Source organism: Myiozetetes cayanensis, unplaced genomic scaffold (assembly GCF_022539395.1).
Source record: "Myiozetetes cayanensis isolate MyiCay16 unplaced genomic scaffold, myiCay2020 scf1, whole genome shotgun sequence".
Lineage (NCBI taxonomy): Eukaryota > Metazoa > Chordata > Aves > Passeriformes > Tyrannidae > Myiozetetes > Myiozetetes cayanensis.
In genome coordinates, this window is record NW_026086604.1 from 22,209,376 (window position 1) to 22,353,554 (window position 144,179).

The 144,179-nt window shown below is 42.3% G+C and overlaps 3 protein-coding genes and 1 long non-coding RNA gene across 5 annotated transcripts; 2 read left to right on the forward strand and 2 right to left on the reverse strand.

Annotated features, from left to right (window-relative positions):
* Window positions 1-24,160: 24,160 nt before the first annotated feature.
* LOC126640772 (GSK-3-binding protein-like) lies at window positions 24,161-25,604 on the forward strand. The gene has a single exon (XM_050316896.1). The coding sequence runs from the start codon at window positions 24,162-24,164 to the stop codon at window positions 24,765-24,767; it is 606 nt and encodes a 201-aa protein (XP_050172853.1). The 5' UTR covers window position 24,161; the 3' UTR covers window positions 24,768-25,604.
* Window positions 25,605-46,148: 20,544 nt separating this feature from the next.
* On the reverse strand, window positions 46,149-76,876 carry ESRP1 (epithelial splicing regulatory protein 1). Of its 2 annotated transcripts, XM_050316830.1 has the most exons (14): window positions 76,745-76,876; window positions 76,420-76,548; window positions 75,426-75,539; window positions 72,902-73,016; window positions 65,715-65,813; window positions 65,558-65,612; window positions 63,591-63,701; window positions 63,371-63,503; window positions 63,245-63,287; window positions 61,505-61,806; window positions 59,792-60,010; window positions 57,607-57,805; window positions 55,614-55,782; window positions 46,149-46,310 (listed from the first exon to the last, which is right to left on the reverse strand). In XM_050316830.1, exons 1-14 carry the CDS (start codon window positions 76,874-76,876, stop codon window positions 46,220-46,222), a joined length of 1,911 nt encoding a protein of 636 aa, XP_050172787.1. In that variant the 3' UTR covers window positions 46,149-46,219. The 2 variants fall into 2 exon arrangements, with proteins under 2 accessions (XP_050172787.1, XP_050172796.1); XM_050316839.1 differs by lacking the exon at window positions 46,149-46,310 and having other exon boundaries at window positions 55,610-55,782.
* A 6,324-nt stretch (window positions 76,877-83,200) lies between these two features.
* Window positions 83,201-109,141, forward strand: VIRMA (vir like m6A methyltransferase associated). Its single transcript, XM_050316733.1, has 24 exons — window positions 83,201-83,280; window positions 85,812-85,927; window positions 86,175-86,261; window positions 86,628-86,676; window positions 87,162-87,330; window positions 88,210-88,332; window positions 89,537-89,833; window positions 90,507-91,659; window positions 92,662-93,153; window positions 93,818-93,972; window positions 95,593-95,675; window positions 96,129-96,222; window positions 96,345-96,889; window positions 97,443-97,678; window positions 98,392-98,638; window positions 100,162-100,379; window positions 101,589-101,721; window positions 102,303-102,455; window positions 103,293-103,453; window positions 103,708-103,804; window positions 104,877-105,043; window positions 105,206-105,537; window positions 106,345-106,488; window positions 106,950-109,141. The coding sequence occupies exons 1-24, from the start codon at window positions 83,218-83,220 to the stop codon at window positions 107,105-107,107; spliced, it is 5,472 nt and encodes a 1,823-aa protein (XP_050172690.1). The 5' UTR covers window positions 83,201-83,217; the 3' UTR covers window positions 107,108-109,141.
* Window positions 109,142-110,403: 1,262 nt separating this feature from the next.
* Window positions 110,404-141,630, reverse strand: LOC126640776 (uncharacterized). Its single transcript, XR_007629134.1, has 2 exons — window positions 138,136-141,630; window positions 110,404-124,371 (listed from the first exon to the last, which is right to left on the reverse strand). It is a non-coding gene; the product is annotated as an uncharacterized LOC126640776 (long non-coding RNA).
* Window positions 141,631-144,179: the final 2,549 nt, after the last annotated feature.

The following is a 144,179-nucleotide window of genomic DNA, read 5'->3' on the forward strand; positions in this document are numbered from 1 at the left end:
CACCTGCCTGGAGAGCTGGTGGACCTGGATGTGTCTGTGTGCATCTCTGGGCTTTGATGTTCATGGCTTCCCAAGACAATATTGAAACACAAGCACTGCTGATCAGGAATAATGGTGAGAGCTGACAAATTAGCATATGCCTTAAAATGCTCCCATTCTGTTCTCCAGGATAACATGCTCAGTATTCTGGTTTAGCCATGTTTACACATATCCTGATCCAGTTGTTTACATCATACTTGGTAATTACCTTCACAGGGCTATTTGGTTGTTTCTAGGGATGATGTAATCTTTGCTTGTACTGCTTGCCCATGTAGTTTGCTGTATTGAAGGACCTTGGAGTACTTCCTCCAGTAATTTTATTTCACTGGCTCTTTAGAAAAAGCCATGGCTATTTTCTCATCTAGCTGTGCCCAGAACTGTTGCAGGGAAGAATACAAGGACAACCAGCTTCCTGCCATTAACATTGTACAACTGGAGCTGAGACAGTTTAATTCAATCTATACTTGCTATAAAACAGGTTGGATCTTCAGCTGTACTTATGTACTACTTAGTCTGGAAAAATTAGGGGACAAAGGTTTAAACAAACCTTTAGGGCCCTCTTCAGCTATCTTATTTCCCAGAGGTTCTGGGGGCTTTCATTGTAGCTAGCCCATCTGTAATGTCTCATCAGTTTAACCAAAGATCTAAGGTTAGCCTGGGATGGATAAACTGGTGTGTTTTGAAACATGAATGCATCCCATCACACTCCTCCAGGGAATATGGGTGCAAGTGGGGTCATACAAGGGCCCTTGTGCATGATCTGGGTGGTGGAAGTGTTCTAGGCAGGGGTAGTACAGATTTGGCTCAAATCTGTTGCCTGCATAGGGGATAGGAGGAAAATGCAAGTATTTGACAGCGGTCTGTCTCTGCCAGAGGGGTTCATAGTTGGAGGCACTGTTCAGAAATAACTAGGTGAAGTAACTGGGTTACTGGAAAGGGTCTAGGGCAACATTTTTTCCCAGTTCTGTCCTTTGCTAGCTAGATGACCTTCATCAAATCAACTACCTACTCAATGCTATTGGTGCAGTGTCTATGCCTATGTCTACAATGTAAAACTATCTGCCTCCAAAACCCCTTTGAGATCCACCAGTGGGATGTGATAGATCTAAGTTCTCACTTTGCTCCTCCTGCCTGAATCTTGATTTCTTTCTTATCAGTGGATAAAAATCATGGGATGAGACAGAGAGTACTCCCTTCCTCTCCAGCTATCCCATAGCCATGTGGCTTGGGCATAATGCTGGGTCATGGGAGAGGAAGGGTTTGAATTCCCTGGATCTGTGGAAGCAGCTGTGCTGACTGACAAAGGCTGACAACCCTTGCTGCTGCAGTCGAGGAGTCCCCTCCTCAGGTGTTTACTCAGCGCTTGTGCTGGTTGTCACCATCCTGCAATGAGCTGGCAGAAACAAAACTGCCCGTGCCCCAGTTCCTCCAGGGCAAAAGTCCACTCCTCCCACAAGTGGTTGATGAAGGCAGGTGTGTGGGAAGCTGCTTAGTTTTTGCACAAAACGAGCTGAGCACCCACGGCAAGGGCCACCAGCTCTGCTGGGAGGGACAGACCTCAGCAGGGGGATGGGAACAGAGAGCTAGGAACCTGTGAAGCCACACCTTGAACTGGCGCTGGGAATGCAAATCAAAGCCGTGATATAAGTTAAATAGGTGCAGCATCTGTGTTCAGCTGGGCCCTCTAATCTTTGAATTGCCAAAGGCCTTGAGGTACCATTAGGTAAGGCAAAGCCTACCAAAGGGCGGGTTGCTGCAGCCTCTTCTTGTCCTCGGCAGGTGTGGAGAGACTTGTGTGGGGGTGGCAGGGATGTCTCTGGTTCCCTCTTAAGAGGGGTACTTTCAGAGAAACCATAGAGGCAGCTTTCTAACCCTTTTCTTCCATCAAAATTGCACAGAGGAACTTCATGGGAACCAGAAGCTCACCTGGGCTTTTTAAAAAACTTTTAGAAGGATTAACACAGATTTATGTTTGAGAAAGCAGGCTAATTCCAATCTAAAGTGCAGGACAATTCCTCCCAGTTCCCAGTAGTGTAACATCATAATCCATTATTAGATGTGCCAGTTACAGTTATTTCCTTCCCACATTTCCTTTCAGGTGTCAGACTAGAGTGCAATTGCTTTTCTTCCTAAGGTCACTATTTTTAAATCAGAAGAACTGAATGTTATTAATATAGTAGGTGTTGTACTGTGCAGCCCATTCTATAATGGGGTGTTTATAGCACCGATGCTCTTACCCAGTCCATTTGTAATCAGAAGTAATAGCACCACTTCACCACTTGCTCTGCTTGAAGATGCTGCAATAAATTCCAATGAGCCATAGCTTGGCTGCAGCTGGTGAGTGATGTAGAAGCTTTGTGCATTTTTACTTCTTTAATGTTTATAGCTCTTTTACATTATATGGATATTGCCAGTCCCAAGGATTCAGCTGTCATGAATCAAGCCTCAAAAACTAATGAGATTTTACAAAACGCGTACATTTGAAGTGTGTTTTATGGGCCTTCAAATGTTTCAGCCTTTATGCTGAAACACAGCACAAAGCCTGACATGCTGTCAAGCTTCCCTCGTTTTCCTGCCACAAACTTGTTTTAAGGAAGGAAAAAGAAAGTTGGGATTAATACATGATCATCAGATTCCAACAGCTGGCCCCTAATAACATCACCTGATATCACAAACTCAAGATAATATTGTAAGAGCAGTCAGCACAGTCAAACAGATCCTCATAGCTCTGCTAAAACTGTCACCTAGAGCTTACACACCCCTGGTTTTCTGTGGAAGTAAAAACTTTCAACTCCAGCTGCTTCCTGCTGTGAACTCACCGCATACAAGTAGGAAGGAAGGGTTCGTTTTGGAGTAGTGGCAACAGAAGCCACCAGCCAGCACAGTGTGGGCTGAGCAGGGTAGAGCACATGAATGTGCCACCCTTGTCTTGTTGGCAAGGAAAGTTCAGCAGCACAGACCCCCCAGCCAGCAGCTCAATGCCATTGCCTGCTCCACTGGTGCAAGCGTCTGCAAGGCTACAGCATGAAGTGGGCAAGGGAATCGATCCAGTTTAAAAATAACCATGCTTCTCCCTCCATCCCTCCCCTTCTCCTCCCAATTTTGAAGTATTACTTTACACCTGGGTTGGTTTCCTGCTCCTGCTCAACAGCTGGCACCGCAGCAGCAGTAGTGTGACAGCAGGCAGATGACACCTCTGAAGGGATAATGGGGATTCAGAGCATTCCAAGTGGGAGACATCACTCTCAGTACCCAAGAGCTTTCTTAGGACCGATTACAGACCAAAGGGTGCATGTGCATTGGAAATAGAGAGAAATTATTAAAACTCAGAGAAGGGATGATGTGTCATCTCCAGGAGAAGTAAGGAGAAAAGTAAAGTTTCAGAATGGTGTTTACTGGAATGATAGGCTTGGATTTCTTGCAGTGCTCAGGGAGATATGATATTGGAGGGCTTTTTGGTAAGTAAGGAAGACAGCACCTAAGAAACACCTGTTCCTGTCATCAGTTCCTCTTAGAACTCAAACATAACCCCAAATTTAGTTTGGGACTTCACTGAAATGAATGACAACTGCAAATGGATTTGACTCTGTATTTTGCCCATTTCTTAGTGCTGGGGTGCAGGACTGCTTCTGTTGAGACTGGTGGCCTTAGGAGCAACTACTCTAAGAACAGACTTTAAGAAAGGGTGCTGACGGGACAGCACTATGGGAGGGGGTGGCAACGTCCACTTCTGTCCTTGCTCTGGTAGTTTCCCTGCCTTAGTCCCTGTGGTCACTAGTTTCTTTCTGATGCCTCTGGAGCTCCTGAGCCCAACATTTACATGTGTTTAAAACTCTGGCTGTTTTTCACTCTTTTCCTAAACTACCAATGGCAGTTGTCCCTGTTTTACACTGCACTTCTAACTCTGTTTTCTATCATCTCCCCATGCAAGTGTCTTCAACTGATATGGTTTTCCATTCATATTGCACTCATCTTCTTTCTTTCTATTCCTCCTTTATCCCCATCTCCTTAGTTTTCTTATCCCCTTACTGACTAGCTTTCCCCTCCCTCTTATTTCTACTCTGATGAGCCTTTTCTGACTGAAAAACTGGATTTCTAAACAAAGCACAACCATACAGGAAAGCCAAGAGTAATAATTCTGCTACAAGTGTATTTTTCTGGGTGAGATCTATAAACATGTGCAAGAGCTCTCATCATTACCTTGGTATGTATTTGTAAGACAGAGTATTACTTTCCCCAGACTCCATCTCCTTTATCTTTTAAAAGTGTTTCGTAGTGACAGAGATTATATTACTCTATCAGTTTGCACAATTTCTAGAACATCTGATCACTCCTGAAAGATAAATGCCATATAATCATCAAAATAATATATAAAGCACTCATTGCCTGCAATCTCAGGATGTCTGGAGTTGTGCACTTCATAAGCATGTCTCTGTGATCGCCCACTTAGGTAGCTCTAAGGAACTTGGAGCATCCTCCAGAGGTGACGAGGTGCTCTTACCCTCACACTACACATGGGCAACAGTGATGTGCCACAGGACACATCACATGTCCCTACAGACATGAGAACCAACATCTGCTGAACGCTTGTGCTATGCTTTGATGTTTGGCCTCCTCCTTTCCACATGGTGATGGGAGGCAGGATGCAACTTCAGTGGAAGAAAAGCCTCCATGAGCCAAATGATTTTACAAGTCCCCTTGAAGGCAGCCACGGCACCTGGTGGACTATAAAAGGGAAAACGAGAAAGGAATAATATGAAGTCCACCTCTGTTTGCAGACATCCTTTATTTCTTTTTTAAATAGTGTTCTGAGCCAGTATTTTCCAGTGGGGAATCTGGAGGAAATTGCCATCTCCACATGGACTCACGTAAGAAAGGAAGCAGCTGGGCCCTGAAACTTATTGCTGTACATCAGCTTGGAAACTTTGTTTGAAACCCTGCACAAAACCTCATTTCTCTGGTTATTTTCATCCTCCTTCATTTTCTTCAGTTAAGTAATTAATGCTTCAAGGGAAAAAACAATAAAAGTCCTCTGGGATTTCATTTCACCTAGGACAGGGAGTGCTAGAGCACAACTGGAGATAAGATTGAGGTGCTGTTGAGCACAGGTTTATTCCTGTTCTTATTTTAGCTGAACCAGTTCACCCACCCTGACAAAGAGGTGATAAGGCAGTGTGTTTATAGCAAGTATCCTGTATGGCATAGCTGCACTATGGATTAGGTAACGTCACTGACTCACTGCAGAGTTATTGGGCCACTTCATTCCTTCCTTTGCCAGTGTACACACTGGTGGGCTTTGCACAAACTAATCAAGCCTCACAGCTTTTCTGTTAGATTAGGTGTAATTGTAGGCTTTTTTCAGATATAGGGACTGAGGATCAATTCTTCCTGCCAGAGACACCAAGTTGTTTCCTCTGTTTTTTTTTCTAGGGGTGCTGGAAACTCCTTCCAAAGAGCCAAACCCTCACAGGCTCATGCAGGAATTATCATTTGGTATCGCCACACCTAGGGAGTTCCTGGCCAAAACTTTGACACTTGCACTGGATACTGGGCACCTAGATCCAAAACAAGTCAAAAATAACTAAGGTTTTAGTAATCCTGCTGTAAATATGAGCTACAGACCTAAAGGCCCCCAGGTGTTGAACCTCCTTCAGTAGATTTGGAGAATTATTCTCCATTTTCTTTTAATGCAAGAGGGTTTTTAATGGATGTACTAACCTATCCAGATGGTCAGGCCCATGATAGCTTTTAGGGGATGCAGAATGGGACTTTCTCTGCACAACTGCTAAAGTAACACAAGCATGGAGTACTTGGCCAAGCACGGGGAAGAAGAGGACTGGATGCTGTCTTTCAGTGGACAAATCCCAGGCATCCAGTGCTTTTTTTCCCAGCCTGTGTTCTCAGCTGAGTCAGGTGCATAGGAGCCTCTATCAGACATGGATTTTATTTCCCCCTATGATTCAGATTGAAGGAACTTGCTTCCGTATTGTTTTACATCATCCTTAGTCACAACAGAGACCAAGGCTCTTGAAGAATATCCATAATCACATCAAGCTGGTGAATAAGCCAGGAGATAGGAAAAACAATCTATGGGTTGCTACCCAAATGGCCTCTTAATACCCACTCCAAATGCCCTCTGATGGGACCTTGATAGACAACATCAAAACTCAGGCGAGTTTTTTACTCTAAATGCAATTCCATTGAAATCATGGGGAAAAAGAGTGCTCACTGATTTCACTGTCACCGAGGTTTAGTGTTGCAATAGGGGGACTAATTGTTGTTCATTGAACCAATGGAAAGAACTGTAACAATCTGAGTCCATGATTTGGCTTCTGGTGTCAGTACTGCTTTGGACTGGCTAAAGCAGTTGCTGTTTACCCTGTCCCCATCAGCCGATCACTTGTGCCTTCCTACAGCCTCCTGAGCTGCACCAACCCCACTGTTTGTGTAACCATTCAGTAAACCAACTTAGGAAATAACCCAGCACAGTGATGTTCCCCAGCACAGCTCACCACCTGGCTGCACAAACAGCTGTGCCAGCCCAGCAGACAGGTGGCACAGGGTCCAGGATGAGGAGCGAGAAGCAGCTGCTCAACCCTGCTATCAATAAAATGTCCCCCTTGGAAGATGCTCCCAGGTTGGTCACGCAAAGGGACTGAGCTGCATCAACAGGCACTGTCAACAGGGTCTTTGCTTGACCCATTCCACTTGTGTTGGCTCTAGCATTTGGAGGCTTCACCGGGTTAACTGGGCTCACTAACCTGGCAGAAAACTAGACTGACTGGGAAAGAAAGAGGCTAGTTTTCTACCGGGCTGTTAGATGGCTTAGTTGTCTTGTCTGATCTCAAACTCAGTAATCAGATCCTTGATCCTTGTTACTTATACAAGCACACATGGTCGTATGCATAGCTCTGCCTATGCTTATTGGAAACAACCCATGTTTACAATGGAAATACCAGAGAGCACAAGTCAAAATTGTGATGACTAAATATATTCCTTCAGCATTGCTATACTGGTATTTTGTTTATTGAGCTCTTCTATTCCAGTTCAAGATTCAGCACACAGGCTCGCTCATTCCCTGGCCTTTTCCAGGACATCTGCCTTGTGAAGGATTTCTGCAGAGATGGCTTTGTACATCCTCCACTTGTTATTTCAAAGTTTTTATTGAGATGAACATACCCATCCCATGCAACGCAGCAGTTTTACTTTCATATCATTCAAAAGCAGAGTAGCCAGGGGTGGGTTTTTTTCCCTAATTTCTCCGTTTAAATGCCAAGTTTCAGCCAGAAAAAATATTTACAGCTGTGTTATATAAACTAATGAAAAACAATGTTTAAAATGAAAGTGCTGGCACAGCTTTATGGAGAACAGCAGTGGAAATAGCCACATGACAATAAACAGGCTACTTGATATGGTTTATTGTTTAACTCCTTGCTTACTTTTAGAAACTTAAGCTTATGTTCTCAAATGCCTGAGCCTTCTGAGACATGTACAGGTGTTGGGTCAGTCACCCAAACCTGAATCTGGGTCTCCCTGTGAATACAAAGTCTTGGAGTAGCTCAGTGAGTAAGGAGCCTTCTCAAGCAGGGACTACCTATGTTTCCACAGAACACACAGAACACACTGTAAAAAAAAAAAAGCCTCAATTTCTAAGGTAAACAAGAAGAAATTTTTTTTTTTAAAAAAGGGCAAGAAAACGTCTGGACATTAGTTGGTTTTCCTTCTTGCAATAATCCATTGGGAAAAACAAAAGAGAGTGAAAGATTTTATATTACTGCAGTGTTGCCTTTCTCATGCATAGCTGTGGTAGTTTCCTAGCCTGTGATTGTAATAGCATGATGAGATATTTATAACATGCTAGGAAAAATGTTTCCTTTTTAAAGCCCATCACAGTAGCATAATAACAAGCCTTGATATCTGTCTTTCCTATAGCCCCAAATCACTCGATGGAAATGATTTTTATGTGCTGGCTGTTGGTGTGCATATTAAAGCCATTTCTAGGGAAAAGCTGTAAAACATACACCCGTATGCTGCGCTCTGCACACATGACTGCACAGCCAGATTAGGCCACATGGCAGTAAAAGTGCCCCTGCCTGGTTGAACAAGAGCTTCTGCAGTTGTTACCACAAGTGAAGCCACTCTGGTATGGGAGCAAGGGTGGGAACAGCACGAGTGTGCAGATAAGCCTTTACAGTAAATCAGCTATAACATGGCTTGGCTCCAGGCCCACATAATAACTAACCAGTTTTATGTTAATTATTTGCTATCCTTCTACATATAGCAATAGTTACAAGTCAGTACTAAGCACAAATGACTGCAGTGTGTAGCTGGCTTTCATAAAATCTCTACTTCTTTGGCATATTGCATCACTTTCTAACTGAGAGTTGTGAATGATTCTGGTTATTCCTTTTGCTTGTGCTTCTTTCTTGCAGTCTCCTATGAAGTAACGTTTTAGAGTGTGTTTGTAGGGATAAACAGAGGCACTCCTACATTTGGATATTTGACTCCATAGTTCCTGTGTATGTTATATAGTAATTCACCCTTACACACCAACTGCAAAACAGTCATACTTTCCCAAGTGCCCCAGTAAATCTGCTCTAGTTAAAATATATTCCTGTATCTGGAATGTAATCACCAAGAGGATGGGCTGCAAAAACAAAGAGTCCCTCTCTATCCTCTTCCATCCATCCTGACCACAACTCTCCAGTCCCCAAATCACAATGCAACATTCCACTGGGGAAGCTAACCCACCTCTTTCTGGGAGTGATTGAGCTGATCCAGCTTTGAAAAGTCAGCACATTATTTCCCCCAGGGTTACTTTTTTAAGCTTACATGCCAAAGGGGCAGCCTGCAGCAGCACTGGAAAGGACAGAGACAAATGTCAAGGAAATGAATACCTATAGTTATTAGTGCCTTGATGATTCCCTTAGTGGAGTCATGGTCTGAGACCTGTCTCCATCACCAAAAGATTGCTGTAGGAACCTATGTGGTTATGTGGTGCACTCAGTCCTTACAAATTCCACCAAAGGACTCTGTCCCCTTCAAAATTTCAAACGCAGAATTCCTTTACGGAGACTTAAATGTGTAAATTTCCCTGAAGTGCTTGTGGAAGTGTTGCTTTAGGTCTTACCAGCTTGGTGCCCACTGGTAAGGATTTTGATTCTCCATCATGACTTGTCTACTCCTTCAGGGCTGGTGTACACTTGGAAGGGTTGCTAGCATAGTTCTCCACTACAGGTAGCACCTACGATTTGTGGAGTGATGGTTGACAACTTTGCTGCTACCACAACATACCTGGCTCCTTGTGAGCCTTGGTTCTCCATTAACAGCAGGCACTGCTGTAGAGCCTCCAGGAAAGCAGGAACAGAACAGGACTTTGGAGAAATTATTCTACAATCAAACTCTGATGCTGGAGAAATATAGGGGCAATGCTGAATGCTCTGAGCTCTCACAGGCTTCAATGGCAGAGTAGCTCTCAGGTTCTGAAAATGAAAATGATGCACAAATGGCAGTAGCTGACCACTGAGGCACCCCAAATACACTTGGAGAATTGCTATGTCCTGACCCCACCAGCCAAACTCATGAACCCTAAAACTATGTACCAGAGCCTTTCAGACGACTACATCACAAGAAGGAATAGGACAGAGAATTCAGCATGTGCTATGCTGTGGAAAGGGCTGTGCTGAGATCTAGAACTTGTATTACCTTACAGATGAAGGCTTTGTAAAAAAAAAAAAATTAGGAAGAGCATTTGGAAAGAGCCCAGTTCTTGCAGCCCTAATTTTTTCTGAATATTTTTGTTTATTTATTCTATTTACAGCCTCTAGTTTTTGAGTGAGTCCAATTATGTTTCACCTTAGAGCTTCCCAGCTCTCAAATGCTGGAGCCAGGCGCTGGCTGCTGCCCAGCTGGCCTCTGCCCTAGTTACGCTCTGTAACACAGCGAGGGCTGTAGTATCAGCCCTTTCCAGGGCTAAACCACGCCACGGACTTTTGATCATTAAAGGAAATGAACTTGAGATGACATTAAAAAAAGTAAATAAGCCTTGTGTACAAGGACATTAAGATTTCAAAGCAGCAGTCTCAAAGGTTGGAAGACGCCATGTGCAGAGCTGCTGATTCAGTGGTGTTCTTTGGCAGGAGCTTAAATGACAGCAAGATGTGTGAGGCAACGAAGAATAAAATCCTGAGTATTCAGCTTTCAAGGAAATTTGCAAAAAACAGTCTCAACAGCCAAGATTTACATGTGTCTTCCGAGAAAGGATTACTTTTCTATGAGAAAGTAATCATCCCCTGCACTGCTGAGCTAATGATGTATAAAATAACTCTGACAAGCCCAAGTCCCACAGAGACACTAGACAACAGAGGAGAAAAGAGGGAATCCAAACAAACTACTGGTGACCAGAAAACAACTAGAAGCAGATCACTAGCAATAAATCATAACATGACGTTGAAGCTGGGCTCATCTTACAAAGAGCAAAGAGTAGAGTGAGAATTGCTAAGGGCAGATGGCAGTGCCTTTCCTGGTGATATAAACACAGATGAACACATATCATTTCTGAGTACTGTATATAGCCCTGCCTATCTCAACAGCGTAAATAACTGGAAAGAACTTTAACACATTTATAGGGACTGAGTTTTGATTGTTCTGTGGTTTACAACTATTGGTTGCATCTAATTCCATTTAACATGGCTACAACTTCAAATATTCTACATTACAGAAACTATGAAGTTCAACTGGAAGTGTTTTACCTGCCAAGATCTGAATTTCCTGCAGTAGCTGGTGGCAAAACAAACCTACTGCAGTGTAACAGGAGGTTATGTCCTTAACACGGTTATATTTAATCTCTTCTGATGCTTATCTGAGTTGTAGCTGAGTACAAGGAAAAACAGATTCTACATTCAAATTGTTGTAAGTATGAATAGTAATGGCAACAGCCATAAGCCTAATGCTTAACTCTTACATCTGCCTGTCCGAGGAACTAAGGAGTTTTTTATATTTTACATGTAGTTCATCCTTTATTCAAATATTTTCCACAAAAGTTCTGTGGGAAAATCCATGAAAATCAGGAAATCTTCCTCTTTATAAGCAGTACTGGAAGAAATGTGAGCCTGACCATACTGAACATATCATGGCATGCACAAAATGAACAAGCTAAAAACTACAGGATGTATTCTTTCTCTTGTAGAATTTGCTTCCATTTCCTTTTGGGATATCTGTAGCAATAGGATCTAAAAAAATTTCAGACAGTAGGGTGACTCACCAAAAAAGGATGTCCAAAGCATTACACATGACTAGAGCTTTCATTTTTCTATACTATTTATGGGTACATTTGTTTGTAAACTTTTTAAAATGTTCTTTCCACTTCTTGAGATTTACTTACACCATTTCATACTTCTTCTGTAGAACAAAGCTGACATCTCCAGATGGCAAATATAAACATCGAAAGATGGACTGCCACTCAAAGACACGTGGGAAACATTTGCCAAAGCTAAATACAGTCTTAAAGAATTTCAATATTAGTGTAAGAGTTCTTCTGAATATGCCATTAATAGTGGTGCAATAGATCTAGCTGACACATTGGAGGCGGTGAGCTGCACTCAAATACTTTGCTACCCACAAAATGGCACTTATTTCAGGATTGTTCCATACTCAGGAAATCATACAGTAAATCAAAGTTATGAATTACACAAACTGTGCTGTAAAAAGCAGCACGCAATAAATGACATATAAGAAACATGCACATGTGCATGGTGAAGGAAGAGAATATGGCATTCAGCCTTTTTGCTGAATAAATATTTAAGGGTTTTACAGTTCTTCAGCATGTCTTTACATATAATCAGATAACTGCAACTACAAACTTGAGGACTGACATTTTTACATTGCAGTGTCTTCTTTGTTGCTGCAAACAGAAATAAATATACAATAAATCAGTTCAGAGGGACAATGCTTTCCACCATACTTGGCTTTGCCTTATTGTCAGAAAATATGTGCATGAAGTTCTTCATAAGTTTTTTTACCATCACTATCAGCCTGCTTTAGATATTGGCAGGGGTGGAAGGGGGTCTGCTAAAATCCATTATGCATTTTGTCATGACTATAGCAAGAGAAGGCATTCATTGTGAGCTGGGCAGTTCAAAGAGCTAGGAATGAAAGAGTTCACTCAAAATAGCAGGCAATTAGTTTGCCACACTCTCCAAGCAAAATACATTATAAGTAAAATATTCTACAATGTTTCCTCAGACAGAGAAGTCCAAAAGCCTCACTCAACCCTTCCACCAGCCTCAACAGAGATAGCTTTCTACAATGACTGGTCCTTGCCTCTGACACCAGTTCTGCAAGTCACATGGTTGCATAAGAATCACACTTCTTTTGGAGACTTGACCACTTGCAAACTCCCAGTGGAACACTGAGACTGCCTCTGAAGACCATATCTTCAGGCACTTTGGTCCAAGTCTAAATATAGGCACTCTTAAGGTGTTTTTTTTTTCCCAACATGATCTATGGTTTATTGCCAGCATAGAATACATTGGATTTCTTTTTATACCTAAATAATGGTAAAAGCAATGTGTAACATGAGCTAATGAGTCTATATTGAGCAGATTTGCATGGCTCCATTCTGCAAGGGAGATCTGTGACACCAGTAACTGTACTGCAGTTGTACTAGTGTCCTCTCTGCAATGCAGCTGCCACACAGAGCATTTTCTTTAATTAAAAAGCACAGAGGAATGGCAGGTTCTGATGAGTTCAAGGAACATGATCCACTGAGATCCTCCAACTGTAGTTTTATGAGAGACTGGCTCCAGCAACCATGATGGTTGAAGTTCCTGCCCTATGACCTCCAGCTACTCCCTCCTGGAGTTACACCACAGCTCATCACCCCTGCTGTTGCATCAGAAGTTATGCACCTTGAGCTACGGCCCAATTTATAGTCTAGACCTATGGAGGATGAATTCATGGATGCACCTGAGGAGGCTGTGAACTTCAGCACAAAGGCAGGAGCAGTCACCTGGAGCAGGCACTACTTCAAAGAACTGCACTGTCAAAGTCAGTGCATTGGAGAAACTTCACCTGCAGGTTTATGATTCAGTTAAGCTGAATTTATAGCTGAAAGAAGAAGTCCCACTCCCTTTCCTATGTGCCAGCCATGCTTTCTGCAAGCTTTTTCCTAGGGATGTACATCAAACCATAAACAATCCAGTGCAGAAAGCTAAACTGATATAAAACTCATTGCTTTTTTGCAGGCCTAGATTTCTGTTGTCTGAATCCTCTGATCTGACTGCCTGTGGCTCCAAAGAGCACCAGGAACAGCACAGGAGGGCAACTTGGCATTAGGTTGACTTAGTCAGGTTTGGTCGTTATCGAATGGCATCTCCATGATGAGGTGCCATCCAGGCTACCCACAAGTTACACAAGTCACCTTACAACACCCCCACGAAAGCTGGGATACCTCAGCACAGGAAACATTCATGAGGTTACTCCCTTCTGCTTGTCATTGTCAAGGGGTTTCTTATTGAGCAATGCAACTGACTTCCTCTTCTGGTATCTTAGGAGAGCTTTTCTTTTGGGATTTTGGGACTGCAACGTTATTTCAGAATTGTTTTATGAAGGGAGGAATTTAGATTCACATTCTCTTCAAGAAATTTCTTCAGTTTGATATCCTGACTCCTTCAGTTGTAGAGGCTTCAATGAGAACAGCACTGAGTGAATGATGGTAGCAGTGATAATGAGTGCATATGGGAATCCCAGGAAAACTTTAATCATCATCATTAACATTTTATTTTCTGCAGTGCAATCCCTACTCTGATGTACTACAGTTTGCTGTAGCAGACTGCAATGCCCAGTGCTGATAAGAATCTGCATAAATATGAAGAGTAGGCAAGCCATGAGGAAGAAAGTAATCACAAAGCTGGAACTGCCACGGGAGTTTTTCCTTCTGATTTTTTTTTTCTTGCTGTGTGGGTGTCTTTCAGGTCCGGCATGATTTTGAAGTAGAGGAAAGGTAGTCTCAAATATATAGACAGATAATATCTAGTTTCCCTGGCTCCTGGCTCATTTATAAATTTGTGTCTTCACAAACCTCTGGTTTTAGCACTGTTTTGCCCAATTTACTATCTTATTCAATTGAACTTTAAATGAAAGTAGTAAAACCCACCAGGCTGCAACAACAACGAATTTTGGTAAATGCAGTGAAGAGTTTTTCTCCTGCAGTTTGACATTCAGGAAGAAACACAAACTTAAAGTAGGGACGATTTGAAAATGCATCATACAGGTAAATTTGTGAAAACAGTAAAGGAGGGAATTTCTGAAATATATGAACTCATAATGCCAATGGTACATAAGCTAAGTGATGGCTTCCTAGCTGAAGATTGTGACCTAATGTTACCATATATTTTATAAGAAAATTATAATGAAAGTTAATAATATTAAGCTCTTAATGAAATGGTTCATTAAATGAAAAGAGATGTTTCTTCCTTGGACAAATTGCCTTAGAAACGTTGGCCTTTGGGGTCCTGTCTTCATTGCTAAAATAGAATTGTGCCAGCAGAACTACTTTATACAGTTTAAAATCAATTTTGCAATCAAGGATTCTGTTTATAACCTCTTTGGGTTCAATTTCACTGCTAAGTTAACCTGAGTTGTAACTTATTACAGCTATAACTGTATTCCTTTCTGCATAAGAAATATGAAGCCTAAGCCTGCGGTTGCTTTCGATTTGAGGCAGTGAGTTTAACAGGAAGATAGGGGCTGATACTGAAGTGTCTATCTTGTCAGATACCATTTTTGCACCATTTGAATGATGTTAGTCTTCCAATGCCTTCTCATTCCTCCTTCTTTATTGCCAGAGGGCTCCTGCTCATGCTTGCAAAAGAATGAATAGCACAGCCAGTTCGTGGTACTGCTAAACCATTAAGGCTGGAAGAAATTTTGGTCTCTGGTTTTACAGTGTGAAGTTTTCTATTGGTAAAACCCACTTTCCTGTCTCATCATCCTTCCTCAGCTCTGCCCTTCTCTGCCCCAACATTGCTCATTTTTGCTGATCCAGTGTTTTTTAGAGGCCTGAAAAAGATACATTTTAAAGAACAGCTCAGTGGCTCCTATCATGGCATAATACATCTCCTAACACAACAGTGAGGGCTCCAACCTAGGCATGGCAGTGGGCATGCTGGGTCAGAAAACTGAGAGCCATATTGTTACTGAACATTCAGCACTGTGAAGCTGTGAGTGCCTTAGGAGACACACGAGAAGGTATACAGACATGCTCCTGGGGGCAGAAGCTGCAAATGACCTTTCATAAACTAGCAAGAGACTTGAGGCAGCTACCGCAAGAGTACATTGATCACTTCTAAATCCCAACAAAATGCAGTCAGCACTCAGGGAATACTGGGGAGATCTAGTTGTAATTTTCCTGACAAAGAAACCTGCTTGAATCCTCATGTCTCACCTCTCAAAAATACAGTCTCCTCTTTCAACTAAAAGGATGCAATGCAGGAATCAAATGTCCAGTAGCAATGATAGTTGTGTTGTAGCAGCCAGTGTGGGAAAGAGGAAACACAGAGTGAGGCAGGAAAGTTATTGCTATTTGGCTTTTAAGTGTTGAAAAAGTTTCTTCATAATTGGTGGTAATTTTGGCTTGCTGCTCTTGGTTTAAGTGATGCTATACAAAAGGAAGAGGAGAGAATTATTCCAAAATGCTGAATATTTTCAAAGGGAGGACAGCACCTTTATTGATAGCAACAGTGGGAGTCCAATAAGAACAATTTGGATCATGGGAAGAGCAGTGGCTTCCCTAAGACTTTACCTGTAAAGCTTCATCCCACAGGTCTCCATACAACCCAGGCACAGCACTCCAATCTCAAATGGGAAGGCAATGCTCTCACTGAGACTGAGGAAAGAGCTTCTCCCCCACCACCACCCTTCCCACTGCCTGCTTTTCTCGCTTCAAGGGCAACTCAGCCTGCTCCTCTGCAGCTACAGAACTGCCACAAATACAAGTCTTGCTAAAAAGGAAACTTAAAATCTGGCTTAACTGCATGCGTCTCAGTCTGCTCAGAACTACAAGAAATAGTTCTTCAGGTACATAAACAACAAGCAGAAACAGAAGAAAAATACTGTCCCATTGATAATCAGGAGAGGTGAACGACAATACTGAAAAGGCAGGGGTTCTCAGTGCTTCCTTCACCTCTGTCTGCACCAGCACTGCTGGGCTCAACTGGCCTTGGGAACAAAAATCCAGGCTGATGCAAACACAAGGGCATAAAGCAGAGGTCAGGAAGTCATTATCCCACTCTGCTCAGCAGAAAAGTGCAGAAAATATGTAGACAGGCTGGAGAGGGTCCGGAGAAGAGCCACAAAGATGAGAAAGGACTGGGAAGCCTGTCAATGGAGGAAAGGCTGAGACAACTGGATTTGTTCAGCCTTGAGAAAGGAAGGTTTAGGGGAGACCTTATCAACATGTTCCACTATTTAAAGGGTGGAGATGGAGACTCCCTTTTTACAAGAAATCACATGGTAAAGACAAGGGGTAATGGTTACAAGTTACTCCTGGGGAGGTTCCAACTGCTTATACAAGGAAACTTTTTCACAATGAGAACAACCAGCCATTGGAATAATCTCCCCAGGGAAGTGGTGGCTTCCCCAGCATTGGACACTTCTGAGATTCAGCTGCAAGGGTGCTGGGCCATCTTGCCCAGACTGTGCTTTTGCTAAGAAAGGTTGGATGAGATGATCCTTGAGGTCAGTCCTTTCCAACATGTGTTCTATGATTCTATAATTTAAAATGACCAGTTTGTGTGGGTGCCCTTGGCAGTGAACTGTGGTGCTTCAGCAAGACCCTGGAGAGAGGAAAGTGGAATGAGGCAGGAACACTATGTCTCTCACTGTAAGCCAGAGACTTTATTTATACAAAAGTCTTGAGAGCTCTACATCAGAAGGAAGTAAGTGACATGACCTGTGATAATTACTTTAAATTATGTATAATAACACTGAAGGATATCATGAAATCTATTATGTTGAACATTATACGCTGAAAGGTTTGCAACATAAGGGACTGTTTTTCATTATCCACTAAGGGTGAATTTAGCTCTAAACGAAATATACAGGAAAACACACTTGCTAATGTGATGGGAATTATTACTGTGTAATAATTTATGGATCTTGTTTGTTGACTTTGCTATTGGGAAATTCACTGTCAAAATATATTGGCTTGATCTAATAAGGGAAAATCAGGCTGACCTAATAGATGTCTGGAAGATAAAATAAGCAGATGGAGTAACAAAAAAAACCCCAAAATGTTCAAAAGAAGCCACTTCTTTACACTCTGATCAGCAGACTGAGGAACCGAATTCTGGCCCTGTACTCTGCTCTTGTGAGACCCCCACCTGTAGTGCTGCATCCAGCTCTGGGGCCCCCAAAACAAGAGAGATGTAGACCTGTGGACAGAGTCCAGAGGAAGGTCACAGAGATGTCTGGAGTGCTGGAGCAGCTCTCCTATGAAGACAGGCTGAGAGACTTGCCTTGCAGTACCCAAAGGGAGCCTACAAGAAGGCTGGAGAGGGACTTCTGGCAAGAGTATGTAGTGGCGGGACAAGGGGGAATAGCTTCAAACTGAAAGAGGGTAGGTTTAGATTTGATACTAGGAAGAAATTCTTTACTGTGAGGGTGGTGAGGCACTGGCACAGGTTGCCCAGAGAAGTTGTGGATGCCTCATCCCTGGAAGTGTTCAAAGCCAGGTTGGACAGGACTTTGAGCAACTTGGTCTAGAGAAAAGTGTCCCTGCCTATGCCATGGGGTTTGGAACTGGATGATCTGTAAGGTCCTTTCCAACCCAAACCATTTTATGATTCTATGAAATGTGTTTGGATATTTAGAAATTAATGGGGGTAGGAGGAAAGAACTGTAAGAAGATCAAAAAGACTATTTTAGGTAAAAATGGAAGTGGCAGATGCAGTGGAATCAGGCTGTCATATCTGTAATTGTTTTTGAAGAGAAAAAGGAAAGGTGTTTCGAGAAGCTAGATCTATCTGTCTTGTTCTGAGGGGATAAAAAGACTTTGGAAAAATGGATATGAGTTTTGCTGGTTTTAAAATCTTTTACCAATCTCTCTCACAGAGAAAAATGGTAGATATCAGACATCATACTGAGTACCACAAGTGAACATCATAGTGCTGTGCAGGACTAGATTAAGCAGGAAAACTGAGGAATTCATGATGAGATGAGTAATAACACACACAAAAAAAGGCTCTGGTCAGGGAGCAGAAAGAAATGTGAAATGTGACCATATCTATAGCCACAGCAGCTACTCTGAGCTGTTTGTCACCTGAAGGTTTTTCATGCTTCTGTGAGGAGCAAATCCAGGGCCTAAATTGCGCAAACACCACAGTTCAGATTCAAATTAAGAAGGGGTTGTCAGATCTCAGTCGTTGCTCGCTTTTTGTTTTTCTTTTTAAGTAATAGTCGTCTTTTTCTAATGGCTTACTGTCAAAAATATGCTTGAAGGAGGAATTTCAATGAAGAAAGCTGGCAAGCTGGCAGTCCTGCCCAAGTTCCATTGATTCAATGGAACTGGCTCCAGTCCTTGCGGGACAAGTGCTCCCCTAATTTTAGACAAGTCTACTTCAAACACAATTAGACAGAAGGTGCTTTTTTTGCCTTTTTTTTTTTTTCCTAAATGCTGAGTGAGACACATTACTTATAATCATTATATACTAGTTTATTGATCGTGGCTTTTCAGTATTCACTGTAGATAGGCCTGCTTTAACAGAACTGTCAAGAGGCATGTCTGGTTAACAAACAATTACCAATTGCAGGTGTAGCAATAAGCACAGGGATTTTGTCAGAACATACAGAAATGTGCAGGGAATTTTTACAAAAGGTAAAAGGGATTTTCTCCTGAATCTGATATTTTTCAAGAGATGTTGCCAAAGTCTATTTAATGGCATTTAGGGGTGGTTCAATATTTTGTTTTCATCTCAGCTTATTGTATTTTAATACTTGAAAAGACCAGACAAATGGAAATTATTCACGGGACTTGCATATATGGAAAATCTGTAAGAGCCCACACGACGGATTACACTGGCCCATTGCTTATAATATAAGGTTACCACGAAAATGTATTCTGGTTATTAGGAAAGCTGGAAGTGAGTCAATTATTTGAATAAACAAACAAAGACCTGGTTGCCCCGTAGTTTAGTGCATCCCTGAGACGTCTGTAGGCTCCTTTCCCACGCCTGCTGTCTCATTCCTAAACTAGCAGAGGCTGTTGTGCAAGGCAGCCCGGCAACTCCTAATGAACAGGTAGCTCAATGTGCTCCTCAGAAGCAATCCCTGTACAGTGTCCACCTCTCCATATTTGGAGAGAAGGATCAGCTTATCAGGCCAAAGGAATGTTCCTGTGTTCCCTCCAAAGGAGCCATGTGTTCTGATTGCATGGAACACAGCAGTTTGGTGTGTCAGATTCTAGAAGAAGGTGAGAAGGGAGAAGGTGTGAGCCTTTAGCTTTCCCTGAAAGACTGGAGGACAACTTCAGCAAAAAGAAGTAACAGCCTCACAACTGACAATGTAGTTCCTAGCCTTGCCAGGAAACAGTATCCCTACATGCAAATTCTTAGGTAATTGACTGGGGTTAAACAGAAACAATTCAAAAAAGATACAAATCCTAAACATCCATTGGGACAAAGTATGCGTATTTGAATTCCTTAAGAATGAATGTCTATATTTTTAAAAACAATTAATGTTTCCCTTTTCCATTAAGGCCCGTGGCATCCAAAATCGTGTAAAGCTGTTGGCCAACAGGTTTGTAATTACCCTGGGAGTCAAGGTAAGATTCATTACACTGCTGTTTATTAATTCTCTTGTTTTAATGTCTTTGGCTTTCACAAGTTATGACACAGTAAATACACTTGTGTCACTTAGCAACCTCAGCTGTTTCTAAAGGAATGTCTTTTGTTCTTGGAAATCTATTACAAATGCAGATTACAAAACAATTATTGGGGAATCTAAACTTACCTTATTTGGATGGTGTTCTGGCCTTTCCTCATTCTGGATTCTAAGTGTGCACAGGAAATTAATTTACTCTGCACAAGCATCCTTCATTGACACTATTGTCATGAACAGAAGCTCTGCATATTTAACAAATATGCCAGAAGTTTCTGTAGAAAATAAAAAACATGAGAAATGCCTGAAGAAAGGAAGGACTGGAATGGACCTCCTAGTCACTGGGTTCAGCCAGTTCAAAGATGTCTTACTGTTTTGTAAACAACACTATAAATACTTTACAGTTGTGATGCAACACTACATAGTCTCTCTCACAAATTTATCAGCCTGATTTATTTCTATACACAATGCCAAAGTCTGAGATCACAGATCACACAGCTCCAGCAGAGGGGTTTGAAATGTAAACATCTGTACAGGTTAAGTATTTTTTATAGTTTGTACATTGATTGGGTTACAGGGTTTCCATAACACATGTGCATGATCCTGAACACATATATGTAGTGGAAGGACTGAGATTACACTGGATTGTAGACTTCAAAGGATTTAAGGGTTTTCTTTCCTTGTCCTTAATAGGTTTAAAGCTCAGAATTCACATCCAGTTGTCCTTATTGTCAGGATCAGTACAAAAGGTAAGATACATAAAATGACCATTATATTCTGAAATAAAAATGTATCCTCAGGAAACACTATAAAATTATATCAAAATTTTATAAATGACCACATAATTAATACAATTAGTACTTGTTTATGAAATTCAGATTTTGTTCTCTGCTAGGGATATGTGGAAGACAATTATTACTAAAAATATCTTAAAGATTGTTTTCTAAACATTTGAATGGATAAAGTGAGAGTGCAAATGAACAATAATCATATAAAGGAACTAACTATTGTTTGCAACTGTAATGTCATCTTGCTTAATAGAGTGACTTAGACAAGAAGTTGCCATGAGAATTTTGGCAATCCCAAAAGTGAAAGAGGCAAAACACTCTGAAAAAAAAAAAAAAAAAAAAAAAAAAAAAAGAATAGCAGCAATGCACATTGTAAAATTTCTGCTGAGAAAAATGTTGTGAGGGGTCAGAAAAAAACTTGTCAACAGTTTTGCAACTCTTTTCGTACTTTTATTTTTAAAAGAACCTGCCTTTATCCTTAGTGTTTTGGGTTTTATGGGTTTTTTTGTTTGGTTAGGGTTTTCTTAATTGCAGTTATTGCAGTAAACTGCTAAAGTAACAGCAGTGCTGCAGAACTCATCACCAGCAGTAGAAGACCAAGTATGATAACCAGGCTGTGATTGTCCTGATCTAAATGAGAATACCTTGCTGTAGCTAACTCAGGACTTGGCCAAATGACCTGATGGTTACAACTGGAGAAGCCCCAGCTTCTTCAGGGCTGACCTGGCAGCCAACCGTGTCACTTACGCTCGTGAACTCTGCATCAGAGCACCTATGACAGCCACTTTGTTGCAAAACCCACTGTTGAAGTTCTCATTCCTACAGAGGGGCACTAGCAAGCAGCTGCCAGTTCATAAACTGCTGCAGTGATTTCTGCTGGGAACATCCAATGGTGGCTATAGTCAGCTTAGACCTGCCCTTGGCATGGAGTGGGGTTTAATCACAGAACAGTCTCTGTGTGCTGGCACGCTGAGATCCAGTCCACAGATGTGATTATGATGTAAATTCATACTGAGCCCTTTTTGATGCAGTTTTCCCACATAAGCAAATCTTTGAGGGAGAATTTAAGATCTGACATAGGATATATCATCTTTCCAGCATTTTTGCTTTTCTCTTCTCTTTCAGTCTTATTGTGAAGAGAGCAGATAGATTACTAAAGTAGTGGCTGAGATTCCAAATTCCTCTAGGAGGACATAATCTGAAATGCACTTCTTCCGAAGATCTGCAAATATACAACACTCACTTTGTCGAGGTGGTAAATCTATTAATCCTGATCAGTAGCATTTTGTGTAACCATTTTCAGTGTGTTTAGTCCTAAAATCCTCAGCAGACACTTAGTCGACTGTCAGTCAATCATCACTAAAGTTTTGCATTTAAAAAGATCTGAGAAAATCAGGATTCTAATGACTGCTCTTTGAGCTCCCTATCTGTGGCACTGATCTGCTCTATCCTGCCAGCTTTTCCCAGCGCTGCTCTTGGTTAGGGATGCAATGAAGCGCGATTTGCGATTATCATTGCTGGGCTCATGAAAGCCCCAGGTGTAGATGTAATCACAAGAAGCACTGAGCTTTTGCTGGTATAGCTTATTTTGCTTTTGTGGGAGAAGAAAAGCCTGGAATAAGCTGTACTGGTTTATTGCAGTTTTGCTTGTGTAGAACGACAGATCACCTACTCAGAAGTGATCTGAATATAGATCTCCCTTGGAGTTGAAGTAGATCCATCCACTGCATCTATGCAGGCCTGCTTTTGTTTCACTTGAATAGATACTGCATAATTAAGGACTGAAAGTGTTTCCTTAAAAATATTTTGCTGTGGGGCAACAAAATCTCACTTTTTCCTCATCTGCAAAACAATGCAATCCGAGTTTAAATTGCCAGTTACCAAGAAGGTGCTACAAATAAGAATGTATCAGTACTTTAAATATATATATATGAATAAATAATATGCAATTAAATAGCATGCTTTATGCCCAGCTCATGTAAATCCAGATTGGAAGTGTAATAATGGACATGGACAAGTAGGCTGGAGAGACCAGTAACATGTTAAGGTTACAAGCATGTTCACTAACACGTGCACAGGGTCTCTTGCTTTGTACAGCAAGTTAAAAGTAGCTCAGGTGAACATGACAAACGGACCAAAGGACATGCCCTCTTCTTTGCCAACTGCTTACTGATTAATCAAGGGCACAGTGCTGACAGCAGTTATGTGCATGAGCAACTTCCACTTTACTAGGTACTCCCAGTGGAGCCGACCACATGCCCTGTCATGTGAACGAGTGTGTTCTGGACTATGCCCCTAGAGTTCTGACACCCAGAAAATGTTATCCTTCAAGCACCTGCTTGAAGGATATGGTGATGGAATCAAGGAAAGGAACGGGACTAGGACAGGGAGAGGCAGGACAGAGCCTTGGTGCAGGTGATGCAGGCTCGTAGAAATCCCGACAGAACGCCCGCACAGAGTTGCCTCAGGTCTGCTAATTCTAGTGATGAGAAATAAGACTCCAAAGTAATTGCTGTGCCAAGGAATTAATCGCAAAAGCAGTGCGCTGCCCGGTGCGGGGACACGGCGGGCATACCAAGCAGGGGGAACGCGACCACCGAGCGCGAGCCAAGCGGCCAGAACCGGGCGGTGCGAACGTGCCGCGATCCCAACACGGAATCCCGCGGAAGACTACAGTGGGCAACGGGAATCGCAGCGCCACGTCCCGCTCCCGCAGACGCCGGTGCGGGACGGTCGCAATCCGCCGGGAAGCGCCGGCTCCCGCTTCCAGGCGCGCGCTGCTGCGGGAGAGCCGCACGCGCGCAACCGCCGGGCGCTCGCGGGGGCACCGGCGCGCGCCCGCACCGGCAACCCGCGGGCCGTTAACGGCGGGAGCGGAGCGGCACCGGCCGGGCGGGCACGGGGAGGGCACCGGCCGGGTTGGCACGGGGAGGGCACCGGACACCGCTCGCCCTCCTCGGCCCCCCTGCGCCGACAGAGCGGTGCGGGACACCCCGCCGGGCCGCCGCCCCGCCCCCTCCTGCCAATCACCGCGGCCCCGCCCCCGGGACCCGAGGTGCGGGGTTTGAAAGCGGGCCGGTCCACGCGGCTCGCAGACGGGGGGGAGGGAGGCGGGACAGGCAGTGGCGTGTCCGGCGGTTGCGGGGCGGCCTCGCCCTACCGGCGGGAGCCGCCCCCGCGCTGTTGGCCGAGCCCTCCCCGCGCGGGGCGCCTGCCCCGGGAGCGGCCGGTGAGCGGTTGGTCCGGAGGGCCGCCCGCCCCGCTCCCCCCCCGGCCGGCGCAGTGGGAGGCGCCCGGGCGCGCGCGTCACCCATTGTTTACAAACCAACGCCAGCGGGCCGAGCTCCAGCCGCGACCGCAGCGCCGGAGCCGCGTGTGCTCGCGCGCGCGCGGGGCGGCGGGCGGGCGGCGGCCCCGGTCCCGCTGCGGCGGCTGCGGCACGGCGGGGACCCGGCAGAGATGCCGTGCCGCCCGGGCGAGCGCTTCCTGCTGCTGGAGCGCCCGGTCGCCGTGGGACAGGCGGGCTCCAAGGACGTGGACGCGCTGGTGGCCAAACTGGGCGAGGTGCTGCAGCTGAGCGCCCAGCGGGCGCCGCCGCCGCCCCGCGCCCCCAAGCACCTGGGGCCGGGCAGCGCCCGCGACCGCGCCGCCCCCTACTCGCCGCGGTGCTGCAGCGGCGGCGGGGCCGGGCTGCTGGCGCCGCGGGGTCCGGCCCCACCGCAAGCCCAGTCGCAGCACGCCGAGACCCCGCGGCCGGACCGGAGCGGCCACCAGCGGGTGACCAAGCAGCTGTGCGGCCGCGGCTGGCTGCGGAGCGCCGCCCGACGGAGGAAGCAGCCGCCGCCGGGGCCGGGCGACGGTCCGGCGGACGAGGAAGACCCGCACCGGCTCCTGCAGCAGCTCATCCTCTCCGGCAACCTCATCAAAGAAGCCGTCCGGCGGCTGCAGCTGGCGGCGGCGGCGGCGGCAGCGGCGGCATCCGCGGCCTCCAGCGGCAGCGCCTCGGCGGGGAGCGGCGGCATGGACGGCGAGGCGGCGGCGGCGGCGGTGCAGCCCCTGCAGTAGCCGGCGGGGCCGAGCGGCGGTGACCGGGGCGGAAGAGCGCGGCCGCTGGCGGCGGCGGGGCCCCGCCGGGCGCGCTGCGGCAGCGCGGTGCGGGCTCTGCCAGGATGTAAGTGTGTCCCGGCGGCGGGGCTTCCCCCCCGGTGCCGGTGCCGGTGGGGCGAGGAGAGTGCCCGAGCTCCCCCGCCCCAAGGTCACCCACGGTACGGACCCCGCCGAGCCCCGCAGCTCGCCCACCAGCGGAGGCCGTGCACGCCGCCGGCCCCGCGCTGTTGTTGTGCCCCCCTACCTCCTCTGCCTTCCTGGGAGCTCCTCCTCCCCCCGTCGGGGCAGCCCGGCCGGGGCCGCGGACCCCCCTGCCGCCGGTCCCCGCTGCCGCGGAGCTGCTCCGTCTCCCAGGAGCCATTTGCAATAATCCTCGCTGACCCCGGCGGGAGGTGTTTCCTTTCCCCTCCCGGGCTGGTTTGTTTTGGTTTTTTTTGTTGGGGGTTTTTATTGTTATTTTAACGTTTATTGTTATTATTTCTCGTTGTGACTGTATGAAGCAGTTTTAAAAAAATGTGAATATCAAAGCTGGAAGGCAGCTGGACTTAACAAATAAGTGAGTGGAGCCTGAGGATGCATTGTTCGCATAAGGTAGCTGAAACAAGTTTTTTCTACCAAAAAGAAAAACCCTAAATCCACCCTTCCCCAACAAACGCAATGGCTCAAGTACAAGATGCAGCTGTTGATTTTAAATATATGCACTTCGTACCGGAGCGTTTGAAATGTGTTCCTGATTTGCAGGATTTACTGTCTTAATTAACCTGTCTGTATTGAATAAACGTGGTCTTGTTTATATTTTCGAGTCTGTGTCTCATTGTTAAGGGGAAGTGAATTCTCGTTCACGAGAACAAAACTGTGTGGATGATGCTCCAGGAGGCACGTTCTGCCTTGATCTTTTTTCAGTTGTAAGATCTCCATTTTGCAGGCAAAAAAAAAAACCCCACAACAATCCGCATAGTCTGATGCAGTGGGACACCGGCTATTAATGCACAGAGATGCAACTGAGCCCCTTTGTTTGCCAGCAGCGTTCATTCGTGAGCCATGAGACGCCCCTTCGAGCAGCCGAGAATGTGGCTGCTGGAATTTATAAGTCAAATCATTCTGAAACCAGAATTGGGGATCTTGTGTTGGGGCAGGAACATAGCTTGTGTTGGTTGCTTGTTTGGGTTGTCTTTTTTTTTTTTATTCTTCCTCTGAGGGGGTGGGGGGCGAATATTGAAGAAAGCGAGGTAGGTCTAGGCAGCAATTAAAAATCTGTAAACCAGAATTTGATAATTTGATGCTGGTCACTGTTAAGTTCCGATACCTGGTTTGAATAGCTTCCTTGGTAAAATCCTACCTTGGCTTTTTAGGAGTCATTGAGCTTCAAGATCAGAACTGAACACATCAGACAGACTGGAGCATAACAGTCTCCCAGCCCCCACTCAATTTGAGGTAAAAGCTCCTTTGAAGAAGGTAGCAATCCCACATGAAAGAAAATGGAAGATGTTTGTCTTTGTCCAAGAGAGCAATTTGAACAGCGACGTTTACTTCTGCGATTAGTTCTTTCACAAATACATTAATTCCACAAAATATTTTAGACTTCTCTCTCTGCCACAGCTACTAATAGAAACTGATGCTGAAGGTTTTTATGATGTCTCATTGAATTCCTCATGCACTAAGACCAGTATGTGATGTTATTATTAGCTTTATCTTGATTAATTTATAAGTATAATGCAGGTTTTTTCCATATCAAAGCATGTAAAATGCAAAGGAAGTTCAATGCATTTTAGAATCTCCTTAATTGCTAGCATCTGAAGTCCTTTTTGCATAACTTGCACTGCTTTTGTGGCATTTTGCACAACTTTTAAAGGATTCAAATCTGCCATTAATTCTTATCCTCTAACACAATAACATAATGGGTAGATTGTCCCTCCAGTGAATTTTTATTTGAAATTTCCTTGTTTCTTTCTTAATTCAGGGAAAAAAGTTCAGTAGAAAATACAAAGAACTCTAAGCTTCAGATATAACCACTAACCACAACTGAAAAATAGGTTATTCTTGTATTTGCCCTTTAGATGCTCAGGGAGGTGGGTATTTGCTGTGCTGATGCTGAATTTGAACCCTGGGATGAATAGTTTAATTACTAAAAGAGCTGAAGGAGACAAGCTAAAAACCGAGCACTGATAGAGCCCGAGTTGTTACACAATTGTGTTTGAAAGTGTATGTGTGGGGGTCAGCTGAAATTCTGAAAGCTGGCAAGTTTGACTTGTACCTTTTTGCCACTGATGATTATGCATCGATTTTGCATCCCCCTTCCCCCCTCCCTTTCCCCTCCTCAAATCCTAGCCTCTGTATACTAATGAGAACAGCTAACTTTACAAGTGTCCTTTGTAGTCATTGAAAGCCTCGAGACATTCCTTTTAAGGATTTTACTAGAATAACACTTTTCAATAAAGTGGCAGTTGAAGTGAGGCGTAGAAAAGATGCTAATAAATTTCACTATGACTGGTCGGTTTTTAAGCTTCCTAAATTACTTCTAAAATAGCTTTTACTTTCTCCTTTGTGTAAGGCTGGGAGATGTATATGTGAAAAGGGTTATAGTAAGCTAAATATTACGTAGACTGTGTGATGATTTGGTAAAAGAAATTTTGGCACTTGTTTCAGAAAATTTGCGTAACTCACTGACATGTCTTCGTCACTTAAAATGTGAACATCCTAAGCTCATGCCAGCAGCCTTTCTTGTCACATCTTCCATATAAGTTTTTATCTTCTTCAAAATAGAGCACATGTCACTTCTTCATATGGGAATGGATTGAACATGACTTATTTTAGTTTTGGAAGCCACATTTTACAAGATGTTGGACCAGTTGAAATATTGCCAGAAGGTTTCCGTTGATTCACTGCAAATTCTCTTTTTTTACCTTGCGCTACACCATGCGGGCATACAAACAGAAAGGAACTGTGACGTAAAAGTCATCATCTACTTTGTCTCCTAAACAGGATAAAAAGTGTTGAATTTTGTAAGCTTTAAATATCCGTAATTCAGAGATTTTTTTTTTTTAATTACATGCAGTCTGTGCTCGTCCTCAGATCCCGCTTGTTGGTTTCTAGAGAAGAAATTTCTAAAAGAAAATGCCAGTGTGTTTGGCCTTCACAGTATGCCTAGGTTGTTTTCATTTGTAACTGAAAATGTAATTTATCTCAGCTTTAAATTTGGAATAAAATTATATTTTCATGATAGGCATTTAGCTAGGTTTACCTTTTTTTTCCCCCCCATATTTTGAAGAAAAAAAACTGTTCAAAACACAAGATTTTGCAGTGGATCACATGAACTGTAGAACCAAAAGTAAACCATTTAGATTTTTGTAACAAGTGATGTTTCAATGCCTGGGGGAAGATATTTATTTTCCTTATATCTATGGGGCTATATTTTGAGATCAAATTTGATTTTAAATGATTTTGTGAACAAAGGCACTGAAGACTCACAACCTCATCTTTCAATGCACCTCTCTGTGATGTAGAACTAGCATTGCACAAGGCTAGCATAGCTTTTTCATTTTAAGTCTATGTTACTGCTTGACTCCTGGGTTTTCTCTATAGAACTGGACAAGTCAGTTTTCCTGACTCTTGCTCAAAACTCAGCTTCACACCATAGTTATATCTTGCTCTTTGTACTCCCATATTCCCTGAGCTCTTAAAAGTAACTCAGTTTAGCCAGAAGTCTGGCAGATAGAATGATTTTTGTGTGCTATTTCAGTGTGTGTCCTGTCTCCCTTTTAGCTCATCAGTGTGTGTTGTACCAGCACCTAGAATATATGTTGATATGTTACTTGGCGTAATAAACAAGGCAGGAAAGCAGGGACTCTGCTCTAAGTCCTTAAAATCAAGTTTTAAAGAAGTCTTTCAAGCAAATAGCAAGCAGATCTCATGGAAGGCATAAGGGAAAAGAAGGATATGTACTGGCTAATGCACAGCTTAAGTTCTGGTCAGCCAAGGCCAGTCCCAGTGTTTGTGGTTATTCCATCTTCACCTCCATCCAAAAAACTGTTCCTCATTCCTTCCTAGTCCCTGGCCCAATGATTTTCCTCTCCTCACCCTGCATTCCTTGCCTTACCCAGGTCATTATTTTCAGCTTGTGGTTGTAGTCTTTTATATCTTTTGTCCATGTCATATTGCTCTTCCCAAATATTAAGGAGCTTTATTCTCTTCAGTTCCTTTTTGGTAGGTACTTTTGATGTGTTTTTTCACCTGACTTCAAATACTGTAGCTCAGTCAGTTTTCAGTAGCCATGATCTGGCTAACTTCTTTTAAACCTTGTAGTGTGTTAGTTGGAGGGCAAGTTAAAAGTGTCCTTCATCTTCAGTTTGTACAACATAGTGCAGAAATCAGAGGCAAAATCCTAGCTGCAACAAAATGAACAGATGAAGTTAACAGAAAAATTCCTTTCAACTTCTATTTCTATGGGGCTCTTTGCTTTTTTGGTTTTTTTTTAGAAGTAGCTGGAAAACACCACCTAAAGTGCTACAGTGACTACATAAATGCCTTTGGGGAACACAAAAATGACATCGGCAAATTCATTTCCTGAGTCAATTAGTTTGGTTCGCTTTTTCTCTTCCAGAAATGATGCTCTAGCTATGTGACTAACCTCAGCCACCTTTGTCAAAGCTGCAGAACTGCCATTATGCAATTTCCTTGGCAAAAGGCATCTGCTGGAAAAGAAGGAATTGGTGCCCATAGAGAGAGGAAGGCTGCAGTGTGCCCGAGCTGCATTAGTAGACATTGTAAGCATCACAACAGAGGAAGCTACAGGAAATCAGGCACCATAAATTCAGAGGCGTGCAGCATTAGTCGTTCCTTTTGCAATATCCTGTATCTAAATTTTATTATTTTTGCTTCCCATTATATAACATGGTGGTGTCTGGTAGAGTAATACAACCAGCTAAGGGTGCTCTTCATCACTGCAGGCACTAGGACATCAGCAGTCAAAAGAAATTGTAAAAAACATCTTGTCTCTGTGTCCCCCAGTAATCCCTGTCTTGGCAGGACTTCATTCATGAATAGGTGCTAAGGAAAGGCTGTAAGCTCCTGAGTTATATGAAGAGGTTTAGTACATTCAATTCCAAGCCCCCAAACATGTTTTATAGCAGCAACAATTGGAAAGCTGGCACTCTATAGGGCTTGTGTCATCAGCTCCCCCTCAGAAGGTGGTCTCGGAGTGATTTTACAGTCCAGAGAGGTTGTAGTCTTCCAGCTCAATGGGGTCACTTTCAGGAGCAGCACTGACTTAGAGAAATACATTTTCCATTTGGTAGTATGGGATGAGACAGCACCAGGATGCAAATGTTTTAATTAGAGGAAATGGTTCCTGGCTGACTTAATAATAAATGTTTACTCCTGTAAGCATTTTACCACAAGGAGTTTGGGGCTTATTCTACCTGAATCACAAAAATTGTCCTAGTTTCAAGGCTTAAATCTACAGAAGCGTGGGCTCTAAGTTAAAGTGCAAATTTGGGTTATTAATGTTCTTAAATCCACAGTGCAATGCCTCTTCATTTTTAAAAGAGTAGTAGTTTTCCACAGGAAGCCACACAGTGCTGAAGGAGGTGACTGAATGTGTGTCCGCTTCTCCTGAAAGACTGGAAGTGAGTGGGATACCTGATTCTCTCCTGTTGTTAGCAGGCAGCACTGGCAGTTGCTGTTCTGGCAATACCTAGATGTCAGTCAGTGCACAGGTATGCCTCCCCAATGTGATAGCTCATCTGTACATCATTTTGGAAGGTAAAAAAGCAGACATTTATATTTTCCATCTGGCTGGTCTGCTCTTCTTGTTAGCTTTCACCGGGCTGCTTTGACAACTGCTTTCCTCCAACACCTCGATGCAAACTTCCCCTTTCAGGCTGCTTTCAGCTCTGTTCTGAACCATGGCTGGATCCTGGGTCACAGGACACAGAAATCTTATTCCCATAAAAAAGGAATAAGTGAGCCTGGGGTGTGTGAGACTGATAACATAATGAAAATAAGACATAAATTCCCACTGCTGCATCTGTATAGATATGTTCTTCTCCTTTTTTTTCTTTTTTCTTTTAAAGAGAGGCCACAGATGTCAAGGATCTCTGGAAGTCAAGTTACCAACCTCAGTAGGAATTTGGAAGTGATCCACAGTCCCATTCTTCACCTTTCCCCTTGTTTTCCTGGAGCCCCTTTCATGGCACATTTGGTTTGTACTGATCCTGTTCCCCAATCTGCAGTGAAACAGAGATGCTTCAGGGCTAAGGAGCAAACGTGCTTGTCCTTGCTGCTGTGCATGTGCGCACACAGGCATGAACCAGATGTGAGTGGCTGAAACAGTACTTGTGCACAGGGTCAAATGTGCAGATGTGTTATTGACAGTAAGAATAAGAGATAGCCCTACACAAAGGACATGTGCTATTAATTAGATTTAAAATTAAGTTTTCTGGGGAACAAATAGGATATGGTAAACACTGTGGAAGAATGTCATTGTGCTTTTTGTCTTATTGTAGAAGTTAAGGCAAATGTATCCTCAGAGCAATACTGCATATGTCCTGTGTGTGCATTGCTCTGAGAGCTGCTCCTGAACAGGTCTTATCTCAGTAAAAGCAGATCAGACCCTATCAGAACTACCAAAATATTGTAAGAAATAGAATTTCAAATGAGTTTTGGTTCACCTGCTTCTTCCTAAACGAAACAAAACCCCTTATTGTCATGTATATATTGATGCTGAATAACTCTTTGAAGGATGTCTTCATGCAGTAGTGACTTGAAGTTTGCAACCAGCACGATACAGATCTGCCTTATCATTGCAATGGCTTTAACTTATCTATTATTAAAAGTCTCCATTATCTTGGTTTCAGTATTTTTAAAAATGATTGCAATTTTTTTTCTTATTCACAAGAGTGGAGATTTTTCTCATATCTTCTAAAGTCTTCCTTCAGGGTGAGGAGGAAAAAAAGAAAGAAAAGAAAAATGTTTAATAGTTTCAGATTCTATATGCTTGGCAAAATTATATCACAAACTGATCTTCACCTTTAAGTATAACAGAGACATTTAGAATTTGAAATTGTGTTTTTCAGGAGGCGCTACTTTTAAGTCCATAAACTTTAGAAAGTTTTAAATTCAAGTTAACTTGAATGGTAAAATTAAATAATAAGAGCAATGATTTTCCATGGGCAATTTCAGCTTCACAAGTAGTCCAGTCCAATTTATTTGAGCTCCTGTGACTCAGCAGAGGAGATTATTAGATTGACTCCAAAGGTGATCTTTCATAAGTGATCATCATAGAATGATAGAATGGTTTGGGTTGGAAGGGGCCTTAAAGATCATCCTGTCCTGACCCCCCTGCCACAGGGAGGGATACCTTCCACTAGATCAGGTTGCTCAAAGCCCCATCTTGAACACTTCCAGGGATAGGGCATCCACAGCTTCTCTGGGAAACCTGTGCCAGTGTTTCACCACTCACCCTCACAGTAAAGAATTTCTGCCTAATATCTAATCTAAACCTGTAAGCATCAATTCCCCTTAATAACTCCTTGAGTGGTAGGCTACTGAAGCTTTGAGAGCAGATTATGGAGCCCCATAATGACAGGAAAGAGTAAGAGACCCATCTAGAGAACTGTAGATAAAAACAAATTCCCTGATGAGAAAAAACCGGTATCTTAGACAAGAAAACTAAGACAAGCTTGAATAGCTATCCCTGACTACATACAAAAGGATGCTGAAATGTGGACACTGACCATGGGCAGCACTGACCAGCTCTTCCTTCTGTTCTGGTGCACTCTTGGCCTGGATCTTGCTGGGGTTTTGCCCTTTTCCTGTCACTCACTGACTCCAGGGTTGTGGGTTTGCAGGACAGATGGCAGGACAGATAGAATTCTGGGGCTTGACTGTATTTATTTCTGCATCAGTACTCCTCAACACCCCAGCACATGAGATCTGAATCTTCTGTCTAATTCTGCATATACAAGTCTTAGTCTCTGTGGGGAAATGGGGGAAGTTCAGCGCTGCTCAAGTCTGATTTCCACAGCTGTGGCCATGAAACAGAACCTGTGTGGTTATCGACTCCTTGGTTATTGCAAACCTTGTGATTTTGAAAGTAGGGGAGCTGTAGAAGTTACACCTTCCTCTTGAAGTTGCCTTTTTCTTTGTTTAGGTTAGTTAGCTGCTGCAGCTTTTTAACCCATGTCACTGTGAGTGAAATTAAGTACAAGTGGTACCTATTGCCTTGCTGCTCTTCTGACTGTACATTCAGCAATGATGACAAAACTTTTGTTAGGACCAAAGGCTTCAGCACTTAAGTTGTCACTTATATCTCACAGCTGAAATTCATGGCCCCAGGTGATCCTGGCATCAACAGCTTCCCTTGAATAACAGCTGTTACTCAGCTGTTAACACTCTCACTGTTTTTGGTGGTGTCTCTGAGGCACAGTAAACCTGATTACATAATTTACCACATCCTTATGTCCTGCATATAAGGATAAACCTCTTCCTCACGAAGACAGTCAGACACTGGAACAGGTTGCTCAGAGGTTGCAGTCTCCATGCTTAGTGGGTTTTATTAGACTGGATAAAACTCTGAATAACATGGCTGACCTGAGAGCTGTCCCTGTTTTGGACAGGTGGTTGGACTAGAGATCTCTTGAAAGATCCTTCTAACCTGAATTATCCTATGATCCCACAAAGCTGGCACATCCACCTGCAGCAAAATATTCCCTTCCAATGCGGGGCATGGAATTCACCCAGTGTTTCCCTAAATCTCAACTAGGAATAAGGAATCCAGGCTATGTCAGTGTAGTCCTTAGCAAGCGTGTAATTTCAAGGCTCTTTCCTGCCATTCACCATGATTCACCTTAAGTACTATTGTCATTTGGGGTCCTATGGTTGAAAAGACCATTCTCCCCAGTTTCTTCTTTGTCCAGATTCTGGTGTTTCTTGCTGAAACCTATGGGGTCTCAGAAGCAATAACATCTTTTCCCCAGACACCAATTATTCATCTACAACAAAGGAGGACATCTACAGCTCAGCTGATACTGCTCAGGCAAACACAGGCACTTCTCCAGCACTGGAAAAGGCAGACAAAAAGGACACAAAGGATGGCAGATGTCATCCTTGTGGTTCAGGCATTCTTACTTTCCCCCATGGTTCACACCTGGATCATCTGGATCATACCTTTGGACTCAAGAGGGAACAAAGCAGTTTGATGTTCATGTGTGCCCAAGGGTAAGGGTTATTCCTAAGAGGCCAATCAAAAAGCCCTTTCTGGATTTAAAAGATCCCATCTGCTGTGCTTTTCGGATCGTGTTCATAGTGGCAGCTCTTGTCTCAGTAAACCCAGTGCCTTGGGTCTTGACAAGAGCTGACAACGCCCTTTGTACTAGAAAGCAGTTTCCTGTGAACCAGTGACTTCTCAGAAAATGTTCTAGGCCAGTGCCTGTGTGGGTGTTTCAGATCACTGTGCCTAGACAACAAAACCCCTCCAATTTTGATTGTTCAAACTGAAAACTGAATGTGAGGTCAAGTTTCTCTTTGCTACAGAATTAAATTCACATCCTTCGCCTCAGATACACCATGAGCCCGAGACCACCTCTCAGACATGTCTATGTGTCCTGTACACGTCTGCTCTCCACTGTATACCCTCCTATTCCTCTTTTGGCAAGGGTATTAGGAAATTCAGATGAGAGCCCACATGTATAATCTTACGAGGGCAGTGCCAGCCCAGGCAGTTTAGCTGTCCAGATCTCCTGAAGCTCTCACTTTAATCTTCAGTACTGTGGCTCAGTCTCTCCGAATGAGAGCATCTCTAGACCTCACCTGGAATATTAGTTGCCTGGCTTCCACAGAGACAGCTTCTTCAGAGTCAAAGCAAGGTCCAAATTATATAGTATCTAATACTTAGAATAAAATAAAGGGAGTATGTGTGGAGTTTTCTATGGTGGCAGAGCACGATGGCATTTCTTAGCAGGGTTGGACATTTGTAACAGATGCACGTACACTCCCAGAGCAGTGTGTATATGGCCAACACATCTCAAAGAGCCAGTTCTGAGGAAATCAACATTCTTTCCTAATTAAATATCATAAATGGAAAATGGTGGATAGTCAGGACCTCTTTACATAATTTGCTCTGGGTAGAAGACCATTCACGGAGGTTTGGGTTTTTTTCAAATGTGTCATGGCACAAGGGCTTTCTTGATCCTTAGTACTTCCCTCTCTTATCTGAAATGCCATTATTCCCCCACAGCTCTCTGTGGAAGGTGTGACCAGGACCTCACATGGCAGCGCAGGTGGGGAGCACTGCTGCCTGCTGTGAACCACCACAGTCCTCTCCCTTGCCTACATCCCTCCCTTTCAGAAACTAGAAGAGCTTGTTTGATTTTTAAACAAAACTGCTGAACTGTCTCCTGTAATGCCCTATTATTCTACCTGGCTGCAATGTACTGCTTTTGATTTTTGCCAGGCTAGTTTGCTAGCAAATTCTGTTTGCACGTATATGTACTGCACTGGCATGCCAAGAGGCGAGCAGAGAAATGTCTATCCGGCTCCGTGTTTGGCAAAAACAAACCCACCCTTTTATCACCAAATGAGATGTCACTATAGCCACCCTCTGGCCTCCCCATCAGCAAAATGGGGCTATAAAAAAGGCAGGTCTCCAGCCCATCCTATTAGAGTTAATGAGAAAAACCAAGTCAAAGTCAGCGGTGCAGGGACCTTAACCATTCTTAAACTGGAGCACGTTGCTGCCGCTGTGGTGAGTCAGCACGGGTGGGATGAGCTGCTCCTGGTTAGCAGGCACTCCACAACTTGGCACCGTACCGGCTGCGTCACGTCATTGCTGGGGATGTATTAACACCTCGCCTAATCTGTCTGCTTTCTCGGGGGCTTATCCTTGCACCTCCCTCAAGTGTGAAGTAGAGGGAGAGTGCTTACAAACTCCGTGGTTGAGTGCGGAGACTCCGGATCTGTGCCAGCAGCTCCTGTCAGCTTTGAGCCTCCGTTTTCCTGTGTCGTGGGGCTCTGACAGTGCAGATGAGTGCTTCCCATTAGATACTCACAGACACCAAAAATAGACACTCCATTACTGCAGCACATTAGCTGGTGGTAATGATAGGGCTCTGCTTACTAGTTCAGTTACACAGTGGCAATCTGGCCATTTTATTTACCAGGTATTAATTGCAACTTCCACTTAGTACCACCCCCCCACTCCCCTCAGCCTAAATCACTGCATTGTCTATTGCAACGGTCAGACATTTACTTATTCTTGCTTTTATTATTAGCATCAGAAAACTCAATTACAGGCGAGCAGGCATGCATACACAAACACACAGTAGTAGGTCTGTGCTGATGTTTTTAAAGATACACATCTGCTGATACTAAAAATAGGTCCTTGTCAGCAGCTTGGTAATTTTAGGCTCAATGAGAATTCATCCCCATGGTAACTGTACAGTTGTTGAATCATTTATTATTTGAGCTTCGAAATCACAACAGTGCTGGCAATTTTCATCCTCTGAACATTTTTAAGGATCTTTTGCAGTGTTGCAATACTTCTTGCTCCACACCATCAATATTTATCAAGCAAACAGCTCTAGCCCTTGAACTGACTACCTGCTTCTTCTTGGACATTCCAGGGCTGGAATACTTGATAGCAGGATGGCAGTTTAAATAGGTTTCACTTTTGTGATAACAGCAGTCCTGCAGTGTGGCTGTTTGGCCAGTGATGGTACACGGTGAGCCCTGCAAACTCCTGATTGGCAAAATGAAACTTAGAGGTGTTGACCTAAGCCTCGGTCTTTGTCTTGAGAGCCAGAAAACAAGATATCTCAGGTCCCTCTGTTGCAAGAGGTTTTATAGATAAGAGGCTGGTACTTTTTAGCCTCACAGATAGATGCCATTGACCCCAGGTCAGTGGGGGGACACACTGCCTGGCTTCATGGAGATAAAAGCTGTTTGTACTTTCCCTTGCTTTCAGATACTGCTCATCAGCCATCTTGTGCTAAACCCAAGAGAAGTGAGACCACTTGGCTGGCGAAACATAAGGTGAAACTCAGGTCTCTTGAACCCAGGGGTGGCTCAGACTCTGCTGTCATGGAATCTCCAGGGAGTGGGACTGGCGTAAGCTCTGCAGGGTGGGGCAGGGAGACTGTGAGCCCTGTCAGGCTTGGAACAACAGAAATAACTCAGCATCAGAAACACTTACAGTAGCACACCAATTGCATTGAAATGGGCTGACTGAGACTGGTTTCAGAACGGACTAAATCACAGGCATCAGCTCCTTCACCAGCCGCCTGCATGACTTTTGTTGCACCATTGTGGCCATCAGATTTACTGGAGTGCACAACACAGAGAGAGCTGTTACGTTTTAGGTAGAAGAGGTGCAGTTCCTTTTAGTCTGACAAATGGATCTGAGAGACTGACCCAGAAACACAGACGCTATTCCCAGGTGCCAGCAGTTGTAAAGCGATACACTTAACAGAGCTGATTCCTTCTGGGTTAAGCATTACAGCTATTACACATTGTCACGACTGATGCTGTGTTTTTAGATCAAATGCACTTTCATTGTATGAGCTTTTAAGAAGCTCTTGGACAAGGTAATCTGCAAGGTGCTTTTAAATTGCCTTTCATCTTATTAGTTCAGTTGAGTTAAATACAACAAAATAAGGATGTGTAGGCGCCTTGTACAGCTGCTGTGCAGCTGCCTTCCACCTTAAGCAGCTTTCTGTAAATCTGTCAGTACCCAAAGCATGTTGTTGTGCATCACCCATATGGGATTTGTCAGGTGATGCTGGTGTGCACTACAGGGAGAGGCAGCATCTGCCATCAAGGGAAGCTCAGTTTACCCTCCCGTGCAAGTGTATGATCGCCACTTATGTCAGTTTGAGTCACTTGCGTGCCAAGAGGCAAAACAGTGGTGTTCCCAAGAGCAGGAGCAGGAGAAAGTGGCCCATCCACAAACCAGCCCCCAGCACTGAAGTTCTCTCCTGGACAAGTGGCAGCTCTTCTTTATTCTTTATTCAAGCATCTGGTTGCTAAGTCTGCTCATTTAATTAAACCAGAAAGTTCCCTCCCTCCAGTTGGTTCAGCTGATAAACATTTATCCCAGAGCACATACAAAGACAGATTTGGAAGACACTGCCTTTTTGTGTTTCTACCTACCAGCCTCTATATTCTCAGTCTGGAAAGCACGCTCCGTGGCCATGGCCTCAGCTGGTGGAGGCAATGCCAGGTCTACCATGCCACAGACACACATTTCCATAGCAGAATTACTTGCCTGTAGCATCCAAAAAGTTGGTCACAGCTCACAGGTTTTATAATGAGTTGTGAGGGAGAGAAAATCACCTGCACAATACACTAGAAGCAGAATTTATTTTCAGGCCCATTGTGGCCAAGAGCTTGGTTCCAAACACTTTTTCCCAGTTGCCACAGTGTGCTGGGTGGGCAGCTCGGCTCTGCCCCACAGACTGCTGCCTGTGGAGATGGGGTGGCTGTGCCAGAACCCCCCAGCTCCTCCCAAACACTCTTTTCCCCACACAGAGTGAAGATCTGAGTAATGACCTCAAATACGCTGTTACTGCCCTGTGGTGTACAGCTAACCACAGCACCCAGGTTTGCATTGTCATTATTTATTTATTTTTACCTTCTTAAACTTTTTAGATCCTACCTGGGAGGGAGCAGGGGGAACAACATCCACAGGGGCGTTATATGATGCTCCAGCAGCACTGCTGACTAAGAGTCCCCATGGCCTGTGAGCTCCCAGAGTGGTTGTAACCCAGGGTCCCTGCACAGCCATCCCCCAAGGTACCTGCACAGTCAGAAGCCTGCACCAGGCACTGGTGAGGGTGTTATTGAACCTGCAGAGCAGCTGCAATTGATGAACATGCATGGAAAGGAGACCCACCTTGCCTAAGGCTTGGAGAGCAGGTCGGGTTTGAAACTTTGGGGGCAGTCTCCTTGAACATGGACTGCTTTTTAACCTGAAGTCAGAGAGAAATAATGTCATTCCATCATACTATTTTTGCAGTTGCTGTCTGAAAAAGAATCAAGTGTTGAAGCCCATCTATCAGCTCTTTCTTACTATTTTTTCCCATCTGGTTGTAACTATATTTCCATTTGAGATATTGGATAGTAAAAATAGTTCATCTATGATTTGTATTAGAATAGTGACAAGAGTCTTTTTGCCAGAGATGGCTCATGAGCAGTGGAGTGCTCTAGAAATGTTGTCACCTCATCACTTTGTGCCTGCTTTGTGACAGATTATGACATTTATTCCATGTAATATCCTTTCCCACTCCACCTGCAAGCAGACTGTGTGGGCTGAAACATTTTAATAAATGGGCTGCTTTGTTCTTCATTTGGCCTGTATCTTGCACCCCAAGTTACACACCAGTCTCTTAAGAAATGGCAGGTGAAGTGTTGTGCCTTTTCACGTGGTGAGCACATGCCAGATGCTGCTGCTGCTGAAAGCTGGGAGTGCTGGGGAGCTCACAACACTTACACCTTCCTCTGTAACCTCACACTAGCCCTGAGGTAAGGATGATAACGGAATCGAAGCAGAGCCATGGATGATCCTTGGCAGCCAGAGGGACATACAGACAGCATGGCAGAGCCTGTGGATTGCAGCAGCCCATGCAGCTGACCACTTGCATAGATGGACATGCGGTTTGGTGTTAGAGATCTTGGAGCAATCATTCACAAAATCCCATTCTGCTGCCAATGCTTCTTTATATGGTGATGGATAGATTCTCTCTGCAGGCATCAGTGTGTAACAGCTCTCTAAAAAGCAAACCAGGCTTGCTGATTAATGTAGGCTATCTTTAATTTTCTCTGCATTCATTTCTGTATATTCTCATTTCATTCCTGTGCTATTATGGTGGGCTCTCACTGCTAAGTGCACTTAAACGTGACTGCAGCCATGTGAGAGAGGACCCCCCTCCCTCCCTCCCCATCAGGGATGCAGCTGCAGCGAAGCTGGCACAGCCTCAGCCCCTGCCCAAACCCCCAGACTCCAGCAGTGATACACAGCAAGACCTCAGCACTGCTGCCCCAGGCTCCATAAGCATGGTGAGCCAGGACTGTTCTTTTATCACCAGTCAGGCTCACAAATCAGCACGAGATTAGTCACTGATTGCTGGGGTAGACAAGGCTTTGAGGTCCAAACCACTCCTGCATTTGATTTCTCCCCTGTGATGCAATGAGACTGGCTGGGACAAGATTTTGCCCCCCTTTCACTTGTCATGGCAAGCCTTGGTTGAGTGTGGGGCAATTCTATGTATTAGTGCTATCATCAGGGTGAGATCAGAGCACCGTGCCTCCAGCTGGCCTTCCCTGAATTTTGCCTGGGAACCTGTGATGTTCTAGTGACAGCCCAGTATTGCTGGTGGTGCTACTTCAACTCGCTGCTCGTCCCTGGCTCTGCACTGGGACTCCCCTGTGTGCAGCTACCACTGCTGATCCAACTCCAGACTGTATTCAGTAATAGCAAACTATTGCAGTAAAGATCTCCACTGTTTCTCTATGTCCATGGGTGCACTTCGACCCTCAGAGCCATGCCCAGGTCTCAGAGTGGTGTGTGGTTGCACAGGGCTCAGTGCAAGGATAGCTGGTGAGGAGGAAGTGATTTTCAAATGGGGTTGCTGTCATTGCTATGACATCATGGCACCAGGGTATGAATGAGGGCACTCTTTGTAGGCAAAGGTGATATCTTTCATTAACTGAAGTGATAAAGTTGAAAAAAAGTCCAAAGTTTGGGTGTGATATTTCTGTGTTTCAGATATTTCATAGGCACTCAGAGCCAGTCAGGGTATGATTCAGTGGAGTTCATGAGGGCTCCTTGCTCAGTTATGGACATTCAATCAGTCCTCTTCCTTGAGCCCAGCCACGCTGATCGGTGCAGCCACATTTCTCACATCAGTAAATGAAGAAGTGGGGGGTGGTATTCAGTAACTTTTCTCAGTGCATCCACAGTGCTTTTTCAGCTGTTTTCCAGCTTGGTTCTGTAGCCGGTGCTTTGGCCACATGTCCTTTCAGCAGGGCTTGCTGTGACTCTGCTACTAAAGTCTCTCATTGCAGGAGCTCCCACAGCAGGGCAGGATTACACAGCCCCTGGGGAGATGCAGCTACTACACCAAGTAACTGCCACATAACATGCAAAAACCACAGGGGAACAGTTTTTATCACCACACTCCATTTACACCATAAAAACAATTTTTTTCCCTTTGTTTCCTTCAGTACAGCATGACCTTACATCAGCTTCACAAACCAAGCAGGGCAGAGGTGGTGAAGGCAGGTGAAAACAAACTTATTTTGTTTACACTTGCTCTGACTGCCTAGGCTTGTTTGTCAAGTAGCCCATCTTTGACCTATGGTGTGTAAAAGGATCACTGGTCTCCCTTTCTAAGCAAGGATGCAGGGAAGAGCAGTTGTTTGCATCTCCGTTCAAGTGATTAACAATAAAACAACACCAACGAAAGAAGGAGTTTGTGCAGATCCATGAGCTGAATATGCCTGTCTGAGTACACACTGACCTAACCAGTTGCTGTAAGGCAGTGGTAAGCCCAAACACCCAGGTCCTTACCTGAGCATGGGAGTGGAGAGGGACAGGGTTGGATAGGAGATGCTGGGGACAGGACTGTGCCAGCCCCTTGTCCTCTCTTCTGGGGCAGCGCTGTGGCACTCACACAGGATGGGCAGTGCTTTGGGTCTTCTCACTGTACCTTCAGTGCCCTTCCCTCCTCTCCAGCCTGCCCTACTCCCCCTGGGAGGTGCACAACCCAGCTCTATGCCCTCACATCTCCCAAAAGGTCAAAGAGGTGACCCTGGGAAAAGCAGAACAGGAGAGAGATAGGTGGAAACATGGAAAAAGAAAGGAAAGAAAAACTTTCTCCACATAACACAATAATTTTAAATACAGTTTTTATGAAAGTACAATATATATTTTCACATATTTTTTTCAGATTAATTCCAGCTATTACCGTCATATTACATATTCTTTACACATCCAAACAAACAAGCATTAGATTCACATCTCAAGTTCAATCAATACTCTTAATCTCAGAGAAAGTTACACTGTGGAATTGGACTTTCATCTTTACTGATGGAGTTTCAGGCTTTCCTTCTTATATAAATAAAATTGCCTCCAGCTGAGAACCCACCTAAGTGAAGTAATGGAGATATTCAGAGATAGTTGGGAAACCCCACAGCTTTGCTAATTGTGCAAAAAGAAAACGGAATATACACACATTTCCCCCCTGTGTAGAAATCACCTAACTTCTAGTTTACCTGTTTTCTAAAACCTGCACCCATTATAATGAGGGAATAGTATTTTCCTCAGCTTTAGGTTAAATAACTTTAATGTTGTAATCAATTAAAACAGTTACTGAAAAACAGAATAAAGGTTTCAGTTTGAACATAGAGCCAAAAGACTCCCAAATACGAGAGAGCTCATGAAAAATTACACAGTCCCCAACTCAGATTGGATATATTGTGATGTACAGTTAACTTGCTAATATCTGAGACCAGGGTCCTAAGAAGAAAGCAGTATCACCACAAACAAGGCTGGAGGGGACCTGAAGAGGAGATCTTGTCCATGTCTCCATCTGACAGTGGGACCAGCTCTGCCAGTGCTGTCTCTAATGAGTGCTTGGCCAACCAGCCCCAGAAGATTACCAGGGTGGAGACTGACCAGCCTCCCCAGGCAGTTCAGATCAGTGTTTAACTACTGTTGCTATAAGGAGGTTTGTTCTGATCCCTTAATCCACACCTCTAACTCCATCCCTTTTTTCCTGGTCCTGTTCACAATGGGAAGAATTTATTCCTTCTCTCTTCATAGCCATATTTTTAATATGCTGTTCTCATACCTCTCCTCAGTCTCCTTTTCAGCAAATGAAGCAATCCCAATGCCTGCAGCAGGCCTTTGAGAGCAGTTTTCACAATCCCTCTGTTCACTCTGCAGTTGATACACGTTTTGCAATTTTTGTGCCAATTTTTGGCTATAACTTTTTGCTCAAGTTTTACCAGCACTGTATAGAACACTTGGAACACATCCCAAACTAAAGGCCCATATGTGTTACCCAACATAAAGTATGCCTTTGTTTTTCAAAAGCATTTAATTATTGTTGCATTCGGTTTGTGATTTATTTTTGCAAACCTTTTCTGGCCTCCTGCTTCCCATCCACTCGCTCCCTGTCTGTACTTGCACACTTAATACGTGAAGACTCTATTCCACCATCACTTCCCCAGTGGCTTACATAGGCTAATGCATAACTATTAATTCATAATCATGCTACAAAATGAAAGGTAAAACCATCGTCTCAGAAAGAAAAGTTAGAAATACCATTTAAAAATATTTTGCATCAATAAATCATGTTTGATGTAGTCATGCTTACAGAACAGTGATTTTAAAAAAAACACTGTCAAATACTTCAGAGTGTGATTGTTTGCCAGGAGAAAATGTAAATCTAGATTACTATGGCTGTAGTGACTGGGGGAGGGTGGCACACCAGAAAGAGAAGTGAAAAATAATAAGGGAAGAATGAAAGGGAGAGAGTATCACTTGTCTAGAACAGTTTTCCTACTTCGCCACCCCACCATCCTTGTTTTGGTTTTCTTTCTTCCGCTTTACTTCCTTTCAGAGATAGCAAGGCACTGTTGTGGATTTGGGCTCATGGGAACTAAATAGAGGAGGACTCTAAGCACCACATACCCAAAGCGTTTGCAGCCCTCAGTTCTACAGTATTTATTTTGAACATGCCAGAGGACCTATCCACTGTGCAATTTTTACCCCCACAAATCTCTGTATTTCCTTCCCCCTTTCTTCAGTAGAAATGATGAGTGTAATTGCCATGGAAAGACATAGTGATGTAACCCTCGTCCTGATGCCCAGTCTCAGGGCAGACAGGGAGACCAGAAGTTGCTAAAAGACATCATTTGTTTAAGTAAGAGCACATTTATCACCTGATTTCTCTGGTAAGAGTGACAGTTGTGGTGCTGGGTTACTTTAGTTCAGAGAGAGACCAATCTCAAGCTATCATCCCTGAGTGACCCTCCTTTAAAGCAGACAAGGTCCTGGGTCTTACAAGAGATCACAACTCCTTCTCTTGCATAAACGACTATCAAACACCAAGCAGGGTGGGTAGAGCAGGAAGTGGAAAAATATAAAGTAGTAGCACAGGAGAGACATTAACTACATTTCTCATTTTCTGACTAGGCAGTGTGATCAAAGTTTGAAAATGCCTACTCTTGTAAGCCTTTTAAAATTTAAATACCTGAGTGCATATGAAAAAGCATACAAGATAAGAATCAGAGACAAAGCATTTAACATCCCACACATATATTTTTACAAAGTTACAGCATTTTTTCCTCAGATAATCCATTTTACATTCCTAATTATTTCTGCACTGTGTAAAATATGCCTGCATATAAAGTTTACAAAGACTTCTTTTGCACAGATTAGACATATATACAAGCCAAAAAAAGTTTTTTTATTAAAATGTCAAGTGCACAATTAGAGGTTGTAAAATACTTTTTTAATTAAAAAAGAACTGTGTGCAAAATTAGATAAAAAAAGACTTTTGCTATTTCAAAGAACATAAGAGATCAGGATTTTAGGTTCAGGCTAAACTATTTCTGTGTTAAGAGCAGCTGAATACTTTATCAAGAAGAAACCCTCAAGGACTTGCATGATTTCAACACCTGTGCTCTCAATGAAGGGCTTAGTGGTCTGTGTGTGCACGTTTGAAAATTGTGCATCAACCTGAAAACAGAGGTCCATCTGCTGATTTCCAGAGTTCTGGTGATTTTTTTTGTCTTGAGCACAACTGGATTGAGAAGTGGTAAAACTGGGAATGCAATAATAATCTCCATCTATGCTCGCTGTGTTTGTTCAAAACATCAGAAAGGGTGGAGGAATCTGTGTGAAAGAGTTGTGCAGGTCACTGAACACCATGATAAAAGCAAATATTAATTTTTTGATTTCCAAAATCTAAAATATTTACTGAAGAACCAAAAGCTTTAGTTTTCACCTTACACACACAGGGTTTCAGTGACATTGTCTATTAAGATAACAGCGCTTCACTAGGAGTATGCCAGAATTGATGCAATTTTCACATGACCTTTTACCTCTCAAGGTGAAGTTTTACAGTCAACTCCAACATGGCAATGCCATTACCATCCCTCAGTGCCTGCTTTGTTCACTTCTACCTTCCCATCTCTGGGTCAACGCAGTACTCGCACAGCTAAGCTGTAAACCAGCTGAAAACAGATTAAGAGGCAACCCCCATGGGTTCTTCCAGCTAGATCAGCTCCCCAGCCTAGTCACTGCATGGCAACACTCACCACAGACAAACAGCTGCGGGGGGGGAAGCTCTGTAGTGTGGTTTAGGCCAGGATGCTAATGAGCACCTAATTACGGCCTCAGACTGTCAGTTCTAGAGATGGGGTTCAGCTTTGTCAACCCGGACAAAAGCCAGCTTGTTAGCCAACTACCTGAGATGGTCACTTCTGCAGAGCACGTGCAAAAGCAGCACACTTGGAGCAGATGACAGTGACCTGATGCTGCAGGTAAAGGTTTTGCCCAGAAGTAGATTATACCCTGGGCTAAGTTACCTTTGTGTCAAAAGCAGAACAACAAAACATAGGACTGAGGGGAAGCTGAAGAATGGAACAGAGGAAAGAAAAGGACATAAATCTTGTCACTTCTTTGACTATATATTTTTAAAAAACTAGAGATCACAGAAGCATTTCTCAAATATATTTCTATACCTTTCTCTGAGACTACAGCACATGATAAAGCACCTAGTGCAGCCACCAACACATTGCTTTGCTGTTCAACTTACATTTTTCTGCACAAATGCTTTCTGGGTGACTTCACCCTTTGACTGTTCCTATACAGAAGATCAAGTAAACCAAGCTTGAAAGACTCAAGTGGCCTGATCAGAAAGCTCACAAAGGCAAGAGAGTAGCTGCTGTTACACAAACACAGTTTACATCAGCACGAGGCTTAGAAGTCAGATTCTGTAGTTACCTAAGAAAGTAGCTCATGCTGCCTAACCAACACTACATCCTAGTGCATTGCTAGGAGAAGTAACACAATCTCTGTACTTTGTTCCACAGAGGAAAGAGTCTCTGAGGATCTCTCTCAGTACTGGTATTAAAGCCTGAAGTAGCATGCATTTGAAGCCCTGGGAAGCACGCAAAGCAGCAGCCCTTAGGTTGACTGGGGTAGTCAAAATCTTTTAAATGATGGCTTTAACAGCCAAGGCTTTATAGACTGCAGCATGACATTCTAGAAATAGGAAAGACTAGCCGTGTTCCCAGAGCAGCAAATGAAGAGTTATGTTGAATATGGTGGTTATCTGAAGCAAACACTATGATGACCCCAAAACCCATCTCCTGGGGTTCATTATCCTTACCTTCTCTAAGGAAGTCTAACTGCTGGGGCCTTTAAATGCAAATCCATTCTTTGAACACTGTCCTGGCCGGATCATTTGTGTGTACAAGTCCATCCTCTGCTGCATACTACAAACACAAGTCAAGACAGAAGCAATCAGAAGCCAAACTAGTGCAGAAGGGAGCCAGTAGCTGGCTATGCAACCTTAACCTTTCTTAAAGCCCTGGGCAGATATCAAAGTTCAGGCCACAATTAGACATTCATAATGCTCCCATCACCACGGCATCAAGAGCAATTCAACAACAGAAATCACACTGGGGTAATCAGCCTCCTCTAACAGCACAACACATGGGTACACACAGTATTTTGTTGAAGACCACTGCCTCCAGACTCTGGCAGTCACAACTGACTGGTCTCAAGAGAGTGTCCCTGGAGATCAGAGATAAACACACCTCCTGCACAGCCACACACATTCTCAAAGTCTCTAAGGGAAAAGTTAACAAGTTCACTACTTGGAAGATTTGCATAGATCACTTATGCCTGAAGTTGTCCTAATACTGAAGGATGCCACTGGCTGCTCCTACTTATTATACAATTTTAAGATGAAAGTTAAAAAAATGAAACAAACTCATTCCCCAAAGAGCCCATACTTCTTGCTTGAAGCCACCTTGATAATTTTGCTCTATCTCCTGAGCATGGCTTCAAGCACCTACCCCTTGCCATCACCATTTTCATGCTACTCCTTAAACCTAGGATAAGTTCTTCAAACTACACTACAAAGGTAGTTCCCAGACTGCCTCCACTTCTGTTCTCCAAACTCAAGGCTATGAAAATATCATGAGAAAGTTTCTGCTGGGCACTATCAAACTTCCCTTTGCTTGCTTATATTTGTGTTTAAATCCTTAGCTAAAGTGATATTTATGAAAACTAACTTTAGCTCGAAGGCTACTGCCCCAAGATGCCTTGTGGGGGAGTCCTCCCTCCCTCCCCATGAGACCTACAGTGTTAGCCTATATTCCATCTCTCTAAGTTAATCTTCTTGAGTGTCTCTGCACCCTCTAAGTCCAGTAGCTGCATTTGCCTCCAAGCATATGTTCTCACCAGTTTTCAGTCTTGCCCCAAGTTCCCACTATTTGCAAAGTCCTGGGTCATCTTCATGGAGCACATTAGAAAGGTACAGTTTAGTCACAGCAAATGACAAACAAATCCAGCAGACAAGCCCTTCCTGGACACAACATAAACGTGTTTGCGGCTTCTCCTTGAGCAAACCTTTTCAAGGGGTTTCATGAAGCAAACGAAATTCAATGAAGTTTAACACTGCTGCTTCTACAGTAAACAACCATCCAAGTCTAAGAGAGTTGCTTTTTCCATTTTCTGTAGGAACTGCTTATGTTTGTTTATCTCTACAGTTTTATGTTCTTGGGTACCTCTGTGAATAATTCTTCACTAAACAGCAGAGACAGCCTGATGCCAAGGACAACACTTGTAATCATTTCTATCAATTTGGAGCCTATTGTCAGAAAAACAGCTGTAGGAAGGTTTTATGCTGTAGAGTAGCATTTTCATACAAACTTACCACAACACATCTCACTAATGGTTTCCTGCATGCCTTTTCCATGATATTAATAGCCACACTAATCCCTAAAAAAATACTACCACAATCAATATACCTATGTACTACTCAGTTTCTTAAACAAAAGATCCAGGGGTTACCTTATGACACTAATGAGGCTGAAAATAACTGCTATCACATGCTGTCTCCAACCCCCCCCCCCTTTTTTTTAAGTAGCTACAGAGTAAGGATGTGAACCCATGGCAGATATGTCCATCCACAGTTTGGACACCAGATCCAGATTAATAGTCCCTATTACCTGTCTGCCAAATATACCTGAGGAAGGAACTCTCCAGAGCTGCCACCAAGGCAGTATTTGCTTTCATTTACTTCCGTTTCATGGACTTTTTAGACACAGCATCTTTTGTGGTCAGTGGCAACTGCAGGATATTCAGGATATTAAAGGTTAGTGCCATGAAGAGACACGCTTTTCTTGCTTTAAAGCAATATTAACGCCACAATAACATAATTTATTCAGGAGTAATAAAAATTATTTTCTTATGCCCAAAATACTCAATTTGTAGATTACAGAAGCTTTGCTATTCTTTGCCAGGTCTTTCATAGCCTTGTTCAAATTGCCACAAATCTGTAGCTACTTAACTGTTTTGTTTTGAATTGCCAGTTCCAGAAAATATCCTCTTTTTGCTAAAATGTCATGCAATCCACATGAGTATCCATCTACTGCTAGATGCTTGTATATATTTGTAACATTTACTTAAAAGAAATTATTTTGCTTTTGGATTTAGTGAGCATCCCTCCAGCCTATTTGCACCTGCACACCTTTATAAAAAGAGTGTCATTAACATTAGTCTTTTTGGCCAGCCAGCTGAGGCTGTCCTTCCCTCCAGAAAGGACCATTTGTGCATCTGAGGTAACAGAAAACCATAAGAGAACGGAAGATATAGAATATTTTACGTTTTTCTAGAATCCTTATGAGAACAACCCCATTACTTCCAAAACTAACGGGAAGAGCAAGGAAAGAGACCTTTTTACCAGCTTTCTTTGCAGAGTTCTTATTAGTGTGGATAAAAATCCAGCCCCCAAAGTAGACCACGATGCAGCTTTCTGAAGGGAGCTAATTTAGTAAGGCAATACAGAATTATCTTGTCCAAAAAATCAAACACCCCTCCCCCCCCAAAAAAAACCCCAAACAAAAACCTAAACAACAACAAAAAACAAAACAAAAAACCCAAAAAAAACCCAAAACAAAAAAAACAAACCAACAAACAAAAAAAAACCCCAAAAAACACCAAAAAAACCCCAAAAAACAAAACCAACCAAAACCCACAACCAAACAAAGCACCAGAAAGCAATGAGACAGACTCCTTGGGCAGTCTTGCCTTCCTTTTGAAACACAGATCCAGCCCTTGTCTTGGGAAGGTATCACTGTTAAACTGAAGTTCCTCTGCCTCCCTGGCCTTTGCTGAGAGACAGGCCACAAGAATTTGCAGCAGTGGCCCTGACACCTTTCTCTGGTGTCCCAGAGAACAGCTTTCCCACCATCTCAGCCACTTGGCCCTGCTGCTGTACCTCCATATGCTTTCCCATCAGCTTTGGTGGGACAGCATTTGCTGGGGAAAGAGCGCTTCCCTTTCAGTTTTCTTCCCCTCCTTTTTTTCGGATGCAAGAAAAAGTTTTCACATCTTCTAAAGGTTGATGTTGTCATTCCAGCAGCATTTATAGTCTTAAAGGGATCCCAAACATTCATCACTTAGGTATGTGGAAACATTGAGGAAACATCGCCGATCTCTCCTGATTTCCTAACATTTTTCCATTATACATTTGCTTAACAGATACAAATATCCAGAAGGAAGCTGTGGTTTATATTACAAGTGGGTGTGAGTTGGGAGCAGTCAGCACACGCAGCCGAGCAGGTTTTCAGATCTCTGCCAAGTATCCTGCAGGTCAATCAACAGAACCACAGACATACCCAGCACTATTTGCACATAGGAACAGATACGTGCATAGACACCATCTAGAGGTTTCATTTCTCTCCCTGCAGATTTTCGATCTCTGTTTTTCCTGTGACTTTGTTCTCTGTAGTCCTGAAGAAGTTTTTTTTTTGTTAAGTATTAACTATTTTCTGCTTTGTGACAACAGATACTGAAGATAACCTTTTCTCAAGCTACTGATTGACAGCTTCTATTAATTTCAGGACTCTAAGACAGGTCCTGTGTTGTACATTGGTCTTACTGTAATATGCAGAGGAACACTAGTAGGGAAAGAAGAGTTGTCAAACTCATCCACTAGCATTTCAAGATGAAATTATCCCCTCCTTTGTGAGGTCTAGGAAGCTCAGCAGACCCTAAGCAGCTCTGCAGCACCCCAAAGTCAGATGCTCTGACTGAAGTCAGCAGGAGGACCAGAAAAAGCAATAGGTGCACATCACCTGTTTTGACAGATCAATCCAAAATCCAGTGAACAGCAGATTTTTTCAGAGACTGCAAAGGATTTTCAACTACTCCTTTGGCTGGCACAGGACACGGTTACAATGTGCACATATACGCAAGCTTGCAGCACAATGCCTATAATGTTCATTGCTGGAAAGCAGCCCAAAAGCAGGAGGAAATGCAGCTTCACTATAAAGCTTTTTTAGAAGTGGTTCATACAAAAGTTTGAGAGAAGGAAAGCTTGTAAATTTTGTAGTATAATTACCAAAGTTGAAAGTTTTAGCATGGTACTTTGTTCCCAAAAACTAACAAGACATGCTATTAGCAAAAGTATTTACATAACCAGAATAATTTTCCTTTTCCAAGACTGAAATGTTTATCCATTTAAAGAAAGAAAGGCCATGAAACTTGACAAATAGCAGGAGTATGAGCACTAAGCCATCAGGTCACCTGTTAATCAAACAGAAACATTTAGATCCCCGTGGTTGCTGTTTAATCATGGACAAATATCACAGACTCTGTTCTCAATAAGGAAGACTAAATAAAAGCTTTCAGGTCTAAGGAGCCTTATTCTAAGACCAACCCAACTCTACCCCTGGAAACACCAAAAGCTCCTTCAGTACAGATGCCTTCCCCACACCTAATCAGATAACCTGCTGCCCACTCCATCTGACTATCGCAATCAGCTTCCCAACTGTGTAAGTTGATGGTAGCATGACAACAAGAAGCAGGGGGAATGGAGCCAGAAACACTTTCTACCACAGAAGACTGAAAAGGTCGGCCCTGGGTAGTGTTAGGACTTTTAACACACTCCAGAGAAGGCTGCTTCTGAGTAAAGAGAAGCATCCAATATATCTCTGTGCCCTGAATAACCTGAGATCACCACAATGTTTAAGAGAGCCACCTGCATGGATGACACACATGCCTTGAGGCACAACAGGCAGATCTCTCCCATCACTGAACTGTGTTGTAAATAAGCAAGATGAAAAACTACACTCAAACTGGTCTCTGCAGCAAGCTTGAGCAATGTCGTAATACCAATTAATAACTCAGACTAATTCAAATGTTTTATCACCTAGCAAAGGAAAAGTCAAAAGACAACAGTGAGAGCTGCTAGCTGAAAGTCAAGTCATTCAGTATGTTACACAAACAAAAGGAAGAATCCATGGTCCTCTTTTGTATGGTGGAGTTCATTTTGTTTTTTCATTTAAATAATTTTACTATCCTGATATACAGATAAATATTGATCAGAGCATTACCTTTCTGCTGCTTTTCAGACACCATGGTAATTTTACTAATTAAAACCTACAAATGAAGGGATAATGACAGCCTACAAAGGCATGCAACAATTAATCTTCCCTGTTAATGCACTGCTCCTCCAACAAAACACAGTAGCACTTCAAGGCATTCTGCTGTTCTAATTCTTGGCAAGTTACATTCATTTACAAAAGTGAATCATTAAGTGTCCCACCCAAGAAATCATTCTAGTGACAAGTTTGTGCCTTTAACTAAAGAGTTGAGGTTATTTTGACAAATTCATGATGGAAACCAAGATGAACAAGGATAGGTAACAAAGAGTCCCAGATTCTGCCACGTGACGTAATCATGTGAACTCCATTTGCTGGATGGCAACTGAAAGCCACCAGTAGGCTTCTATGAGCCCGTTCACTGCAGATGTGATCTCATGCAATCCAAGCTGACACACTTAGTACAGTAATAATAATAAAAAAGAGTGCAAAGAGTCTAAGAGCTGGGGTTCCAAGTGTTGCTATGTTGCTGTGAGTACAACTAAGCTGATGAAGAGGTTTTGTTTCTGGCTGCTGCTGTTCTCCATCTGTGACAAAGCTCCCAGGCTAAATACACATATGGTTGTTTCCTAACCCAGTTCTGTCAAGTGATGCTGGTTAGCCAGACAGAGATACACAAACAAAGCTGCTGGCAGCAGCTCTGACTAGTATCGCTCTGATCCAGCCTACTTGTTTCTAGCTTTGCCAGTTTTAAACTCCATGTAACTTATTTGTGCTTCAATATAGGTCTGAGCAATGACCAAGGTAGAAAAAAGCCTCACTTGCTTTCCATGATGGTCATTACAGAGGATCTGACCCATCACAGAGAACAAGTGAGAGTTTCTTCTAACCTTAGTTGTTTCACTTTTATACAGCCATACTTCTGTAGGTCTGCATACATAAATATTAACACTATATATGTATGTTGCACATGTATATACAAGTTGATTAGTGTATAATGAGAAAAACCACACCTAATCCATAGCAGGAAGAGACAGAAGCAGACAGATGAGAACACTAAGAGATTATCCTGTATTTCCTTGTGCAGGAAGTATCATAATCATAACTTCATTGCATAAAAAGACCTTTTAATTCAAACCACTCCAATAAAGGGAACCGTATCCACAGTGGCACAACAGGGAGATAAACCCAAACCCAGCCACTATTAGACCAGCACAACTGAATACAGCAATAAACACACTGCAACAGGCCCACACTCTCAAGCAGTGCCTGTATCTCAAGACAAGCACTACAAAAGGTGTGAACAAACAAGTTCTCCTACACACCTCAGCTCAACAGCACAAGAATTTACCATAGGACACAGAACAGAAGAACACTTTTCTAGTTATTTTCAGTTCAAGGACTTCCTGAGCCAGGTGTGGTTTCAGTGTATTCACAAACTCACAATGAATTTCCTGCCATGGAATTTATCCAGTTTGTTTGAACCCACATCAGTCTTCAGCTTCCACACCATGTTTTGGCTATGAGTTCTACAAGCACAGTACCCACTGAGTAAGAAGCTTCTCTTCCACTGCACTACTTAAAATACTGTTAAAAAAGTACAAATTATAAATTTACTACTAGATGTATAGATTGACAGATACTTTTGAGGTTTTAAAGGTAATGCTTAAAAGTGATAAAAATGGCATAGAACTCAATAAATACAGTAAGACTCAGCTTTGTTTTAAAACTGCATACCTTGTAGTAGTAGCTTTCAAGTTTGTATATGGTAAAAAGTTTCTGTAGAACATGTTAGCAATTGCCAAGTAGAGCAGTTATTCATTACTTTCAATGTACATACAGCACCTAGTACACTCATTTATTCAGGATTAGATAAAGAAAAACTCCTCCCTCCCATGAATCTTATTGTTCTTTCTTAAAAGCCTGGGACTAGACAGAGAATGAGACCACTGATTTGCTGTCAGAGCATGTTGCCAGATATAATTACAAGCTGAAGAGAGATATCAAAGACTGACAGATCCCGAATAACTTGCTCTCCCTCCTTTTCATTAGGAATTCACTAAAGCTATTTTAATAGCTTAGAAGGCATCCATTTCTTTACACCATTGGGTTTCATCACCAAAAGCTACAAGAGAATTAAGATGAGAACAAGACTTATCATTAAGATGAGTCTGAGAGTTTCAGGATTTCTGATAGATACTGAAGACCAAAACAATGCCTGCCTCTACACTGATTGTGTGGAAAAGGGAATTGGATTATTATAAAGCAACTTGACCTTGCAAAACACAAGTGGTAGAACCTTTTGGCAGCAGGTCAAAGAAACTTTCCTTATTTCCATAAGTATTCACTAGTTAGATTTATGAACCATTGTCTGATCATTAGCCACCAGCTCTCTATTGCTTTTCCATGTACATGCATTTAAATGCACCACTTAGTACAGAGGATACCCCATTCCTTCCTGCAGCACATACTTTAAATATTTTGGAATTAGATTTCAGAACCAGAAGACTACATTTTAGAGAGAGTTCTGATTGCTACTTCAAAGGGATCCAATTACTGTTGTATTCTTTACAAAGCAAAGAAACTTGTCTAAAAAGTAACAAAACTTCATTTTTAGGAAAAAATAGCTCAAAATGTCAGCAACAAAGGAGCACTACATCTACTGGAGTATATACAATTTGTCTGTAGATCAAACATTTACTCTGGATAGAAAAGCAGTAGTCAAACGCTGAATCTCACAACACAGAAAGAAGTCGACTCCAGAAATTTTTTCTTATTTTCTTGGAAATGGAGGTACTTGTAATTGGCAAAGAAGCTATGTAAGAACGGTTTCTTAAGAACAGTGAACAACTATCAGTTAGACACAAATATAGAAAGGATTTTTAGGGACTTGGGGCTGATCAGTCTGTAACCAACATACATGCCCACAGCCCAAGCAGCCAGCGACGGGACTCTCGTGGGACCCCATTCAGTGAGAGATCTGTGTGGGGCCTGACACTAAGCTTGCAGTGGCCAGTCTTATTAAGAAGTAAAACATGTCAAAGTTATAACAAACTATTATTATTATTATGTTTTCATGACATATAGAACTGTTATTGAGAAACTTGGTTTACATTGCCAGTGCAAGTTTGGAATTTTATTTTTCTTAATCTTACATTAATGAGGCTGAGTTTGGTAACATTATCATAACCATAAGACAGTTATTGAAGACATTATAGAAATTAACTGATGAGTGAAGAAAACATTTTAATAGCAAAACAACAACAGGCAGCTCACAGACATATTGGTTTAGTGTAAAGTAATAAGAAAACCTTTGTTATCTTACAGGTACAGGAGAGTCCATATTGCTTAACAACTACCTAAGTAGCTATTCAGACCCTTCTCCAGACACAAAAAAACTTGAGTTCTTTAACAGGTTCCCTGACAGATGACGAATGGTTTATGGCTTATAGGGAACATGGCTCTTTCCAAGGCCTCATGACTGCAGAGGGCAAATGCTATCCAGAGTTTTTGTTCTGTTGAAAACAGTTAATATATCCAGAAGAGCCAAAAGCTCTTTGTGAGAGGTGTTTGAGGTCAGGAAGAATATATGCCTCTATATGCTTTACATATGCATTCAATACAGATATGCTTCAATGCAATACTTATTTATAGAAGTAAACAGTTTTCACCAAAAAAGTCAAAAGTTACTTTGTTAAAAAAACCAAAAACAGGCAGAATTTCAGAAGCTGTTAGGGCAGACCCACATCTACCCATTCTAAAGAGGGGCCAAGGGCTTCTTTACAGGCATGGGAAGGAATACTGCACTCATCAGTTCTCACTGAGGGCATAACTATGCAAACTAATAAGCTTGAGAGGCATGTTAAGTAGAAAGAAAAAAAAATCAAAAATGTCCCTTTTAAATGTGTGACCTACATTTAAAAAAAAAAAAAAAGGCAAAAAAAACCAACCAAAAGCAGACAATAAACAAACCAACCCCCAAAAAACTATGGCTACCTGAAATACTCTAAAACTTGGAAAGTCTGTTGATATCCTTAATTTTTTTCCCTGAACAAGATACCGAACACGTTGTTCTTGGTAACACAAGCCTTTAGCAGAGCAGACAATGTTCTTTTGTGAGCTTTGTGCATTTGCTGCAAAAAAAGACTTCTTTGTTCCTGCTTGGTTTCTCCTCTGCTTTACCTGGGGTAATATGTTGTGTAGTTCATGAAGAGCTGAGCCCCAGCAGGGTAGTAGGCTGTGGAGGGCTGGAGTGTTCGTGGGTTCAGGAGCATGGATGGCTGATACAGAGCAGCTTCTGTTGGCACAACTGCAGTAGGAGCTGGAAAGGAGTAGGAAGGAGGTGAAAGGCCTAAAGGGAACAAATGGAAAATAGATTAGGAACTCTTGAATTCCAGAGATAACAAAGACCGTACACACACAACAATCCTGCAGTATGTCAAGAGCCTTCACAAGCTTCTCATTCCCTTACTCATCACAGAAAATAAATCTGAGCCACCAACGTGGCTTGACCCCAAGGGTTGTGTTCACCTCCCAGTCAAAAAGCAAAGTCAGGAATGCACTAAAAGCCACCTCTTGCTCTGAAAATAGGGTATCTTTCTGAAGAGCAGGCCAATTTTTTTTTCAGGCTCAGATTTTAATGAAGTCTGCAATCAAGAAGCATGAGACTTCTCCAGTGTAAGAAAGAAACTTCCATGATAAAGATCTGTCTAACATCCTCCAGGAGAGAGGACACTTTTTTTTTTTAATATCTAGATATTCTCTATACCTCAAACATCTGCCTTCAATTAATCAACCAACAGCAGACCAAGCAAAGTCATGGCTTTGCAGCTTCAAGTGTTAATATCAAGTTTAAAAAAAAAACTCAAAGGGCACTTTGTGGTGTTCCAACAAGATGTAAGGCCCTAAATGAATTCTCACTGATGAGAGTTCACCCTCCTCCTTTGTCATTTTCTTCTTTTGCTTCTCTCTTCTCCTCCCCAGTGTCATAAAGGTGAACATAAAGAAGCTTTAAATAAAATAAGCCTTTATTTTTGCTATTCAGAGTTAAAATGACAGTAAATATTGGGAAATGGGGCAGTGACGGAGCAAAAAGCCTTATCTGAGGAATACATCACAGGCATTTGTAGTTGGAAACGGGAACACTGCCACCTGAAGTTTGGGACTCTGCCCAGGAACCTGTCCTAGGAGCTCAGAGCATTCCAACCCCTGTCTAGAACAGCTGTCACACATAGGGCTACATACTGCTGATCCCTGCTCAGGATACTTACACTGGGAAAAAAAAATAAAAATCTCTAAAGGATTAGCTGAAGGTCTACTTGTACTCACAAGAAGCCACTCCCAAGAAGTTTGTGGCCATACTGGCAGCTCTGATTAGGGTTTAGAGGACATTTCTTAAAAAGTCCACCAACAATAATACATTCGCACAGAGAGAAAGATAAAGCTCCTACTTGACTACCTTGCCGTTTATGATTTTGTAAGCAAAGTATTGTTTTTCCCATAGGCTCAGATGTATGTGGTACATAAGCTTAGTAAGTTAGCCCTTAAGCTATTTCTCCCAAACATGTCTTGAAGTCCATGTTCATCCAAGCAGCTCTGAGAAGCAAAATTTAAAAGGAAATACAGTTTCTGCAATTCTCTGAGGCCAAAGCCAGTGTATTTTACTCCCAATACAGGGAACCTCAATTCTGTACGAACAACAAAAAGGAAAGGAAGAGTTTAGTTGGTAGTGGTTCAAAAGGCAGAACAGTTGTGATTAAGTCCCAAAGGGGTTATTATAAGTTTTGGAAGAAAAAGGGGAAGGACTTTTACTCGACATGTTCGCCACGATGAAAAACATAAATGCAAACCAGTTTAAATGGGAAACAATTCTTTAAGGTCTCATCAGGGCTTACAAATTACTTTTCAGAATCACTCACCCCAATGATATTAAGTTTCACAAAGGGGAGGGAAAAACTGCCAATGGAAGAGCAAAAGTAGTTCTCCAGTCACAATAATTTACAACCCAAGGGAAAAATAATGATTGCAAGCTGCTGATGATTTAAGACAAAGAGACCTCGTTTTAATACCCCCATCTGACAATCCTTTCCAGGAACCAGAATCCAAGTCAACAGAGCAGCTCCAACACCTACCCGCACACAGTGTAGAGTATTGACAAGACCCAAGCAAAACTTACATGGTAACTTACATGGTGGTGGGGACAAGCCATTTCGATTTAAAGTGCCCCCCATTAATACAAAGTTCATCTCCTCAGCAGAACACTGAAAGACTTCAACATATCTGTCCTTCATAGTCTTCTTATGACACTTCTGTGCAGCCAGGAAAGCTCGATCTGCAGATTTCATCTGAATAAAAGCATCTCCTGATGGACGCCCCTACAAACAAGGCAGACAAAAATGTTTCAGGAGCTCCCGTGAAGAAGCAGCATAACAATAATTTGTGCTGTTAAAAGCAGTCTCTTTAGTCATAAATATATTTATTTCTAAAGTCAAGTACACTCAGTCAACCTGAGCACCCATCAGCATGTTTAAGTTCTCTCCAAGGTTTTTCCCACTTGTGCTAACTTGATTGTATTTATTCATCTAATTTGATTAAGCCACAGTATAACCTGAGCCATGTTGCTTCTATGTTTAAAGAAAAAAAAATTCCTATAGGAGAGACTGTAATTGAGGGGTACTTTGGTACTTTGAGACCTGCTCTTAACAATTCAGTAAGACTGCAGAACTGGAAGACCTAATCCCCACTTATTACTTATGACTTTTAAAACCCAAGGATAAATACAGTCAAGTTCCATATGTTAAGTGATTTTTTTTTTAAATTTCATTTTGTGAAAACCAATATGGGCTTTTTTTTTTTTGTTTTACAAGGGTTGTTTTATAAACATACTAACTACTAGAAGGCTTGGTATGAGCTTGTTGCAGAGGTAAAAAACCCCAAACAGTACTTTATGTATGTAGCTGTGAGTGGGATACACCACTGGGAGGAGTCGTTTTAGCTACATGCAGCTGCTGACTTGAAGCAGCCAAAACTAGAGGTAGGAATCTGAAGCCAGCTGTAACTTAAGTTCTGGGCCAGTTGTTCTTGTTTTGGAGGGAAGAAAAACTTTATCACCATCTTTTGTACAGTCGTTCACAATTAGAGGGTTAAACCAGAAATGGCAGGTGCATGGAGAAAGAAAGATACAAATCTAGTCAGGCAAAAGCAGTACCTGGGGAAAAAAATTCTGACAACTTTGGGCAGGGCAAGGGTTGCAGACAGCCCTTGAGACTATATGCACACACCAATTTCTTCATCCAGGTTCTTTCATTACTGCTGGCAAGGACTGATACCACTGTAAATCATTACTTGTACTTTAACATCTGCATCATTTCTTAGCCTCTCCCAGCAGTGCACATTTATTATTGTTTTTCAGCCTTGGCTAGGTCAAGTCCTCACAGACACAAGAAACTCCTTAGATAGAGAGGTACTGAAGAAATAACTGTAGTCCCTTCTCCCTCCCCATACTCCTGAAACACATAAAAGCCCTGCTCTGGGACAAGGAAGTATTTTGTAATTTTGGATGACACTAAGCTGAAAGAATTTTAGAACTACCATTTTTATACCACAATTATCAGTTTAATCAGTTATCAGTTGAACCACTCAGAGCATCTCCATAAAGATAAAGGATCTGCCAACTCCTCCTCCTAAAGTCACATGAATACAAAGAAAGATGACAAGAATGCACAATAATTTGTCTAAAAAGTTCTGGTAGGAACTTCTTCCAGAAAACAGTGGCATTTCACACTTCAGTGAGCTGCTAATTCTTGGTTCTTAGCTGTGACTGTTTAAAGAGAGCAACAACACAGAACAGGAAGTCCCAAAGCTTCAGCTTCTGACTCATGCCATAGGAAATACTGCCCCAAGAAGGCTGCAGCCCCATTTGTCCTCAAATATACCTGATGCACATTGTTCAGCAAGGCAGGGGCAAACCACTCCTTTGAGAATTAACATTTGCCCACACTTCTGTTTGGAAGGCACTCCTTGCCTGGCACAAGAGGAATCACGCATGCTGTTGAGCAAGACTCTTCTGTTCAAGCCTCCTACAGTGCAGGATCACAGCTGCTGCTCTGAGAGCAACAACCCCTCCAAGACTGTGGCTTAGCTTTCAGCACATGGGTCTCAGTAACAGAAACCACTCTACAGCAAACGCAGCAGCTTACAGAGCAGGGTTTCAAACCATCTGTTGCCAGTAGACCTTTAGAGGAGAGCTGGAGGCCCATTAATACCAATCCCAAAGGTGTTTCCCTCCTGATATCCTCAGAAGGATTGTGTTAACACATACAGGCATCTGGTAGATGTCTGGAACTATGTCGCCTACCAACCTGGTGGTTCAGCACCATGTGAACTCCATGGGTCCGAATATCTGTGGAAAACTCTCCCAAGAACTCCAGGATGTCCTCTATAGTAGCAGCATAAGGAAGACCACGCAAACGTATGCAGTCTCTGATGTTGGTGGGAGGCACAAATTGTTGAGGTAATACTGGAAGAATAGGAGGTGTTGGAAGAGGAATGAGAGGTGTGGAAGAGTACCTGTTCAGCACCTGTGCAAACAAGAACAGAAGTTACAGGAAGCCTCCTTATTCATTCTTCAACTCAGAGGGACGGAACATAAACCCAATGCCATTTGTTTTCACTCACTGTTTTCACTGCAGTATTTTAAGACAAAAATGAGCTAGATTCTGAGTTTAAACTACAACAGCAGTGCTTAGAATTCAGATGTTTTAAAATGAATTTTTTCTTGAAAAACAATTTTGTTTTCAAGAATTTACTTGAACTGTTAATGTAACTCTCAGAAGAGATCTCAGAACACAAAAGCTGAATTTCTACGTTATTCCTACAGTATTTTTATTGTGAGAATATCCTAAGACGTTCTACCATCTACAGAGTCATGGTGACACTTTTACCCCAAAACATCTCCTCTGCAAGACTTTAGGAGAATCTGGGAACCAGAAGCATGTTTCACTACCAAACACCTGATTGGGGATGCAATAGTCCATTCAAGTAACAGGTGGCATTGCTGAATCACAGTATCTGTGACAGTCACACTTTGAGATTTCCTATTAAAAATTTTAACAGTAAAAGCCCTGCCTGCTGAAGAGTTCTCTGAATATTCAATCATTACTCTTGAACTCTAAGCAAGATAAAGATTTATTTGCATTTATACAGCTACCAGAAGGTTTTACTAAAACAAACATATGAGACCACTTGAGAAAAATACAATGACAAGAGTGAGTGTTGCAGCTCTGCCTTATCATTACTGGCACCTTTTAAACATGGCACTGAAATCTCTACATACCTTGGGAGAACAGAGCTGCATCATTTCTTGGTTACAATGACATGGCTATAATTTGCATCATAGATGACACCTTTTAGAATCATATTTAGACGTTAATGGTCTCAGCTGAAGCTCTACAAGTCTTTGGAGACTTAAACAATCCTCTCAGCCCTACTTCCTTTCCCTGACAGCATAACTGCGATTAATAGTGCACCAAAGCCTGTTAACACCAGGCTCTTCAGGCCCAGTTTCACAAAGTCGTGCCACCCTCTGCTAGGTAGCCTGTGTTGGCAGAAGATGGCAGAGATCTACCCTTAGAGGCAGTTTGTAAGACTCTTCAGATACATTGCTCTGAAGAGGACAACTATATCAAAAGGCTCTGCTTTTCTGTGTCAGTGACTAAAGTCTTTTAGATCAAGATTTATTGCTAACACTCCTTCTGAATAAGGCCATCATTGGACTTTCTAAAATTCAGTATCTGTCGAGTAAAGCACTAGACTCACATTAACTTTCTGCAAAGCTACTGGAAGCCAAAACCCTAAGGGTTTGTGTATATGATTAAGAACATCCATATACCATAGTCTTACGTTTTTGAGGGAGCAGAAGCTCATAGAAATTCAGACAGTACTCATTCCAGCAAGAGTCAAGAGTGAGAGAAGATAAAAGCTGTCAACTCATGGCCAAGTAGTATTTGCTTCCACTGCTGCCAGCGTGGAAGTTTGGATTACAAGAAGCCGATGTCTGCAAAGTTTGCACCCACCTGCTGAACTTCTGCTGCAGTGCTTCTGAAGAGTTCAATGTACCTTTTCCCCAGCAAGTCCTTATGCTTTTTCAGTGCATTTTGCGCATATTCCTCACAAGCAAACAAGACAAAGGCATCCCCTGTTGGCCTACTGTCAGGGTATGTGACAAACAGGACTCCCTCCTTCCCTCCTGTTACAGGGCAGTGTTGGCCAAAGAAAGTCAGCACTTCTTCTGTTGTTACATTGAAAGGAAGACCTCGCATCCTGACGATCACTTGGTTTTCTTTTGACAAGAACTGTGCAACCTCGTTGGACGTGCCTTTAACAAGGAAGGGTACAGAAGCACTTAAGTCTAGGCAGCCATATAAAATCATGAGCAAGTCTGGCATAGCTAAGTCCTCCCCACAGATATTTTTTGAGCAGGTAGAACAGTATTTGCCTCAAAAGTCAGGAAAGATGTCCCTCTGATAAACTATATTGTAAAACACACCTCCCATTAAAGTATAATAATGTTACTCCATCACTTAGAGGATATTTCTCCTTATTTGAAAGTAAAATAAGTACTTGCAGTGTTCAAAGTCCAAGGAAAGCATAGTCTCTTAATCTCTAGTGTAACCAGTACCTGTGCTACTGTGTGCTTCACCTTTCTGAATTTGGAATACCTTCATCATGCACTAAAACTGTAACATACAGCAACCAAGTACCAGATAATCATGCTGGGAAGGAAAGTTGGAAGGGCATGTTGAAAACAGCTCAGGAATTTCATCCTATCCTGATAGAAATGTCAGAGTCTGCCAATTCTTCTTTCAGTACTTTTACGAGAAGCCCAGGGATGCTCAAAACACTACCCTGTCCAAAGGTGGCTGCTAACCAACTTCATAGCTTAACTCAGTCCTTTCACTTACAGCTCTCACGCTGTCGAGTTTGGTTGCACCAGACATGCACCATTCTTCACCAACACCAGTGTGCAATATCTTTACTTTGGCTAGTACAGCTGTTACCAAGCCTTTCAGTAGTTCTTTAGTTGACAGCTTAACAGCCTTTTCAACACTAACACCTCAAACTCAGATATCCGGTCAGTCATTTAGAATCCCCAGACCAAATCTCTGTCAGGGACCAACAAGGACCTTAAGGTAGTATTGTAGATATAACAGCTTATTGGATCTTAATTCAAATTCCATATGCTTTCAGACATAAAGGAGAGGAAAAGAGACCAAGGGAGAGTTTGTAGAGCAAATTTTACTGCCTTTCAATTATCAGCAAATATTTCAATATTCCCCTCCAATAAGTATTTTCCCTAAATCCTCCCCATTATGTTTGAGGCAAAGATTTGATCTGAAGAAAGTTGGTTCCATGAATCTTTTGTATTTACAGTATATCCATTTGGTTTTTATGTGAGTCACCACAGCAACAGCAGTCATATTGCTTTGAAAAACTACTCTGGTTTCATTTTTTCAGCAGTCAACAACATTTAGATCCCCACAGTTATGACCACCTAAAAAAATTAGGTTTGTATAGAAGATCACTTTGCCCAATCAAATCCTGATTTGACAGGTTGCTTGAAAATGGTAAGAATATGGAAGAGAGAGGTGGACAGATAAATTATAGAACATCTTTGACTCCTGCTAGCAGAATACATAGTAATCAATGCAACAGCCAACGTGTTCAAAGATGGAAAGTGAAAGGCCACATTCAATGGGAGCAGTTTTAGTTTAAAGCCAGAAGTTAGTGATCCCTTTTCATCCCCTAAAAATTACCTCCTGCAATTTTCAGGAAGTCTTCACCTGTTGCCTTGTATACCTAAATGAAGAAAAGAGAACATGTGACTGGCATGAAATTTGCATTCCTTTTGAGAAGAGGATTTCAAAGCCAGTGTCACGCACCTCAATGTATCGATTCCCCATGTGATGTTTGTGCCTTTGTAGCGCTAGATCTCTGTGCTCTTCGCTGACAAACCTCACGAGAGCCTCCCCATTCCTCCTACCTTGGGCATTGAGACAGAGTGCAGCACCTCCCCTGCAAGATTTAAACCAAAAGAGATGAAACTCTGTGACTTATTTGCTGAAGGACTACAACTGTACAGGTAAATTCTTAGCTACTAACTTGGCAATATTTAGGCCTTTGAAGAATCTTGCTATGTCCTGGTCAGATGACTGCCATGGCAATCCTCTTGCTCGGATAACAGCATTGTCATCCACAAGCTCCATCTTGCTGCTGCAGGCACAGAAACAGGGAGAGACCTTTGCCTGTAGTATCTGCCATGCACCACCCTCTCTTCTTGCTGTTTGTGTTCCAGTGACAGGCTTCTGTCCCTGCTCCATGTTTGCTGGATGGTAGAGGCTCAAGTGTCACCACCATCCAAAGCCACACCACAACTGAAAGCCACTCTTAGGTAAAGTCTCTCCCAGGGAAAGTTTGCTTTGTTAAGCTACCACTTTCCCAGTTCCCTTTTCCTGCTTCACTACATTTGCTCTTTCAGCTGTCATCTCTTTGATTATGTTCCCAATTTACTTCCCTCTCCTGACATCGTTTGTGCTTCTCCATTATCTGAACAGGGCTGCTGGTATAAAAATCAAGCACTTGCTATTCTAATCTAGATAGGTGGAAATTGAAGTAGAGCAATTAAGTGTAACTGAGATTAGTGTTTATTACTTGTACTGGACAGCATGTAAGAGCCAGTCACCTGCCAAGACCAAATCTGTTCTTGGCTGTACTCAGCACACACAAGACTCCTGCCCCAAGAGTTAAGCTGTAACATTGCTTGTTCAGGCCATCACCCTGCTATTAGGGACTAATATAGCTAAGGGCTACATTGGCTGCTTAGCATGGGAATAGCTCAGCCACAGAAAGCCAGGTTTAATTGGTCATTACCGCAATCTCTTTTGTTCTCTTACTTGTTAAAAGTGTCGATTATAACAAAATGCTCACAGCTACCCAAGGCTGCCTTTCTGGCTACTGCAAGAAGAGGTTTTTGCACAGAAGAGACAATATGATTGATTAAGCAGATGAAGTGCTGTTCAGTAGCAGAGAACTCCCTCATACAAACGGCCTGTGGTATGCCTTTTTATAGAAGGGTCATGTTTCTCACTCATATTTTAATTTCTCAGGTGGCCTTTCTGTAGCTGTCTGTCCCAAACTGTTTCCCCTTGCCTCCTAATTCTGTACTTCTATCTCAAATAAGATGGGAATCTTCCACCTCACCATAGAATTTTGTTAGTGAAAAGTAAAGAGCTTAGAACAGTGCTGAACACAACCCCTGAGATAATCTCTCTGGATACTTTCTGCCAATATTTTTTTCTTGCTTCTTTTGGCTCAGAAGTGTCAGCATCATCTACCATTATGACAGATCCTTAACCTGGAAGGGGAAAGTAAGTATTTGTGGAAGATAGGAATATAAATAAAGTCAGTTTAACATCAGTCTCTTATGATATTGCAGAGGAGCATCCAGCAAAACACTGAAAAAAATTGGGATTTACACATAGAAAGAACACAGTTACATTTAAAAAACCAAAGCAAACAACAAAGCAGTCAAAAGCAGATAAAGTTTTATGTTTAAAACATATTTGGGAATAAGATAATCATGGCAGCTTAAGCAATAGACTGGTAGCACAGTATCTCTGACTCAGTATCTTTACAGAAGTGTTACTTCCCTATAAAAAAAATCATGATGTACATGCAGTAACTACAGAGTAAATTGTAGGAAGAGTGCAAGTTTTAGTAACCAATAGGGTTACTTCTGCAACACTGGTAACATTCTTTGTTAATAGCACAGTACACGTAACACCCATTATAAGCACTTATTAGCAGAACCCAGAACTATCAGCAGCTAACAGGCAACACTGAAGCCTAACAAGAAAACTGGCTTGCATCCGATCATAGAATATGTGTTCCTTTTCCCACTTAAAGGATCTAATTGATTCCCACAGCAGTGTCAAGACAAATAGAAATAATGGTAACAGCTATTTGAAAGTTAGAAATACAGAGAAGCACAGATTACCCAAACAGTAACTTTAAACAGGAATTGGTGGGGGTTAAAACATGTGCAGCAAGAAGAGGGAGAAAGTACTTACCAAGGCCCACTTTCAAATTTGTAGTTCACTCTTTCTGGATCCGAAAATCGGTGATCTATGAAATACAGCACAAGTTATTTCCTATTTCATCAGCACACAGGACAGGCAGGAAAACCAAAGAAGGAACAGAGAAAACTCGTTCATCACAATCACTTACTGTATGGTTCAGATATTAGTGTTAAAATAATATTCCCCATATCTTCAACTTGAGAGGCTCCATAGGGAAATGCTGGACTGTTCTTGTCAAGATTTAAATCTTTGTGCTGGAGTTAAGTCAATCATCACCAAACAGATTTCTAATTGGCTTCCTGCTGGAGTAACATAATTCCATGCTATCTTTGATGGAAAGTCACTTCTCAGGGGAAGATTTAATCCATTTTCCTGCTGGGATATATTAGCTGCTCTGTCTTGTTCTCTAACTACTGCCACCTGCGGGAGTGTGAGGTCACTTCAGGAAGCGACTTCAGTCACTTCAGAACTTTCTGAACAAATAAATCCCAAAGCAGAATAAGTATCTTACCACTTGAACAAAATCCACAAACGGCACTTCATTTAAACCTTGCCAATTAGAAGTTACAACTCAAGTTTTGTGCTGTTACATAGAAGCATTTTGATAATCTGTTAAGAGTCCACCACTCTTGTGTTTTCCCAAGATGCAAAACAGTTCCACAGCCCATATCTTCTTCAATCTGAAGGATTTTGGAAATTACTGCAATAGAGAGCAGAAAGTGCCCTGTCCTGGAAAGACAGGCCATAGAAAGAGCAAATGAAAACCACACATTCACAGTGGGAGTCTGATTTAAGTTGCATATACCATCTTTTTTTCACACAACTTTAAATAGTTTACTACAGTATCTCTCCCTCTTTCTATCATATTTGCCCCCCTCCAACACCAGGTTAGAGGACTAAGATTACTTGCAACTCTATTTAATGAAGCTAATTTTTAAAAAGGTCTTTTTCACTAATATCTCCTTCTTTGAAGAGTGTAGGGTAAAAAAGTAATCAAGAACAGAACAAGAAATATAAAGAAGTCTGGGAATAGGACTTGCATTTTTTTACTTGCCTTATCACTTTGCATCCAGACCTCAGAGCAAAGGTGAAAGAGTTTCTCAAACTATATTAGACACATTTCAAGTGCTCAAGAGTCTGCACTTTGGTGCTCAAAAGCTGCTTTATAGTCCAAGACAGCAGGTTTCCTCTTAAAAGAAAAAAAACAAAAAAACAAACCAGCCAAAACCTTTCTCCACCTAGAGCTGAGTGAAGTTTGAGTTGGCAGATGCCTACATGAAATGCAGGGAACAGAACAGTTCCTGTTAGAAACAAACTCCTCACAGAAGCTTTGTCAAATCTTCAACTGGTGAGGCAGCACAAATTTCTGTGTGAAATAAAGTCTTACCTATTATTCATAGGATGACTGTGAGTCAGTTCTACAAAACAGATTTTTTTAAAATTGTCTTGTTGTGAGATGAAAAATAATTCCAACTGAATTAATGCATTCCTCTTCCACAACAACAAAAGGAAAGCTGCTGTGCTTGAGGCTAACTTGATTTTGAGGCTTTGTTGGTTTTAAGTGTGCACTGGAGTATAGAAAGTGAGAGGATGATGTTTAGTCTTACAACATTTGAAGTGCATTATCATAGTTTTAAAAAAAACTTAAACCAGTGATTCCTCCCCTGCAACTGCTTGACTACAAATAGTTTGCTAGTCATTGCTTTTATCCTCCCTCCTGGTACCTTGTTTGGGGTAAAGTACTGAGAAAATGAAATAGTTGTCTTAAAAACCAACCTAAAAAACCTGAACAACCTCAAAAACACAGTTTAAGAGATTACCACTATTTATGACAACAAAAAATTTCTTCAATGTTGTATCTCTTCCTAAGCTTTAAACTTGAGATCACCTCCTCCTCTGTCTCTGGGAAAGGGGGGTTGAAAAGAAAAGTGACCCACAAACAGACTCCCTTGCAGAGAGTGTACCTAAGCAGTACCACACAGACATTTCTGAGCACCTTGTGTATCAGAAAAAAGGAGTGCTTCTCCTCCTTTTCCCAACATCCTTCACCCTGCAGCAAACAGCTCCACACTGGGCTTGTGCAGAGTCTCTGCTGTCCATCCGGGGAACCACAAGCTGCTGAAGATGCATGTATTGGAACCCTGGTCTTGCCTGACACATTTTTATGAAAATTTTGGAAATGTCTTTCCTCTGTCAAAAATCAAGAGGAATTGGGCAGCAGTTTCAATAGCTATTCCAGCAGGGGACATGCATACACTTGTGTGCACACATACACTTGGCTGTTAGACTATGTTGTCAGAACTGAAAAGACACTTCAATATTTCCTTTGTGCAGAGCCAAAGATCTCTACAAGCGATCAGCTGCCAGAGAGGGAATGCAGCAGTGTGAAGGGCCTGGGAATTCGAAGAGAGGCTATCACACAAGGAAAACAAACAACTCCCCCGCTCCGTGTTCATTCCTTCAATGAAAACGTTTTCTGAAGACACTGATCCACAGGAGATGTAGTTCCTAAAAACACCCTAGTGCCAATGGAAGTTGGTACCAGATGTCAGACACAGAGTCAGTTGTGCCAAACTCTAGATTAATATAAACACAGTGGGAGGGGAGGAAGAAAGTCATAAACATTAGCAAGAGTAAGAAATCTCTCACACCTTCACCTCTGATTAGTTAAAAGCAAGGTTTTAAGACTAGAGAAGATAATGGATAGTTTTCTGCACATAAGTCACTGTTATTAACACGCTCCTAAGTGAAAACCCATATTCTAATGAACAAGACTGACCACATAGAGGTGCACTCCTGTAGATAGAAGCACTAGATGTTCTCGACTCTTGGGAAAAAACTGTTAATTGAATAGTCTCTATGAAACCCACCCCTGGTTCCGTGAAGGGACAGGAGACTGCACATGTTTGTGTACATTTTCATTTAAAAGATGCCTCTCCTGGGCATTTGAAAAGAGGCAATTGCTGTGGACAGTCCAAGTTCACATTTAAAGAAGCGCTACAAACCAGACCTGGCTGTCTACAGCTACTATATGCAGTAGTATACACCTGTATATTCCTAACAAAGTATCAAGCAAATGATACTCCCAAATAACAAGGCAGGATGGGAAACAAGGAACTACTTTATCTTGCTGTGCAGCTATGGCACCACCTCCTGCAACACTCAGCAAGTTAAAGGGACCAGGAGGGAATGTATATTCTATGTTGAGGTGGCCTCTATAACATGGAAGGATGTTTCTAGAAAACTAGATAACTTCCTCAGATTCATCACCACTGCTTCACCTACTGCCAAGTACCCTTCAACACTTCTTCCTTCCCACTGTCTTCTCCCATTTCTCAGTCTCTTTACTCCTCTTTTACTGAACAACTAACTTAACCTGAGATGACATGAAATAGCATTGCAATTGTGCTCTGCACTGATCCTTTCCTCTTTGTTCTGTTTCTTATTTAAGTCTCTTTAGACAGAAGATGATACCTTTTTAAATAATACTTTGCATAAAGGTAATCTGATAGTACCCAGTTCCTGAGTACTATCACAGGAAATACAAATAGCAATATCCAGGATTCTTAGGTGATGCTCAGTTAAGAGCTTTCCATTGCCAGAGTTTGGCACTACTGGTTTTAACTGTGCTCTACATGATTGTTTGCCAGACACCCAGGTCAAAAAACCCAAAACAAGAAACCCTCAACAAACCAAGTTTCAGTACTACAGTACCCAGCACATTAAGCAGGTTGTTCTGAAGTGCACCTGTATTCCCACTCAGAACATTGTCAGATACTCCTAGTAAGGAATTATCCTCACAAATCCAGTTCATAAGTGGAGCAAATCAAGCACTGGAGAAAGCAAGAGCTATTTGCCATTTAATGGCTCCTGCACACCCAATCTCGAGGCAAAGGATGAGTCTTCTGCAGATCTAATATGAATAGTCATGCAAGCTTTGTTCACTCCACCCTGAAGGCACTCACAGGGTGAAAACTGGCTCTGCAAGCTTTGCAAATCAAGAAGTGCAGCAAGTATGGGAGGTACAGAGGGTGAAAGAACAACCCTGCTCCTTTTGTATGCTTACACATTAAAAAAAAAAAAAAAAAAAGATTTCAACAGATTCAAGTTCCTTTCTCTGCTGGGACATGATCACTTCCCTCAAGTTTTGTTACTCGAAATTTCTCATAATTGTCCTGCTGTCATTACACTTACACAATTCCAACTACATTCTGCCAGAAGACTGTGTCCTACATTAAGAACTGTTTTGAGACCATGGGTCAAGCAGCAGTAGCACTCAGACTGAACAGTTACAGTTAGTTTCAGTTCTTTCTTGGTCCCTCAAATGTCATGGCATTTTAAACACTGTTTTACCTTGAATTACAAGAAATCAGTGGCTATTTGTACATGAAATGTATGATTTCTTAGGGGAAGGAAGAAGGAAGATATGTAAAGCTTTCACCTGAGCTTTTGGAACGGTGTCATTGCTGTACACAAACTTCAAGTAATCTGCTGAAAAAATAAGTCCCCAAAGTATTTTCTAAAGGAAGAATAACCCAGTCAATTATTCAGTTTATTATCTCTATGTTCTTTTTCAAGATTGTGCTTGCCCTGTCTGCAAGAAATACATCACTAATCCCCTACTACCCAGTGTGTTATATATTGAAATCTATATCTAGAATGACTGTGCAGTAGGAAGTTATCTCCCCTGACTATTGGGAGCAATAGAGTACCTCCTCCCTTTGCCTGCAGTTTGTTATTTAATCAGATGTTACATGTAAAAATAAAAGCTTTTGAAGACTCCTAATAATTTAAGTAACTGTAGATTAATATCCAGCTTTCCCTTAACTATTTCATATCATACAAGTTTCTTCTTACTGACCACAACTATTTTACACACAGATAAATGGAGATACAAGTACATAAAGGGATGTGCCCAAAAATCATTCTATTCCTGTTCCTACCAGTTTGCAAATGCACATCTCTTGAATCCCTAGTCAGTACCCCACCCCATACCAAAACCTTCTGTGCCCAACAAATGCTAAGAAAGCAGCACAGTATAGTTTATGTGGCAGAAATCATGGAAGATTTCCCTCACGCAGCCTCTTTAGCAATGGGGCTGAATATCAGCACTTTATACAAGAATAACAAGAGCTCAGTCAGATTCTGTGCACTAATCTGCAGCTTCATTTCAACCTAATGCATTTGTTTCTGTGTTCCCCACAGCATATCCACACATGAAGGAAAAGAAACCCAAACAACTCTGCACACAGTTGTTTGAACTAGTCTTTAGACTTAGCACCTGCTTCAACAACCTTTTTATCCCAGACATTATATACATGTCCAGACTCTCCAAGTGCAATTAACTTATACAGCTTCATTTGGTACATTTCAGCAAGGTAAGAAGAAAAAAATAAATCATTATATTTGTCAATAAAAGGAAAACAAAAGTTATTTTACCCTCTCTGGTCTCTTCATCCTCTGCCCCCAACACTCTCAAACAATATAGGGCAGAGACAGTCTATTTTAGCCATGTTGCATAACCATGGCAACTTTACAAATAAGAACATTAGCAGTTACAAAACAAGACAAACCACAAATATTAATGTAAGACCAGAATGAAGTTAGGTTTATATACCTTCAGAAGCACATCATATCCAGAACTCAGTCTCATGCTGAGTGCCTTTGGATAGACTGACCAATCCCCTAGGAACTTGGAGAAAATGCTGTTGACACCTGCCAAAACCACTCTCAGATGGTACTGACGTTTTAGGGGCTTCCTGACAATCAGGTAACACAGGGTGGTCTACTTCCCTCTTCCAGCAGCCAGGGAGTCAGTCCTTCACCATGCTTCAGCTGACCAGTGACACTCCAGACAGCTACAGTCACCACAACTCCTTCCAGAGTGGCAAGACATACCCCAGCCATTCACATGAAAAGAAAGAAAAGGCAACTCTCCAAAACAGCTGAAATAGCTTATTGTCTTTAACTTCTTTAGCCCATGTCAAAGCATTCCCTAAACAATGTATTCAAGTTTTTGACCACAACTTTAAGAAGCCTCCAACATCCAGTTTCTATGCAACACAGCATTTATTTCACTTTTCTACATGAAGAGTCAGACTCCTACTCTAAGTGCACTGCTTTGCTTCAGAGTAGGGGGAGAAGTAGTTTGTGCCTCTTCACTAGCAGAGATTAATCTTAATTTGCAGATGACAAAGCAGAGCAGCTAGCTTCCAGTATTCAACCTTCTGGTTAAACATCAAAAAAATCCATAAATACATTTGTATTTTATGCCCCCTGACATAGGGACAAAGCACAGGCAATACTAGCCCTCCAGTGAAAGGACAAAATAATTCAGAAGCCACAGACTTCTGAATGGCAGCTCTTAATGGCAAACACTCTACGGACACAGTAAGCCAATCAAAGTTATTAAAAACAATAGTCAAAACAACCACTAATAATAGAGAAGAACCTCAAATTCCTTTACTGCTCCTTCCTAGGTAGTATTTTTGTGATCAATACTTCAACAACTCAGCAGGGAAGTCAAGTGTTTCTGTGTCCAAGAGTATGTTTGAGATGAGGACTGAAGCTTGTAGCAAGAGGGGAGACTTCCCTGCCAGAGGAGCAAGGGAGAAGGCACTGCCTAATCATTCACAGCCTCAGCTCTCCTGATTGTACACGGCATACAAACAAAAGCATGCTGAGACTAGCAAAGAGCCACACAGAACTAGGTTACAGACCACTTCAGACTATTCAGAAAGTAATTTTAGACATCCCTGTCACTGAAAATGGAAACATACTACTGACAGCATCTTAGTGCCAGCAAAGCCTCACCTTGTGAGGTGCACCACGTGCACCTCCCAGGAGAGTGAATACCACACATGCCAACAGCATCCCTGCCTTAGATTCACTCCTGCACTGGAGATCCACTACAAGTTCACATCAAGAATAACCATTCCATCTCCTGAAAATTAAGATAGCCCCCCAACATTCAGTCTTGCTTAAAAATTAGATAAGAATCTAACTAATGCAATAAACCACCTCAAACTTTAATATTATGATTCATAACAGCAATTTGAACAGATGTGCCAGTTACACTAAGCTGTGAAGTTTAAAGAGAGAAAACTATAAAGATGATAAACAAAACATAGAAGTCAAGAAGAAATACAGGTTTTTCTCCATGGAAGCACACATCTTCATGTTTTTATCTTTGTGAGAAAGCTCAGTACAGCTCCGAGTCACTCATTAAAGTTATATCACCCCTAAGCATATGTTGCAAGCATTACTCACACACCTCTGTCCTAAGATTCAGCCAAGACTGTAACAGCAGCAGACACATCACTGTCAAAAGGATACATTCTCTCATGGCCGCAACATCGAGTTTGCTAACTTCAGGTGAGCCAGGGCAACACTTCTTGAACTCTTTCCGCAAGTCAAAAAAGGAGTAGAAGCATTCAGGCAGTAAGATATTCTGTAACAGGAACAAAATGACTGCTGTCAGGGCAAGTTTGATCTACTTTGTCTTTAGATATCAAACTTTCTAACAATTTCCATATAATAGGTAGGAAACACAAGCATCCTTTGCTACAGAGAAACCCACAATAGCTCTTCTTAGCCAGGTATGTTTTTATAAACTTTTTTGCTTAAGCAGCTTTCTCTCTATATAGTTTAAAAAGAGAAATGTGCTTTTGTGCTGCCAGAGGAACATTTGTGATTATTACTAGAGCCTCAAATCCAATATATATGTACGAGAGCAAATGCCTGCTATTGGAATTTATCATCAGTTTTGATTCCAATTTTACCTGTAAAAAGCCAGAGGGCACTCAGTTCAGCTTACAGAACCAAGCACAGTTTGCAAGACTAGCAGATGATATTTCAATTTATAGACAAGAGTGAGTCTTCAGAGAGTAGTCATACTTCAAATATTTATTCCCAACAAAAAAAGATGAGTGTTTGACATGCTGCAGAGGTTGGCAGTCTATGCATGGTAACTGCTTTAATTGCAGTGTATGAAGGCAGAAGCAAGTTATGCAGCCCACTGGAAGTCCATAAAACCCTTTTTGCCCCACAACTACATCTACCACACACTTTTAATTTTTTGGGGGGTGTGGGAAAAAAAAAAAAAAAAAAAAAAAAAAGAGAAGTCTTGGGGGAAGCTGTTGAAAACAACACAAAAATCTTACTTCTTCAGTTAGCTCTTCACCCCAGAGGTTCCCCACAGACAGAATACTTCATATTCCTTTTGGCTGTTTGTTACCTGCAAGGCTCTCTAGACTAAAAGTAAGGGCTTTCTGAGATGTAACTACTAGTTAGCATCTTGGCATTATAACAGAATAACAGGCTCTGTGAAAGCTTACTTAGGGAGCCCAAAGAAAGAAGTTTGGGCTCTAAAACAAGTTCTGCTTTGAGAATGTTAGAGCTTATCTTAGCATATGGACATTGCATTAGGCAAACAACACTCTTAAGACAAACATGAAAATGCAAGTGTGCTTGCCAAGATTTTCTGCTTTAGTTTTAGGATGACTTTCTTCCATGATGTAAAATGAAAATTTCACTTGGAATAGCTGATGCCAATTCATTCTCTGAATACCATGAGTTGCTAGCTGGGTTCAGAATGGGCATCTTAATCAAGAGCCTAGTGATTTCTGCCTATTTGGATTTTAGTCATCTCACAGTCCAATCTCTGAATTAGGGTATTCACAAAAGAACTATTTAAGAGCCTTATATGCATCTGGCTTACTTTATCTATAAGCAGCACAGAACAAATTTTAGATTAATAATTCTTAACAAAACAGATTTGATTCCTATCTGTCACCCTGTGATGATATAGAAAAAGGATGCTTATCCCAACATCAACTTAAATAATTGTAGGAGTTGTCCCTTCTTTTATCCACATAATTTAAATGGATGAAGAGACTTGTTAACCAAGAAGAAAGTCTGTTAAAAACCTGTTTCCACATTTTCTCACATTATACATCATAGAAGACAAGTTACAGGATAGTCCCTTTACCATGAATCATGCTGTTTCTCTTCTAAGCATTCAAAGCTATAAACACTTAAAGCACCAACAAGTATTGCAACCAAACTCATTATCAGTTTTGTAATAACACAGACTTGCAGCAGTGCCCCTTCAAAGATGAAGCACCAAATTGATGGGCACAGAAGTCAGTTGCAAAAAGAGGAGCAGAACAGCTCAGTTACGGAGCAATGCGTGTTCATACCACAAAATTAGGTGTTATTAATATTGAAGCAGTTATTTCAGAACTAGAGAGACTCAGCGTATTGCTGCAACCCTATCACTAATGAAAACTAGGTAGGCCCTTGTAACACTTCGGGATTTGGCAACTCTGAAGTTATAGAAGACTCCAGACTATGGGACTAATCATCACTCATAGCCTGCCTCAACCTCCTGTTCGGCTCCTTACGAATACAAACACCGCCCTCGGAGTGTCAGCTGAATACACAAAGATTGAAAGCTGCCGAACCTAAACATGAATGTAAAATTTCAAAAGACAGTTTATGATTAAGGTGGTTAACTATTTAGCAACATTTCCAAATCCCATCTGTTAATCCATTGTAGCTCCTATAGCCGTAGAAGCTATGAGTACTGTCAGTGCTCCTCCCTCAAACACTTAAAAGTATTTTCCTTTTGATTTAACTTAAAAAGGCATTTTAAGGCCACATAAGCATAGGGCACTGTTTGTGTCTTCCACATGGACAGGCTCTTTAGGTTTATCATGTAATGGTAAGTGCATTAACGTATGAGTGATGTTTGTGCTATGGTTGTGTGGCGGTACCCTCATATTAGAGAGAAGTTATCAGTTTTGCAAGAAATCATAGAAAGCACATTAGGATTCAAATTTAAGCTACAACTACATACCTTTTTGGAAGCTTCAGGGTGCAGAACCTGCCTAATGTGCAACTGTCCATCGGTACAGAAACAGAAGGAAGTACCTACACCAATGTTCAGCTCATTGCTCACAGACTGATTAAACTGTAGGCAGGAACAAGAAAAGACACACATGTTAAAGAGATCAGAATAGCTGCACTAAGCAGTGTCATCAGTTGGTAACATGTTATTCCTGGGGAGCAGGAACATGGAGCTAGAATTCCTTTTTGCATAAGCCTACTACTTCACTTCCGTATATTTGTTTCTTACTAGCTCAGCACATACTAACTTTCATAATTATCTTCACTGGAAACCACCCCTTTTCCCCTTCCTAAGGAAATATGCTACACAGACAGTTCACATCACAGAAAACAAAACAAAACACCTTTTGGGGAAACATTTGCAAAAGCACTGCAATGAGACATAAAGTTGGTCGCAGAGAGCTGAGGCAGTCCTGGGGCAGAAGAGCTTTTCAGACAGGGTAGTCAAGCATGTTGGAGATGAGACAGCTTTTCAGCCCTACCCTCAATAGAAATCACGCACACCTCCGTGTTAATCTAAGGGCTTTAGTATTGTCACCTTCCCAGGAGGAAGCACAAGCTCTGACAGAGCCTGCCACCACCCAGCCTTTTCAGGGGACACCTAAACTTGGCTTCTTCCAACACTGATTGGGGTTCACCCTCAGGGGAGACTCACTCAGGGTCCAGCATGGCAGGAGAACAGGGTAGGGGAATACCTGACCCTGACCTTCCTCAACTGGGGGTCAGTTCATCACAAGTTGAATAAGCAAAAAGCAAGGAAGAAATGCCCACAAAGCCCTCCACATATAGGCTGCCTGGCCCACACAGATCAGTAGTATTCCTGTGCCAGGTTCCACTGTCCTGACGGTGGGGTGGAAAGCATAAGTAGATGATAACACTGCCTCTATCCCACAGGGGACCTCCCAAGGGAGATCAGCACCTAACAGCCAGTTATGGGATATCACCTGTCTCAGTGCCTGCTCCAGCGGTGGAGCCAGTGCCAGGCTCTCCACATCCACCTGGGTGATCTCCTGGCACTCAGCCGTCAGCTCCGGGTGGTCAGGCCGGACCAGCACGTCATGCAGGTGCCCCAGCTCCAGAGAAAGCAGAGGAGGGGTGAGTCAGCTCCCCAGACTGGGGGTCCTCACCTGCAGCACCAGCCCCTGCCCTCCACCAGAGCCTGCTCCAGCCTGGAGCACCCATTGCCAGCCCAGCGCTGAGACCACCCTACCCGCACCCAGCATGGCAAGAGCCAACGGGAGCAGCAGGTCCCCCCTCGGGTGAAAATACCTCCTTACTCCTCAGGTCGACCACTTTCCATAGGAGCTGGAGCAGCTCTCGCTCGTCTGAGCCCAGCCTTGCCCCGTTGGTGCCCGCCGTGGTCACAAAGAGGATCACCAGATAGTCGGGAGATGCCGTCATGGTGCCACAGGGTCAGCGGAAAGGATAAAAAGGAGAGAAAGAAAGAAGAGAGAGAAAGAAAAAGGAGGAAAGGAAGGAGGAAAAGGGGACGAGAAGAGAGCGGAAACTTTCCCTGCCCGAGGCGCTTCCAAGCGAGACCCAAGCGGCAGAGCCCCCACCTGCAGCCTCGCTCCCCGAGGACCTGGCGCGGGGGAGGCGCACAGCTCCCCCTCCTTTCCCACCCCTTTCTCCCGAGGCGGGCGGCGGCCGCTCCCACGCCGGCTGCACCCTTAGGAAGCGCGCAATGGCTGCGAGCTTTTCAGCGCGGGGCCGCGGCACCACCTGCCCACCGGGCCCACGTGGTGCAGGTAACACACACCTGGCGCCGCCGCCCATTGGCCCCGCCGGGCGGGGACGTGGCAGCGCGGCGGGGGCGGCAGCGGGGGCCGGGATTGCGGGCGGGACGCCCAGCGCGGGGCCGGGATTGCGGGCGGCTTGTGGTGGCGCGGCGGCGGGGGAGCCGGCCCGAGGAACCCCGTCGTGCACCGACGGCGGCCCGGCCCCTGCCGGGCTCCGCCTCCCGCCGTCGGGGCGCGCTGCCCGGGAAGGTCCGGCTCCTCACCGGCGGCGCGGCTGGGCAGGGCCGCCCGCTCCTGCCGGGACATGTCGCGGAGGGCAGGTCGGTCCTGCGTCCGCAAGCAGCCCCATCCCCCGGACGCAAGGGGAGGGGAGATGGCCACTCCGCCCGCAGCCGCTCCGGCAGGTCTCCCCTCTCGGGCGGGGGCCGCAGGGGCCGGGTGCGGTGCCGGGGAGCACTGTCGCGGCGTGCGGGCTGGCTGTCCCCGGGAGCCGAGGGGATCAGGGCAGTAGAGCCTCTTCCTCTGTCGTTCTCAAGGCAGCGGCGTCGCCACGTCTGTGCGGCTCGGGCACGGCGGATTGAGCGGTGTGTTAAGAGCTGGCTGGTGAGGCTGTTGCAGCCTTCCCTCCGTGGGCTGGTGATTTTGACCCTTGTGACAAACTCACTTCTGCTGATCGCTGTTCCGCGGTGAAATATCTATTTTAAATGAGTAATGCTCAAAACCAGACTTTTTCATGACAAATCACTGAAGGCACGGTAAACGAGTAACACTAACTTTCCTCAGGGAAATTCTGTTGTACACCTGATTCTTAAAGATCCCAGTAATTTATTTCCAATGTCATTGCGATGCTGCTTTTTGAAATTTTTACTGAGATCGTAGAATCTTAGAATATACTGAGTTAGAAGGGATCCATTAAGATCATCAAGTCCAACTCCTGGCCCTGGTCAGGAAACCTCAAGAATCACACCACCTGCCTGAGAGCATTGTCCAAATGCTTCTTGAACTCAGGCAGGCTTGGTGCTGGGACCACTTCCCTGGGGAATCTGTTCCAGTGCTCAGCCATCCTCTGGGTGAAAAACCTCTTCCTGATATCCAGCCTAAACCTCCCTTGACTCAGCTTCATGCTATTTCCTTGAGTCCTGTTACTGGTCATGAAAGTGAAGAGATCAGTACCTATTACTACTTCCACTTGTGAAGATGTTGAAGACAACAATAAGGTCTCCCTTCAGTCTCTCCTCCAGGCTGAACAAACCAAGTGACTTCAGCCATTCGTTGTATGGCTTCCCCTCAAGTCTCTTCACTATTCTCGTGCCCCTGCTTTGGATGTCTTTCTTATATTGTGTTGCCCCAAACTGCTCACAATATTCAAAGTGAGGCCACACCAAGCACAGAGCAGAGTGGGGCAATCCCCTGCCTCGCCTGGCTGGTGGCATTTTGCCTGATGCCCCCCTGGCTACCATGTTGACTCATGTTCAACTTGCCACTGACCATGGCACTGGTCTCCAGCCTCCTGTTCCCCAGTCTGTACACACAACCAGGGTTGCCCCATCCCATGTGCAGAATCCAGCACTTGCCCTTGTTAAACTTCATATGGTTGGTGATTGCCCATCTCTGTAATTTGTTGAGGTTTCTTTGCAGAACTTCCCTGCCCTTGAGGGAGCTGGCAGGTCCTCCCAGTTTGGTGTGTCAGCAAACTTATGTAGTATTCCTTTGAGTCCTTCATCCAAGTCACTTACGAAGGTGTTGAAGAGAATTGGGCTGAGGATGAAGCTCTGTGGAACCCCACTGGTGACCGGACACAAGCCCCAGTCACTATAACTCTTTGTACCTGACCTGTGAGCCAGTTGTCACCCATGGTGTAACATGGTTACCCAGTTGTGTGCTGGATATTTTGATGATGGTGTGTACTGTGTGTTTCTTCATTACCATTCCTTGTGTTGGTGCAGGTTCACAGCTTTCAGCACCTTTTATTAATGCATACACATTTGCTTGGTAGGAAGGGAGCAGATGTTTCACCACTGCTGGGGATCCTGTCATCCACTGACTCTTCCACATAGCGCCCAGCACCCTCATCCTGCCCTGCTGCAGTTTGGTGCAGCCTGGTTCTCCTTGCGGGGACTGTGACCAAATTCCTGCTTGATAGTTCATGTGCTTCAATAGACAGCATGACACAATGGAGTAATTTTCACTCTCTCTGGTACAAGATTTCAAAAATGGCATGCACTGTTAGAAGAGACTGCAATTTGAGGGTTAAGATATCAAAGTAATCCCTCCAGGTTTTTAAAGTGTAGCTGAAATCTGGCATCAGGAAACACCTGAGCTAATTGTGCCCCATTTGTTGGAGGGTTAGAACACCTGGGTTCCTTTGTGCATTTTACTTCTGATGGTCTGATGCATCAAGTAAAACATATGTGAAGGAGAGGACTGGGGGGTGTGTCCTCAACAGTGGCTGCAGCTGATCTCTACTCAGCATCTGAGCAGTGGGGTTGGTCCTCACACAGAAAGTTTGCTTTGTGACCTCTGCCTATCCTGGAGAAGAGGGATTTCTTTGTGCAGTTTCCATTTCAGGTCTTAGTTCAGTGCGACTTCTTAAAAAAATCTTTATAGCTTAGTACAAAAGACCAGAAGTATATTTTTTAAATGATTCTACATTGGAGCACGCCAGACAGAGAGTCCCATCTCCTTGTCTTTCAGTGAAACTTAATTATTTGTTCTAGGAAGTTTCCTTCCTGATGCCTGCTTGGCTTTTGAGATGCAGCTCTTGTCATTGTGAGAACGATTTTTGGATGGGCACCTGTTTCTTTACTTGTGATTTTTGTGATTTGTTGTGTTCTGCTTACATATATCTTTTTTTCTTCCCTTTTATACCTGATTGTCTTATTCTATCTTGTATCTTTTCATCTAGGAGCATGAGACTCCCCAACCTATCACTAGGGCAGGCTGCATGATGTATTTCACCCCTTTCAAAGGTGAAACTGTACCCTGAAAGTATTTTGAATTCCCATTACGTCTGTTGGGTTCTCGACTAATCCTTGCTTTATTTATTTAGGCAGCTACTCACCACTAATTGTTACTGTAGTGCCATTACCTTTTATTTTTCTCTTTCTTTCCTCTTTTATTTTTCTCTTCTCTTTCTCTCCAGTTTTATAGTTACAGTTCCCATTCCACCCCCTTTCTTGCATGCTTGCAGCACCTGGTCTGACAACATGCACCAGTTGGTTAGGTTCCTGTGTTGTGTTGCCCAGGTTCCAGGCATTTGTATACTCCCATTCCAGTTGCTTCTCCCTGGCTGTTCCTTGTCCCAGGACTGGTTAAACATAGTCTTTGCATGAAGTGTCACCTTCCAGATGACATCAGTGTTGATACCTACAGGAAGGTACTAAGGTGTTTTGGGGCATGACGACCTCTCAAGGCTCCTCCCAGCACCTTGTTGCTGTACTTCTCTCCTCTGGCATGCCTTCTGTTTCCCATCTGCTGTCCATCTGACCAGCCCCTTTGCTAATCCCAATGTAACTGTTTCTCTGTCCTTTTTGTATTAGTTCTGGTGGTTTCTCACCACACATTGTTTTGTTCCACTTTCTGTTTCAGGACATTTCTGAAACTACTCACACCTTCCTTCTTGCCAAGGAGCTGGTCCTAACATCCCCTCCTGAACAGTGCAAGAGACTCACAGGCCTGCTTACTTATTTCCCACATTTTCTTGAAGCTTCCCTCTCTCACCCATTGATCCCCTTCCTCCCAGTTTATTTGAACAAACCTGTGACTCTGCACATTTAACTGTGTCCAGGTTTTTTCTGCTGGTTTTGCATCTCCCACCCTCCACTACAGGAGGGTCTTCAGCCAAATGTCACCTGCAGCTCTTTTATCCTTTCCTGCACAGACCTTTGGTCTGTGCCAAGCTGTCCCACCTGTATCACTCTTCCCCATTAGTGCCCTAGTTTTCTTTCAGAATATAAACTTTTTACAACTGAAACTGGAGAATCATCTGTATCATGTTTTTTGGAATGTGCTAATGTTTACCACCGTGTTGTTTTTTTTTTTTTTTTTTTTAACGTCTCTAAGATAACTGCTGCTCCTAATGAAATTCTGCTTTTTCTACTTTCACTAGTGGAGAAAATACCCCAAAAATACCCATATTGTTTCCTGATACTGTGCAACTGGGTGTGACATTCAAACCTTGCAGCAAGGAAATACCACTGACCTGTAAGCCCAGCCATTTGCTGAAATCAATGACACTGCATTCGCAACCATCTGAATTTAATCCTGCAAAGCTGATTCTTCTCACATCCAGAGCTGCAGCTGTTACCAGCAGTGAGGGAGTCACTGCAGATAAAAACAGAGGGCTGGAATTCCTCTGCCAGTTACTGAAAACAGCTCCTGCTAGCTGACCTGGTTGCAGTGCTGTTCCAGGCTGTCCCAGGAGAGAAGTCATCTGACTGGGGCTGCACTCCTCCAGCGCAACAGCACACATGATGATGATCATGTTTGGAGTAGATCTACAAAGCTAGTCTCCCACAGAAGTTCCAGAGAACCCATAAACATAACCAAAATAAGCTGTGGTAAGTGCCACAAGGCATTGTGCTACTAAAATACATATAGAGAATTTTTTGTTTTCTACATTAAAATATATATATATATATATATTTTATTTCAGGAGTTTAGATCTGGTTGTTAATCACTGTAAGAGAGGGTCCCAGCTTGGGGCAAGAATTTGTAGTCAAATCTCCCAGTATGGCCAAGGAAGCCCCCTGATTCTCAGATTCTGAAATATTTCTGTGAAGGGATTTGCAGTATTTCAACTACATCTACTGAAATGGTATGAGGCAGTACCATGTTTTCAGTGTATTGAGAAGAAGTTTTAGCTGATGAGTCTCCCTGCACTGCCACAAAACATTTCTTCAGGTGTGCCAGTAGAACTGGTTGTGGAATTGCATGTTGTGGCTGAGCTCCACAACACGTGCTGTGGGGACAGGAACTTCCTGAACTAGTTTCACCACTACAGATGGATATATTGAACCACAGCCTTGTTTAAATTGATGCAACATTTTCATGTGGAGTCCGACCCAGAGGACTGCTGATCCCAGTCTAAGTTGGAGTTTGGAGTGCTGAAAAAGCACCAAGCTCACCTCCTGAAATGAAAAAAGGGACTTGTGAATTCCTGATACACACACAAAACAGCACATTTCATTAAGCAGCTGTTTCAGAAACAAGATGCAGGTAACAAGGCACAATTATCACTGTTCACGGGCAAAATTATCACTGTTAAGGGAAGCGCAGGTATGTGGCTGAAGCTTTGGTCCAGGGATGTAACACGTCTTGTTGTAGCTTCCTCCAAAGGCACGTGGCGCAGCTCGGCTGTCATGAGAGCTCCTACCTGTGCAACCACACACCGCTTGCGTAAGATCTGTTACACATCGTTCTCCTGGCCACGGGCTGGCTTGGGCTTCGTGGTGTCTCCAGTGCCTGCACAACCTCGCTGCTGTTGCAGAAGGGCGGTGGGTGCTCAGGAGGTACATCAGGAGCTGCGGAAAGGCTGAGAGGAGCTGTCCTACACGAACTTGAGGGAAGCGACAACTTAAACCTGGAAAGGGGTCGTTTTAAGCACCGCAAAGGCTGCAAAGGAAATTTCTTAGGCAGGACTGAAATTAGGCGGCCCCGAGCCTGTGAAACCGAGCAGAAGCAAAGGCTCGGCGGGGGCTGAGGTGGCGCCCAGCGGGGACGGGGCTCTGTGGAGAGAGGGGCCACCGCCCCGCTCACAACCCCGACTGCGGCCCGGTTTTAGCAGGTCACGGGTTGGACTCGACGATCTCAGAGGTCTTTTTCAACCTAATTCATCCTATGACTCACTGAGTCCCTCAAGAACACCGGCTGTGCCTTCCCTCACCTCCCCCAGGGCGCCCGGCCCCGCCCACCGCTCCCCCGGCCCCGCCCCCGGCCCCGCCCGCCCTCAGCCCCGGAAGCGGCCGCGCGCGCGCCGGAAGCGCGTCCCCCCGGGCGGCCAAGATGGCGTCGGAGGCCGCCACGGAGCTGCTGTTCCTGGACACGTTCAAGCACCAGAGCGCGGAGGTAAAACGGGGCGCGGGGTCCCTGCTCCCCTCGCCCTCTGTCTCTTCTGCCCGGCTGCTGCCCGAGCCGGGGCCTCCGCCGGCCGCGGAACCCCCGCTGGGGGCGGCCCGGCGGCGGCCGGGCGGGAGCAGCCCCGGGGCTGGGGTCGCTGAGGGGCCGCCTCGCCCGGCCCGGCCCGAAGCCTCGTTCGAGCCGCTGTCCGGGCAGCCCGAGGTACCGCCGGCTGGGGCGGAGCGAGATGGGGAGGGAGCGAAGATCTAAAAGTGACAGAGAACAGAGGCGAGCGGGGAACAAAGGATAAACGTGCTTGGAAGAAGGCGATAAGCCGATAGCCTGGTAGAGGGCTACACCCGGCCACTTGGGAGGTTCCTGATGCTCTTGTATAGCTGATGATGAGAAAAGGTGTTTGTGTGTTTGTGAGATATTCCCTTAGATTTATGCAGTCCGCGTGCATCACGCACAAATGAGTATTTCAAGGTTTTTTTGGCAGTGGGAGACTGCGGAAATATTCCACTTCGAGGCCATTGGGATCCTGAGCATTCTTGAAACTGTTAGTGATGCAGCAGGTTTGCCCAGGGCTCAGCCTGTTGTGCTGTTCAGGGAGGAAGAAAGGGACCATTACGGGAAAATGATTGTGTAGTGTAACGTGACAGAGATGTTACAAAGTCATAGAATATCTTGACTGTGTTCATGGACAGGTGTTAGAGGAAGAAAATTGAGTATTTGGAGCTGATGCTGCAATCAGAAGCAGGTAAAAAGTTATTCAGGAGCCTTTTCTAGCTGTCAGGATCAGCTAGGTCGAAATGTATTTTTAATTCTACTGTTTCAGACAATGTTAGGCAGAAAATACCGGCCACTGCTGTTGCCCTGGGTAGGAAACAGTAGCCACTCCTGTTCCCCTCCAGGACAGTGTGTTTGCTTGTTGAATGTTTTTAATCAAGTACAAGGTTTTCTGGCACTTTCATTCCTGCCAATGACATTTTCTAAACCTGAGCCATACTGAATTTTTATTAGAGAAAAATACAAAATGTATTTTACGAGTTCCTTAAAAACCTTCTTTATGTTGTGCTAGTTCTTCAACTAAGCAGATCATGAGTCTTGCCTTGGAACTTGTAGTTCTTGAAAACCACTGCTGTGTTTTTGAATAAAATTAGTTATTTGGCTTAGGTATTCAGTTTACTAGTGTTGAGCAGTTCTGATGTAGGTTTGTTTTTTTAAGTGTTTTGTAGAGAAGGTGGATTGGATTCACTTGCCATCTCGATGATGTTAATGCGTGGCTGTCAGGGCATAATCCCTTATCATTGAAGGAGGAATTTGTCTTTATTTTGAACAATGCTCCTGGGGACAAAAGCCTCCCCAGCATCCCTTCCTCCAGAAATCTGGATCTCCCACGTGACACACAGACCTGTTTTAGAGGCAAAGTCATGGGCCCCCCACCACCCTTGCTCCTTGCAGGCTGCACTTACCTGATTCCTGTTAACGGATCTGTGCTCCCCATCCTAGCAGGATTCCTTCAGTTCCAGCATCCAGCTTTAATGTCAGCCCTTAGGCCAAGGTGTTGTATTTGTGGGCTAAAAAATGTATGCATAGATTTTTCTTATTAGATGGCAGTAATATGTGCCCAAAAGCACATCTTAAAAGCTTTTAAAAACTCTACTTGTGCCTATTTAATTGCTTATTGGCTTTCTAAAAATCTTAGTACTTTCTTGCCCTCTGTGGGGTTAATTTGCTTTCTGATTTGGTGAAAGCGATGTAAATACTGACTGCAGTTTTCACGTTTTAAATGTTCATTCGTTAGTTTTGTTGGTAAATACTTGGTCAAATAATTGATGTGTGTGTACTGTTTTCTGAGCTTATATATGGTAGAGATGATGGCTCAGTAGAATAAGACCTAATACAGATAATTTAGTGAGAGAAGACTTCCAGTGTTAATTATTTGGTAGCGGCTACATCGGAGGTCACTGTGACTTTATGATTACTTCTTAGTTTGCTCAAACATCTTTTTGGATTGCGTACGAATTCTTTATACTTGCTATTTCTGTGTGGGAAATAGAAATGTTATTTGCAAAAGGTTTTCAGATGTTGTTGCAAAATTGGAGAAATAAACATCATATGGAATTTTTGTACAGGTCTAGTGAAGGAGATTTACAGTGTCATTATAATTTCTAGTATTATTGTAATTTGAAATATTAAATATAGTAATTTGAAATATTAAATTTGCTGGTGTTTAAAGTTAAACCACTTGTACCTTCTGTCTGAAAAAACCAACCTGTTACACTACCTTTATTTGCAAGAATCTTTTAAGTGTGTAGTATGTAAATGAATCAGTAACAGTTTCTATAAAAAATACTGTTAAACATATGAAAATAAGATTACATACAAACCCCCATTTTTCTGTCTAACAGTGTTTATCATTTACAGAATTGAGTTTTATTAAGATTGCAACCCTAGTTCCTTTAGTAAAGGCTATGGCTACGTTATGTTGTTTGCATTTTACCTTTCTCAGACTTTGTTTGTTCTTTGTTTTGTAGCAGAGTACCAATATAGACGTAGTTCGTTTTCCATGCGTGGTTTACATAAATGAAGTCCGTGTCATTCCTCCAGGAGTGAGAGCTCACACAAGTTTGCCTGACAACAGGGCTTATGGGTGAGTGAAAGGCACTGGGTACCTGAGTGAGGAACACCTTCCTGTTATTTTTTTTTAAACTTCTATGTCTCGATAGACCCTTCAACATAAAAATGTAAAATGCATTTATGTGTTTGCTGAACTTGTAAGTATTTTTGGGAATTACTTAAACAGTGCAGTTTTGTTTTTTTTTTTTCCCCTTGTTAGTCCTGCTTACTCTGATAAGGAGCTCGACTAATCTAGCTTTTACTTTTGTTCTGTTTCTTAGAGAGACATCCCCACATTCATTTCAACTGGACTTGTTTTTCAACAATGTCAGCAAGCCAAGTGCCCCTGTGTTTGATCGGCTGGGCAGGTAAGTTCTTTCAAGATTAGTGCATGACTTCCTGAGAATTTTTGTAGTGCAGAAAATCCTGTACCTCCCGTGATTTTCATGTTTGGTTTGGATATTACTAGTTTGTGTGCTTACCCTTTTCCTCCAATCTGTATGGGAAGACAGGGTTTCATGCTTAAAGTAAGAAAAGTTTTTGTTATTTTTAAACTTATATATACTAATGAAAATAATTTTGTAGAAATAAGTGATTTTGCACTCTTGCTTTTATCTGTATGCATTTGTTCAGTGTTTTATCATTGTCTTATGAGTTTAGTATTAGAATGTTCTATTTCTGTAAGCATGCTTTATATTAATGAAAAAAATGACTTTGTATATTTTATTTAATAGCCTGGAATATGATGAAAACACTTCAATTATTTTCAGACCCAATGCAAAGGTAATGCAATGTGATTTGAATTTCCTCTTCTTTTCCTCCGTATCTGTCATTTAGGTGTAAATGTGGTCACATGTGGTGTTTCATCACTGTGTAAGGCATTTATTGTTTAAAACCATATTCCAAAAACTGCCTGTAGTTAGATACTCCTTACTTAAAAGTCTTCTTGGTGGTTCATTGTTGTTGTTGTTTTTGGTTTGGTTGTCTTTTTTTATAGGCTGTAGTAGATTAGGGATCTATATAGGCAATAGGTATATTGCAAGGAATTTAATGCTTATAGAGAAAGATTTTTTTGTTGCAATAATTGATGTATTTAAAGTTTGCTCTGTTTTCAAAATGTGGGGTAAAGACGTATTTTAATGTTTGGTTTTCCTCCTGGCCTTTATGCAGATATTGATACAGTGATATTAAAGTAACTTCTTTGAAGTTGTCTTTTAAGTGCCTTTTTTTTTCTTTTCTTTTTTTTTTTTTTTTAAAAACCCCAACAGGTCAACACGGATGGATTGGTTCTTAGGGGGTGGTACAACTGTCTGACCTTGGCAATATATGGCTCAGTTGACAGGGTAATAAGTCATGAGAGAGAGTCGCCCCCTCCACCCCCACCTCCACCCCCACCTCCCCAGCAACAGCCTGGTTTGAAAAGAAATCCAAAACATGGTGAGCCTTGTGAGAACACAGAGACTTTTTTTTTTTTCCCCTTAAATCAGTGTTGTAATATCCCATCTGAACCCCAATTCTTTCACATTTTAGATTTCACTGGCTTTCATTTTTGCCCTTGTCCCTTAGTTTTGTATTTTCTTTCAGACTTACATGGAGTGGTTTCAAGTATATTATTATCCAGTGCATTTTGAGAGTGGGTTACTTGATCTGTTGCTAATTACTTTCCATGGTCAAAATGCACTTTAATTTCTGTGAACTCATGAAAATGTAGATGACTGAAATATCAAAAAAGTTATTAGAATAGTATTAAAATCATACCAAGAAAGTTTCACAGTCATGATTTACTTCCCTTTTTTAACTTTGTAAAGTACATTACAGAAGAGTGTTTGCTTGGCATTGTTTTTAGAATGGCCATGAATAGAATCCGTGATCAAGTTTTGGCTTCAATTTTGGCGTTAGATTTAAAATTAGAACTATCTTGTTCAAAGTACGAGTATTAGACTGCAAAATTTGAATACTCTGCATAGTAAAACCAGTTGTAAACTGTAAAAGCCAGTTGAGTAAAATGTAAACTTTTTTTAAAAGCAACTCAAATATAAATGGTTGAGTTACAATATGGCCAGTGTCGTGGCGGTTACCCATGAAAGTTTTAAACCATTATATATATAAATCAGTATATTAAAAGAAATTGGTAGTGTTTAATAAGTGACTTCAGAAAGCTGCCTCACCTACTGCAGATGCAGAATAAAGATTAAATAAGAGCTGGGCAGTGAAGGTGTTCCCTCGTCAAAAGCAGCACTGAAAACAAAAAAATTTCTGCTTCTATTCCTGTGATTCCATTAAATGCAAGTTTTTTTATTTTCATGATAAATATAGTTGATGGAGAGAAAGAAGACCAGTTCAATGGCAGTCCTCCAAGACCACAACCAAGGGGACCAAGGACACCTCCAGGGCCTCCTCCTCCTGATGATGATGAGGATGAACCTATGCCGGTGTCAGGTAGAATGAAAACAGACTGTTTTTTGTTTGCTGCACATCACTGCTTAGAGGAGGCAAGATTTTGTGTTCCTGCCTGGTGTCAAGTTTCCTATGTGCTGATATTCCTGCTGGACAGATTCAGTTTTAGGAAAGGAATTAGAAAAAAAAAATCTGTTGGCTGCGTTAAAGTATTATTTTAAAAGTTAGTAGATTCAGACTATTGGCTGTAGACCAGTACACTGTTGAAACATTCTGTTCATATTTTATGTAAGTGTTCTGTTGACTCTGCTATCCATTTGTCCTTATCCATCCTTCTGCAGCATCTGCCAAGTTCTCTGGTTGCTCTATTGGTTAAAAGTGCCAAGAACCTTTTACATATTTCTTCATAGTCTTACTGAACTAAGTGATTGGTTTTATTCAGTCAAATCACCTGAAGGTTTAAGATGCCTTTTTTTGTATCTCCAATATATGTAATGCAAAATTCTAAAACATACTTACTGCCATAAAAGACAATAAAATGATTCTATAAATATACTAGCAAAACAAGGGGCCTGAGGAGAATCTCCATCCTTTATTGGATGCAGTGTGATACAGAGTGACAAAGATGCAGGAAAGGCTGAGGTACCTAAAGATGTCTTTGCCTCAGTCCTTAATAGAAAGACCACTTGCTCTCTGGTTACCCAACCCCTGAGCTGGAAGACAGACACAGGGAGCAGAATGAACCTCCCATAATCTAGGAGTGAATGGTCAACCAGGTGTGTGGGGCCAGATGGGATCCACCCATGGGCCTTGTGAAGGCTCTGGAGCACAGTTGTTATTGAGGAGTGGTTGAGGGAACTGGGATTGTTTAGCCTGGAGAGGAAGAGGCTCAGGGGAGACCTTACCATTCTCTAAACTACCTGAAAGGAGGTTGTAGCCACATGAGGTTCTGTCTCCTCCCAAATAAAAGGAGCAGAGGAAATGGCCTCAAGTTGAGCCAGGGCAGGTTTAGCTTGGATATTGGAAAAAATTTCTTCACTGAAAGGGTGGTCAAGCATTGGAACAAGCTGCCCTTGGAGGTGGTTCTGTCATGATCCCTGAAGGTATAGATGTGGCACTTAGGGACATGGTTTAGTTGTGGACTTGGCAGTGCTGGATTAATTGGTTGGACTTGATGATCTCAAAGGTTCTTTATCATTAGATTTCAGAGAAGTACTCTTATTTCTGAAATTGTATATATTTTTAGTGGTTGGGGAAAAAGAAGATGATGTGGACCATAGAGAGGATTACTTTGAACCCATTTCTCCTGATCGAACATCCATTCATCAAGAAAGCCAGTACTCTGATGATGGAGAAGTGGAGGAAGATCAACCAGAAGAAGGGGATGATGATGATGATGATGTGGATGTTGAGGAGGAGGAGGATGAGGAGGAGGATGATGATGATGATGGTCATACGGTAGAGAGTATTGCTGATGAAGAAGAAGAGGAAGAGGAGGAAGATGAAGATGAAGAAGAGGGTGAAGAGGAGGAAGAAGGTGAAGGTAAGTGAAATTGTACAGAGTTAAGGAAAAAAGAGAGGTTTATCAGATTTTGATGGCACTACCATTACAATGACTAGGTGCAAAGAGAACTGGATATGTTTCCATTGGTTGCTGCCCCATTGCCTGCCTATGGTTCTGACATCTCTTGAGAATTAATATTTACTCCTTTATAGTAAAACTTCCCATTCCTTTCTGTAAATAGAAGAAAATGGATACAACTTGTATGGGTGAGAGTGAACATTCGATCATGTTATGTTTTGTTTAAAAATATAGTAAAGTGGTGAAAGAAATTATTTCTTAATTTAAAACCAAATGAAGCTATGTAATAGTCAGTTGTCATCTTCCTGTATTATTTAAAATTCCTGCCAATGCCTGTGAGAATTTTAGGTTAGAAGTTTTATGATAGATGCAATCATAGGAAGAAAATTGGGCAATGTTCTTTTAGTAAAGTTACACTTTTTGCTTTATACATTCTTTTAAATGTCTCCATAATTACATTAAAAACCCCTATCAGCTGGGGCTTTCACTTATATCTGGAGAGAGAAGGCTTTTTGTGTTTAAGTGTGTGATTGTTTTCTAGCCAGTAATATTTGTATTGAAGAAGCTATTACTTTGAAAGTATTCTCTGCAGTTATAAACACATTTATTCTTAACTGAATCTTTCTCTTTTTAGGAGATGATGGCTATGAGCAGATTTCAAGTGATGAAGATGGAATTGCTGATCTGGAACGTGAAACATTTAAGTATCCAAGCTTTGATATTGAATATACTCCTGAGGATCTGGCATCTGTGCCTCCTGTGACCTACGAGCCTTTTGAAAAGGAGCTTGGACCTCTTTTATACTTCAGCTGCCCTTACAAGACTGTATTTGAAAATGAAGTTGGTAAAATAAAGGACCAAGACCCAGAAAAAGAAAATTCAGGGGCAGTGGAAGCCTCAGTTAAATTAACTGAACTCTTGGAATTATATCAAGAGGAAAGGGGTGCGAAGTGGGTCACTGCATTAGAAGAAATTCCGAGTTTAATAGTAAAAGGATTGAGCTACCTGCTGGTGAAAGACACAAAGCAAGACTATATTACCCAGCTAGTAGACTGGACCCTGCAAGCTTTAAACCTTCAGGTGGCTCTCAAACAGCCCATTGCTTTGAATGTTCGACAACTCAAAGCTGGGACAAAACTGGTATCGTCATTAGGAGAATGTGGGACTCAAGGAATAACAGCACTCTTGCAGGCAGGAGTTATTAATGTGTTATTTGAACTGTTGTTTGCAGATCATGTGTCGTCCTCCCTTAAACTTAATGCTTTTAAAGCTTTGGACAGTGTCATTAGTATGACTGAGGGAATGGAAATGTTTCTAAGAGGTGGTGTAGATGTACATGAAAAAAGTGGTTATCAGAAACTCCTGGAACTCATACTGTTAGATCAGACTGTGCGAGTGGTTACAGCTGGTTCTGCAATTCTCCAGAAATGTCACTTCTACGAGATTCTGTCAGACATTAAAAAGGTGGTTGATCAGTTGGCAGAGAACACACCTCCTCTTCCTAATCACACAGAGCCAGAGCAGGACCAGGACTTGGCAGGACTTGAAAGAACCAACCAAGAATATGAAAATGATGTGGAGGCTCCTATGGACATGGATCATCTTTTGGAGTCCTCTAATATAAGCGAAGGAGAGATAGAAAAACTTGTTAGTCTTCTTGAAGAGATCTTCCATTTGATGGAAACTGCTCCTCATACAATGATTCAGCCACCTGTGAAATCTTTCCCAACCATGGCACGCATTACAGGCCCTCCAGAAAGGGATGATCCTTACCCTGTCCTGTTTAGGTATGGCAGTGGCAAGTTCATTTTCTAGACTGTATTTCCTTCAGCTTGGTAGAGATATATTTCAGGGGTGAATTGATTGACTAACACTTTTCTAGGTATTTCACTTTGTTCTTCGTTGGAGGATTCTGGATTATGCTTATAAAGTCAGAAAGTTTAAAGTTAATGTACCTGTTATTTTTTTGGCTTTCAATCAACCTAGCTGGCATATAACGAGAAGTTAACCTCTCCTTCCTGGTGCTGTGTTTGTACTTGAGTTACCTTCACAGATCTGCCCAGTTGTGCTAGCTGCTGTCCCATTTGAAAATGCTTATAGATCTAGAGTGTTTTCCCTTTGTTGTCTAGGAACACGTCTATGTGTATGGATAAAACAGGTCGGGAATCTCTGTCTGCATGTCGAGGTGGCGAGATACAAGTCAGCCTCAGTTCGAAGTCATGCAGTTGTGTCAGCGTCGCTCCCTGTTTCACAGCACAGGCAGAGGAGTTGAGGCCTGCCTGCCTTCAGCCACTTCAAAGATCCCACGAGTTATTTCCCTGCTAGCATGTTTCTGTCTAGAAAGTGTTTCTCTGAATGCTAGCAGGTTTCTTTGATGGTAGAGGTGTAGGTCATGCCTGAATGTATCTAGAGGCAAAGAATCTCCAGAAACTGTCTCTCTGTGCTATGATGATTGATTTCTTAGCACATTTAAATCACTTAATGCGGCATTGATGATTATTCAGATGCAGCAAATTTAATAAAATATAATGTGCTACTTTGTAGAAAAGGTTTAGGGTTTTTTGTCTGGGGTTTATTTCTTGTAAGTATTATAGCAATTATGTTTTATACGGTTGACATTTTGTACTACTTCGTAATTAATTATTATATCTCGAAGTCCACAGAGCAATAATTACTGAAGCTAGGAGGCATGTAATTTTATATAATGTTTTTGTGCAATGTTGACAGGTGATTGTAATATTGATTATTTTCCTGAGTTTTGTTTGTGTTTGTTTTTTTTTTTTTTTCAGGTATCTTCACAGTCACCATTTCTTGGAATGCATTACTTTGCTACTGTCTCTTCCAGTGACAGGTGCACATCCAGGTGTGCTTCAAGCTATACGAGATATATTGCGTTTCCTGGCGCAGTCACAGAAGGGTCTTCATTTCTTTATTTCTGAGCATGAAGCAACAAACTTGTTGGTTAGAGCACTTTGTCAGTTTTCTGATCCCGAACAAGAGGAAGGACTCCAATCGGATGGTGCCAACGAGGATACTTTTGCCCTGTGGCTCCTGCATTCAACACAGACGTTACAGTGCATTTCAGAGCTGTTCTGCCACTTCCAGCGGTGCACGGCCAGCGAGGAGACCGACCATTCAGATCTGCTGGGAACACTTCACAACCTTTACTTGATCACTTTTAACCCTGTAGGAAGATCTGCTGTGGCTCACGTATTCAGTCTGGAAAAAAATCTCCAAAGTCTTATTACTTTAATGGAGTACTATTCCAAAGAAGCTTTAGGGTAATTTAGGCATTTTTGTATTTCCTTTAGGTTTTTCATTGTAAAAGTATCTTTTATAAATAAGTCAGTAAATCTAAAATATTTTTCTTTTAGATCGTGATGTTTTTAAAAACAAAACATCTAAGTACAAGAATGTAATAGAACATCAGGTCTGTCATTTGTAATCAAGTACTTAATACCCAAAATCTTGGTAGATCATCCAAGTAGTTGTTGTTTTTGGTAGATTTTTGGTTATATGAAAAAAGTCAATAAGTAGGTAGTTTTCATTAAGCATAAAATGTTGACATAAAACAAGACAAAGATTTGACTCAGAAACTAGATATTGTACACTTCTCTGGGATTCTTTGCATTCTTTTAAGTGTAAATACAGACACTGTTTGGACAGGCAGTTGTACTACTTTGGATAGCAGTGCATTTAAAATGAGATTTGTAAAACAGACAAATAAGTATGAAATAAGTATGAAGTCAATGTACAAGGAAGTGCTCACTTATCAAAAAGCATAGGTGAAAATTGTTTGGGGGCTTTTTGTTGATGAGTATATGAGCAATCCTTGGTGAAGGTAAAAGTTCTGTAGGTAGATTTTTAGGAGTCAAATAATGCAAATCTAACTGATAGCCAGTTGTATTAGCTGAGATCTAAAGAAAATCCTTATTGTTGTTCCAGAGACTCAAAGTCTAAGAAGTCAGTTGCTTATAATTATGCCTGCATCCTTGTTTTGCTGGTGGTACAGTCTTCCAGTGATGTCCAAATGCTGGAACAGCACTCAGGGCCTTTGCTGAAGCTTTGTAAAGCAGATGAAAATAACACCAAATTGCAAGGTACAGTATGTGTCATTATCAACTGAATTGTTTGAATGTATAGAAGAAACCTTTTATGTGTGGATAATTGGTGCTTTACAGTCGTCTGGGTTGGATAATGAAATTCCTTCTCCAGCTGCATCTGATTAGTTGAGTCACTGAGATAATGTGTAATTTTTTTTCTCTTAATGACAGTTAAATAGGAAATTATTTATAGTTAAATTATTTCTCAAGCAATACTAACTACCATGAATTTTTGATAATTACAGGAAGTTTGAAATTACTTCTGTGTTGAAAATAGGAGAGAAAAGAGGAGAGTAAAAGTGGACTAACTAGTCAGTAAACTGACTCTTATTTTTGTTGTTCACTGTTGCAGTTGTTGTGGTTTAACCCCTGCTGCCAGCTAAGCACCACACAGATGTTTGCTCACTCCCTCACCCTCCCAGTGGGATGGGGAGGAGAATGGGGGAAAAACAATAAAAGTCCTGGGTTGAGACAAGAACAGTTTAATAATTGAAATAAAGTAAAATGTCATAATAATTATATTAATGATAACAATAATAATAATTGTAATAAAAAGAGAGAAAGAGATAAAACCCGAGAAAACAAGTGATGCACCATGCAATTGCTCACTACCTGCTGAACAATGCCCAGCCCCTCCCTAAGCAGTGGTTGGCCCCATCCAGCCAACTGCCTCCAGTTTTCATACTGAACATAACATCCTGTGGTATGGGATACCCCTTTGGCCAGTTTGGGGCAGCTGTGCTCCCTCCCAGCTTCTTGTGCAGATCCTCCCTGGCAGAGCATGAGACACTTGGAAGTCCTTGACTTAGGGTAAGCACTACTTAGCAACATCCAAAACATTATGTGTTATCAGCAATATTCTCATGCTGAATCCAAAACACAGCACTGCATCAGCTAGTAAGAAGAAAAAAAGAACTCTATCCCAACCAGAACCAGGACAGGGATGTAGTTGTGTAGGATCTTAACTAATGAATAATCCTGGGACTGTTTTCTGTCACCAAGGCCAACTGGCATGGAATAGTCCATGTTACCCTGTTACTAAATCTTTTGACCTCCAAGCTGTGTCTTGGTGTGTTCTTGGCTTGTGTTGACTCACTGATCAGTCCTGGGTCACTTGGAAAAATCCTGCTGGGGATTATTTTGGCACATGAACGTTGAAGCTGATACCTGGAGTTGTGCTCTGCACTGCCTACTTGACACATGTAGACATAACAATAATTTCTTCCAAAACTTAAATGCACTGAAAGAAATCAGAATGCTTCGAAGTTTTAGTTTAATTCTCTTCTCTGCTATGCCTATATTTCTTTGTTCCTCACCCAGTCATCAGACAGTTTCATGAGAAGTGGGGCTAGTTTATTAAACTAAATCAGTCTTAGAGTTAATGAGTTGAAAATTGAGTGTTCGTGTTGACTTGAGTAATTTTGTCTGCAGACATGGCATGTATTGCCTGTTCTGAAGTCTTATTTTTTGGATACTTTTTAGCTGGCTACAGCTGCACTATATGCCTCACAAATTTCACACTTGGCCTCAGTACCTATTGTGTAAATTACATACATTTTGATTGAAAAAGATTTTATGTTCATAAATTCACTGACTTAAGTTTTTTTTTCCCCTCAGAGCTCAGCAAGTGGCTTGAACCTTTGAAAAATCTTAGATTTGAAATAAATTGTATTCCAAATCTTATTGAATATATCAAACAGGTTAGTAAAATACAGTTAAGGTGCTATCTTATAGTTGTGCCCTATAAGCTTGAACTTTTGTAATTTGATATTTTTTCCTAGATATGTATTAACGTCTGGTATTTAAAAATGTATACAGTTATCCAAAACAGATGTTTTTATTACAGCTTCTGATCTAGGCCAAGTCTTGCACTATTACATTAATTGAAAGCAAATCTAATTAAATATGTGATGCAAAGATCCAGTTATCTAAATCTTTTTGCTTCCCATAAATCCACAATGCAAATGTTGACCCTTCTGTTTTTGCTTCTGCCTTATTTGTGACTACTTCCCAAAATGTGGGATAGTTGCACTTAAATTTTGTGGCATACTTACAGTAACTAAATATTGAATTTGAATACTAAGCTAGTGGTGTACTCATGAAGTCCTTCCTTGTAATATAATTTTTTTTTTTTTTTAATTTTCCCCTAAAAGAATATTGACAGTTTGATGACCCCAGATGGAGTTGGTCTTCCTACTGCACTTCGTGTTCTTTGTCATATTGCATGTCCGCCGCCTCTGGTAGAAGGTAACGGTTAACAGATGTACTGGTTAAAGCACAGACTGTGGTTTTTTGAGTTTTGTACTTAAATGTGCATTAAGCACAACTGTGGAGAAATTAGACAGAAATGTTATTTGTTTTCTGTACAGGTCAACAGAAAGACCTTAAATGGAATCTTGCAGTTATTCAGCTCTTTTCTTCTGAGGGAATGGACACCTTTATCCGGGTACTGCAGAAGCTGAACAGCATACTTATTCAGCCTTGGCGACTCCACGTCAACATGGGCACCACACTCCACAGGGTTACTACCATTTCTATGGCCCGCTGTACCCTTACTCTCCTTAAAACAATGCTAACAGAACTCCTGAGGGGTGGATCTTTTGAATTCAAAGACATGCGTGTTCCAGCAGCACTTGTTTCTTTACACATGCTCCTGTGCTCCATTCCTCTCTCAGGCCGCTTAGACAGCGATGAGCAAAAGATTCAGAATGACATTGTTGATATCTTACTGACTTTTACTCAAGGTGTTAATGAAAAACTTACCATTTCTGAAGAAACTTTGGCGAACAATACTTGGTCCTTAATGCTGAAGGAAGTTCTCTCTTCAATTTTGAGAATTCCTGAAGGCTTTTTCTCTGGGCTTATACTGCTTTCAGAATTGCTGCCTCTTCCACTGCCCATGCAGACTACTCAGGTATAACTTAGATTTATTTAGTTTTTAAAGAAATTTTTGTATGTATAAGCTTAGACCATTTTCATAGTTGTGGAAAAAACAGATGTGTGAAAGGATGAATTGAAGTTGTAAAGCATTTGTGTTCATATAGATTCTTTGTAGATTGGTCTTTCTCGGCAGAAACAAAATTGGTATTAGTTGGAGCGTTTTTCTTAAATTAGCAGTCATGTTATTCTTTCATTCCTTGGGAGTATCTAGACTCCCATTCTGTTATATAAATTATATAAATAGCCTTTGAATTTAACCCTGAATGCCAAACTCTTGGTGTATTAAGGCTCTCCTTTCCTTTGTCATGGCTCTTGAATTTGTGATCTGTAAGTAAGCATAAAAGCATAATGCTCCTGGAGGAATACCTAATTTGCTGGAATTGTGCCCTGTCATTTGGTTTTAATAACGAAAATGGCATTCCATGGTTTTGATGAGGACAGTACTTGGTCTTTGTTAATGTCTTGTGGCAGAATTTAGGTTTTATGATAAAAGTTGAAAGGAGAACCCTCCTGTCCTGTTTCTGCAGGTAATTGAAGCACATGACATTGCAGTGGCACTGAACACCAGGAAGCTGTGGAGTATGCACCTCCACGTGCAGGCCAAGCTGATCCAAGAGATCGTGCGATCCTTCTCCGGCTCCTCCTGCCAACCTATTCAGCACATGTTGAGACGTATTTGTGTCCAGCTGTGTGACTTGGCTTCACCTACTGCTCTTCTCATCATGAGGACTGTATTGGATCTGATTGTAGAAGACCTGCAAAGGTATCTTTGTTTTCTGTTGCAAAGATTTCTTTAATAAACTGTTAAATTCACCTTGGCTCTGGGCAGTAGATTTAGCACCATGACAATGCTTTCAGCAATATTTTTTATTCATTATGGACATACTGTGTCCTGGTAATGCTCAATGTTGCCAAGGAACCACCAGCTCATACCTCTTAGTTTTGATGTAGACAGTTTCATGTTGTATGTTCACAGTAAGTATTTTAGGAATATTTTTTTTTCAGGCTGCCCCTGCAAAGCCTTATCTTGCCTGTGAAGTGCCTTTAAGGATCTATCTCACATTAATAATAAAAAGTAGGCCAGTAAAGTTTGCATACTGGGCTTACATATATGTAGATGTTTGTAAGATAGAGGAAATCGAACACTACAGATTCAGAGGGTTTTGAAACAATAAGTACTGCTTCTTTAAAAGCATAATTATCCACATAGATACTGTTTCTACAAAACCATACATACCTCTATAGGATTATGTACCCTATAGTATGCATAGTAGATTAGTTAATTTATGATGCAACCAGAAGTTCTTTAGTGAAAGTTGAGCAGTTTTCAAGAGTAAATGAAACTGTAAGTTTAAGTATGTAAACTCGGTGGGGTTTTTCTTAAAATGCAGAAATATGACTTCTGTAATGGTTGTTTTTGTAGTTTTTGAGATCACTTTAAAACAGCTTTTTCAAGGCGTGTTGGTATCCTTTCAGCAACACAGAAGAGAAACAGTACACCGGACAGACCACTCGACTGCTTGCTTTAGTGGATGCCCTCGCTTCACATAAAGCTTGTAAAGCAGCTATTTTGCATCTTATCAGTGGAACTACTAAAGGAGATGAAAAGTATGTAGAGGTTTTCCAGGAGCTCTTGGCTTTGATGCGATCGGCCGGAGACAATGTCACTCATCAGCAGTGCGCTGAATATGTAACTTCCCTTCTGCAGTCCCTCTGTGATCAGGTATTTTCTATATTTAGTGCATAATGTATGTTTTCAATTGTAGGAGACAACTTAAATGAGGTTATTTCTTACATGCCTGCTTTATTTCCAAAAGGGAAAAAAAAAAAATCAACGTTGTTAAAACACAGAAATTAAAAACTTACATGTTTGGCTGCTTTGGCAGACTTGCTGTCTTGTTGCTCCTGAATGTAAATACTTTCATTTTATGTGATGCCTTCTGCATCATGTGCATTGTTTTGGTAGCTCATTAGAGACCAGAAACTGAATGACACAAAGATTGCCTGTCCCCTCAGCTGAGAGAGGGATGTCATTTCTTGTGGGCCACTGACAGAACTTGAGTTGTCACTGTTCACCTCTTGCCTAAATAAATACGCATCTCTTAGTTGTCTAACTGAAACCTCTTGAAAATGTGTTCCAAATATAAAGATATATAAGCTATGCTGTTACTGTAGGAGTCCTCCTCTAATAAAGGTGCAAGTTACTAGAGAAAGGTAAGAGATGTTATCTGAAAATTGATTCACAGGCTAGCCCTGTTAGTTTCTCCTTAGTGTGTACATAGATTTGCATGTCATTATTTGTCCCACTAGTGCATGTATTTATTTGATTTAGTGCTTACCCACTTACATGAAAGACATTTGGGCATTGTTGGTCGGTAGAGATAATCAGCCATTTGCATATAAACTAGATCTCTCTGCCCATGCAAATTAATTTGAAAATCAGTCTTGTTTTATTTAATGTAAAATGTGGAGGTGACAGGTGGACCTTAAACTTTCTGGGTGGTGTCTGCAGCCTCTTAATTTTCATAGAACCACAGAGTCACAGAATATCTCAAGTTGGAATGAACCCATAAAGATCATCAGGCCCAACTCTGCTCCTTGCAGGAGTATCTAAAACTAAACCACATGACTAAGAGTGTCATCCAGATGTTCTCTGAACTCTGACAGGCTTGGTGCCACAATCACTTTCCTGAGCAGTCTGTTCTGATAACCAACCAACCAGCCTCTCAGTGAAGAACCTTTCCTTAGTGTCCACCTGAACTTCCCCTGATGCAGCTTCACTCCATTTCCTTGTGTCCTGTTGCTGGTTACCTGCCCCTCCCCTGTCCCCCCAAGTCACTTCTAGTCTGCAGTGAGGTGACCCCTCAGCCCTTCCCCAGGCTGAACCAGCCAAGGGACCTCAGCCACTCATGGAATTTTGATCCATGTTTTGAGGTTAAGGGACATTTTGACTACCTAGGCAAGAAAATATGTATGTTATTTAACGACTGTTTGGTTTTTATTTGTGGCTATGCCATCATATTTCACACTTTGAAGCTTTTATGTTTTTTTAAAATAAATAATGATTTGTAATCCTTAGCAGAACCAAATAAAAAGGATGCTCTAGGTTAGTATTTTACTGGTCAGTAATAACTGAGATACAGGAATAAGGTGATAAACCAGTGCCTCTGACTTAATGTGTGGTTTATAGTTAGTGCTGGTATACGGACCGCATTTTTACTATGTTTGTAATAATCATTCTTCTAGGATATTGCACTGATTTTACCAAATTCATCAGAAGGCTCTGTGTCTGAATTAGAGCAGCTTTCCAACTCCTTACCAAGCAAAGAGCTGATGCCCTTAATTTGTGACTCTCTGATGGAAACATTAACCAATTCTGAAAGCAGTTACAATTGTCTGCTGACATGTATCCGAACAATGATGTTCCTTACAGAGCATGACTATGGCTTCTATCACTTAAAGAGGTGAGGTATTTTATGATATCACTGGCAGCTTGAAGTTGTTAAAAAAATTGTGCAGTGCAAAATCATTTCCTACCCGATTTGTAGAACATGTTGAGGATAAAGCACCTAAACTTCTGTTTCTCTTTGGGGCCTTCAGTGTTTTAGTCAGTATTTTGGTCTTCTTCACTTGAGATTTTACCTCTGAATCATTTCTGCAGTGTGCACACAGGAGCACTTTCTTTTAAGAAATGAACAAAGCACTGAAAAAAAGTTTGCACACTCATTTCTCTACTCCAAGGCTGAGGATTAGAATGAGGTATAGTGCTCGTGTCCTTCCCTTTTGAGACATCCAGTAGTTACAGCTCTCAACTGGGACACTGGAGGGCTGTCTGTAATTCCCTCTATTTTGAGAGGGTTCAGTTTGCACTCCCCCTGAGTATTCTGACCTCCAGGCAATTAAGGCTTTTGAAATGAGGACTTTTTTTTTTCCCCCAAACTATTTTTGTTGACTCCCCTAAGAGAATATATATACATGCATTGGACAGTATTGTGTTGTTTTGACACCTAATTCCTTGTCCTGTATTTGGACCTGTTTCTGTCTACTGAAGGTGAGGTGCAGAGGCAAGGAAGTTATGATGTTCACAAAGAGAAAAAGGAGCCTTGTTGATAAAAGGATGTTAAACCCACTCTTAAGTAGTGCTGTTAGACTGCAAGGAACTGTACAACCGCAAATGAAAAGTGAGCTGGTTATGGATGCTGCTGTTTTTACGATTCCATATGTCCAGCTGCCAACTTCGGTGCACAGCCTTGCTATTTCTGTGTTGATGTTGCCTTTGCAGTTTGTTTTCTGCAGTTAGGCATCATGGGATGCAGGGAAAGTGTAACAGCAAGCATGATCCTGCTTTATACTTAAGGCCCTCGTGCAAGTGAATATTTCTGTACTTCTGTCCCTTTTCTGCCAAAGACGAAAATGTAATTTCCTGCACATTTTGGAGCTAGTACATACAGTTGTATATGTATGGTCTGAAATACCTAGCAGACAGCACTGGTGAAACGAACAGTCTTGTTCAGAGAAAATAGTGAAGCTCCAGCTTTGTAATCAAAGCTCAACTTGATAATTGTAAAATTTATCAGATTTACTTTGCATATATGTGGTTTTCTTATAACAAGTTACAGTGGTACAGTCACAATGTATGCACTAATGAAGTATTTTCTCTCTTTTTAAAACAGCTCTCTAAGAAAACACAGTAGTGCTCTGTACAGTGTGTTAAAGCGAGTAATAACTAGTTTTAGCAAGGACACAGGTGAACTGGCCTCTTCAGTTTTGGATTTCATGCGACAGATTCTAAACTCGGATACTCTGGTATGTACTGAATACTTCAATTCAGCTGCATTTCTCTGAAATGTGCAGTCTGAGACATGTTCAGGAACAGTTATTTCAGAAAGCAGTTGACTATGGAGATTGCTGTGTAAGCCTTTTCCATCAGTAGTGTTGGTGCCATGTTTAGTTTTTAATGAAATCTGTGAAAGCTGGGCAGAATAAATGTTTAGTAAGTGGTCTTTTTTCAGTAGGAAGAAAGGCATATTGGTCCATATTGATTTCCTAAGGGAATAGCATTCTGTGGTGTCCAGGTTTTAGATTCACAGAATCCTGTTAGAGAGTTGCTGTATTGCTATGTAGTAAAGAAAAATATTTGTTAAGTCTCAATATGATACAAACCTGAGCTTATGTAGGAAAGCATTGCATTTATCTTGGTGCAGCATCTAAACTTGCCTAGTGAAGTGTCCCTTGTTAAAATAATTTACATCATATGTTTTTAAATCAAGAGATAACTCTTGTTTTGCTAAATGTGCTCTAATGCAAGTTTGATTTTAAGGGGTTTGCAGTCCAGAAGTATCATGAACACTTATGTGTACTTATTTCCCAATTGTCAAATATTTCAGGGATGCTGTGGAGATGACGGAAGTCTTATGGAAACAGATGCATCCCATCCAGGCAGAACACTGGGTCTAACTACTGCAGAGCTAAAGCATCTACTGCAGAACAAAGAAGAAACCCCAGAAAATCTGCTGCTTGATCTGGAGAAACATGTTATGGTACAAGAATTTAAATAACCAAGTTGATGTTGAGGTCTTGTATCTGAAGGTGTTTTTAAAGCAGTATGAACTATCCCTCCTTAGTGAGAAGGATGTACAGTCCTTGGCATACCTTGCATAATTGGTAATAATGCAAAGGTCTGCAGCGAGAGCAGGATAATCTCATGCCTTGGGAGCTTTTTTCAGATGTGACTGGATAAAGTTCTGGCTGACTAGATCTGGCTTTGATGATAGTCCTGCTTCAAGGGTGTGTGGAGGGGATTGGACTAGAGGACATGCAGAATTCACTGCCTCCAACTCTTCTGCAATTCTAATTGCAAACTTAACTCTAATATTCAAATCTAATCCTTTGTAACTGATGGCAGCCATGCAACAGATGACTAATTTAGAAAAGTTCATGAAACAGCTGTTCCACAGCCTGTTGGTCACAAATGCTTTTCCAGTGCTATATTCCTTTCTGTCCCTTCCCTGGCTGCCTACATCTGTGGTGAGAGATGAAAAGCTGCAACTGTTCTGAATGAGAAATAGCAGGCACTCAGAACTTTGGAATGCTCTAGCTTCTTAAACAAAACCTGGGGCAGTGTCTTCCTTGGGACTGTTAGGGAGGTTACTGCGCCAGTTGGGAATGAAAATCAGAACATGCATGTGGTGACATGGCTGGTCTTATACCACACTGAGGAGCTCTCTGCTCTTGTTTGTGTATTCAGGTGTCTTAGTTTCCCTATTTGTGCTGGAGAGTCTTTCTGTATAGTACCATCCCCCTTTTTTAATACTTAACCAAAGCATATTTTCTTCTCTGAGGAGAGGAAAAAGTTGACTTGTCCTGTTTTGACACAGGATCGTTCTAAGGAAGATGATGGCCTCGAATCCTTACTGGACAACATTGTTGGAGTGAGGCAGATGTTGGAATCAGCGGGTGATTCTTGTCCACTGAGCGACCAAGATGTAGAGCCTATTCTTTCTGCACCAGACTCTCTTCAGAATTTGTTTAACAACAGGTAAAATCATTACGTGTGGGAGCATTCTACTGTGATTTACTGAACAAAATGCAGTAATTTATGCATGAGTATATTAAAACCAGAATCTAAACATCACCATTGTCACTACTGCCTGCTAGTCCCGGTGTATTTAGTGTCATGCAAGTATCAAGGGTAAGGCAGCAACATTCACCTCTTCATTCTGTAGTGCTGTGAACGCTTGCAGTCGGTTGTAGTTCACATCCAAACAGGCATTTGGCAATGTTCTGTTGCAGGACTACCTACGTGTTGGCAGATGTGATGGATGACCAGCTGAAGTCCATGTGGTTCTCCCCCTTCCAGGCTGAAGAAATAGACACTGATCTGGATATGGTAAAAGGCTTCATTACCAGAACTGAAGTGGATTTAAAAACAAGGGTTAAACTGAGTCAGCAGCATCAGAAAGTCATGGCCAAGTGGTTTGTTTTCCTGAGCTCACCCTTCTAAATTGACCCAGATAGAGGGATTGGCATTTGTTAAGGGGCTATCAAATGCCTTCAGATTCATCTGGAAGCAGGCACAAAATTGGGACCTTTTGCAGTGCTCTAATGCAGAAATCAACTTCTTTAGGGAACAGTTGTGTTACTCCCAACCTGCTTTTTCATTGATGATGGGCCTTTTCAGCTACTGCTGTTAAATGTAGAAAAGAATGTGGTTTATTTGCTTCTCCTTGCTTGTCTTCTGTCAGTCCAGTAATCACAGAGCCTGATAGCTACACTTTTAATATATTTTTTTTTAAATATTTGCTCTAAGGTAACAGAAGTGAAAAATGGCAGAAGTAAATGAAACTACTTGCACGAAAACCTTTCACAGTACTTGAAACTTTAATAATCTAAATTGTAAAGCTAATTGTGAAAAATATACAATAGCATCCCTCTTTTTTTTTTTCTGGAATTAAGCAATTGGCATTGTCATAATTTTTTAAGTGAGAAATTATTTGTTTCTGTTGACTTCATTGCCTTCACTTGTTTTTAGTTTTACTCTTCCTGAATTTACATGCAGAGATACTTGTGTTTTAATTGCTTAAGCAAAACCCAAACAGTTGATTCCTATATAAAAGTGGCATTAATAAATTATAGGACTGTAGCTTAAGCAAGAGAGTTGCCTCACTATAGGTCATTTAGTGACAAGACAGGTGTTTCTGTTTAAGAGCTATGCCCCTCACTTTCCTGAGATTCAGAACTATCAGGACAATTTTGCAGCAGCTCTGCTAATTTTGTTGTTGTTGTTGTTGTTACTGCTGCTCTTTGTTTTGAGCCACACTACAGAATTAAAAGGTAGAGGATGGAGCTTTTTTGCTCCAGAAGGACCGAAGCCAAATATCCTCCATCCTTGTGCAGCATGTTTTCTTCTTCAGAGGTGCTAGTAATGACTGTTGTGGTAAAACTCAACTCTGTCATTGCAGGTAAAAGTTGATTTAATTGAACTGTCAGAGAAGGGCTGCAGTGACTTTGACTTGCAAGCTGAATTGGAGAGATCATTTTTGTCAGAACCATCATCTCCTGGACGCACAAAAACCACAAAAGGGTTCAAACTCGGCAAGCACAAGCATGAGACTTTCATAACTTCAAGGTAACATGAGTTTAATGAGTTGACACTGTGTTCAGCACTTGATTTGTGTGTTCTAAAAATGTTAAATGCTTTTCAAATTGCATCTCCAATATGGAGAATGCCTGACCTTCAGTATGAATACAGTTTTACATTAACTAAATAAATCATGGTTTGTCGTGACAGTGGGAAATCTGAGTACATAGAGCCTGCCAAGAGAGCTCATGTTGTGCCACCACCAAGAGGAAGAGGCAGGGGAGGATTTGGACAAGGAATTCGGCCGCACGATATCTTCCGTCAGAGGAAACAAAATACAAGCAGACCGCCCTCCATGCACGTGGATGATTTTGTTGCTGCAGAGAGCAAAGAAGTGGTTGCTCCAGATGGGATACCACCAGCCAAAAGGCCACCAAAGGTGTCACAGAAGATTTCTTCACGTGGTGGGTTCTCAGGGAATCGAGGAGGACGAGGAGCTTTTCACAGTCAAAACAGGTTCTTTACACCACCTGCTTCTAAAGGTATGTTGGTTCCATGTTGGAACTGGAATAAATGCATGCAAAAAATGCTTCAGTAACACTAACCTAATTTCTGAGCAGTGAATTGTCCCTGGTGTGAGATGTTCCTGAAGCAGTATTGTTGAAGTAAGTTGTTTGGCACTGGAAAAGGTTCTCTCGAGTTCTGTGGAATTGAGACAAGGCTGTGAATTCCTATGATGCTTCTCTCTCCCTCTCTTACAAAAGGAGTCAGCTGTTTTAGCAACTGTTGGAGTACTTCTCTGCATTTTTTGACATGGTAGTTCCTGAAATCAAGCACCACAGTACATCTCTGGGTTTAAATGAGGCTTTGGAATAAAAGAAGTTCCCGACAAGAATAAGATGCAGTTTTCAGTGAACCTGCAGATACTAGCTTCAGTATTTAAGTTTCTTTCATATATAGAAAAGGTTGCATCCCTTTCTCTTCTATAATTAGGGCAAGTTCTTGCAAAATAAAAGCAGAAAATACTCCCATTTATAAAGTTATAAATAGTAGGATTTACTTTACCCCAAAACATGAAAGCATAGAAGTCTGTCTTAATACACTGGATAATGTCTTTTAAGCTTGAGTTCTTGCCTGATAAATAGATATTTCTCACCCATCTGTGTAGAATACAGTAACTTGTAGACTTTGACTTAGAATACTGAGGGTATGTTAATGCAGAATATCTTTATCTATCTGAATTATGTAAATATTATCTTGCCACCTTGAGTATTGTGAAGATTGAAATGGAAAAAATCCCAACCAGTGACGTTTGCTGAACCATGTGTGGGTTTTTCTCTCCTATCTAGGAAATTACAGTCGTCGTGAAGGCACTCGAGGATCAAGTTGGAGTGCACAGAGTACGCCCAGGGGAACCTACAATGACAGTAGAGGTGGTCAAAGCAATTTTAACAGGGGTCCACTGCCACCACTGAGACCATTAAGTTCAGCAGGTACATGGTATTCATATGGGCATCGAACTATAGAGAATTCCTTGAATTTCATTTTTGCTTTACAAATGAAACCATGCAAGGATGCTGCAGACACCTTGAAATTCAGCAAATGTTTTAAGCATATATGAACGGTTGTCACTGAGACTGTGTCAGATACGTGCTTTCGTACGACCCGCCCTGTAACCCGTAAAACTTGCTGAATTGAACACTTGATCGCAGAACCTAATTGTGCGTTCAGATTTTTGCCATTCGGTTCTCTTCGTACCCACATGGCAATTGTAGCGCAACTCAAGCAGAAATGCTTGCCTAAGAGAAAAGTGAAAGTTAAGAGGAGGAAACAGACGCTGTTTGTATCTCATCTCGTTTTTGTTCCTTACGCTTTCGCAGCAGCTTCTCCGCCTAGGGCTCTTCTTTTTTTTTTTTTTTTTTTTCCAACTGAGTATACTTTTCTTTGCTTTAAGGCTACCGACCGAGTCCTCGCGATCGTGCTTCCAGAGGCCGCGGAGGAATCGGACCGTCTTGGACAAGTGCTAATAGTAGTAGCAGTGGTGGCTCGAGAGGAAAGTTTGTTAGTGGAGGCAGTGGAAGAGGTCGTCATGTACGTTCCTTCACACGATAAAATGAGACCTAATGGTGGAACAGCCCAACCTTGTGGACTTCTGTGAAGACGACAAAGAAAGCAGCGTCACTAAAGGACCAATTCAGAGTTTCTGGTATCTGGAGGACACCAAGAGAATATTTTTGTCTGAAGAAAAAGCTTTTGTTTGATACAAGACTTGAAATTTCAATAAAATTCGAGACTTTTTGTGTACAATTGTAAATTTTTTTTGTTGCCTTTGGAAGAATGTTTCGATTTTTTTGTGGATTTCAGTAGACAATACTCAGTAAAGCAACTCTTTGAGTTGAGACTTGAAGGACTTCTAAAATACTCACTGTGCCAAAAGAAAGGTACAGGTGTTTTGTGTGTGACTTATTACTGCAAGAAAATTAAAAAAAATATATGTGTAAGGCAATTTTAGTTTTCTTTCTCTCAGGTTTAGAGCCATTAGCCCTTTCTCTTCCTTTGTTTTGTTTTGTTTAGCCAGCCTGAGTTATTAATGAATGAGGCCCATCTGATAGCAGGTGAAGTAGCAGATGATAGAAGATTGACTGAAATTAAATCTGTGAAAGAACACAAACGTAAATGTAATTTATGTAGGTTTAGTTGTACATCTTGGGTAATGTGATTAGAAACTTAAGATCCCACACCAGCTAAAATGAGATTAAAATCTGTCACTGACTTCAGGGTGAATAAGACAACATTCCAGCACTTACTTTACAACTCCAGCTCATGCATTAGGAGCACAAGTGTTATTTCACTGGAAAGCAGAATATGCTTTGCAGTTAAAAAGCAAGATACCTGTACCCTTAAAGGCCTGGAGTTAATTTGTTACCTGCCTCTCCTCTGACTAACACAGTTGAGGAGACTGCAGAGACAGGTGTATACACTTAGCAACCACACAGTGCGGCAGCGATGCTAAACCTTCCCCTTGAAGAGGTGGTTTGGACTGTTCTTTCTGCAGTTAGACTGAGAAAAACTTTGAAGAGTAGAAATTCATAAAGAACTGTCACCACTAGATTCAGTTCTGAATTTATTTTCATATTGAATTCAGTGACTGAAATAAGGTTTACTGTTTGCATTCCTCTGGGCTCCATGGGTTTCACAGAATTAACGGATTCTCAGTAGCCATTTATTGCGGTTTTGGATGGGGTGAGGGGTGGTGGCCTTCTCTAAAGGCAGTCTTTGCAAACAAGCTCCACTGTTAGACTTAGCGAGCTCCATTTTTCCCTTGCGCTTTGGTCTCTTGACGTTGCAGAAGTGCTGTAAGGGGGTCTTGGTCTACTTAAATAAGGCCCAGTTGGAATGTTCGTGTTTTACATAATTTTGACTTAATTTGGACAGCTTGTCTGCCTAGACTCATAAAATTTAACAGCCTATTTTAAGTGTTTCTAAAGTATGGTAATATGCTAAATTGATTTTTTTTTATTATTTTTTAAGCTTTATACTGCGTGGATAAATTAAGTAGGTTTTTATTTGAACAGAAGACCCCTGTTATCTGTACTTCCTCTGTGTGGAGACTCTAAAATAGTGTCCCATTGCCTGTGAGATGATTGACATAAACTATGAAAGTGGGAAGTTTCCCTGAGTTGACTGGGTGCACCTGAAGGGAACAGTAAGAGTTCTTAAAGGGTTTAATATTATTTAAAATAACATGAAAAGATTTGGATTGAAAGCCAAACAATTTTCTGAATGGTAAAATAATAGATGTAATTTTACTGATAATTGTAATGACTCAAATGGGTGGAGCTCTCACAGGCATTACTGTTATTAATGCTATTTTTTTAAGGAGCACTGCATAAATATTTTTAAAGCTGACTCACTCCTTTAGATCATGTGTTTAAGGTTGTTTTATTTTTTTAGAAATTTTACTGTTTTGGAAACTAGCAGGGATATGAATCATTTGGTTTCTGTCAGGGAATTTGAACTGAAAAGTAAAGTGTCAAGCATGGAAAAATATGTAAATATTCAGTACTGGTTCTTCAAAGTTTAAAATATATGGCATGTCATTAGTAATTTTCAAACTAGGAGGAAATAAAGGGTTGGTTAAATTGATGTATGGAAGCTCTGTAAATTCAGTTAAAAAAGAAGTATATGTGTATCATGTTTCTGTTGGCTTTTTTTGTTTTGTTTTTGTGTGGGTTTTGTCGTCATTTTGGTTTTTGGTGGGTTTGTTGTGGTTTTGTTTGTTTGTGTTGGTTTTTGTTTTTTGTTTTTTGGTTTTTTTTTTAAATAATTTAGTTGTGTGACCCTTCAGTGCAGCGTGGTTCCTTTCATGGATAAATCCAACATGAAATAATGCTGTTTAAAACTGAGGTGTTCTTTGGTTGGCTCTTTGAAATGGGATTGCTGCCATGAGTTAGTAACACTTTAAAGTCTTAAGTTTTGCTTTTGGTACTCCACCTAACAAAGAAATTTTCAAGTTTTGTTTGCTGCTTGGAGCACCAGAGCACTGCAGGGCCTAATGCCATTTCAGTTTAGACACTCCTGTGCTTTTTGACGAGCAGAACAGGGGGAGGAGGGCGAGTGCAGCAGAGGAGATCTACAGAGCAACGTGGACAGACAAAGGCAGCTTGTGTATGGGATAAGTTGTGTGCATTTTTTTGTTTGTTTTTGCTTCCAAAAGGTCTGTATTGTGGCTGAGGGCCAGGTGGAGAGGTGTAAGGAGGTAACAGGTTATCTGCAGACTACTGTGCTGGCCTGTAGTTATGCCATGTGGGCTTTCGACCTTTTTTCCCTGCTGAGTAACTCCTCCCATCGGGTAAGGGAACATGTCCAGACAGTGAAGGCAGAGGACTGCGGCAGCAAATTCCTGCTCAAGTGCCCCATGTGCAGATTGCTCATGTTTAAGCAAATCCAACAACTCTTGTTTTGCTCTTCTTACGTGTTCATATCCCACCTGGGTTCTTGTAGTGGCTATGGAAACCTGCATTAGGGATGAGATCCTTGCAGTTGAGGGGCAGTGAATTAATTTTTCCCTTCTAGCCAGTTTATTGTCCTGTTGTCAGTGCAGGACTGTAGTTCCATACTCTTGCAGTCAGGAGTTCTCAACTTTTCCTAGCTCTTTGTCTTTTTATACCATTCAGCAACTCCAATGTGTGAGGCAGGAGGGAAATCCTGGAGTGGGATTAGTGTTTGACTGAGCACCTGCTTTGTTTATTGCTCACTTGACAAGGCAAAATGCAACCTCACCGACTCCGGGGCACTGACTCAACGTCATGTTTATTCCTGATTTCTGGTACCTAAATGTTGCTATTTCATCTATAAAGAGATACTGGAACTTGTGTAACAAAAAGAAGTGACCCACAGTGCGTTAATTATGGTGTAGAACCTTTATTAGTCTCAACTTTTATACAAAGTGTACTTCAAAGTGATACAAAGTGTTACTGTTTCTTTTACAGACTAGATAAGAGATTAAGATCTGTTAAGTGCTGGTTTATCCTTCTTGTGCATATAAAGGTAGAAAATGTAAATAGATTGGCAGTGACCTATAATGCTGGAAGACAGTTCAGTATTTACTCAGTTAATAGAAAGTTGCATAGAATTGTAGGTCTTGATAAAGGCATCTATCTGTGGTAAAGTCTCCCTGACCTACCATACTCCATCCGACCAGCAGTACGGGGAAGGCAAGGCTAGTACTGCTCCTTGTAAATACTATCCAGCACTTCTAAGGAAAGTGGCTGTAGAAAAGCACCATGCCAGAAACATCCAAGAGGACAGCACATGGAAAATTTCACTTGCAAGGCTACCCATTTCTATATATTGCAGGAACTGTTTGCCACCTGGGTCTGTGAATACATTAAACTTCATAAAAGCACCTAGAACATTTGAGATGATAAAACCCTTGTATGTGAGTGCTACTAAATGAATTTATCTCATATGAGACTGTTAATCCAGTACTAGAATCATAACTAACTACGACCTGCAACCCTAATTAGGAAGTCCAGCAAAATTCTTCCTTGCCGCTCCTGTACCTGACCCACGCACCATTCTCAGTTCCACAACTTTTGTTGAAACTCATCTAAACCTACTGGAAGCTCTTTCCAAAATTACTGTTCCTGCTCCAAATAAAGCAATCCTAGCAGGAATGGTCCATGCTGGCTAAGTGCACTGACCATTTTCTGCTTTGGGAAAAGTGCAGGAGAACAGGGCATGCAGCTTTAATGCTGAAAGAAACAGTATTTTGTCTTGAATTTGACCTCTCATGTGGAAAAGTCAGTTTAAGAGAAGTAGTTTATCTGTATTTGTAACTGCGCTCTTGGATCTTCCGAATAAATATGTAAATGTTGATTTTTCTTTCAAAGACTAGCTTACCACTTGCTTTAAAATACTCATTTCTTTGAATACATCCTTGGTGGAAAAATTTTTCCACCTGTTTTATATAGGATAAGGAGTTGCTCACCTCCTTAATACCCTGCAGTCTCAACTAATGTACTTAACCCTCGCTCTCTGTGAGTTTTGTTTGTGAATGTCCCAAGCTTGGTCCTATTACATTGCGTACCCACTTAGCTGTGGATAAAGATTTAATCCCCTTTTAATTCTGATGCCACGTTAACTGCAGTGCCACTCGCTGGTGGCTCACAGGGTAGTGGCTGGTGCAGCCTCAGCGCTGCTTCTGGGCTGAGGGAACAGTCACTGCATGCACTTGTTCTCTGCACTTTCCCGGCTCCACAGTCTTTGCTCTCCCTCCTCCAGCTGCAAAGCGCTACGGGAAGTAACTAAAAATACAACAGTTTGCACGGTTACTGGCCCACTTGAGTACCTGTTCCACTTGTGAGGAAATGGAACTGATTAAAGTCTGATTTAGTAGGAGAATAATAACATCAGTAATTCCATGTCAAGCCCTCCTCTAATGCACTTTTAGCAGTGTTTCTCATATAATCCTAAAATATGATCATGACTAGGGAAGTAGCATTTTCAAGTGAATGTCTTTACCTTACATCAAGTCTCGTAAAATATTTGGAGCCTTAGTCTTTACGAAAAGGATTAAACAGACCACCGGAAAGAAAGAAAGAAAAAATCCCTTGCTTCTGCTGAGTGCTATTAAGAGCTATTAATATAGATCTTAATTTTATTAATTAATCTTTAATTTAATTAATTAATCTTCATTAATTAAGAGCTATTAATATTAATTAAGTGCTATTAATACATGAGACTGAAAAAGCTAGAAGTAAATGAAACATTAACATAATGGGCTATTTATTTTCAGTCTAGTCAGTTGTAAGACAGGTCAAATGCTGACCATAATTCAGCAACACCACCCTGTGAGGGCTTCATTAGCAGGGGAAAATCTGAAGTGCAGAACAGTTACCAACCCAAAGGAATAGGATAAAGCTTAAAGTCACCAGAGGGACCTGCTGTTACTGGCTACTGTGTGCCCATTTAAACTATCTCTGAAAGTGCTTTGCCTCTGAAGGAAACCCAACCTGACAGGTCATTCCAGCAGCAGATAGTCCCAAAGTGTCGCCACATCTTCACACTGGAAGTTCAGACTCTCCTGAGCTGGATTGCACAGCAGAAAGTCCTTTCATTACCACTTAAGAGTATGTTTTTTCTCATGCAGTTTCATGTCCATCACTTAGCATTTGGTCTGCTGTCTTTTCCCTATGTAAACATTAAATAAACCCTACTTTCCACACTAGGAGGAATTTAGTCACAAAGAGGTGGGTGAAATTCCTAAAGCAAACAAATGCACAAATACCATTAAGGGGAAAGCACAGAGCTAATAACTTGCTTTCTTCAGTGGTCAGAACAGAAAAGATTGGGTTACTGCCCTCAGAGTCAGGAAAGATGATCCAGCTGATCAGAATCCTATATGATTTGGAAGTAATTTTCTTCTTTCACATTAGGTAAAGTAACAAAGTCACATCACAGAACCACATAGTTACGGTACACAGAAAAGCACTGAATATAATAACATGAAATCTGGTATTGCCAAAAAGCTTCAAAATTAATGTGAATGCTGCAACAGTGTCACACAGAGCACAAGAACTCTCAGCTTGCTTATTTAGAACACAAGAGAATAACAGGATTCTATCTTTCTACCTACAGCTTTAATACACCTAAGTATTAAACGCAATGATGTAAGTGAATTGACCACCAAATGTTTAGTGTCAATAAAGGTCTTCCCAAATTAGAGCTACTGGTTTACTGTTCCAGATTGTTAAATATGGCTTTCTGAGATGTGCTATGTTGAGAGTTGGTGAGACTGCTATAGTGACCTAAATAGTCTCTATGACTGTCATTTAATCTAGAATATAGGGACTTAAAACATGTAAAGATTTTGGACATAACTTTTCCCATGAATGTTTTTGTTTTAGTTTTTTCTTTCTTTTGTCTTTTTTTTTTTTTTTCCTCCCAGAACAAAGCACTTTTACAAAGAGCTATTTATGTCAGTTTTTAAATACACAAGACCTGAACATGTGCATATCTGCCTCAGTGGTACTAAAGAAACAGCAAGTAAGAAGGATTTATAAATGGCCGAAATTTAGACAGCTTTGACTACAAGTCTTCATACTGTGTACTGAAGAAGATTGCTGCCTCTCTCTTTGGTTGTGCTGTTAGCCATCAAAGCTCTGCTCTGAGGGACAGCAGGGCATGTCCACTAATGTAGTTGCTTTCTAAACTATAAAATGAACTTATTCAGGCTGTTGAAACTGCATGCATTTTCCTGAATGTTCAAAACTGATTTAAGACATTCAGTAAACAGGAGGCCAGACTACTCCCCAGTTAGTCCACTGGTGAGCTGCAATGGACAGAATATTGGTTATACCACTGAAAGCAACATGAACAGGCCGTGTGAGAAGTTTGGAGAAGTCTTTGAACCATACAGATTTCTCATGCCATCCTTACAGATAAATGCTTCCTTGATTCAGTATTTGTGTCCCTGTTAAAAAAATTCCACTGCAAACTTAGAATCATAAAGGTTGGAAGAAACCTTTAAGAACATCCAGTCCAATGTCAACCCAGCACTGCCACTGTAACTCCATAAGCACTAAACCACATAACCCAGCACCAGATCCTCTTCAACACCTCCAGGGATGGTGACTCCACCACCTCCCTGGGCAGCCTATTCCAATGCCTGACAACCCTAACAGTGAAAGTTTTTTTTTTCTAATACCTTATCTGAATTTCCCCTTAAATCCATTTCCCCTTGTCCTCTCACTGCAGGCACGGTACAACAGATTGGACCCCACTTAGCTACAATCTTCTCCCAGGGAGTTGTGGAGAGTGATAAGCTACCCCCTGAGCCTCCTTTTCTTAAGACTAAACAGACCCAGCTTCCTCAGAGCTAAGACACGTTCTCTAGACCTTTCACAACTCTTGTTGCCCTTGCTGGACATGTTTGAGCGCCTCAATGTCCTTCCTGTAGTGAAGGCCCCAGAACTGGACGCAGCACTTGAGGTGCATCACCAGTGCCCAGTACAGGGGGACAATCACTGCCCTGGTCCTGCCAGCCACACTACTCCTGATCTAAGCCAGGATGCCACTGGCCCTCTTGGCCACCTGGGCACACTGCTGGCTCATACTGACCAGCATCTCAAAGTCCCTTTCTGCTGAACAGCTCTCGAGCCACTTCTACCCTGGCCTATAGCACTGCCTGGAGTTGTTGTGATCCAAGTGCAGGACCCACCACTTCCCTTTCTGAACCTCATGCAGTTGTCCTTAGCCCATTGACTGAGTCTGTCCAGGTCTCTCTCCAGAGCCTTCCTACCCTTGAGCAGATCAATACCCACCCAGCTTGGTGTCATCTGCAAATTTAGTGAGGGTGCACTCAATCTCCACATCCATACAATTGATAAAGATGTTAAACAGGACCAGCCCCACCACTGAGCCCTGGCAAACACCGCTAACAACCGGCTGCCAACTGGATGTAGCTCCATTCACCACAACTCTCTGGGCCTAGAATCCAGCCAGTTTTTTACCCATCAAAGAGTCCATGCATGCAAGCTGCAAGCAGCCAGTTTCTCTAGGAGGATGCTGCAGGAGATGGCGTCAAATGCTTTACTGAAATCCAGAGAGGCCACATCTACAGCCTTCCTCTCATCTACTAAGTGGGTCACTTTGTCATAGAAGGAGATCATGTTGGTCAAGCAGGACCTGCCTTTTGTAAATCCATGTGTATTAGGTCTGGCTGTGCTGGAGTTCATTTCCCACATAGCAGCCCTCACAGTGCTGTGTTTGCACTGGTAGCTAGAAGGGTGTTGATAACACACCAGTGTTTTGGCTACTGCTGAGCAGTGCTGGCACGGCATCAGTAGTGTAACATTCCTTCCCCAGTTGAGGGCAATATTCTGGGAGGGGACAGAACCAGGCCAGCTGACCCAAACTAACCAAAGGGATATTCCATATGACATGATGTCAGCTCAAATATAAAAGCTAAAGAAAGGAGCAGGAAGGGGGCATTTGTTGTTTCCAGTGTCTGCCTGCTAAGAAACCACTATGTGTTTTGAAGCCCTGCTTCCTGGGGCGTGGCTGGACATTGCTGCTGATGGGAAGTAGAGAATAAACCTTGTTATTTTCTCTTTGCTTTTGTGCATACAAGCTTTTGCCTTTTTTGCTTTAGTAAACTGCCTTATCCCAAACCACACATCATTTTCCATCTTATTCTCTCTCCCCTTTTCCGGCTAGGAAGAGGAGTGATAGAGGGGCTGGGTGGGCACTTGGTGTGCAGCCAAGGTTAACCCACTACAGTTCTTTAGGTGTCTGAACGTGTGGCAAGACAAAAACAGTCATATATATATAGAGCATGATATAGGGACAGCAGCTATTGAGTTGCAAGCTCTTGTGCAGGACACAGTTTGCCAACTGCACTCCTTTTCACTTTATTTTGCTGAGTTTTGGGAACATACTGATATAAACAATGGCTCTGTGCTTTGCCCTTCCACTGACAGCCTTGTTATGCTGGGGGAGCATTTTCTGGGGACAGTGGAGGAATACACCCATCCTGAGGCTGATATGAATGGCTTTATAATGAAGTTTCCCGTGGCCCTTGCTAAATCTTTGTGTAAGCTGTTTAATACTGTTACTATGACTAATTCTGTCAGTATGCTATGGAGTTCATGGAATCTGGTGTTATCCTGGTGTAAGAGAAAACAAACTTTAGGTGATGATATATTGAGATGTGCCCTGAGGCATCCAGTTCCTGAGTGGCAGAGTGTATGGAAGGATTTGGGCAGATTCCTAGGGCAGTTGACACCTCCCATTATTTGGGATTTCACATCTGAACAGGTATTCACAACGAGTGACTGAGTCTGTGCCGGGGTATTTTTACATATGGTGCTCTGTACCAGGGACAAATCAGGGAAACGTCTGGTACCAGTGCTATATTAGCTGCTGATGGATGTTTACCAGCAGCATCAGGTACCAGTGCTGTGAGAACAAATGATGGACATCGGGCGGCAAGAGCCACGGAAGGAGCTCCAGTGAAGAAGTGCACGTGTGTGGCCTGGGATGGGTAGGAAGAAGTCCTACGTGAAGAGAGTAAAGTTTTAAAGAAAAAAGAAGAAAAAGTTGCATTCAAGTCCCAGGTAAGAGGCCGATATAGAGAAAAGTAGTTCACGTGAATTAGAAAGAGATGCAGAAGCCTTGAGCTTACTACTGAGAAGGCATTCAAAAGAAATCATGCGAACAGAGTTAGTTGAGTTATTGAAATGGATGAAGGTAACTGTACCAGGGCTTCCGCTGGCCGGAGTCCTGAATGCAACTGCTTGGCAAAACAATGGAACGACAGTGAGAGAAAGACTGGTGTTCGGAGATATGAAAGCCTCTAGAAATTTAACTACATGGACGCAAGTCCTGAATGCCTTAAAAACGGCTCAAAAGAAGTCAAATCAGTCCATGGAAACAAATTCTAACTCTCCTGCCCCCCTATATTGGGTCTGGCTGAGCTGGAGTTCATTTCCCCACAGGAGCCCTCACAGTGCTGTGCTTTGCATTGGCAGCTAGAAGGGTGTTGATAACACATTGGTGTTTTGGCTACTGCTGAGCACAGCACCAGCACTGTAACATTCCTTCCTTAGTTGAGGGCAAGATCCTGGGAGGGGACCCAAGTAGGTCAGCTGCCCCAGACTGACCAAAGGGACATTCCATAACATATGACGTCAGCTCAGATATAAAAGCTGAGGCAAGGAGCAGGAAGGCAGGCATTCCTTGTCTAATGGCTGCCTGCTGAGAAACCATCATGCATACCAAAGCCCTCCTTCTCGGGAGTGGCCAACCATCGCTGCTCATGGGAAGTGGAGAATAAATTGTGCTATCTTTCGCTTCACTTTATTTTTTTTTTTTTTTGCTTTAAATGAACTGCCTTATCCAAGCCATGGGTTGTTTTTTTCCATCTTACTCCCTCCTCTGTCCCACTGCGAAGGGGAGTGATAGAACACCTGGGTGGGCACCTGGCGTCCAGCCAAGGTCAACCCACCACACCCATCCCCAAATCCTGATAGACACAGGAATCCCCCAGAAATCGGGAATAGAGAGAGGAGTGGGGGGGAGCTGCCGGGAACCTGGGAGGAAAAGAGTATAAGCTGCAGTTCTGTGCTGAGTTTTCGCAGGCGTGCTGGCTACGGAGAGCAGGCACGAGATTCAAACCACGGGACCGTTACATAATGCATGTCTGTTCCCATACAGAGTTGCCAAGACCCACAGCAGAGGGTAATCAAAAAGCAGATGCTGCCGCTATGATTGCCACAGTGCCCAAAACTCTCGAGCAGGTCAAATTATCACACGTTCCCTAAAAAGGCAATTTCAACTCATAATGAATCAAGCTCGAGATATCATCATGTCGTCCCCTGACTGTCAACAAATTGCCCCAATGCCATCTAGAGAAGGGGTTAATCCCCGAGGCATAACAGCCAATGAAATTTGGCAAACAGACATGACCCACATAACCGAGTTTGGTTGGTTAAAGTATGTCCATGTCACGATAGACACACATTCTAAATATATGAATGGTACTGCACACACTGGGGAAAAGGCAAGGGATGTTATAAGACACGGCTTAGTTGCTTTGCAACTTTGGGAACTCCAAAAACCATAAAAACAGACAATGGTCCTGCCTATTGTTCCTCAAAAGTCAAAACATTTCTCACAGATTTGGGAATTTTTCATTTCACAGGCATACCACACTCACCCACGGGACAAGCTATAGTGGAGAGAGCACACCGTACTCTGAAGGAGATGTTGCAAAAACAAAAAAAGGGGGAATCCATCTATAGTCTGCAGGAACACCTGTGGAAAGCAACCTATGTCTTAAATTTCTTAAATTATGATGACAGATTATAGTAGGTATGAATGCCAATATGAATCTCAGGCACTTTCCTCTCCTAAACCACCAGTCATAATAAAAGACTTAGTATCTGGACAGTGGTCAGGACTGGTGGACCTCGTGACATGGGGAAGAGGATATGCCTGTATATCTACAGGTACTAAACTAAAATAGGTTCCTTCTAGATGTTTCAGGCCTAATATTAGTCCTCTTTCAGAGCAAGAGCGATCACTGGAAGTGACCAACGAAGAAACTGCAGATGAAGAAACACACAAATAATGACTATTACTAAACCAAAACTGCATGGCTGAAATGTAGAGGCGTAACAAAAATCTTAGGTATGCATGAGTGGAGAGAGATTGAGGTGGCCACCTGCATGAATGTGAAAGGTTGTGTGGACATACATATGTATGTGAACTCAAAAGCACTTTATACAAATATGCCTTGAATAAACTACACTCACACAACCACACTACCTCAGCTACATTATTTTATCAGAGGACAGCTGAAAACACAATACTTATCCCCTAAAAACTTTTCTTCTTGAAATAAAGTTGAGTTTTCTACCTGGTTACACATAGACCCTCAGAAAAACAAAAGCTGATGTTCTACCTAGTTATACACAAACCCTCCGAGTAATAACGCTGTTGTTTCTACCCAGTTACATACAAATCTTTAGAGAAATAAAGGTTGATGTTTCTATCAAGTTACACCCAAAATCTTAAATGAAGTCCTAAATGAACTTACTTGTTGCAAACCCTGGATTTACAAAGGTAAAAGAGTTCATAAAGTTACTGTGTTAAAATGAGGATTGTTTATGTTAAGAAAGGTTTAAGAACTGCCAGAATTTAACAGCAAAGATGTTGTCTGGAGCCAGAGTAACACCTTAAATGGCGGGAAAATGAGTAAAAAAGAGTGGGAAACTTCAGCCCAAGATAGCAGTTGTCCTTCACTGACAACACAAAATGGTTGCCAAGGTGACCTGGTAGCACCAGACAGTGCCTCTCCCCAAGGACACTTACAGGACGATGCACTTCCGTGGCAGAATAACTAACTTCTGTGGCGGGAAAAAGTACTAACTGGCAAAATGGCATCGTAGCAACCTCCACTTCCACGGATAGGGACCTCCTTCAAAATGGCGCTGCCCATGAGGCTTCCGGTAGCCCGGGTGTAAACATCCGGCCGGAGGGCAGCACCCAAGGTTAAGGCACTTCCGGTTTGCTTGTTTAAAACATCTGGAAAAATGGCAGCGCTCATGCCCTGCCACCGGCAAACCCAGAAGATGACAACACTGAATATACACAGCACCCTATACAAATAACAGTTAATGATACTGGTAAGTGTGCTGTTACTCATAAACAGGCAGAGGAAGGTGGTGATTTAGATTCAATTGACTCAGAACTGATGAAAGCTTTTCCAGTATACCTGGAAGACGGCAAACCTCCCACCTGGCAGCTAGTCTCATATCCTATACTAAAGGACACCAAAAAGGCAATTATGGAATATGGTTTCTTCTTTTCTATAGGCTTGATTGAATCATTATTGAATCATTATTGGGTCCACTAAATACAAAATGAAAGCCTTAGCTAATGCCATCACTGAAGGGAACAAATTTGAACGTAAGTGTTATGAATGTGGAAAACCGGGACATTATAAACAGCATTTTAAACTTAAAAGGAGAATCTGTAGAGAAAAAAAAAGATTGCTCTTTTGCCCGTAAGTCTGCTGCCACTCCACCAAGCCCATGTCTAAGACGTAAAAAAGGATTTCACTGGCAAATGCATTGCAGGTCTAAGTACAATGCAAACCATAAACTATTGCCAGACTCTCCTAAATGGAAAAGAAAACAGGGAAACTGGGAGATGAGCGCTCGGGGGAGCATGAAGATAGAAAATACCCCCAGGAAGCATCAATATCAGGGACTCACAGTCATTCAAGAAGAGGATTGAGCTCCTCAGTTTCAGAGGAGATACAATTAACACCTACTATGATAATCACGCTGTGGGACAATGAATTGTGTAACATAACTACTCCTTCAGCAAACATTTTGCCTAATGATGCTTACCTTTTGTCCAGAAATTCAGATATGGTTGATAAAGGTTTAATAGTCATTCCACAAATTTTAAGCAACATTAATGAGGAATGGATTACAGTGAAGGTCCAGGCTACGCCTCCTCCAAAGAGGATCACTAACACAGAACCTATTGCCAGGCTACAGTCTATTCAGCATCTATGGGAACAACTAGGACTTAAGACTCCTTTAATTATTTGGTCACAATCCATCTTAAATAAGCGCCCAATGTTAATATGTGTTATTTCATTTTCTGAGCAGATGGTGTCTATTAATGGTCTACTGCATACAGGTGCTGATGTAACAATTACAGCTTTGAAGGACTGGTCTAAGAGTTGGACTGTGGTTTCCACCCTGATGGAAGTAGCCAGAGTTGGAGGAGTCCAAATTCCAAAGCAATCATGGGACCTTTCACTGGTAACTGGACCAGAACAACAAACAGCCACAATTAAACCATTTGTCCTAAATATTCTGCTCACACTGTAGGGTCAGGATATACTGGGGTAATAGGGGGTTTCTTTGACATTAGATTTTCAATAAGGGCCAGTGTTGTGCAGGACCTCCCCCACCTGAGCTGAGTTTCAAATTATCCAGTTTGGGTGGATGAATGGCCCCTGAGAGGGGACTGGCTACAGGTAATAACACAATTAGTAGAAGAACAATTTGATAAGGGTCACATTGAAGCATCCACCAGCCCGTGGAACTCCCCTATCTTTTGTATTAAAAGGGCTACTGGCAAATGGAGGCTCCTACAAGACCTCTGTAAGGTCAATGAGGTCATTGAGCCCATTGGAGCCCTCCAGCCAGGAATGCCTTCCCCTACTATGATTCCAAGGGACTGGTCAATTGCTGTCACAGACATAAAAGATTGCTTCTTCTCCATTCTCTTGTACCCTGATGACAGACCCAGGTTTGTGTTTTCTGTCCCTTCCACTTGTTGGGAGCCTGTTTTTTGAGAAAATGTGTTTTAAATTTTGTGTTATATTACTGCACTATGTATTGTATTATTTCCCTTCATTGTACCCCATTTTCCCTTGGTTTCCCTGCACCCTCGAATCCTGTGTTTCTACTGGCCAGTGGTGCTGCATTGCAGTACCAGCCTTATATGGTCATTTCTTCCTTATATAGTTTAGCTCCACCTCTTGTTCCAGAGCCTTCCCTACCCTACCCTACCCTATAAAAGGCAGGAGCCTTGTTGATTGTGCAGTTTAGTTTCTCCTTATGTTCCCCTAAGTTGGCCGATCAGCCCAGGTCTTTTCTGTTACATTAATAAAAAGTTCTTTTAGTTAATTCCCCAAGAAGTGTTGCAGCTTCATTTCTTCGAACCCATGCACTGCAAATGGTGGAGAATGCAGGCAGAGACATGCTGCAAGTGAAGCTTCGTGTGAGAAAGAAAACTGCAGAAACACTCCACAGACAGCAACACACCACAGGTATGGCAGAATGAAAAGCTGCAAATTCAGACAATCATTGCAACCAGCAATCAACAAATCCAAACATCCTTCATCATACTGGAGGTGAGCCATTCTAATGTATTCTAAGAGATTAACAACAAAATGGGAGCCCACTTAAGTAAAAATGAAAGGAACTATATAAGTGCATGAAGGAGTCTATTAAGGAAGAAGGTCATCCCATAGATAAAGACTCTTTAAGATCTCTTGTAATATGGATGAATAAAAGCAAAGAGACCACCCCAACAGACCTGAATTATAAAGAATGGAACAAGTTGTGATGGTTTTGATCTAGGCCTTCCTGGTGACCAGTTTGTAACCAAGGAAGTGGCCAAGTACCCAGTATTCCATAAGATTTTTAAGTAAACCAGGATATTAAAAAGTTAGAGATTAGAGACCTCGCTCTCTTCTCTTCCGGCGAAGTTCGGGAACAGTGGGTCCTTGCGTTAGTCTCGCTTATCTAAGGCTGAGGCCTGCAGCGTCCACTGTCCTGCCACGTGGAGGGTTCGGGGAGTGCTGGCCGTGTCTGCCAATCCTACTTTTCTAAGGGACATGGTGAGATCTGTTTTGCTAGTTATTATTATAATTCTTGAGTTTGATAGCGTATACCTGTTTGGTGTCCCTTTTTGTGGAGGACAAGAAGAGAATTCAAAAGATGTACCTAAAGTGGCGAAAAGTCTATAAAGAATATAATGAGGACTGTGTTTAACGGACTTGGACTTTTACACATGATTTTCACATATATACGGACAAGGCATAATACCCGGATATGACAAGTTGAACAATAGTTTTATTCCTTACTGTTAATGCATGTTAAAGTTTAATGTACCCCAGTTCTATATAATATTTTATTTCAAATATGTTCTCCCCTCACGAATCCTCGGTCCCTGATTGGTTAGAGTTTCCCTTTCCCTGATTGGGTAAGATTTGCCGCAGTATGGGCGGTCTTACCACACCCCCTGTTTATTGTGATAGGTTGAGAGTTAATGTATGCATGTTATCAATTCCTCATTGGTCCTTCCCAGTTGTCAATCCCTAACTCCTCCCAGTTTCCAGACCTTTCCATCCCTGAACCTATAAAAACCCTGCGCACCCCTTGTTCCGCGTCAGCGCACCTGTGTCTCTAGTACCCTTCCTTAATAAACCTGCAACAGAGTACGAACCTTCGTGTGCTGCGTGTCCCTTCCTCCTACCCAGACTGCGGCACCTTTTTGTCCCTTTTGTCCTTTCTTTTTTCCCCTTTCCCTATCCCTTTGGGGGGTGGATTCCCTTTTACTGTGTATACAGCATTTTAACTGTATATAACTGTAATTTACATAAATATATATATTTTTATATAAACAACTTGGCTTTGAGTTCTTTAATTTTTATAGTTTTTTTTCCTTTCTTTGCCCTAAGGGAAGAAGGAAGGGGGAAGGGAGGGCTTCTACTGGAGGTTTGAGCATTTGGCAGGAGGCCAAGGTCCAAACTACCACAGATTTTTGGTGATCCGTACAGGGAGATTGTTTTGGTTATCCTGGTTTGTTTTGGAACAGTTACCAGGAAAACTGCCAAGAGAGGCTTGTTTATATAAATAAACCTATTGTTTAAGAACAAAGAGAAACAATGGCTATTCTAACAATGGCTATTCTAACTACTTGTTTCATTGTATTAGCTATATTTGTGCCTGTCTTGGGCTATCCTGTAGGGAAACGCCCAACTGGGGATGAATGGGAGGAGTATGTTCCTTTCTTTGATTGGGATGAATGGAAGGAGTATTTCACTTTCCTTGATTGGAATGAATGGAAGGAGTATTTCACTTTCTTCGATTTTGACATCAAAGGCCTGCTAAAGAAGATCCCCATCATTACAATTGACTCCAATTTTTACTTAAATTGTTTAGTAACAATCCTAGTACTGGTGAAGGCAATGAAAGAGTTATTTAAAACTGGAAGAATAATGTTGTGTTGCTTTCCATGTTGTAGAAAAGGCCAGACCTCAAGAGGATTTGCTGGAACTTTGGGAAAGGTCTTGGAAAGGACAGTTTCTGGATGGCAAGGAGCATGGGTAAATTTTGGCAAACTGGTATGGCGTGTGAAACCTCCCATTGTTTAGGACTTCACGCCAGAACACGTGTCTAATCCTGACGAGATGGCACGTTGTTTAGTTAAACGGTGTCTTTCATACGATAACCCAAATACGCAGCTCCTTGCTTTATGCTGGGGTCTAACGACAGCTTATAAAGCTGCCATAGATCACTATCAAAAGCCTAGGGCAGAGGCAGAAAGTCAAAATATGTCACCTGAAACAAATGATGCCCCTATTGAATCCACAGACGTCGGGATACAGACTCAACCCGAAATCAACACCATCTCTGTTAAACTGACTGAGTGTGGAACACAAACTCAACCCGAAATCAGCACCGTCTCTGTTAAGCTGACTGAGTGTGGAACACAAACTCAACCCAAAGTCAGTGCCGTCTCTGTTAAGCTGACTGAGTGTGGAACACAAACTCAACCTGAAGTTAGCGCTGTCTCTGTTAATTCAACTGAGCATGGAACACAGACCCAATCTTGTTGGGGCCTTAGCAATTCTGCATGATTATTCTGAGTTCTGAAAAGGTCAAGAGGTAACGGTAAGATAAACAAGAAACGGCTTGCTGCTGCAGGAATGCAGGAGTCAGCAGAAGCAGGATGGGAAAAACAGTGATAACAGAAACGGTATGCAAATGTGGGCTTCAAAACCACAAATTGGTGGGTTACCTAGGGCGCGTGGACAGCGCGTGCTGACCAATCGTGATGGCGTGCTGTGCTCGTGTTCGCGTGGACAGAACTCAGAATAATATAAATTGTACAGCCTAACAATAATAAAACTGGATTCGAACTTGCATCTTGTGGATGTGTGTGTGGTTCTTTCCCGCTCGCTTGCCTGCCTGCAGCATCTGGTGAGCCCTGACGTACGTGCTTGGGGACGATCAAACATCGGACTGCAGAGCCTGCGAGGATCCTGCTTGCCAGCGAAGTTATAGCTGAGCGCCAGAAGAAAGGCAGGTCGTGCACGGACTGACCGGTGAGTCAGGAAGATAAGCAGGATGAGATTAACTGTGTTAGCAGTGGAAAAGGCGGTTGTTGATAGCCTAATGAAATTGACTGATAAGACTGATACTCAGTTGCCGCGTTCGGCGCTGATAGATTTACTATGTTGGTGTCGCCGCCGTGGGTTTTTCTCCTCCACGCAAGATATATATAAGACTGAGACGTGGCAAAAGGTGGGGGAGGACTTGTGGGAATCGGTACAACTTGGAACGAAAGGGGCAAAGACATTAGCAAAACTTACCGTACTCTGCGAATACTGATTGAACGGCTACATGGCGAGACGTAAGTCGTCGCGGCTGTTAAAGCCGCGGTGCGGCCTCCCGATAGCTCTCAAACAAAGGCAGAACGTGCGGCCGAAATGCAGGGTGTCTGGCCCCCTCTTGGAGACCCCCCTAATTATCCTCCGTTGACATGTCCTGTCATGACTAAGGCAGAACAAATAGCATGGGGTTTAGATGACGAATTACCACTGTGGAACCCCAGTAACGAAAAGCAATTGCCTAAAGTACAAATCGAAAGTAAAATACCGGGGCCGCCTCAGATCGCGATCGAACAGCCCCCCCCCCTCCCCCCTCAAGCAGTGTACCCTGAGGATGGACCGAGACGGGAAGGCGAAGCAAGATAGAGGGCTACTGGAAGACATAGGAAGGCAGAGGCGCCCGGAGCACCCCACCCCCCCCCTCACTGCTCCGCTTTACAAAGGACAACTATGGAATTCCGTAAAGCCCGCCCACAACATTCTTTGAACTTTTAAAAATGTTTTAACTTGAACAAAAGGCAAAACTATGTTTGCTTTGCAAGTTATAGTTTCACTACAACAGTCACAGATAGAAGACACGGAGTTAAGCATTGCTACTCTAAGACTGAAAAACAAAAGTTTGTGAAAGTGGTGTCTAAAACCTTTCAAACGCAGAAACTCCCTAGGGCTGTTGCTACTGTGTTAGTTGAAGAGAGCCTGGCTAGCTTGAAGGGAGCACGACTAACCCCAAGGGAGCTCGGATAGCTCAGTCGTAAAAGCAGAGGACTTTGAGTCCGAAGGTCGTATGTTCAAGACCCCCCGTGAAACGAGGGGCCGGCTACGGCCCCGAAGTCTTTTTTTTTTCTCCACGCACACCCTCGGTAAAATTGACTGCTCTCATTTGTTTCTGCACGGTAACTACTTAGACCTGACGAAACTTCTAGGAGCAACGGTTGGTTAAGCCTTTTTGTTAACAGTGCAAACGACTGAAAGAGGCAGATGGACAGAAACTGAAACCTGACTACATTTTAAACATCAGAAATACCAACATCCAGAGAGCACAGAGACAACATCGGCGGAGGAGAGCCAGCACAGAGCAGGACGCCTAGACAGAACGATGCTGGGAGCAGAGCGGGGGCGGGGCTCCTGTTGATGCGGCCACGCAGGGCTGCGGAGCCGGGACACTGCGAGCTCCGAGCCAGAGCGGGGCATGCTGCTGCCTGCGCTGAGGGGAGTCCCGGAGGACACAGACCTGCAGGGCTTAGCACTTGTGGTGTTAAGACAAAGCTGCTGAAACTGCAGCTGATTCAAAAAAAAAAAAAAAAAAAAGGGGGGAAAAAGGGAGCTTTGAAGAGAACTTTCATGTGCATGGTGGTGTTTTTCACTGAGTTTGTCACAGTTGACAGAGAAGTGGAACTTACTGGTGAATAGTTAAAGGTTTAAGAGGTCTATAATTGATTCTGATAACTTGGTTAAAGTGATTTTATAATTGCAGATTATACCTTCTTTTCCCACTTTCTGGCATTAGGTTAAGATACATTTCAGGTGGGAATTTAAAATGTACACAGATGATTCTCTGTCTTTTTTTTCAGTTCACCTGACGTTATTTCTGTTATACTGCATAGCTTTTGGTATTCTAAAGCAAGGCTAACTCACTCATAGAATTAATTATTGTCAAAAAGCATTTTACACACCAAACATATTTTCAAAACAAAAAGAGGGGAGGAGAATATGCACGTACATAAACAGGTCCTGGATCAGAAATGGATCTCATTTAGGTTTGTTAGGCCTTTTGTTTCCTTGTATTGATTCCTTTTCAGGACAGGTGGAATTGCTGAACATGACCACCGGAGATGGCAGACTGAGAAGCACTGAGAAGCCAACAATACTTAGGAATCTGAGATGTGTGGTTGAAATGAAAAATATAATAAAAATCCCAGCTATGTGTGAATGAAGGATGATTGAGGTGGCCACCTTCTGAATGACTGGGAAAAAAGCTGTATGAGTGAAAAAAGCTGCGCAGATATCTGTGTGTGTGAACTTAAATACTTAATGTTATAGATTTAATTATGGTAAGTTGATGCTGCTAGCCTTCGGAGATTGGAAGCAGATATTGAAGATATTGCAAGTTAATGCTGGTTAAAATTGACTAAATGGTCTGTTGGTAAATATCAGGATAGCTTTTACCTATAATCAAGACAAGTTTGCTTGTGTTGTTTTAACCTCTCTGATCATAGTAGGCCAATCCAGGAACAAAGGTGGATAGCGGAACAGAGGTGGAGTACACAACATGAATATGACCGAATCATGGCTCAAAATGACACCAAGATCCTTGATTGGTTCTGTGATGAAAACTTGTGTATCCCTAGGGGGTGGATGGTCCCTCCCCAAAACATGGATCGTGTTTGTTTTGCATTTCATAAATTACGGATTAGCAAACGCAAGGAAAAATGGCAACGTAAACAACAAAACTAAGGCTATCTGGTATTACCACCTAATTCTATCCAGCATCATCCCTGTCACAGCCATCCACAACATTGACCCAAGACAAAATATGTGGGTTACTTGGGCCAATGTGTCTGGGGTTACAGAATTTTGTCTATCCCTCCAAAAAGCCAGTGATCCTTTTCGAACTTGTCTAATTGGTTATCCATACATACATTGGCCAGACTTTAGCCATTTGGGAGTGAACTACACTGCTATTAATAACTCTTATTGGCAGTGGAGAGACGACAACTCACGGGGCGAATGTACAAAATCGTGGAATTGGTCTATTGTAAAAGAAGTACATTTTTTACAACAGTTGATATATCAACTCAACGAGTCGGCACCTTTACCCTTACAAGAATTGGATTTGTGGGGATCATTTCCTCCTGTCATAAGTGTGAGCGATGTTTCTAACCAAACAAATTGTACCAATATATACCCAAAGATTTTGCCGATCAATGGATCCGGAGTCGTCCATTTTGGAGAGTCATGGAAACGTCTCATGCATGCCGACAGCGTAATGCAATATTATTTGAGCTACCAAAATGTAACCGGGCAATCTAGTCATTGGAATACCTCCAAACATGCTGGGGAGTTAAATGTAGAAAACGTGTCTGCTAAAATACTACCTGAGGGTTATTTTCTAATATGTGGTGATAGAGCTTGGCCTGGTATTCCTTTTCGTCCCGCAGGAGGACCATGTTACATTGGAAAGTTAACCATGTTTGCACCTGCCATGCGTGACCTGGTAAGACAGACAAATCACATTCGGACCAAGAGAGATCTCAAAGACTTAACACCTGATTGTGATGACAATGTGAAACTTGGAACAACAGGTGAAGCCGTTGCTTTGTCACTTTTCCTCCCAGGGGGCATGGCGGCAGCAAACTGGAAGAAAATTAAAACTTTGGCATGCTGGGCTGTAAAACAATTTAACTCTACTTCTGAAATCTTAACAGGTTTAGCTAGCGATGTAAATAGCTTGAGACATGCGGTTTTGCAAAATAGAGCAGCGATTGACTTTTTGCTTTTAGCACATGGGCACGGGTGTCAGGATTTTGAGGGAATGTGTTGTATGAATTTATCTGATCATTCACAAAGCATACACAAACAGCTACAAGAACTTAAGGAACGCATGCATCATGTAAAAGAAGGATCTGCGGGATTGGATGCCTGGCTGGCATCATGGGGAATAGGAGGTTGGCTGAAAGATGTACTGAAACAAGGGTTGTCTATACTCATTTTTATTCTGGTTTTATTGCTTGTTGTTCCATGTATCTTTAGGTGTCTTCAAGATTGTATCATTCACAGCTTTGATTCTATGCTTAAGCGAAAGGGGGGAAATGTCGGGGCCTTAGCAATTCTGCATGATTATTCTGAGTTCTGAAAAGGTCAGGAGGTAACGGTAAGATAAACAAGAAACGGCTTGCTGCTGCAGGAATGCAGGAGTCAGCAGAAACAGGATGGGAAAAACAGTGATAACGGAAACGGTATGCAAATGTGGTCTTTAAAACCACAAATCGGTGGGTTACCTAGGGCGCGTGGACAGTGCGTGCTGACCAATCGTGATGGCGTGCTGTGCTCGTGTTCGCGTGGACAGGACTCAGAATAATATAAATTGTACAGCCTAACAATAATAAAACTGGATTTGAACTTGCATCTTGTTGTGGAGAGCTTTGCAAAGCAGTGGCTGCTTGACCGTGGACATGACTGCTCGGATGCCTTGCAGCTGCTACAGGTTGATAACGAAGGAATGCAAGAAAACAAAGCCCAGCTGTCCTGGTAAATTAAAGGAAGAACTGTCTCCAGCAGGAAGATGTTATGATTTGGACACTGATACCTTTAATTAGAATGAAACATAACAAATCTTGTTTTGAGTTCTGTTCTCTGGGAAAGTGTTCTGTTCTCTGGGAAAGTGTTCTGTTCTCTGGGAAAGTGTAGCCTTCTGAGTTTTGTTTTCTAAAGATGTGTAGAAAAATAGGTTTCTGTATCTATAGCAAATCCTTGTAGAGAAAACAACCTACCACCCTCATTCTGACCAATGCGAGCATTGCATGCTGTTCGCAAAAATACCATATAAACCTTTGTAAAATCTTTAATAAACGAGACTTAAAGCAATTTTCTGCTCGTGTCTCCCAGCGTTTTGCGACATTTTGGCGCCCGAACAGGGACCAAACAAGGACCGATCCAGTCCCGAACTTGTACAGAACAAGACGCTGAGGTGGACAGACCTCTCGCAGCGGAGGTGATCGCAAGGACAGTGCCGATCGCATGTCCCGGATCCCTGGCGTTGTATAGACAAGCCTGGCTGTTACGTGCTGCCGAGTCCTTGAAAAGCTGCAAAGGCGCGCCTCGACAAGGTATGGAAAAGGAAGCAGCATATCAATTATTTGAAGATTTTCTAAAAAAGAAGGGGTTCCTTTATAAAAAGGAACTACCCTGTCTGTTAGACTATGCTCACTCGTTAGGATTTTTTCTTAACCCTCATGCTGTTCACTCTTTAGCAGAGTGGAGAAAATTTGGGGATGATTTGTGGATGAGGGTTATTGATGAGGATAAAACAGCTAAAAAATTTGCAAAGCTGTGGCGTAGTGTCTATAATACTTTACTGCAGCATGAAGCAGAAAAGCGGGCTGTTGAAAAGGCTGTAAAAATTAAAGATGAAAATAGGTCCTTTGGGGAAACATGGTTCTCTGAATCTACGACTCCTTTACCCCCTTCGGTTTCTGTAATACACGTACCGAATAACCCCATGCATCGCGGTGAGTCCTCGGGAGTAAAAGTTTCTATGGAGAGCAATGCCGCTGTACCAGCGGCGCAGCCGCCGTCTCCACCAGCGCGGCTGAGCCAAACCCGCGGCAGCGGCTGCGCGCCGCCGCTACCACCATCGGCACCGCCGCCGCTCCCCCCATCGACGCCGCCACCGCTCCCCCCGCCTTCTCCAAACGCTGTACCTACGCCCAGCTATACGCCTGTCCCTGGGGCCGATAGTGGCCTTGCGGAGGCTATGGCGCGAGAACGTAGGGAAGCGTGGGCTGCATTTGCTCGGCACTGCATGCAGGATGGGGATATGGATGGTTTGGCTGCTGTAAATCTGGCTTTCCCTGTAACCTATAACCCGGGACCCCCTGATGCACGGGGCAATCCTCAAACTGCCATCACAATGACACCCTTGGATTGGAAATTGCTTGCTCAACTTCGTAGCAGTGTTAGTCAATACGGTGCAACCGGGGAGCCCACACGCCAAATCCTTGATTACTTATGGAGCACTCAGCTCCTTCTACCTGCTGATTGTCACACTATCGCCAAATTGTTGTTTTCTCCCCATCAATTGCTTTTGTTTAATGCACATTAGCAAGCTATAGTTGAACAGTCTGTAGCTACACAGAGAGGACCAGGCGATCCTTTACATGGAGTGACGATAGAAGAATTATTAGGTATAGGTGCTTGGATAAGAGTTGAAGCACAAATGCTCCTTGGAGCTGATAAAGTTAGAGAAGCAATGTGCTGTACTCGTGATGCGATTAATCACGTTAAAGATCCCGGGGGAACTCCTCTATACATGAGCATAAAACAAGGGAAAGACGAGCACTTTGGAACCTTTATTGATAAAGTAGCCGAGACAATTATAAAAGCCGGCGTTCCTGATTACCTTAAAGGAGCCATTCTAAAACAATGCGCATTGCAAAATGCTAATCTGGCCACTAAAACAGTCATTAGCACCCTAGACTCTAATTGGACTATTGAAGAGGCATTAGAGAGATTAGCTCAAACCCCCACAGACACTCAAGCCTTCCTAGTTAACGCTCTAAATAACTTAGGAGAGGGGTTGAAAAAACAAGCAGAAAGCAGTCAGACGCAAATTTTAGCTGCCCTTGCACCTCTTCAGGCAATAGCAACAAAGTCAGAGAGAACATTTAACTCTCGATTAAAATGTTACCGCTGTGGAGGATCGGGACATATGAGAAAGCATTGCTCCGCTACAGGAGTGTGGTGCCAATACTGCAAGTCTCCTTCTCATAATACCAATGCCTGCCGTACGGGAAACGGGAAACAAAGCGCGAACAAGAGCCGCGCTACGAAACAAATAGCTCCTTCCCCGGCAGCGGCGTTCTGCGCTCAGCCTCCACCCTCCAGCCTGCAACAAGCAGCAGCCTCGGACTTGACTTGGCAGCAGCAGTAGATACGATACTTTTTACTACAGAGCCACAGACGATCTCCACGGGTGTTCAAGGACCACTGATAATTAATAATAAGACTATGGGAGCTTTATTAGTAGGTCGTTCTTCTCTCTCATTAGCTGGCTTATTTGTGTTACCGGGAGTAATTGATGCTGACTATGCAAGGGAAATTAAAATCATGGCTTATACACCTTTCCCTCCTATCAAGATAGACCAAGGACAACGTATAGCGCAATTAATTCCTTTACCTCAATTTACTTCCAAATTGTGCCCTCTCACACAAAAGGACCGTGGAGAAAGAGGTTTTGGCTCTACTGACCATAATATATTACTAACTTTAGACCTTTCTAATCGACCTAAACAACCAATTGTTTTGCAGTGGGAAAATGAGCAATATCACCTTGATACATTATTAGATACTGGAGCTGACTCGAACATTATCTCCCCTGATTCCTGGCCAAAACATTGGCCGCTTTTCCCGACAAATGCTACTGTTACGGGTGTAGGTGGTGTTTCGGTGGGGAAACAAACACCACGAATAAGAGTGACTCTAAAAGATCAATCCACTGTTGCTGTGTTTTCTGTTGTACCACTCCCACCTACTGTTCAGTGTTTAATTGGCAGAGACATTCTTTCACAATTGAAATGGGTTCTTACAAATGATCCCCCTTTGTCTTAAGGGCCGCTTCTTGGGCTTTTCCGATCCCGATAACTTGGTTAACAGATGAACCAGTTTAGGTTAAACAGTGGCCTCTGAAAAGGGAAAACCTTGAACAAGCTCATAAGCTTGTTCAGGAACAACTTCAGCAAGGACACTTACAACTCTCACACAGTCCTTGGAATACCCCAATTTTTGTTATACCTAAAAAGACAGGAAAATTCCGACTTCTCCATGATCTACGGGCAGTTAACAATCAAATGCAAGCCATGGGTGCATTACAACCTGGCATACCAAATCCAGCCTTAATCCCACAAGATTGGCACATTTTAGTTATTGATCTAAAGGACTGTTTTTTCACTATTCCATTACACCCTCAGGATACTCAACGTTTTGCTTTTACCTTGCCTGCCCTGAATAGAGAATCTCCGGACTCTAGATATGAATGGGTCGTTCTCCCACAAGGAATGAAAAATAGCCCTACGTTATGTCAGCTTTATGTTGCAGCTGCTTTGCAGCCTATTCGTGAAATGTTTCCTACCTGGGTTATTTACCACTACATGGACGATTTGTTATTTGCCACCAAAGACCCTTTCTTACCGCAAGATGTTGAAACAATTCTAAAAGTGTTGCAACAGCGCCACCTTGTGGTCTCCATTGAAAAAACACAACGCACTAGTCCATGGAAATACTTGGGATGGATGTTAACTGAGAAAATCATTCGACCACAAAAATTGACATTGCAATCAGAACTTAAAACTTTAAATGACATGCAAAAATTTATGGGAGATCTGCAATGGCTACGACCCATCGTGGGCGTTCCTACTGAACTGTTGTATAAACTACGTCATCTTTTACAGGGCACAGATCCCGCAACTCCTGTTCATTTAGATTCTACTGACTACTCTGTTATTAATACTATTTGTGATCTTGTTTTGCAGGGTTTGATCTCTCGAAGGATCCCTGATGTACCCCTATGTTTGTGTTGTTGGATGGGTGATCTTTTTGCTATGGGAGCCATTGTCCAGCAAGTGCCACCAGATACCTCTCTTAAAAAAGAAGGGGGAGTACTACGTGAAGTAATAGTCTTAGAATGGGTCACAGTAGGTACTCACCTAGCCAAAACAATCGTTCAAAAAATTGAAATGCTTGCAACAATCATCATGAAAGGGAGAGAGCGAATACGAACTGTGGACGGCACTGAACCAAATATCATCTGGCTGCCAATGAAAAAAGATACCTTGGAATGGTACCTTCTTAATAATGTTGCTCTGCAAAATGCTCTTTTAAATTGTCCTAGTGATGTTAGTACCACAACTTTCAAACAAATTCCTTTTACTTGGCAACAGAAATTACATTGGCTTGAAGTTCCCAAATTTAGTTCTATTCCGCTGTCTTCCGCTCTCACCGTTTATACAGATGCAGGAAAAAGGTCACACACTGCTGCTGTTACTTGGCTCACTAATGGGCAATGGCACCATAACCTTATTAAAGGTGAAAAGTCAGATAACCTACAAACTCTAGAATTAGCAGCTGTAGTCTGGGCTATAACCTTTTTGACGAACCTCTTAATGTTGTCTCTGATTCCCTATATGTAGTAGGGATAGTGCAAAGAATAGAGGCCTCTATAATACGAGATACAAAAAATCAAAGGTTAGGCACGCTGCTAATCCAACTGCAAAAAGCTATTCAAATGAGAAAACATTCTTACTCCATAATTTACATCAGAAGCCATAAATGGGAAATTGGTTTAGGAGAGGGCAATGCAAGAGCTGACAAGCTTGTTATGACAGCAACTTCTACACAATTTACTCTAGCTCGAGCGAGTCATGACATCTTCCATCAAAATGCAAAAGGCCTCAGTAGAGAATTTTCTATTCCATTAGCACAAGCAAAAAATATTGTGCGAGCCTGTCCTATTTGCAGTCATCACAATGGGGGTTTAGGAATAGGATTAGGAGTAAATCCCAGAGGACTATCTATGAATGCCCTCTGGCAAATGGATGTCACTCACATTAATGAATTTGGGAATCTTAAATATGTCCATGTCACCATTGACACCTATAGTCATTTCATCTGGGCATCTGCACAAACAGGAGAAAAGGCTCTACAAGTAGAACGTCATTTACTAGAAGCCTTTGCTGTCATGGGTGTACCTTGCGAAATTAAAACTGGTAATGCCCCCTCATACACATCACTACGCTTAAAAACATTTTTTCAAATTTGGAATGTTAAGCATACTACAGGTATACCACATTCTCCTACGGGACAGGCAATAGTAGAAAGATCACATGCTGTGCTAAAACAATACTTAAAGAAACATTCGAATATAAAAGACGTTAAAAGTCGCTTAGCTAAAGTCCTTTATGTGTTAAATCACTTGTGTGTTTTTGGAGACAAACAACATCCACCAGCCTTCTATCACACTTTGTCAACTGAGAAGACTAATCCTTCTCCTGATGTCTGGGTACGATATCGTGATCCCAAAACAGGAATCTGGCAAAACCCTAGTAAAGTACTTTATTGGGGTCGTGGGTATGTTTGTGTTATGTCTCCTACAGGTCCTGCTTGGATCCCTGCCCGATGGGTCAAACCAGCTGTTAATGTGGACACTGCGCATAACTCCGGAACAGGAGAAAGCTCTGGAGGAGAAGATCCAACGGACGATACAGCGCAAATTACCTTCACTTGAAGCTTTGTGGCCTGGTATAGGACAATACATTCACAAGGATCCGCAAGAATCACTTCAAGATTGGGAACGTAAAGTTGATTATATTTTGCTTGATGAAGATTTTACCCTTCGTGTTGGTAGACATTGTCATATGAATTGTAGAGGTTTATCTATAGTTTATTGTAGTATTTGTAACGTTTATAGTGTTCGATCACATTCTAGAAACGAATCTATTCATTGTCTTCCCTGCTGGTTATCATTTGTAGCAACTTCCTTTCCTACACAAATAGCTATCACCTTTCACTTACAATCTCTAGAAGATCAAGAACATTTTTACACTCTTCATGAGTGTCCTGACCAACAGACTTTAGGAGCAGTAGTTAGATCGTCTTAAAAAAGGACTACAATTATGCTTGACACAAAAACTTATTGATTCACGATGTGGCCTCTTCCAACCACCTGTACACTCTTCTGGGCAATACTTTTTGTAATTTCTAATAACTCTGCTGATGCTACTTTGTCCATTGACTCCAGAGAGAATATCTGGGTAACCTGGGCACAACAAACCAATCAGACCGATCTTTGCCTCTCACTTAATCAGGCTAACAACCCATTTCGTACCTGCCTAATCGGTTATCCCTATTTTCAATGGCAGGATTGGAAAAACTTTACAACAGTCAATAGAACTACCGTAAAAATCGCCTTAAAGAATTGGAAAACAAACAACCATGTAAAATACATTACAAATCTCACTAGTACCCAAAATACCTTTGAGCTATTCTTAGTACTTAGCAATCTTACTCAGAATGCTACCCTCCCGCTCCAAGAACTAGATCTTATGGGATCCTTCTCTCCCTATGGTCCTCTTGTAAACTTTACGGAAAAATATAACTGTTCTCCGTCATACAGTCTCGATGCAGACAACGGTACAAGAGCTGTCTTGTTTAATGTTAGATATGCATTTGATAATCCTGCATTCTACAAACTTAAACAAGCTGTTAGTGCTTCCAGATCAGGGCAGTGGCCAAATGCATCTCTCACTTATGGCACTGAAGAAGTCACCACCTTAGGTAACTTTCGATTTCCTCCGGGATACTTCCTCATTTGTGGTGATAGAGCCTAACCAGGTATCCCAGAAAATCCATGGGGAGGACCATGCTATGTTGGTAAGCTAACAATGTTTACTCCTACATACCGAAATTTAGTTACTAATGCTTACAATCTTACTCGATCAAAACGCGCAAAACGCACAATTCATGGTATTGGTCCCGATTGCAATCCGCGTGTTCAAATCTCGTCAATAGGTGCTGCAGTCGCTATGTCCTTTTTTGTTCCAGGTGTCATGGCTGCCCATAATTGGCGTAACATTAAAAATCTTGCCTGTTTTGCCGTCCAAGAGTTCAATGTTACATCTAATATCTTGGATGAACTGTTACATGATGTGGACAGCATTAGACATGCAGTCTTACAAAATCGTGCTGCTGTTGATTTCCTTCTGTTGGCCCAAGGTCATGGCTGTAAAGAGTTTGAAGGAATGTGTTGTCTGAATCTCTCTGATCATAGCGATAGTATTCATGCTCAAATACAAAAATTACGTAATCACTTTAAAGATATTACTGTTAGCAATAGTTGGTTAGACAAATGGCTTACTGGCTGGGGCATCTCTGGCTGGCTTTTAGACTTAGTTAAGCATGGTATTGTGATTTTCCTTGTTATAGTATTACTTTTACTGTTTCTTCCTTGTTTTTTACAATTTCTACAATCCAGGATCTCCAAGGCCTTAAATGCAACTAACTCCTCTCTTGTCGTGGTTAAAAAAGAAGGGGGAAGTGTGGAGAGCTTTGCAAAGCAGTGGCTGCTTGACCGTGGACATGACTGCTCGGATGCCTTGCAGCTGCTACAGGTTGATAACGAAGGAATGCAAGAAAACAAAGCCCAGCTGTCCTGGTAAATTAAAGGAAGAACTGTCTCCAGCAGGAAGATGTTATGATTTGGACACTGATACCTTTAATTAGAATGAAACATAACAAATCTTGTTTTGAGTTCTGTTCTCTGGGAAAGTGTTCTGTTCTCTGGGAAAGTGTTCTGTTCTCTGGGAAAGTGTAGCCTTCTGATTTTTGTTTTCTAAAGATGTGTAGAAAAATAGGTTTCTGTATCTATAGCAAATCCTTGTAGAGAAAACAACCTACCACCCTCATTCTGACCAATGCGAGCATTGCATGCTGTTCGCAAAAATACCATATAAACCTTTGTAAAATCTTTAATAAACGAGACTTAAAGCAATTTTCTGCTCGTGTCTCCCAGCGTTTTGCGACATCTTGTGGATGTGTGTGTGGTTCTCTCCCGCTCGCTTGCCTGCCTGCAGCAAAGGAGTATTTCACTTTCCTTGATTGGAATGAATGGAAGGAGTATTTCACTTTCTTCGATTTTGACATCAAAGGCCTGCTAAAGAAGATCCCCATCATTACAATTGACTCCAATTTTTACTTAAATTGTTTAGTAACAATCCTAGTACTGGTGAAAGCGATGAAGAGTTATTTAAAACTGGAAGAATAGTGTTGTGTTGCTTTCCATGTTGTAGAAAAGGCCAGACCTCAAGAGGATTTGCTGGAACTTTGGGAAAGGTCTTGGAAAGGACAGTTTCTGGATGGCAAGGAGCATGGGTAAATTTTGGCAAACTGGTAGGGCGTGTGGCACCTCCCATTGTTTAGGACTTCACGCCAGAACACGTGTCTAATCCTGACAAGATGGCACGTTGTTTAGTTAAACGGTGTCTTTCATACGATAACCCAAATACGCAGCTCCTTGCTTTATGCTGGGGTCTAACGACAGCTTATAAAGCTGCCATAGATCACTATCAAAAGCCTAGGGCAGAGGCAGAAAGTCAAAATATGTCACCTGAAACAAATGATGCCCCTATTGAATCCACAGACGTCGGGATACAGACTCAACCCGAAATCAGCACCGTCTCTGTTAAGCTGACTGAGTGTGGAACACAAACTCAACCCAAAGTCAGTGCCGTCTCTGTTAAGCTGACTGAGTGTGGAACACAAACTCAACCTGAAGTTAGCGCTGTCTCCGTTAATTCAACTGAGCATGGAACACAGACCCAACCTGAAGTCAGTGCCATCTCTATTAAGTCAATTGAGTGTGGGACTCAGACTCAACTTGAAGTCACCATAGCTTCTGCTAAATCTGTTGAAACTGGAGTCCAGACCGTAGATCTCATGGACACTGGAACTCACACTACGACATCTAATGTTAAGGCTATGATGGAGATGAAGACCCAAACTACCAATCCGAGAATCACTATTGCCTCCCTAACTAAAAAGAAGATATGGATAAGGGATTATGCAGAAGCTACAGGCCTAGTTCCATGATTAAGGTGTATGGAAGGAGAAGAAAAAGAAGAAAAAGAAAAAGAAAAAGAAAAAGAAGAAGGAGCAAAGGGACTTGCCATTCCTATGGAACCTATCCCGTCCAGCTATGTAGTAGTGGACGAATGGATAGCTGCAAAAGAGGAAGAAGCAGCAGTGAGAGAAGGAGCGCGCCCAAAAGAATTAGGAGCGTGCCCAAAAGAAAAGGGAGCACACCTAAAGGAAGAAGGGGTGGCAGTACAGATGACCAATAAACCACCAAAGACAAGGCTGACACCCAAATATTCTCTTCTTGACTTTCCAGCGGAGGATAAGAAGAACGGTTGAGACCTTCATCCCAAGGTCTGAAGGACTACTCGCTACCTCCACCTCGTGGGCTTAGACAACGGAGTAGAAGTCTATCCCCTCTACATGCTCAGTCTCTGCCTCCACGTGAGAGAGGCAGAGAGAGAAAGAAAGTGGTTCCACATAGAAGCGTCAGAAGGGAAATGGAAATAGTTCCACGGAGGAGAGACCCTTATTCTGGAGCAGTAGTTGTGCGAACAAGTGAAGTACTGCGAACAATGACCCCAGCAGAGCTCCAGGATCTACGACGGAATTACAGCCGCCAGCCTGATGGAACAAATTCTCACCTGACTGATACGATGTTAAAATAATGAAACCAGAAGCCACTTATTAAAAAGTCATGGAGCACAACAACTAGAATCCCTCGCTCAAGACCGCGAAACAGAACAAGAAATCACAAAAAAGACATACAATCTCAGTCTCTTAACTCTGGATCCTCCATGCCGTGAGAGAAAAATATCCATTTAAAGAATACTTAATGAATTCTCTGAAAAAGTGGACGAATCCAAAAAAAGGCATCCAATACTTACGAGAATTAACTATGCTAAAACTCATTTATTGCAACTCAAATTATGATGACTATTTAGAACCAGAGAAAATTTCATGTACAGAGCCAATGTGAAGGCAAGTGATTAGAGATGCCCCTGCATCATACCTCAACTGCTTAATATCAATATACAATCCAAAAACAGCTGAACCAACTGTGAACACATGTTCATAAATACGAACCATAACAAAAAATTTGAAAAAGTCCTCTGATACCCGACACCGACCTACCCATCCTAAAAAAGCAATAGAAAAGTCCTATAAATATTTCAAATATGAAAACGACTATAGAGATAGAGATGATAAAGTCTATATGGACTACAGAAACTTTAGAAACAGACCAATAAAATAATTTCAACCACGGTTTCAACCTCAGTCTTGGTCCCAGCCTCATTCACAGTCTCCTTTCTTAGCACGCAGAAAAAAAGAAAACCCCAAACGGAAATCACACAATCAACTATAGTCCTATTTGCGCAGCAAGGAAAAAACCATGAAAAAATAAAATAGTAAACCCACTTCCAAACTCAAAACCAGAGTAAAAGAATTACAACAAAACAACAAAAAAGTTATCTACGTGATTAATGCAGATGCTCTACAATCTCTGAAACACAAAAAAATAGAAGTCCGCTTTGACAATAACAAAAAAACCTTGAAGAAAGCAAAGTCGGACGATGAATACTCTAATCAAAACCAATAAAAGAGCCCTGCCTTCTACCAAAAGAAGGATAAGAACCAAGAAAATAATAAAGTTTACTAAACTGTATAAATTCAATAACCTGACACATCGAATCCTCAAAAATACCGGACTTTAGTAAATACTAGTACCCAATATACTTTAATGCCATCGAAACATAAGAATATAGAGACTGTTTCTATTTCTAGAGTGACCAGAAAGTCTCAAGAGTTGTCAGTAATAGAAGCCAATATAAACTTGACAGGAAACCAATGGCAAAAACATTCCATTGTGACAGAGCCAGAAGCCCTTTGCATTCTTAGTATGGACTACCTAAAAAGAGAATACTTCAAAAACCCGAAGGAATACCGATGAACTTTCAGTGTAACCACAAGGATTAAAGAAAAGTCCAAACAATTGTCTGCCCTATCTGGCCTCTCAGAAAACCCCTCCATTATGGAACTACTCCAAGTCAAAAATCAACAAGTGCCAATAACCACTGCAACTGTACACAAGCGACAATACAAGACAAACCGAAATACTGTAATCCCCATTCACAAAATAATCAGGAAGTTAAGGAATCAAGAAATAGTCAGCAAAACACACTCACCCTTCAATAGCCCTATCTGGTCTGTACGTAAATCCAGTGAAGAATGAAAACTGACAATGGACTATCGTAACTTAAATAAAGTCACGCCACCATTAAGTGCTGCTGTACCAGACATGTTGGAACTCCAATACAAGCTGAAATCCAAAACAATGAAATAGTACGCCATTACTGATATTACTGATACATTTTTCTCCAATCCCTTAGCAGCAAAGCGCAAAACACAATTTACTTTCACCTGAAAAGATATACAGTACACCTGGAATCAACTGCCTCAGAAGTGAAAGCACAGTCCAACCATTTGCCATAAGTTAATCCAGGCCACCCTAGAAAAGAGTAAAGCCCCAGAGCACCTGCAGTACATCGATGACATCATCGTATAAGAAGACACAGTAGAAGAAATTTTTAAAAAAAGACAAAAAATCATCCAGATTCTCCTCGAGGCCGGTTTTGCCATCAAGAGAAATAAAGTCAAGAGACCTGCCAGAGAAATTCAGTTCCTAAGAGTGAAATAGCAAAATAGACATAATCAGATTCCAACAGATGTCATCAATAAGATTATAACAATGACTCCACCAACAAACAACAAAAAAACCCAAGCTTTTCTGGGAGCTATAGACTTTTGAAGGATGCATGTGGAAGGCACCAAACAGAAACAGAGACTATACCACAAGTGGAGACAGATCTACAAAGAATATAATGAAGATGAAGTTTAAAACTATGGACTTACACACTGGAATGGACATCTGTGAACAGACCTTTGAACCTGCTTGACATGGACAATGTTGTTTCACCCCCATTAGTAATGTTAATGCATGTTAAAACCATTGTACCCCAGTTGTAAATTCATATTTTATTCCCTTATAAGTTTTCCCTCATGAACCCTTTCCCCTGATTGGCTGTTGAATCCCCTGTTATGATTGGTGAGATTTTGCCGCAGTAAGGCGGTCTCACCACACCCCCCAGATCATCCTATAGGTTAAAAGTTAATGTATTCCCTCTGTTACTCCCCTATTGGTTCTCCCCTTATGTCAATCACATACTCCTCCCAGTTTCTAGACCCTTCCTTCCTTAACCCTATATAAGTCCTGTTCGCCCTTTGTTCTGGGCAGCACCTTCGCGGCTCAGCGCCAGGAAGCGCCCTCACGCCTCCTGTACCATCAATAAATCTGCTGCAGACTGCGAACCCCCTGAGTGCTGTCAGTCCTTTCCCACTCGGGCTGCGGCATATGGCGCCCAACGTGGAGCTCTGTAGCAGGTTCCTTGTTCTGCTGCGCGGAGCAGGTGAGCGGCTGAGGAAGTTCCTTCCCTCCTTCCCCGATTCTCATCCCCGCAACCTCTGTGTGTGCAATTTTAACACCATGGGAGCCCGTCTCTCGGCACCACAGAAAGCTATTTACCACCACTTAAAGGCCATACTCGCACAACTGCCGACGAGCCATCCCGTCGACAAAAAAGCGTTAAAGACCCTGGCTAAGTGGTTGCATTTAAAAGGCGAGCAAGTCCCGGAGGTGCTTAACATCAAAGACTGGGACAAAATTGGTTTTTCCCTCTGGGTGGAAAAAGAGCGAGGAGATTCTATGGCTGGTGAAGCGCTAATTGCGTGGAGGCTTGTTCTGACGGCTCTACAGAGCCGGATGAAGATTAAGAATTCCAAGCCGCATGATACATCACCGCGGCGCGCTCAAAATGGCGGGGGACACCTTGATTTGGGACCTTCTTGTTCCTGGGCGCAAGATGGCGACGCGGCTGAGGGAGAAGGGAGGAGTCAACGGGTGGCGCGAAAAGCTAAGGGGCGGGGGGAATGCGCCGCGCGGGAAATGGAAAGGGCGCGAGACTGTGACGTCAGGAATGGGAGGCACCCTCGTAGTCCCCTGGCCACGCCCTCCTCTAGTAGCTCCACCTCTTCCCTAACGTCATCGACGGCATCTTGTAATGGCGCACTAACCGGACATGACGTAGTTTTCTCACGTGTGACTTGCTTCCGCAAAGATGGCGGCGCCCATGGTAAACACCGGGCCCACCACTCCGGTAACCTACAAACCCCTGATATCTGGAAGGCCTGCAAGGCCCAAGCTATGCAGGCAGGGGATGCGGAATTTCTGTGGGCATTTCCCGTGTTTTATGACAATCCCAACACAGCTCCGGAATGGTTTCCTATTTCCTATCCAATTTTGCGGGACATTAAAAAAGCAGTCACAGACTATGGACTCGGAGCTCCTTTCACACTGGGACTTTTAGATACCTTGTTCCAGGTACATACATTAATACCCCACGATGTGCGTGTAGTAGCGAAAGGGCTCCTTACTACTATACAATACTCGGTCTTCGAAAGTGAGTGGAAGAATTTAATCGTTAAACATGTTAACGAAAAATTACCTAAGCGCAAGGCCCCTACAGATCACCTAATTAATGTTATGTTTGGGGAAGGCCCCTTTACCGACAAGCGACAGCAAATCGGAATTAGAAGGGAATATCTCCAAATCTCCCAGGATTTGGGTTTACAAGCAATTAAAAAAGTAGCGGATGCATATACCACCACTCCTTCATTTACCCTAATCCAACAGGGACAAGACGAACCATTCATTGACTTTATCTCCCGCCTCAAAGAGGCAATCGTTAAACAGGTTTCCCAAAAGGAGTCTCAAGACATTTTATTTCAAAAACTTGCTATCGAGAATGCTAATCAGGAGTGCCAGAAAGCTTTGATATTGCTTAAAAACCCCACGATCATAGATATGATCGAAGCCTGCAGAAACATTACTTCAAACACTCACAAAGCTAACCTCCTAGCTGCCGCTCTTTCTGGTCCAAATCGTTGTTTTCATTGTAAGCAGAAGGGCCACGTGATGAAACAGTGCCCTGAACTCCAGAACAAATCTACCCCTGCTTTACCCAAAACCCCATGCCTGCGCTGCGGCAAGGGACGCCATTGGACAAAAGACTGTAAATCTGTTACTGATGTCCATGGCAATCCCTTGCCACCTAAAACACCCAATTTGCAGCGCAAAGTCTCCTTTAAATCACAGGACAATTTACATCAGTCGGGAAACTTCCAGCAGAGCGCCAGGGGGGGCGCCCCGACACCAAATTCCCCTCTGAACCCAAAACGGTTCTCAGTGGCTTAGATGAACACTTTCCTTTACCTCCTCATGATATGTTACCCTGGATTCAGTTGTTCCCTTCTTTTCCGTCTACTATTTTGTTACATGACACACAAATAATCGATGTTGTTCCCTCCTCTACGTTGCCATGTAATGATGTTTATTTAGTTATCTCTACCCAATCCGGGATAGAAAAGGGTATTTTCATTATTCCTGTGTTGTGTATGATTTTAAAAACAGATGTTTTTTCGATTTCTGTTAACGTTTCTTCTCCCCCTGTTCATGTAACCAGTGATGAACCGATTGCACAATTGATATCCTTGACTGCTTTGACAGAAGGGACA

What these genes read in the sequence shown, in the direction of transcription:
- LOC126640772 (XM_050316896.1), top strand. Translation starts at nt 24,162, where the DNA reads ATGCCGTGCCGCCCGGGCGAGCGCTTCCTGCTGCTGGAGCGCCCGGTC.
- ESRP1 (XM_050316830.1), bottom strand. Translation starts at nt 76,876, where the DNA reads ATGACGGCATCTCCCGACTATCTGGTGATCCTCTTTGTGACCACGGCG. An exon ending in TGGAGCAGGCACTGAGACAG is followed by an intron (nt 75,540 to 76,419) that starts GTGATATCCCAT and finishes TCCTGCCTACAG; the next exon opens with TTTAATCAGTCTGTGAGCAA. An exon ending in AAATTTGAAAGTGGGCCTTG is followed by an intron (nt 63,702 to 65,557) that starts GTAAGTACTTTC and finishes CTGTGCCTGCAG; the next exon opens with CAGCAAGATGGAGCTTGTGG.
- VIRMA (XM_050316733.1), top strand. Translation starts at nt 83,218, where the DNA reads ATGGCGTCGGAGGCCGCCACGGAGCTGCTGTTCCTGGACACGTTCAAG. An exon ending in CCTGACAACAGGGCTTATGG is followed by an intron (nt 85,928 to 86,174) that starts GTGAGTGAAAGG and finishes TCTGTTTCTTAG; the next exon opens with AGAGACATCCCCACATTCAT. An exon ending in GGCTTCTATCACTTAAAGAG is followed by an intron (nt 100,380 to 101,588) that starts GTGAGGTATTTT and finishes TTTTTAAAACAG; the next exon opens with CTCTCTAAGAAAACACAGTA.